The sequence below is a fragment of the Capra hircus genome, chromosome 8 (assembly GCF_001704415.2).
Source record: "Capra hircus breed San Clemente chromosome 8, ASM170441v1, whole genome shotgun sequence".
Taxonomy (NCBI): Eukaryota; Metazoa; Chordata; class Mammalia; order Artiodactyla; family Bovidae; genus Capra; species Capra hircus.
In genome coordinates this window covers 38073850-38178690 of record NC_030815.1, presented here as the reverse complement: position 1 = coordinate 38178690, position 104841 = coordinate 38073850, and the positions used below count along the sequence as shown (strand labels likewise).

The 104841-nt window shown below is 42.0% G+C and overlaps 1 protein-coding gene across 1 annotated transcript; it reads right to left on the bottom strand.

Annotated features, from left to right (window-relative positions):
- GLDC (glycine decarboxylase) lies at positions 18492 to 104041 on the bottom strand. Its single transcript, XM_018052009.1, has 25 exons — positions 103510 to 104041; positions 102892 to 102970; positions 82845 to 82980; positions 78747 to 78911; positions 75860 to 75937; positions 74498 to 74645; positions 73967 to 74163; positions 72140 to 72236; positions 69043 to 69148; positions 67851 to 67990; positions 66672 to 66752; positions 63350 to 63447; positions 62783 to 62867; positions 62568 to 62609; positions 61465 to 61607; positions 43827 to 43902; positions 38894 to 39019; positions 37299 to 37448; positions 35174 to 35286; positions 33587 to 33728; positions 31018 to 31129; positions 24462 to 24557; positions 21150 to 21322; positions 19673 to 19753; positions 18492 to 19170 (listed from the first exon to the last, which is right to left on the bottom strand). Exons 1-25 carry the CDS (start codon positions 103762 to 103764, stop codon positions 19027 to 19029), a joined length of 3063 nt encoding a protein of 1020 aa, XP_017907498.1. The 5' UTR covers positions 103765 to 104041; the 3' UTR covers positions 18492 to 19026.

The following is a 104841-nucleotide window of genomic DNA, read 5'->3' as shown; positions in this document are numbered from 1 at the left end:
GGAAATTTTCAAATTAAGAACCTAGTGACTATTTTATCTATAACATCTCAGTCTTATGTTCAGTTTTAGCATAATCAGTGATACTTGTTTCACAGACATGAAAATATTCTAAAACAGTTCTAGTTTCTAAAACTAAATCTTCACAAAAGTTTTAATATTAAGTCAGTTTTCCTGCCCTTAAATACAGTCATAAATATAGTCAGTATTTATTGAATATTTGCTTTGCATTTGTTCATTTTCATGTGTACTCACTTAATTCTACTGGCAGTCCTAATAGGCAGAACTTCTTACCCCTTCTTATGGACGAATATCAAAGGCACAAAAAGGTTAAGAAACTGGCCAAAGTTCACTGGACAGGGGAGTGACAGAGCTGTGCTGTACACAGGCCATCTGAGTCTAAACCTGGCAGTCTACTTTGGGCTACATAGGCTTACGCGTGAATATAAGCCAAACTGGTTTCAGAACTTTTCCTGCATTCGGTTAAGCTCAAACACAGTGATTGGAGCTACTGTCAGCGAGGGCTAGTTTTAAACATTGGAGTCGTTTTAATTTGAATAAATTAGGTTGAAAATGAATCATTAAATTGCATCATCTGGTGTTGGCCATATTGATCCATGAAGAGTGGGGAATACCTTCCGGTTTCAACTACTTGAACTGGTTCTACTACTTTTATTAGGAAAATAAAGGATTCCCACATTTATGGTATCTATTTATTTAACTTTGCTATAAAATGATAGACTGTAAATAAAAAACTGAGTACGGTTTAACATGTTCAGAAGTGTCAAGAATGTCTCAAAGCTAAACAATTTTATGTTGCTCAAGCTTTTTTTGAAGACAAGGTTTTTTTAACATAAAGCATAGGAAGTTTAAAAAATTTAATGGTAATTATATCCTCAAATCTAGTAAATATTTGTTCAAATTTATCTTGTCTCAAATATCATAAATGGATCTTTAAGTTTGTTTGAATTAGGACCCAAATAGACTTTAAATTGTTACTACTTGCTATCTTAGTATCTTTAATTTGTGTATATCTCCTGACTCTTTTTTTTCCTTTGCCCTTTATAATTTGCATTTTGAAATGTCAAAAGCCTTTCAAACAGAATAGATTTTGCCAGTTTTAACCATGTGGTACAGTTTAACCTATTTTCTCCTAAATTGGTGGTTAGAATTCAAGAGTGACCAGATTTAGACTTTAAAGTATGCTTAGGTAAGCAGCAAGACTTCATAAGTGTTGTAGTTGTCCATCAGGAAGGTGGAACATAATATTTGATTGTCTCTTAGGCATAAGTTTGAAAGATGAGATTTTTACTGGATTCTGTTACATTTAGTAGGTTATAGTGTCTGCTAGGCACTCAGCCACTTTCATAAGGGCAAGAGTTTGGGAACTTTCTTTTTTCTAATTAGAGTAGGCAGAGCCTCTAGCTTTAGAACTTACTTCTAAATAATGTTCAGTCATCAAATATGTGCATGCTAGTGTGTTTCAGTGTTCTAGGTGGTCTTTGGGGAGCTGGCAGTCGAAAACACCATTAGCTCTCTCCCAACCCTGTTGTGAGCGTTTGGCTAACATAAGGGGGGCCCTGCCTATGTAAAGCTTAAAGCTTTGGATTCAGTATAGATTCTGCTTACAAGAGCTGGCTGGGGATCTGCTCTGACTTGCCTGCTGTGTATTTCTCTTTATGTACCAGGGACAAAACCTTTCCCTGTTCTTCAGGACACTCTGAAGATAGAGCTCATGAATGTCTACCTGTCTGATTTGAGGAAATGAGCTTGATGGCCTACCAGTTCACAGTGAGAAGAGTTTTAAATCTCTGAAAGAACTGATATTTAGTAACTTGGATTAATCAGACACTACACAGAAGAAGATTAAACACCAGTCACTGGACATAAGAAATCAAGAGACAGCTCGAGGGACTAAGCAGGCTGACCAAATGATGTATTGAAAAAAATGAATTAAAGAATAAGGGTTTTACAAGTATATCCTCAAGTATAAAATGACATTGTTTTGGTAGAATGGGAACAAGCTGCTGTACAAAAATAATTTGAGCTTAGAATTCTTGGAAATAAACCACTGTGAAAGGAAAATGCAACAGACAAAACAGAATGGACACTGCCAGAATTTGCAGATACTGCTAAGTAATCCATTATATGAGTATCCTGCAATCTGTATTAATCTACTGATGAACGTTTGGGTTGTTTCAGGATTTTACTCTTATAAGGCATGCTGCTGTGAAACTTCGTGAATCTTTCAAAAAGTTTGACATCTCTTACAAAATTAAATATGTGTTTAACATATAACCCATCAATTTCATTAATAATTATTAGGAAAAATGAAGACCTGTTTCTAAAGCAATTTGTATCATTTTGTATTATTGAGAGAGCAGATTGCTCCACATCCTAACGCTTTTTGTTCTTTCATTTCATTATAACTATTCTGGATAGAGGGCTTGTTGTATCTTTTGGAGACAAGAGAGGGTTGAAAATTCAGTGACCAGAATGACTGTAGTGACTACCAGCTATACTTTCCACCAGCTCTTTCTGGCTCAACTGCATATGTTAGGATTATATATCCCAGCCTCCTTGTGGCTGGCTAGGACTATGTGACCAGTTAGTTGTGACATAAGTGCTGTGTGTCACTTCTGGGCAGATCATCTCATTGTCCTTCAGAGCTTTCTCCCCCTTCCATGGAGACACATAGCATCCAGATAAATGTTTTGTATCAAAGTGGGGTCCCCAGCCAACTTGTGATATACATGCAACACAAGTGTGAAGTACAGTTTAAGAGCCTAAAGTTTTTGAGTTTTTAATATTTTTGGACTACAACTCCTACTGTTTTTAAACTAAATTCCTAAATATCCAAATTAATTGATAAAGCTATTGATAAATTGGTTGATAGTGTGGTAGGCAATCTCTAAGATGGTCCCCAGTGATCTCTACCTCCTAGGCTTCATGCCCTTTGTAATCTCCCCTCTGTGAGTGTGGGCTGGAATGCTTTCATCTTGTTCATGTAAGGTAATGAACAGAAGGGATGTTACTTAGAAAGTTAGGTACTGTGGCTTCCTCTTGGGCACCCTCTCGCTCATTCGGGGAGAAGCTGGCTGGCATGTTTTAAACTACCTTACAGAGAGGTTTATGTGGCAAGAAACGGATGTCTCCAACCAACAGCCAGCAAGGAGGTGAGCATGAAAGTGGATTCTCCTCTACTCAAGGCTTGAGCCTCTGTGACTCAAGTATATACTTGATAAATATGCTGTTTTACACATTGTTCATCCCCTATTGGTAATTATTTTCTCTACGCTCTTTCAAGATTTATCTTTGTCTTTTAAATTTTCAGAAATTCAATTATGATGTGACTGAGCTTGGGTTTCTTTAGGTTTTTCTTGTTTGAGGTTCATTCAGCTTCTTGAATCTAGATTTTATCTTCTGTCAGATCTGGAAACTTTCCAGCCATTATTTTTTCAAGTGTGATTTCAGTCCTGAACTTTTTTTTCTCTCCTTCGGAACTTTGTGACATGAATGTTGGTTTTGTTATTATCCCACAAGTCTCTGCGATTCTGTTTGTTTTTATTCACTTTACAATTTCTAATCATTCAAATTAGATAATTCTTAATGATCTCTACGTCCGCTGATGATTTCCTCTGTCATCTGCATGCTGCAGTTGAACCCATTCGGTAAGTTTTTTGTGTTTTTTAGTTCCAGACTTCCTGCTTGGGTCTCCGTATATCACTTACTCAAGTGTATGTGATGAGTAACTTTGCATTGGATCCTACACATTTTGAGTATTATGCGAATCTTGTTCCTATTTAAATCTATTTTATAAGGCCCACTGTTCAGGTTCAGTGGGGTTCAGCCCCACTTTTGTGGCTCAGTGTCAATTTTCAAGGCCTTTACAGTGGGATTCTGGTCTGTCTCAACTTGGATACTACCTGAACTCAGTTGAAATCTGGGCAGCAGTCCACTCATAGTTCATTTTGCCATGTTGATTGTGGTCACTTTCTTTTGTGGTCTGGCTGAGGGTATGCTCAGGACTTAATTAACACATTTAAAGGAACCCTTTCTGTAGTTTCTTTCTCTCTGTAATGTTCCCTCAGTCTCTATAGTTGGGATGGCTGAGGTGCTGCCTCTTTGCAGCTGGTCACTCAGTACAGGGCAAGGAAGGTCCACAGGGCTCCTCCTATAGTCTTACCCACATCCAGTGACTGGGGAATGTGTGTTCACTTGGAGTGGGGCAAGTATAATCAAATTAGTATATTCATACATATCGCCCTTTCCCCACCCTTCGGTTTATGAGAGCAGGCTTTTAATATTCTTCATATGCACCCACTGATGTTTTCAGGTTTTAGATGTTTCTTGCACCCAAGTCAAAGGAAAGTAAAAACAAAGGAAAGTGGCATAAGAAAACACCCAGGAAACTTCCAGGTCATTCCTCAAGTTCCAAAGTGACTACACAGGTAACCACCTTTTCCCTACCTTTCAGGATCTTTAGATAGCTTTATATAATTCATCCACAGTCTTTAGTTATATTTAGCAGCAGGAATAAGGTGAAATATATATACTCCATCTTGTGTGGTACTCAAACCACCAACTTCAGTTCGGTTGCTCAACCCTGTCCGACTCTTTGCAACCCCATGGATTACAGCATGCCAGGCTTCCCTGTCCATCACCAACTCCCAGAGCTTACTCAAACTCATGTCCATCGAGTCGGTGATGCCATCCAGCCATCTCATCCTCTGTCGTCCCTTTCTACTCTCGCCTTCAATCAATCCCAGCATCAGGGTCTTTTCAAATGAGTCAGTTCTTCGCATCAGGTGGCCAAAGTACTGGAGCTTCAGCTTCAGCATCAGCCCTTCCAATGAACATTCAGGACTGATTTCCTTTAGGATGGACTGGTTGGATGTCCTTGCATTCCAAGGGACACTGAAGAGTCTTCTCCAACACCACAGTTCAAAAGCATCAATTCTTCGGCTCTCAGCGTTCTTTATAGTCCAACTCTCACATCCATACATGACTACTGGAAAAACCAAAGCTTTGACTAGACGGACCTTTGTTGATAAAGTAATGTCTCTGCTTTTTAATATGCTGTCTAGGTTGGTCATAACTTTCCTTCCAAGGAGGAAGCATTTTTACTTGCATGGCTGCAGTCACCATCTGCAGTGATTTTGGAGCCCAAGAAATAAAGTCTGACACTGTTTCCACTGTTTCCCCATCTATTTCCCATGAAGTGATGGGACAAGATGCCATGATCTTAGTTTTCTGAGTGTTGAATTTTAAGCCAACTATTTCACTCTCCTCTTTCACTTTCATCAAGAGGCTTTTTAGTTCTTCTTCACTTTCTGCCATAAGGGTGGTGTCATCTGCATGTCTGAGGTTACTGATATTTCTCCCAGAAATCTTGATTCCAGCTGGTGGTTTCATCCAGCCCAGCGTTTCTCATGATGTACTCTGCATATAAGTTAAATAAGCAGGGTGACAGTATACACCATCGACATACTCCTTTCTAGATTTGGAACCAGTCTGTTGTTCCATGTCCAATTCTGTTGCTTGACCTGCATACATATTTCTCAGGAGACACGTCAGGTGGTCTGGTATTCCCATCTCTTTCAGAATTTTCCACAGTTTGTTGTGATCTACACAGTCAAAGGCTTTAGCATAGTCAATAAAGCAGAAATAGATGTCTTTTTAGAACTTTTGCTTTTTCGATGATCCAGCATTGTTGGCAATTTGATCTCTGGTTCCTCTGCCTTTTCTAAATCCAGCTTAAACATCTGGAAGTTCACGGTTCATGTACTGTTGAAGCCTGGCTTAGAGAATTTTGAACATTGCTTTGCTAGCGTGTGGGATGAGTGCAACTGTGCGGTAGTTTGAGCATTCTCTGACATTGCCTTTCTTTGGGAGTGGAATGAAAACTGACCTTTTCCAGTCCTGTGGCCACTGCTGAGGTTTCCAAATTTGCTGGCATATTGAGAGTAGCACTTTCACAGCATGATCTTTTCGGATTTGAAATAGCTCCACTGGAATTCCATCACCTCCACTAGCTTTGTTCGTAGTGATGCTTCCTAAGGCCAACTTGACTTTGCATTCCAGGATGTCTGGCTCTAGGTGAGTGATCGCACCATCGTGATTATCTGGGTTGTGAAGATCTTTTTTGTATAGTTCTTCTGTGTATTCTTGCCACCTCTTCTTAATATCTTCTGCTTCTGTTAGGTCCCTACCATTTCTGTCCTTTATTGTGCCCATCTCTGCATGAGTGTTCCCTTGGTATCTCTAATTTTTTTGAAGATATCTCTAGACTTTACCATTCTATTGTTTTCCTCTGTTTCTTTGCACTGATCACCGAGGAAGGCTTTCTTATCTCTCCTTGCTATTCTTTGGAACTCTGCATTCAAGTGGGTATATCTTTCCTTTTCTCCTGTAAAGCATCCTCAGACAACCATTTTGCCTTTTTGCATTTATTTTTATTAGGGATGGTCTTGATCCCTGCCTCCTGTATAATGTCACAAACCTCCATCCCTAGTTCTTTAGGCAGTTGTCTATCAGATAGATCTAATCCCTTGAATTTGTCACTTCCACTGTATAATCGTAAGGGATTAGGTCATACCTGAAAGGTCTAATGGTTTTCCCTACTTTGTTCAATTTAACTCTGAATTTGGCAATAAGGAGTTCATGATATAAGCCACAGTCAGCTCCCAATCTTGTTTTTGCTGACTGTATGCAGTTTCTCCATCTTTGGCCACAAAGAATATAATCAGTCTGATTTCAGTATTGACCATCTGGTGATGTCCATGTGTAGAGTCTTCTCTTGTGTTGTTGGAAGAGGGTGTTTGCTATGACCAGTGCATTCTCTTGGCAAAACTCCATTAGCCTTTGCCCTGCTTCATTCTGTACTCCAAGGCCAAATTTGCTGTTACTCCAGGTGTTTCTTGACTTCCTACTTTGCATTCCAGTCCCCGATAATGAAAAGGACATCTTTTTGGGGTGTTAGTTCTAAAAGGTCTTGTAGGTCGTCATAGAACCATTCGTCTTCAGCTTCTTCAGCATTACTGATCGGGGCATAGACTTGGATTACTGTGATATTGAACTGTTTGCCTTGGAAACAAACAGATGGTTCTGTCATTTTTGAGATTGTATCCAATTACTGCATTTTGGACTCCTTTTGTTGACTGTGATGGCTACTCCATTTTCTTTTAAGGGATTCTTGCCCATAGTAGTAGATATAATGGTCATCTGAGTTAAATTTACCCATTCCAGTCCATTTTAGTTCGCTGATTCCTAGAATGTCAGTGTTCACTCTTGCCATCTCCTGTTTGACCACTTCCAATTTGCCTTGATTCATGGACCTAGCATTCCAGTGCATTCTGAAGGAGATCAACCCTGGGATTTCTTTGGAAGGAATGATGCTAAAGCTGAAGCTCCAGTACTGTGGCCACCTCATGTGAAGAGTTGACTCACTGGAAAAGACTCTGATGCTGGGAGGGATTGGGGGCAGGAGGAGAAGGGGAAGACAGAGGATGAGATGGCCGAATGGCATCACGGACTCGATGAACGTGAGTCTGAGTGAACTCCAGGAGATGGTGATGGACAGGGAGGCCTGGCATGCTGCGATTCATGGGGTTGCGGGGAGTCGGACACGACTGAGCGACTGAACTGAACTGATGCAATATTGCTGTTTACAGCATCGGACTTTATTTCCATCACGAGTCACATCCACAACTGGGTATTGTTTTTGCGTTGGCTCCATCTCTTTATTCTTTCTGGAGTTATTTCTCCACAGATCTCCAGAAGCATATTGGGTACCTACCAACCTGGGGAGTTCATCTTTCAGTGTCCTATCTTTTTGCCTTTTCATACTGTTCATGGGGTTCTCAAGGTAAGAATACTGAAGTGGATTACCGTTCCCTTCTCCAGTGGACCATGTTTTGTCAGGAATCTCCACCATGACCCATCCGTCTTGGCTGTGGTCAAATGTGATCAGATTGGTTAGTTTTCTGTGACTTGTTTTCATTCTGTCTGCCCTCTGATGGAGAAGGATAAGAGGCTTATCAGTTCAGTTCAGTCACTCAGTCGAGCCCCACTTTTTGCAACGCCATGGACTGGATGCAGCATGCCAGGTCTCCTTGTCCAAACTCCCGGAGTTTACTCAAACTCATCAGGTGACCAAAGTATTGGAGTTTCAGCTTCATCATCAATGAATGATGATGAATCGGCTTCATCAGCTTCATCCTTCCGATGAATATTCAGGGCTGATTTCCTTTAGGATGTACTATTTGGATCTCCTTGATGTCCAAGGGACTCTGAAGAGTCTTCTCCAACACCACAGTTCAAAAGCATCAATTCTTCGGCACTCAGCTTTCTTTATAGTCCAACTCTCACATCCATACATGACTACTGGAAAAAACCATAGCTTTGACTAGACATACCTTTGTTGATAAAGTAATGTCTCTGCTTTTTAATATGCTGTCTAGGTTGGTCATAACTTTCCTTCCAAGGAGCAAGTGTCTTTTAATTTCATGGCTGCAGTCACCATCTGCAGTTATCTTGGAGCCCCAAAACATAAAGTCTGTCACTGTTTCCATTATTTCCCCGTCTATTTGCCATGAAGTGATGGGACCAGATGCCATGATTTTCTGAATGGTTTTCTGAATGTTGAGTTTTAAGCCAACTTTTTCACTCTCCTCTTTGACTTTCATCAAGAGTCTCATTAGTCCTTCGCTTTCTGCCATAAGGGTGGTGTCATCTGTATATCTGAGGTTGTTGATATTTCTCCCAGCAGTCTTGACTCCAGCACGTGCTTCCTCCAGCCAAGCGTTTCTCATGATGTACTCTGCATATAAGTTAAATAAGCAGGGGACAATATACAGCCTTGATGTACTCCTTTCCGAATTTGGAACCAGTCTGTTGTTCCATGCCCAGTTCTAACTGCTGCTTCCTGACCTGCATACATATGAGGCTAATGGAAGCGTCCTGATGGGAGAGACTGACTGAGGGGGAAACTGGGTCTTGTTCTGATGGGTGAGGCCATGGTCGGTAAATCTTTAATCCAATCTGTTGATGGGCTGGGCTGTTTTCACTCCCTGTTACTTGACCTGAGGCCACGCTATGGTTGGAGGTAATGAAGATTACCTCCTTCAAAAGGTCCCACTCTCACTGCTGCACGCAGTGCCCCCAAACCTGCAGGCCACCGCCGGCCCACACTTCGGCCGGAGATGCCTGGACACTCACGGGCTAGTCTGGGTCAGTCTCTTGTGGGGTCACTGCTCCTTTCTCCTGGGTCCTGGTGCACCCAAGGTTTTGTTGTGCCCTCCAAGAGTCTGTTTCCCAATCTTGTGTAAGTTCTGGCTGCTCTATGGTAGGGTTAATGGCGACCTCCTCCAAGAGGGCTTATGCCATACCCACCAAGAAGCCTTTCAAAAACAGATTTTCATCTACTCAGAAAACAAAACAGGTTTAGCAATAAAGGAACTCTTGAGAGGAAGCTTACATTTGTTAAGCATTTATGTGTCAGACTTTATGAGTGATACTGAAACTTCACAGCAACCCAACAAAGAAGACATTTCTCTTTTATTACAAAGAAACTGGCTCAGGAAATGGAAGGAAAGTAATATCTATGCTATGTTCTATGCCTATTGGGGTTTGTTTGTTTTTGAAGATTTTTTTGATGTGGAGCATTTTTAAGGTCTTTTTTGAATTTGTTAACAATACTGTTTCTGTTTTGTTCTGTTTTGTTTTTTCATGTTTTGCTTTTTTGGCCCTGAGGTATTTGGTATCTTAGTTCCCCAACCAGGGATCGCACTTGCAGTCCCTGCGTTGGAAGGCGAACTCTTAACCCCTGGACTGCCATGGAAGTTCCTGTTTGTTTTTAAAGTATGAAAAAGTATAAAATTAGCATATATACAAGCTATCTAGTATTGATCACTTTAGGATCATTCTTAAGATTTTAAATAAAATACCCTTAACAAAGACATACTTTAATCAATCACCTTGCCCATTCCCTGCCCTAAGAAATTGAGTTCAGTGTTGCCTTTTCTGTTTATTTTTATACTTAGGTATTCATAAACAAAATATAGTATTTCAGATGTTGAAATCTGAGACTTTATTGCATTGGACTTTTTGCTTTGGGATAGTCTTAATAAACTTAGTATCTCTGTGTTTATTATCCTGGCATGTATATTCCTGTCATTGCAGTTGTTATGGAGGATGCAGGAATGAATCTTCTCTTTCCTCCTTGATCTTACATTTAAAGCAGATTTTATCTTCCCCCTGACCCCCCAAAACACCACCACGACCAAAAGGTAATGTTTCTATCATTTTGTGATCATTCTTAATCTTGCAATGTACCTACACATGAGAGTATATATTTATAAAATGGTCAATAGCTCAGTTTTTTCCTGAATAAAACAAGTATATTTTTATTTCCCTTCAGATTATCTTTTCTGACTTATTTTCCATGTTAATGTTTAATATTTGTTATAACATTTTTAAAACTCGTCATTTTAAATATGACTTACTGATTTACTTGATAAGTTTTGTCTATTTACTCACTGTTACTTGTTGAATACTTCAAGATGTTTTTGTGCCAGACTTTTCAGTGCAAGTCTGTGAACAGTTAGTTTTCTCTTTGTGGGTTGAAAGTGTCTTTTTTCCACACTGATTTTAGAAAGGTAAATTGTCTGGGTTTAGAATTGTAGGTTCCCAGTTTTCTTTCTGTTACATTCTGTAGGTATTCCATTGTGTTCTGACATCTTTTATTGCTGAAAAAAGTTGGATGTCATTTTGATTATTTCTTTGAAGGATGTATGTTTTTCTCTCTAATAACTTCTGAGTTTCACTAAAATCTATCTAGGTGTGGATTAATTTCTATTTGCTTCACTTGGGATTCATTGTATTCCTTTAAATTGAAAATGCATTTCTGGAATTTTTAATTTTTCCTTTAAAAATAATTGCTCCTCCCATTTTTTTCTATCTCCTCTCAGCATCCTAGAAGTTTGCAGCAGTCTACCCTCCATACCTTAATCTCTCTTACATCTTCTATCTCTTTACCCACTCTGTGCTGCCCAGTCTGATAATTTCCTTAGATCTTCCAATTCACTGAATTTTCTGAGTCTAGATGGTGGCTGTAGCCATGAAATTAAAAGACACTTACTCCTTGGAAGAAAAGGTATGACCAACCTAGATAGCATATTGAAAAGCAGAGACATTATTTTGCCAACAAAGGTCCGTCTAGTCAAGGCTGTGGTTTTTCCAGTGGTCATGTATGGATGTGAGAGTTGGACTGTGAAGAAAGCTGAGCGCTGAAGAATTGATACTTTTGAAGTGTAGTGTTGCAGAAGACTCTTGAGAGTCCCTTGGACTGCAAGGAGATCCAACCAGTCCATTCTGAAGATCAGCCCTGGGATTTCTTTGGAAGGAATGATGCTAAAGCTGAAACTCCAGTACTTTGGCCACCTCATGCGAAGAGTTAACTCATTGATGCTGGGAGGGATTGGGGGCAGGAGGAGAAGGGGACGACAGAGGATGAGATGGCTGGATGGCATCACCAACTCGATGGACGTGAGTCTGAGTGAACTGTGGGAGTTGGTGATGGACAGGGAGGCCTGGTGTGCTGCGATTCATGGGGTCACAAAGAGTCGGACACGACTGAGCAACTGAACTGAACTGAGTCCACTGTTTAACTGAACCAGTTCTTAATTTTGTTGAATGGGATTCTTTCACAGTGCAGCTAGTATGAATTTGACTTCTGTGTTCACATGCAGCAAAGATTCTTGTTAGTGACTTTGTTTCCACCCATGGCCTGGGAGGGAAAGCTTGTTTTCCTGCTATGACCCTGAACTAAAGATACCAAGTTTTCAGTCCTCCTACTGGGACAGAACTTTCCCCATTCTAAGCATACCCCATCTCTACTTACTATCCATTATACCTGCAGCCTCAACTCCTAACATCTCTCTTCCCTGGCATCTTTGGAACGTCAATGCCTGAGAGACATCCAACTACCTCCATTGGCCTTGCAGTGTCTGGTCCTTTGGGTTCCCTCTCCATTTCTGCCACCTGGAGGTTTCCTCTTCTTCCTTGAACCTTTTTTTTTTTTTTTAACGGGGGGAAGAGAAGGTTTTCACTGGCATATCCATGTCTTTGGAGCAGGGATAGCAACTATTCCCATGTGTGTTCATTCTGTGTCCAAAAAGAACTGAGTACCATTGGTAGTTTTCATTCCAACTTCCTACTCATACACACCCTGTGAGGCGAATGGCATCATCTCCACCTTACTGGAGATGAGAGTTATTCACCCTTAGTCACTGAAGGTAGTTAGGAGCAGACTTAGAATTGAAACTCATTGCTGTGTTACTTAACCACTACTTTATCTGCTTCACTGTATTATTAACTCCAGTATTTTTATATTACATCCTTTTGCTCTTTGAAAACCAGATTTGAATACTAATTTAAAGAGAACCTGTGCGTAACCTGACTGAATTTCATCTGAAAATGTCTGAATAGTTGTTGCATGGCACTTGTTTCTTTTTAGAGACTCTTCTCATTTTCCTATAAAAACCTTGGACTTCATTCCTAAATGCGACTAGTTTCTGGAAAATAATGAAGTTGTATCAGGATGGTACTGAGGCTGCTTAACTGGCGTTTTTCAACCTCTTGTCTCCAAACTGCCTACTGCTCCTCAGGAGAATTAGACCCCAGTCTGACAGCACTTCTGTGAATGGCAGGCACTGTCCCAGGCTAAAGGCAGTCTTTCTGACAAAATACAGAAATAGTGCTGACTCTCCCCCGCTCCCCCCCACAACATGGCTAGCACCACACACTATACTCACTCCTTTGCTATTTGCGAGTTTATTTAACAGCCTACCCAACTGTCTCCTTCCATGGAAAGTATTTTCTTCATTGTCTTTTGGAATGCATTTGAAGCCACTTCTCTTAACCAATAAAAACATCTAGTTCTTCTATTTTAGGGAACTTTAATATTCTTATGTAGTTCACGTTGGATAAAATGTCTTGAATGCAAGCAAGTTATCTTTTTCCACTCTTTATGCCAGACTTTTAAGAAAGAATCCGTTTGTATCTAATTCTGCTTTGGCTGCTTCCTACTGCAGTGAGTAGCAATTTTGGATCAAGTTCCCAGTGGCAGCACTATTGGGGGAAATTCTGCATTTTTGGGGAATGACTGACATCACTCCTGGTGCTGTTGGATTCCACCCTGTTTTCTGGGAATTTATGACTGTGGCTCTAACTTAAAACACTTAAATCTTCTGAATCTCACCAAGGTTTTTGTTTTGTTTTGTTTTTTCAAATGCCCCTCAGACATGGTTTTGTAGGAAATTGCAGATGTCATACTCCCAACTATATAAAAGCTTTTACTAGTGAGGTTAAAGTACAATGCAATAAGTGGATCAAAAGCACACTAAAACTCTCTTGCATTGGTTCTGAAAATCTAGACCTCTATAAGAGATCCAGCCCCACAGACAGCCATGCTACTAAGTCGCTTCAGTCGTGTCCGACTGTGCGGCCCCATAGATGGCAGCCCACCAGGTTCCCCCGTCCCTGGGATTCTCAAGGCAAGAACACTGGAGTGGGTTGCCATTTCCTTCTCCAGTGCATGAGAGTGAAAAGTGAAAGTGAAGTTGCTCAGTCATGTCCGACTCTTAGCGACCCCATGGACGGCAGCGCGCCAGGCTCCTCCACCCCTGGGATTTTCCAGGCAAGAGGACTGGAGTGGGGCGCCATCCAACAGACAGCCGTGGAGGTCCATTAAAAAAAATAATTTGTAGTTGATTTTTTTTTCAGCCTTCCATTATTCATTGATTCCCTTGAATTCAGAAGAAGTTGTAGGCACTCTCCAACCTGCATTTTAGAACTTAATTTGTAAAAGAATGATGGCCATAACCTGTAACTTAATGTAAGTAAAAAATGAAATCTCTTGATGAATTTTATAAATATTTCCTGTAGGAACAATGATACAGAGGAAAGAGGTAGATTTCCCGGCTAGCCTTCAAAGGCCTCTTAAACCATAGTTAAGCAGCACTGCTTTTACAGAAAAGGTATCTTAGTAACCCTTCCCAGTTCCAGGCACCAGAGACTGCCCCCTCCCCCAGATTGACGATATGTTCCTGATATGAGACAGGTCATCTGAGAACAGGGATTGTAGCTTCTTTAATATCAGGGACTTATTCCCCATTCCCAGGGAGTTATACATGAGAGGTGGGGAAGAGACCTGGGAAAACCTCCAGAAGAACAATGTGTACAAAGGCTCTGAAGTTAGTTGGCCAGGTAAAGCCACAGCTGGGAGGCCCTTCTGAATGGGGAGGACTGGGAGATCAAGTAGTCAGTGAAGCAAGTGGTAAGAATTACACCTGAACAGAATGGGGAGGCAGCAGTAGGAGAGCATCACTCACCCACACAGGCGCAGCAGGGCCCTGTCTACCGTGGCCACAACCAGCCCGTCGGACTCCCTGGGAAGTTTCCACTAGCTCTGTCCTCAGGGCTTTGCCACTCTCTGGACTCTCAGCTTTCACCTTCACAGATATTCTAACCCTAAGATAGTCACTCTCTGTTGCCCATTTCCTTACCTCTGTCCTCAGGTTTGGCTCTTACTTGCTTTCCTCAGTTCAGAAATCTTGCTGCCTGGTTGGCTTCTAAGAAAGACCTCTTGCCCTTCCTCTTCTCTCAGGGCCCTCCCTCCCACACACGTTTCCCTCCTAACCAGGGGTCCTCCCTCTACCCTTTTTATCGAAGGGCCTCCCCACTCTACTGCGTCTGGGCCCTCCTCCCAGCCTTTCTCACCCCGGGAACGCAGACCCCAGGTCTCTTCTGCCACCTCCGAGTGCCGCCTGCCCCTCGTTACTGTGCTCTCCTCTTCCTCTGCCTCCGGTCAGCCTGCCTCCCTCCCAAGTCTAGGCCTCCTCCTGCCTCCATCCCTTCCTTTTCTGAGACTCTGCTCTCGAGTCAGCTTTTTAACCGTCCGCCTGCCCATTCTCTAGATTCCCTCTCCTCTCCCTAATTTGAGGAGTCCTTCCCGCCTGCCTGCCTGGGCCTAGTGCTCATGCTCTCGACTCCCTTCTCAGCCTGGAGTGCTTTCACCCGCCTCCCCTACCCCGTCATCTGACTTTCTTTCCTGTCAGTCTTGCACCTGGCTTGTCACTGAGCTAATGACAATCTTTCCTCTTCTGCTTCTGAATCCTTCCCCTCCCCATCATAGGCCCTTACCACCTCCTCCCCCGTTTCCTTCCTATTTCTAACCTGCATCTTTCCCCCATTTTCATTTCTCTCTCCCCACCTCCCCAGTTACAAATCCTTCTCTCCATTCCTGACCTAAGGACCAAGCCCCAACCCTCACCCCCATACCTTTTCTCCTTTTCCCTCAAAGCCCTCCATCCTGAGCCAGGGCCTCTTTTTTTCCTCTCTGGACCCCATTTTCATCCCCTGTGATCTTGACTGTAGGCTCAAATCCCTCCCCATTCTTGATTTCAGAAATACTCCCAACACCTTTCTTCAACCCCAGCCTTTATTCCTCCTCTTCTTCCTACCCTATTTCCCAGGGATTCTTTAAACCCTTTACATATGAGACTGAAAATAGCCAAATGCTTAAAGATGGAAAAGACATATACTAATATCTTCAAACATGCTTCTCCCTCTTCCTGAACACCCCCGACCCCTCTTCCCCACATCTAGTCATGGCTGGTTTCATTTTGTTCAGATTTTAGGCTGAAAGTCACCTTGTAAGAGAATCCTTCCTTCCCTGGCCATCCAATATAAAGGAGTCCCAAACTCCTAGCCACATACCATACTGGTTTTTGTTTTCTAAAGAATATTTAATCCTGTGAAATCTTTGCGTTTGTCTGTCTAGAATTGATGCCCCATGAAAGAGGCCTTAATTTTCTTGTTCACCTTGTGTTCATCTGTTCATCGACATGGTGTGAGTGTGTCCGTGCTTGGTCCTGTCCAACTCTTTGTGACCCTATGGACTGTAGAGGCTGGGAGGGGACTGTCGCCCACCAGGTTCCTCTGTCTGGATTTCCAAGGCAGAATACTGGGACGGGTTGCCATTGCCTTCTCCAGGGGAGATCTTCCAGATCCAGGAATCGAACCCATGTCTCCTACATTGCAGGCAGATTCTTGACTGCTGAGCCACCAGGGAAGCCATTTAGAATGGTACCTGGTACATGAGTCAGTCTGCTGAATAAGTTACTGATTTCTGAGTGCCAGACACTATGTCAAGTGCTCACTTTGTCTTGTTTAATCTTTCCAACAAGGCTAACTGAGGTAAGTACTTTTATTATTGCTATTTTATACCTTAAATAACTGAAATGCAGAAAAGATAAGTAAATTTGTCTGTTTTCTGAAAACAGTTGGTTTATCTGAGAATTTAATTCAATCTGTATGAAGTCACAACTCATGTTCCTTCTACTTTTCTGATGGTCCAGAGGAAAGGGGCTGTTAGGAAAGGAAAGGAAGGTGGATCTGAATGCAAGATAGGTCAAATTGGAGTCAGGCTCCTGGGCTGGGTCAAGGAGTATAGAGTGTAGAGTATAGGACACCAGACCCTAAGTTTAGAATGAGGATATAAGAGCTAACATTTAAGAGCACTTACTTTGTGCCAGACACTTCCAAACAATATATTCTCTCCCACCTATGAGTGGTAGGTAATAGCATTTCACAGATTAGGAGTCTGAAGTTCAGAGGTGCAGATTATCCTGTTGAGGCCATACAGGTGGGATGTGGGGGAGCCAGGATATGAATGACCCCGGGCAGTCTGACTACAGGGCAGGTGCTCTGGTTGCTGTCCTGTGCTATGTTTACAAAAGGCGTGTGTTCCATGTTGGACACCAACTCCTGCTTCCTGGATTCTTGTCTCTGGACATTCTGCATAATGGCCTAACTGACGCCCCACTCCTGCCTCCAGCCTACCTCATACTGCTCTCCACAGAAGAGGTGATGGATGATGACACTCCACTAGCACTGGGGAAACCCCACTTTTTATCACCCCCCCCCCCTTACCTGGGATCAGCACGGGGCAGCGATTGTGGATGAGTGTATCTGTTGTACAGACTCAAGCTTTTCTCTGTGGTGTCCCCAGACTTAGATTGGTAAAGCATTGGGGGAAGAAATGGAGAAGTCCTTCCAGCTAACGATCTAAAACCACAGCTGTTTGTTGAACACATGCTGTGTGGAAAGCCCTAGCTCAGCACTGGGAATCCAGTGATAAATAAGACATGATCCCCACTCTCAGAGAATTTAGGGAGGCAGATAAAAACCAAGTAAACAGAATAATTATTAACTGTGCAGAGAGTATAGGATAACCGACTGAGTGCCAAACTAGAAAATAACAAAGCCCATTTCACAGAGACGTGTGGAAGACCTGAAGAGGTGCTGAAACATGAAGAACAGGAGCCAGCAAAGCAAGGTGGTGGGACAAGTGTTCGAGGTGGAGGACGCCACACAAGCAGAGACGCAGGTGAACACATGAGCACTGAAGACGAACAGTTGTACTTCAACTCTCTGAATCGCCTGCTTTTGCCCTGGACATACTCCAGGGAATACAGACTGAGAAGGACTCAGATAAATACCTGAGAAGGACTCAGATCTTTATCATTTAAGTATTACGTAAGAAAGGAACCGTGGATCCCATCACTTCTCTACTGCTTTGGCCAGAATGAAGAGTTCCACAGACCTTTTAAGTGTGAGATTAAGTAGACCACTTGCAGAGCATTCAGTAGAGTGCTCAGACCTTTTGTCCAGATCAGTGTCATAACAGGTCAAATAACAGTTGTTTGAGTAATAAGGAACCAAGTAATCAGGATTAAAGCAGATACTGAGTAACAATTGGAGAAGAACATCCGAAGCATTTGCTGTTTCCACGGGAAAGTTATCTGTGACAGGCATGCTAGCTGCCTACCTGAAACTCCTTCTCCTTTTCAGTTAACAAACTTCTGATTTTCTTAGGGGTAGTAACATGCCCAGGTGAAAGACTGCCTCATATCCCCTTGAAGCTCAGAGTGGCAACTTGAACCAAGCCTGGCCAGTAAAAGCGCAGAAGTTATTGGATGGAACCTCTGGAAAAACATTCCAGAAGAAGCCAACTTGGATAGACTGTCTTTTGTTTCTCTTCCTTTTCCCTACCTAGAATTGGGTATCTGATGCCCGGGTACGCAGCAGCCATCCTAGGACCATGAGGATGAAGACTGTATGCAAAGGAGGCAGAATAGTAAGACTGAAGACTAGCTCTTGACTTACTACCTCTGGACTTAACTGTTAAATGAGAAAAAATAAATTATTTCATTAAATTGCTGTGGTTTTTTTTCAGGTATATGCAGCCAAACACAATTTTAACAGGGCTAAAGTGGCAATCACTGTTAAGACATACAAACGGGTTCTTTAGCCAAAGACACAACTGATAATGTAACAGTTCTACTGGGCTGGATATTCTCATTACCCTGCAAACCCCTCTGAACCTAGGGTATGAGGGAATTAATGATGAAAATTGGATCAAAAAGGCATTCTTCAAATTGCAATGCTTTTATTAGAATATTAATTGCAGACTTAAAAACTACACATATGGAAAAATGAAAACACTCAGAAATGCTATTACAGATTGAGTAAATTAGTAGGAGGAAAAAGATTTCTTCAGTGTATACAAAATGTAAACATTTGCCCTGGGGTTTCCCACAGATGGCACAGTCCACAAGGACTTATTTGGAATAAAAATATCTATTAGATCTCCAGTATAGCCTCTATAACATCTTCAGACTTGCTACATTGAAGTTAAAGTTACCAGCACACTCTGAATCTTCTATGCAAAAAAACTAAATGGTCCCAATCAAGGCAACTGCTATGTGTGAAAGCAGAGACACCAAAGCAAATCAATCTTCCAGCGATGAGCTTCCACCCACTGTGCTAACTGTATTTACATTTACCTTGAGAGAATATACACAGTATATAAAACCCCTACTTGAGTCTGTGGTGGAAAATGAAATATCTCATGAGATGCGCCAAAGCGCATCAAGTCAGTCACTTGAACTTAGGGAGAGAACACTAAGAAGAGGCCCTCTTCTGTTCAGAAAATGGGGACTCATAAACATCCATGGGTGGGCAGGTACAAACCAGGTGCTGATCTCCATAGATGTCATCAATCCGCGAGATGGTTGGCCAGAATTTGTTCTCTGGTTTCACAAAGGGCTGTAGGGGACAAAAAACAGAAATGACTTGGGATATCCTGAGAAGTTTCTTGGAGGGGTAGGGGTGGAGTGGGGAGGAGACTGCAATGCTACTCCCACAACCTGAGATATCACTAGCCCAGCAAGTACTCAAAAAGTATAAGAAGCTAAAATCCAGCCTCCTCCGTTACCATCCCTCCAAATCTCCCACCCCTGCTCCACCAGCCTGCAGAGCACCTTCACATAGTTAAAAGGATGATGGCAGAAAACACTGACCCACTAGACAGACTGTTATTTGGTCTTCCTGCACTGTGCGCCCTGAGGATTTCCAGGCCTGTGGTTGGCACTCTGACCTCAGAACTTGGAAAGCCAATTCCTGTGTTGTGTTGTTATGCGAAGGTAGCCTACATATGGTCACTATAGTGAGGAGACAGCAAGAGCGGAGCCCTCGGACTGGGTGATGGCTCCTCATACGCACGTGAACCTGGACCAGCTGGCACGTCCAGCTTCAGAGGAGAACTTACAAGTGGGAATGCTGCCACCTCTCTGGAATACGGCCGATCCCAGTGGGAAGATGTGACGCAGGTCAAGGAGTGTGGAGACATCTGAGACAGAGACAATGGACAGGAGAAGGGTCAGCAGAAGCCTGCCTTCCCCTCTGCTCATCATGTCTGCCAGTGAGCTGATGAAAGCCCACAGATGGAGGGTGGTGGTTTTGTTTCAGTTTGTGGGGAAGGAAATTTTAGTAGGAAAATGTTTATTGTGAAATATTTTGAATATCAGAAAGTTACAATAACATAATAGCACATTTACCACCCAACATAAATCAACATTTTGTCATGTTTGCTCAAGCTTTTAAAATAAGAAACATTACAGATACGGTTGACCATGCCAGCCTATCCTCTCTCCATCTTACTGCTGGTCCTGTTCACCAGTGCCAGCCACTATCTTGAATTTGGTTGTCATGATTCTCATATTTTTATACTATTACTGTATATGTTAATAAACTGCATAGGGCTTAGTTTGGTACACTTTTAAACCTTATAGTATCCTGTGTGTGTTTTATCCTCCACTTGCTTTTATATTTCAGTATTACATTTTTTAGACATCTATTGCTGTTTTTAAAAAAAAATTGTCTAAATCCTGAAAGAATCATCAGTATCCAGAGAAAAAAATGATGAGAGCAAATCATATTCTGTTCCTCCGCTATCCTCTGAGACTCACCGGGACCAGCCTTTCCCTGCCAGTCATTGGCCCCAGTGCGCCACCTTCAGCGGGGCAGCTCTGGAGTGTGTCTGAGCTCCTCTGTACATCTCAGACTGCTTTTCTGGCTTGGAGCCATAATGACACAACCACAGCCTTTGCAGTTTTCAGTTCACCATCCCTCAGCTTAACAGTATTAAGTTCTCTCTCTTAATACAGAGAACTCTTAGGGCTCTGACCAGATATAAAAGGAACATAGTTTTGAAGAGAGGAAGCAATGTTTAACTACTTTTTCTCCAGTGTAGGCCATAAACATGGTAAAACACTCAGGCCAAGTACCAGTCTGGTTGTTCTAAGAGGTAACTATTCCAGTTTGAGAATATCTTTATCCAGAGTGTACAAGGTAAATAATCTCAGTAGAGAGCATCAAACAGAGGTACGGAATGGTAAGACTTCTCCAACTATAAAGCCCATCAGTCTCTGCTCCCTCCTTTGACAGCCAGCTGGGTCCTTGTGGGGTGAACAGCACCAAACAGATACATAAAACCAACAAGTGGCCAGTAAATAGATATTTAAAATTAGAACATACCAGAAATAGCCACATTATACTTGAGTAACCACTGCTGTGTTGATTCAAGATTTAAACTTTCAGGTAATGAATTTATCCTCTCAGAAGAACCGTCTTACTCTAGGCAAGGATATCCTCTTCCAGTAGAGTCCAGAGGTTGCCGGCACCCCAGCCAGACACTGCTTTCTGCCCTCTGGGACATTTTAGATAAAGTACCGGTGCCTGTGTACCTTCAGGGGGTTGACCCTGGGGTCGATGCGGCCCTCCTCAATGTCGGCAATTTCCTGTCGGATGCTGATCATGGCATCGCAGAATCTGTCCAGCTCCGCCTTGTCTTCCGACTCGGTGGGCTCAATCATGAGAGTGCCTGCCACCGGCCAGGACATGGTGGGGGCATGAAATCCTGCCAAGGAGATGGGGGAATTTGTGTCACTAACTTTGACCTCCCCAGTTTGGAAGAGTTTGCTATTGTATATGTCTAGGGATTCACTTCAGCACTGTTTATGGAAGAAAAGCTTAGGAAATAACGTGACATCCAACAGTACAGGATCGGGTAGGCAAATCCTCCTGGGTATCCATACAATAAATATGCAACCATCCCATGTATTTAAATTTATATTTGTTAATAGCTCTGAACATTTACCCAATTTAAGTGAAAAGGGCACGCTACATAATGATATTGTCTTGTTTTTAAAATGACAGTATGTTATGTATGCATATATATACACACACTTTATGTGTATATTTTATGAGGGAAGCTGTTTCAAAGAAGAATAAATACTAAAATTTTAACAGGATTATTGGCATAAAATGAGACTAGGGTTTTTATTTTACCTTGTGTTTTAGAATCTTTATAATGTTCATGTATTACTTGTAATTAAGAGAAATTAAAATATTATAGCCCACCAAAAGCTAAATAATGAGGTAACAAGCATTAAGGACCCTGATGTGAGTGTTACTGTCCTTATTTTACAGATGAGGAAACAGTCTTGGCCAGGAGTCTTTGTCTTTACACTGAATACAGGCTGAAGGTATTTCTATGTTTCCAAAAGTTTTCACATATGAAGATGAATTTACAAAATATGATTGAGAGAGAGATTTCCTGGACGAAAGCCAAAAAGAACTTTTTCCCAATTCTTACAATTTTTCCTGTGAAACTTTAAAAGATGAAGAGCAGCTCCTAGGTTGATACTCCTGTCAACTAAGTTTGCCCTGGAGGTCAATGGTTCCCAAATTCTGGCGTGCATCATTACATGGGGTGCTTTAGAGTCATGCCTGCATTGTTTAAAGGATTGTCTTAACATTTTTTTATAAAATTTTTCAAATATACTGGTAAGTTGAAAGGACTATAGAGTGAACACCCATACACCTACATGGCTTCTACAATGATGCTCTGCTTTATCATGTATCTAGTCATCTATTCCTATCACATAGCAGCTGGCAAAGAATCCACCTGCAATGTGGGAGACGGGTTCAATCCCTTGGGTGGGAAGATCCCCTGGAGGAGGGCATGCCAACCCACTCCAGTATTCTTGCCTGGAGAACCCCCCTGGACAGAGTCACCTGATGGGCTACAGTCCATGGGGTCACAAAGTGTCAGACATGACTGAGTGGCTAAGCACAGTCATCTACTCCTCTCACACATCTAAAGCATTTGCCTTAGTTCTGATGCATTTTCAAGCATGTTACAGTCATTTGTACACTTCCCCCTTAAACATTTCAGCATGCATATCATTAACTAGAGTTCCATATCTGAATTCAATATCTGTTTCCATATTTTTTTGATAGTTTGCACAAATTTTAAGTACCATTTAATTTTGACAAATGCATACAACTGTGTCACCCAAATCAGAAAGTGTTCTTTTTAAACAACAAGCTGATCTCATTACCCGTTAAGTCCAACCTCAATTCCATGAGTGAGCAAATTCAGCCCAGTATTTTCTGCAGTAGTGGTTCCCATATCTGGAACCATCTGAATTATCATGGAAACACAGATTCCTGGATTTTGACTCTTGATTCAGGAAATCCAAGGTATGAGCCTTTAAAAACTCAGGTTAATCACAACACTGTTAATCAACTATACTCCAAAATAAAATTTTTAAAACGTTAAAAAAACTAAGTTTGGAAATCTCTGCCCTCTGGCAGGGTGCCCCTCACACACCTGATAAGATTCATCCATGAAGTACTTGTAAATACATTTCACTGTGCCTCATCCCTGGAATTCTGATTCAGTAGGTGTGATTAAGACCCAGAATCTGTTGTCATCTTCATTGTTTGTTTGTTTTTAGAGCCATTCACTTATTCTGTCACTTGTTAAATACAATTTTTGAGTGCTTCCTATGTGCCAGACGCCTAGACCATCCTGAGTCTACGGCAAGTGTAGCCGTCAGTCTATTAAACATCAAAATATCAAGGTTGTAGATAGAACCGAATCTGGAATACTGGGCAGTAACTCCAAATACCACTTCTCTTCTACCCCCCATCCCCCACCTCCCTCCCTGCAAATGCTGCTGCAGTCAGATGTGGGAAACAGACCACACACCCCAGAAAGGAAGCCTCATCCTGAATCAGTCACTGGCCAGGAGGTTAAGTCAGGTCACAGGAGTGGTCAAGAGGAGATTCTGAAGCAACTGCTAATTTCATTAATGAAAACCATCTCTGGTTTTCCCATTTATTATCAGGGTAACTCTGCATAATAAGATCATTCATTCATGGGAGGAAGTGAGTCACCATGTGACTATGTGGGACTCCTGTTATGGTAGTAAAACTGTAAAATTATTAAAGTTTTCACATTCCTTATTAAAAGAAGTCATTCAGATCATCTTAAAATTCAGATACGACTCCACATTCATCAAAAGGCAAAGTTCTCCCCAACTTAGCCTTCCTGAGAATTGAAGAGTCTTTGATGTTATTAATGTCACTAAGAAAATGTATTTTAATAAAGCTTGTGCTGAGTGAACATCCACTAACAATACACAGATTTAAAGAAAAAAAAAAGCTTCAAAGAAAACTGCATCGTCTCTGTGAAAACAAGGTGCACCTATTCATCTCTAGCAGCAGCTGAAACAGGTATGCCACGGCTGAGGGGGCTCAAAGGCCATAAACCTCAAACGCCGTCCATCCAATACTCCTACACGTCGTAGGCTCTCCACTCCCTCCACCTTCACACCAACTCACCTCTTCATGGCCCTCTCTGTCCACTAGGAGTGGGACAGGGCAAATAATTTACCGGAAACATGGACAGATGACGGCAATCATTTTCTTTGGGATTTTAAATTTTGTTAACAATAAAGACTCCTTCCTAGCTGCTGATGGATTCAAGATATGTGATTTAATATCTTTCAAAGAACAGAATCTGTGGGGCCATAGTTTTTTGTTTTTTTTTTTTTCACCCACAGTCCACAGCTCGCCATTTAGCCTGTGGATGAGTTTACTGTGGTGCAAACACATTCAGTCTGTGGCCCATAACCAGGATAGGCAGCTGCATAAATGTCAGAAACCCAAGTTCTCCTTAACGGGGTCTCTCCTGTGAGACCACTCACCATAATCTTGAAGCCTCTTGGCCACATCCACAGCCTCAATATTTGCAGACTTTTTGAAGGGTCTTGTATCCAAAATAAATTCATGAGCCACATATCCTGTTGAGAAAAATTATTTCCGTTCACAATTAACAGCTTGTTATTTTACCCAAGAAAATGAACAAATAAATCAGCTTTTTAATGCATATCATTGAGGACCAAGGAACAGTGGGTACTTGGTAAGTTATAGTTGACAATAAAGCCTTCATCTGCTCTTATTACATATAAACACTGTTAACATGCCATGCCAATTTGCTCCATCCTCGGTGTTCTACACACCCATGAACCAGGAAGCCGGTGGCAGGCAGGACAGGTGCTGGAAGGCTTACTAACGTCCCTGGGGATGAGACCATTTTTACTCAAAAGATCAAAAATCTACTTGCAACAGTTTAACATGTCATCATGCCTGGTCCTTTTATATAAAATATTTCTAGTGTTAAAACTCCATTGATAACATTTTTCAACAAGTTTGCTCCCGATATCCAATTAATGGTTTCTTCTGTGGGCAGGTAAATATATAGTAAACGTTTATGTATAAGACATAGAATTTGATATGATTCTTCAAAGGGGCTTATGAGGTTTGTTTCAGGCTTCAGACTGAGATTAGAAATAAGGCTGTTGAACAGCACACCACAAGTGGCAAGGAGCTGAAGAGGCTGAAGTCTTGTAGCGGTCAGTTCATTTTGCTTCTCTAGGCTCAGGCCACTATCTCCCCAGTATAAGCTGTTGACCACCCATCCTACATCAAGAATAAACCACCAAGTCAGCATTCTTAAATAGAACAACATTCCTGGGAGTTTCCCAAATGCCATGGCCTACATAACTGATGAATTATCTTCAAGGAAAGTATCTACTCAGTAAAAAATAATGTACTCCTTCTTAATCCGCTATCCCGATTCTCAGCAAACAATGAATCTACTTAAAGATACTTGGAGCAGTCATAACTTCTATCCTGAGGAGAATAGCTCCGGTCATTAACAGACCCTGAAGACAAAATCTGTGAACTGCTCTGCTTCTCATGTGATGAATACATATGACGGGGTTGGCTTTGTTTGTAAATAAAAGTATGAGAACCTAAGACTTTGAATATACTGTCACCACGTATCTTTAAAACAAGATTTCTAACAATGCTGAGGATTCACTAGTAAGGAGTATGGTTCAAAAGGAGAAAAATGTATTCAGAGGTAGGTAAATTTAGAGGGAAAAAAAAGTGCCTTAAAGAAATGACCAGCTGGAATATTCAGGGGGAAAACTGTGAAATTATTTAACTCCTCATCAACTATTAATTTCAGGAATCCTAAATGCCCCACTATGCTACCGCAATTGGGGAGCCAAGCCTTGAGCTTCAACCCCTCTTTTCTAAGGTTCTGGCAACCACCCTGGCATTGTAACAACAACTCAAAGAAAAAGGCTAATGGAGCTCTGTGGAACACTCAGCTGGCAGGAGTGGAGGAGGAGACAGGCTCATGATGGGGAGGAGTCTCCCTTGCTGGCCGGCAGACAGCACAGTCTTTCAAGCAAAGGTTCAGTTACTGAAAGGCCCCATCAAGCCCAGCCCAGCCCAGCCCAGCCCAGCCCAGCACTGCTAAAGCAAGACTTCATCTGCAGAGGCCCCTGCCACGGCCAAGTGGTTTGGGAAGAGTTCCACTTACAAAATGAGGTTCAGATGTTATTTTCTAAATCCATATTCTAATATGTTCAAATGGAAACTGTTAGTGGGATTTCAGCGTCTCTCTCCTCTGTCTCTCTCTACTTGAGCCTGAAAAGGGGCGACATTTAAACTTCATGGTTGTTGGGGGCCAGACCCCTAGATGATCATCTTTGTCTGCAGTTTTTAGGTCAGGCAGACGCTTTACCCTCTGAGCCACCAGGGACGCCTTCTTTAAAGATACACAAATCTTCTATGGCATATGGTGAGTCAGAGGAATCTGAAGTAGAAATTGTATAAACTGATTAGTGCAACTTTTAATTTTCAGTGAGTAGGTGTTTCCTCGGGGCCTAATCATGACTATAACTAAGAGTCTGAAAAGATAACAAGTCAAAGGAGCAAGGAAAGAAGCCAGGGATGGGAGTAGGAGATGACAGAAAAGCAAAATAGAAGTGGCTTGGCTCTACGCTTGGAACATCCCTCTCCCAACCCCTCATGAATTATCTTACAAGGCTGAGGATGACCTGGGAAAGTGCTATAGAAAGATAACTTCTAAGCACCATAACTGGAACTTACTTTTCCTGCATCCTCAGAGTGAGCACCTAGAAATAAATGGAACTCACTAGCTAATTAGAAAGCTTGGGTGGGCAGTCGACACTCAGGCATGCTTTTCAGTTGCAATCCAGGGACCACAACAAACAGAATCAAGAGGCCAGCCTTCCTGGGAATGAGGTCAGGGGGGTGGGGGCCCTAGCCTCAGGAGGTCACTTCCCAGCCAGGGTTGCAAGGGTGCAGCCTCTGAAGCCCATGTCCACCAGCCTATAAAGGCCACCAGGAAAACTCCTCAAGGACAAGAATTTCCAGGGAGAGTTAAGATTTGTCTAAGGTCAGAAAGGGATAAGCATTTTAAGAAGTTGAAACATAAAGAAAACACTGGGACACTAACAAAATGGTCTGTTCCACTGACAAGAACTCCGTTTAGATCAGACAGTGAGCCTAGCCTCCCACAAAAGCAGACACTTGTGAGCATTTTCAATTCCTCCTTTCAAAATGCCTCTGTTTACCTGAGGCAACTCCTTTCCTCATCCTTGCAGAATAAGTACTACTGCTGCTCCCCATCCCAATTCTTGTGCATTAATTCCTTGCTTCACAAAACCCTAAGCCTCAACAAATCTCTCAAAGAAATGGCTCATAAAGGGAAGCCTGAGGACTTCCCTGGTGGCTCCATGGTTAAGACTCCATGCTGCCACTGCAGGGGGCATGGATTCTATCCCTGGTTGGAGAGCTAAGATTCCCCAAGTCTTACCGCTCTGCAAAAAAAAGAAATGGGGGGTGGGGGAGGAATGCCTCTAGTTCAATAAAATTATTGCCTTACAGTTGTCCATAATTCCAGTCTTATTTAAAGCTGGTAAATATGATTAAGAAGAGTAACAGTCTTCTAATATCGCCATTAGACATTCTGGAATACAAAGTGTTTATTAAGAACATTTCTATTTTGGGCCATCAGGAGGTACAGTGATCATTCTTTTTTAGGCCCTAAAATACCAAACCTCTGATTGTGTAATGAATGTGTTTACCAGACCAAACACGAGACAAGTTTTGTTTCATGAACTTTGGGATTGGGTAATAAAGTCTGTAATCACCAATCTGTTTCTGCTTGGGATGAGAAATACAATTCATTATTTCATTCTGGGATAAAATGTCAAAACAAATGGAAATTTCATCCATCTTTTTGTGTTACAAGCCTCCTGGGACAGCCTCTGCCTAAAGCGGTCGCTCGCTGCCAAGCACACGGCAGGCGCCTGATCGGTACTAGCTTGCTCACTTTCCCCTCCTCGAGTACCATCTCCCCCCGTGCGGTCCATACCACATTCATTCTCACTCTAAGGACTCAGGTTTGCATCTCACAACTCTCTGAACACACTAAAACCACTGAAATTCAGTGGGTGATCTGCATGGTACGTGAATCCTATCTCAATGAAGTTGTCAAACTTAATCCTAAGGACGTGTAAGAAATGATTTAACAATTAGGGAAAAAGTACCCTATACCTTGTAAATTAAAGCAAAAAGACTATTTCCATGCATCACATTGGCAAAAACATTTTGGGTTTGGTTTGTGTTCCCAGCCTGGCACTTGGTGTTCACTGGGCCCTGGGGCGATGGTCACTCACAGGCTGTTAGTGTGATATAAGTTTGAATTAAGGATCTCGGGGGAGACAAGGTCAAACATTTCAAGTGCGTAAATGCATTCATATCCTGAGATAATTTATCTTCTACAACTCTAACTTATGTAGATAATCAGGGATGTTAAAAAAAAAAACTAAGTAAAAGATATTCATTGCAGCGTTGTTACAAATAATGTGGCGGTGGTGAGGGAACCCCATAGAATTTGACACATGATACATACCATAGAATGGATATAGCCACTTTCGAAGGACATTTAGTGACAAGGGAAATGATCATGATATAAAATAAAGTTTAAAAAACAAGGTACAAGCTGTTTGTAATATGATCTCAATTGTCTGAAAGTATGGTGGGAAGAAATACAACAAAATATTAAGCCGTTATGTCTGCTCGATGAAACCATGGGTCATTTCCACTTTCTTCCTCAAACTTCTTTGTCCAGATTTTCCACATTGAGCACATGCACATGAGTTATAGCCAGACCAAGACTGACGCGATCCTGAAGGCCAATACAGAAGCAGGATGCATCTCACAGCACAGGAGCTATATCTGAATTAATTAGTAGCTCTTGTAGCTTCTTTAATACCCACTTCAGAAGCATTTCATTGTGTTGCTTAGAGACATATTGCCCACAACGTTCTTTTCTCCTCTCTGGGGAGCACTGCTAACCAGAGCTCCTGATTATTTAGTTCTTTTCTATTTTCAAACTCTGGAACCACCCTTGTGGATACATATTCACAAAGCAAGATCAGTCTTTAAATTAAAGATCACAGATGGAGATGCACACAGGCCAAGAGACGAAGCAGGGCCTTGCTGCTGTGGCCCTGGGACTGAACACTGGTTACTGACTGCTCGCTGCTCTCTCTGCCCCAGGCTCAACACCCGGCGGTCCCTGCTCTCCGATGCGCACCCACAGTCAGGTCCTGCCCGCCCGACTCTCAGGGCAACCCCTCCCACCACCTCCAGGGTGACTTGATGCCTCTCCTATTATTCCCTCTACAGTAGCTTCACTCTCACCTCTTCACAGCCTTTGCCCTAGCAGCTTAAAATCACCTTATTTTCTTATTTAAAAAGAAATGAAGCTGCATCCTATTGCAGCAGCTCCTGCCCGCTTCACGGTAAAGCCCCCAAACCATGAAAGTGTCTGCCTTCTCCTGACTTCAGTCCATGTCTCAGCCCCTTTCCACCTGGCCCTTGCCTTGCTGTTGGCCCTAACTGCTTTCAAAGGTGACAGAAGGCTTCCTAACTGTGAAAGGCATGGGTTCTTTTAAAGACTTGAGAGGCCAGCCACCTGCTCTTCAGCTGTGCCTCCATGTCACGCAGGACCACCCACGTGTGCCGACTGTGTGTGTTGTGCTGACACGACGCCAAGGACTGAGGCAGCCACAGCCTCCCCGCTGCAGGAGCTCCAGGTCTGCAGGAGCGAGCTGACGATGAGTCAGTGGGAGACTCCTTGTGGTGGAAGGAGCCGAGAGGAGTAGTTCTCGCCACCAGGAAAGGAAAGGGCAGCCTCAGGGAGGAGGTGTGGCCAGAGCAGAGGCAGGAAGGATGGGCGCCAGGGCAACGGCAGCGGGTGGGACGTGGGGAGCCTGACACTGCCTCATCCGTTCCATGCAGCCATCTGCTTGAGAGGTTTCGCTCTGGTTTCTCAATATGGTTTCCTTGGGTCTCACCAAGGAAAAGTCTGCTCTCAGACTCTGTGCCCAGGGCCACACCTCTGCAAGTCCACCCGCGCCAGCCCCTCCCGTTCCAGGGAGACCTAGTCCCTCCATCTCTGTCTCCCTCCCTCCATGATAAGCTAAAGAAAGTGAAAGTGAAGTCGTTCAGTCGTGTCTGACTCTTTGTGACCCCCTGGACTATAGCCCACCAGGCTCCTCCATCCATGGGATTCTCCAGGCAAGAATACTGGAGTGGGGTGCCATTTGCTTCTCCAGGGGATCTTCCTGACCCAGGGATTGAACCCAGGTCTCCAGCATTGCAGGCAGACACTTAAACCTCTGAGCCACCAGGGAAGCCCCATGATAAGCTATAGAGGCTTCCCTAAAAGGGTTTCACTCTCAGCTAATTAGTACATGAGTCCTCTGATTCGACTTCTAACAGCATGCTCATCCTCTGCCACCATCTTGAGGGTATTAACATCCTCTTAATCCTGTCATTCCCCTGCTCAGAAACCTTTCTGGCCCAAGGGTGGAATCCAGAGCCTTCCAAGACCCTCAAGGCCCATGCTACCTCTCCAGCATTATAGTCTGCTCCCTCTCCTCCTATCCCATCCTTCAACCCACCCAAGACTCAGACAACTCCTTTCTCTCCAGCTTGCTCCTCATCTCTGTTTACTGGGGTTCTGCTGTGCTTCCTTTCAAGGCTTATCTCAAAAGGCTCCTCCCAGGAGCCTCTCCCAACTAGAATTATTCCACTCATCCTCATGGCTGTGGAGGAGGCAAGAAGCTCATGGGATTTATGTATATGTCTCTCTATGGTGTGGTCCTTGTTGTGAGTTGTCCTGAGACTAAGTGCATGGCAGAGCCCCACCAATATCCCTAAGTTGTTTACTAAATGGAAGTTATTTCCAGTACCTCAAGGCCTTACTTCCAGTTTCCTACCCACTTCTGCAAGTCACATCCACTAGGTCAAAGTTGGTTTGGCCAAGAAAAAAAGCCAAAGTGAATATAGGCTGAAGTTGATACTTGCCTCTCGCACCCCGGAAAAGGACTCTGTAGTGCTTTTCTAATCGCTTGGCCATATAGTTTGCATTCAAAATAGCAATCTCTGTGGCCTGTTTAAGGCCCTTGCCTCCCATCATCTGCAATAGAGGAAAAAATAGTCATCAACCATGGAACATGGAGACCCAGTGGACACTAACCAAAGACATCCCCAGAGGAAAGGAAGTCAGCTCCCCAGCGCTCTCTGGATTGCAAGGGAGTGAAATATCCTAACTAAGATATCTCTCAGTCTTCTCTAAGCCTAAAATAACTTTTGGTTTCCCTCTTTGAACAGTAATTTTATGTTTTTTATTGTAGTTAGAAAGCTTAGAACAGGGAAAAACTGACTGCTGACTATCGCTTTATTTACCCAAGGAAAAGAACTGTTTTTGAGGAGTTTCTGTTTGGCTGTTCATTGCGAATTTGAGATGCCTTGATAATTGCCAGGAATCTTGAGGGATCTTGGCCAAAATACCCTCTGAATCCATTTTGTATGGTTTGTCTTTCAATTGTCCATAGTTCAGGTTTTTATGTTTAACAACTGAAAGGTTCTCAATCTTATCCTTTTCTGGTGGTTCATAAGTCCCTATGATTTTATAGGGATAGCATCACCAGCAAAGAGTTGAAAACCAAGACTGTATCAATTTGTCCTACCTATTTTCTTCCCAGAACACCTCAGATGATAGAGGCTTGATATATGTTAACACAAAAATGATGTAAAACAAATGAAATAACAGAGCAGGGATACCAAAGTCCAAAATAAGGAGAGGACACGCTGGGCCAGGTTGGCCAAAGAAGGGTTTCCAGAGTGAGAGAACTTGAGTAGAAACTCGAAATGGGTAGAATTTGGACAGACAAAGAGAAACGGGAAGAGACTCTAGGTGAGAATAATAGCAGAAACAAAGGTATGGAAGGAAGGCCCGTGGCTGCAGCCTTGGCATTGCTGTAGAGCCAGGTGGGCTGTGACCACCTCTCACAAGCCTCAAATCCTTGGTGGGAAAGACCTGGACTTGTCCTCTGCCTCTGGACCTGTGCATCAGAGTCTGAGCCACTTTATGGCCCCAGTTCTACCCTGCCTACACTGAACTGATTCTCTCTGGAATGGGGCCTGGGAAAGTGCATTTTGGGGAGAATCTCCTAAAGATTTTGTGTGGGCTGGGACATCCAGTGGTAGAGGCCAAGGGAAGCCAGGAGAGGATGGAGAGTCTTAGCAGAAATCTAGCAGTTCTGTAGGGAGTATATGAGAAGAGCTGTATAAAGGAGAGAAGACGATAATTCTAGAGTCCTGGTAATAAGTAACAACAGCCTAAAATAAAGAAAGGGCCCAAGGTAGGAGGGGTGGCTGAAACCCTACCATATTTATTTCATTCTTAAACTGAGTCTGTCTGGTGTATCTGGCACACAGCCAAACCAGCCCTAGGGCATTTATTTTCTATATGTGGAAAATCATCTCTAACCCAAATAACATTCCATAACAAATGACTCAGGTTCACAGAGACCAAAAGGAGGATGGGAATTAAGATTCTGTTTGCAAAGAAGCAGACCTTTATGATGACTGTTCTTGTTGCTATTTGCAAAACAACTCGAGCATGATTTGAAAACGCAGGTTTTAGTCTCTGGGGTACAGAATTGCTGTCCCAGCTTCCCAGAAAGTTTTCATTAAGAATCATAAATGCCACACTGTTCAAGAATAACAACCAGCCCAGAGAGTCATCCGGCAAGATGTGCATAGCTGAGTTTGGGGTTTATGTCACCAGATCCTCGCTTTCTCTCAGGAGGGGAACCAGTTGGGGAAGACTGCTCTAATTACTGGCTGAAGAAGTGCTCCTATCCAGCGTGCGGTCTTGTCAGCTCAGGAGGTGGGCAGGCTAGTTCGAATAAGAACTGTATAAAATAAACTCTGACCCTAATGTGTTTGGTGGGTTTTTTTTGTTTTTGTTGTTGTTTTTTTGAAAAACACAAAAGAAGGAAGCCCATTCTATGACAAAGTCTAATTACCTTCGAGAATATAGTTCCACAGGCCCTAAAGGGCAAAGAGATTCAGGAAAATCTTTACATAAATGAATTTCTGCTATTTTCATCTTATCCTCCAGGCTCCCAAGAAATACAAAGCAAACTGAGATGTATTCCTAACATTTATCCCAGGATCTCAACCAAGTGTAATAATTAGTATATGCACTGTTTTTCGCTTGTGAGGGGCTGTACAAATCCTACAGGAAACCAAATGACGTGGTCAGAACATCCATATGACTCATGGTACTTAGCTCTGTCTGGAAAAATATATCTGGCATGTCAGTTTCTCTGGTGTTAAACCCACTGTGAGAACCCAAAGGAAAACAAAGGAAACCCAAAGGAAAGCCTGATGAAGAAAAGATAAAATGAATTTTAACTGATCTCTTTCAGACGGTTTCTTCCACTCAAGTTGTCAGCAATTTTCATTGAACCGCATCTCAAACATGGATTTCTTCATTTTTAAGTCAAGAAGGAATCTGCAGTCTCAGGTCCCCCTCCACACATCACTCCCCCCAAACCATCTAACACGCATTAGCAGGCCTCACCTTAATATAAGCCCATGAGATGGGCAAGATGCAACTGGAGCCCCACGGGGCTGCGCTGACGGTGCCCAAAGCCTGGGCATCTTCACTTGGTTTTACCGAAATGATGGGATGATTAGGCAGAAAAGGAACAAGATGCTTCTTCCTGTATACATATATATTTTAATACAAATTTAGAAAATGTTAAAAAGATCTGGTCTAACCAAACAGGCAGGTCCTGGGCCCTCTCAGGAAGCTCTATTCCTAGCAAAGGAACTCTGGCATGGAAGGGACCCGGTACCTGTTAAGGGGCAGATGTTCAGGAAGTCTCCCTTCCTCCCTCCTCTGCTGGAGGCATGGCTCACCAGCCATCAGTATCCTAGCAGCGCAAACAAGTACCATGGTGGAGAGCTGGGGAGAGGCAGGCAGCCTGGAACACCATGCAGAGCTATGGGCTCATGAGGATGTGGGGACATCCCAGCCCCTCACACTCTCTCCCTCCCTGCCCTGGCCCCACACTCTTTCCCAAGGCATCTAAGGGATATAGAAGGATGCTGCTGAGATGTCCCATAGGGTGACAATCACAGGCCAGCCTGTGAACATCAGTCGCCCCACTTCCCCCACAGCTGAACCACTGCGACCCTGCTGCTTACTACAGAAAACAGGAATCAAAAAGGAAAGAAGAAAAACCCAAGGGGGCCGGGCTCCCCATATCCCTGAAGACTGGCCCCTTCTGCACATTTTGGGAAAAAGTAAGACGCTCAGGAAATGGTTACTCAGCATCATTTCCATGAGATGATTTGATTTCAGTTTAAAAAGTTACCAACTGCTCCGAGATATTGCTTTAGTCTTATTCTGACTTCATCCAATTATTTCTAGTAATAAGGTTTGTTTCCTTCCTACTTATCCCAGATGTAATAAGAATTCAGGCTGTAAAGTGTCCAAAATATTACACCCAATTTCCTTTTCTGGCAGGGGGACATTTGAGTTCTACTCCTTTAGCAAATTTTAATTATAAAATAGTGTTATCAATTTTAGCCACCATGTTATATGATAGATCCTCAGATGTAACCATAAGCTGACTTTAAAAATAAAGCTGCTTGGAAGTCTAAATTAAAGTCCAAGAGAGTCATCCCAGTGCATCAGTCCCCAGAAGAATAGCACAGGGAGGGAGGAGGGAGAGGGGTTCAGGATGGGGAACACGTGTATACCTGTGGCGGATTCATGTTGATGTATGGCAAAACCAATACAATATTGTAAAGTGAAAAAAAAAAGTGCAAGAGACCCTTCTAGGTGCTAATATACCAGTTCTTACCCATAATGCTCCAGTAAAGCTTACTATTCATCTCTCTGTTAATAAACCTGCTCTGTTTATACATGACTGGGAGCTGAGTGTGGCCATACATACTGTGATTAATAAAATCTATGTTTGCTTCCCCTTGAAAGCTCCTTGAAAGCACCACATTCACCGCTCATCAGCCAGCCCCTAAAGGCACACTACATGTGAAGGTATCCTGACACCTGAAGTCCTGGATGAGAAGAACAGAGTGTGGGGCCAGTCTCTGATTCTCAGTCTTCAAAGCCATCCCGAAACCAGGGCCCAGAACTCACACTCCGATGGGCCCCATGCCAGGGCCGCCACCTCCATGGGGAATGCAGAAGGTCTTGTGAAGATTAAGGTGTGAGACATCAGACCCAAAGTCTCCGGGACGACATATTCCCACCTGTCACAAAGGGAAAGACCGAAAAACAAGTCAAGAGCTCAAAAGGGTGCTCTGGAGAGACAGCCATCCTGCTCCCCTGAGAGGAGAGGCTGGAGATGTGCACAGAAATGTCCTCAGACGCAGCTCAATCCGATATCCCACAGGCAGCATGCCCTGCAGTTTCTATGGAAACAGCATTGACCATTTAGATTTTAAAGTATGATCTGAATATACCATCAACTCCTAATTATCCACCCCCAAGAAAGGGGAGGGGAAGTATAGGCTTTCCTGGCTATTGAAACAGGCAATTTCACCCCAGCATGTATAGCACCCCGGCTTTGGGTATCATGCACGTTACTGAATGGCCCCTTAGGACACGTCGATATAGAAGGCTGGAAGGCTATCTGAGAGAATACTGAGCTGAGAGAGAGGATGGGAGCCTGACAGTTTTCCTGAGACCATCCTAGTACCAGCCACAACATTCAACAGGTGTTCCTGCCACTTTGGCATTTGAGCTAATTGTGGATGTGATTAAAAACTACAAGACTCATTTATGCTATTGAATCAACAGACAATCCCTGGACTGCTCAAAAGAGATCAGATAGAAGCAAAGAAAAACAGAAAGAGTCTGAAATTGGGACTTCCCTAGCACTCCAGTGGTTAAGACTCCATAATTCCAATGCAAGGGGCACTAGTTCAATACCTGGCTGGGGTTAGACCACACATGCCACTCACTGGGGCAAAAAAAACAAATTAAAAAAAAATTTAATGAAAGAGTCTGAAATGGTTTAAAAAAAAAAAAAAAGGAGAGGGAGTTGAGAAGACTCTTTAAAAAGATGATGAGTCCCTGCCCTCCAAAGTCTCCCTAAAGCATATCCTCAAAGGCACGTGTCACACAGACTATAAAGAAGGCAAAGTGTTGAAGAACTGATGCCTTCGAACTGTGGTGCTGGAAAAGACTCCTGAGAGTCCCTCAGACAGCAACGAGATCAAACCAATCAATCTTAGGGGAAATCAACACTGAATACTTGTTGGAAGGACTGATGCTGAAGCTGAAACTCCAGTATTTTGGTCGTGCTAACAGCCAACTCATTGGAAAAGTCACTGATGCTGGGAAAGATTGAGGGCAGAAGGAGAGAGGGCATCAGGGGATGAGATGGCTGGATGGTATCACCGATGCAATGGACATGAACTTGAGAAAACTTCAGGAGATACTGAGTGACAGAGAGGCCTGGCATGCTGCCGTCCATGGGGTAGCAGAGTCAGAAACAACTGCTCGACTGAACAACGGCAGCAAAACGTCACACAGACCACCCCCCCCCACACACACAGCCCAGCAAGTAGTCAGGATCAGCCCTTCAGAGCCAGAGATGTGCAGCTGTTTTACGCTGATGAAACTGAAGCTAGTCCAAGGTCATGGGAGCTCAGCATCTGCCAGGGGCCAAACCTTGGGTGTTAATTCCCTCAGGAAGGGAGTCAGGTGACCTTCTCGCCTTTAGGGGTCACCCCCTGCCCCTCCCTGCCACAAGCTTAGAAAATTCAGCTCACTCCCTGCTTCCCTTCAACCTTTTTACTTCCTCATCAGCATCCCCTGTGACTTCATGACCTCCTTGGGAGGTGTGTGTGTGTGTGTGTGTGTGTGTGTGCGCGCGTGCACGCGTGCCCGTGCCCATGCATGAGCACGGTCACTCAGCCGTGTCCGACTCTTTGCGACCCCATGGACTGTAGTCTGCCAGGCCCCCCTGTCCATGAAATTTTCCAGGCGAGAATACTAGAGTGGGTTGCCATTTCCTACTCCAAGGGATCTTCCCAACCCAGGGATTGAACCCATGTCTCTTGTGTCTCCTGCAGTGGCAGGTAGATATTCTTTACCACCGCACCAGGATCTGCAATCTCAGTGAAACTGTAGTACATACTTTGATTTGGCAATAGAGAAAGTCAGTCTCTGTTCTGAATTCAGTGTCATGTTTTAAGACAACTGTCAAGAAGACAAGGCAATTTTCTTTTCATAACCGTTTTCTCGCGTTGCCCACCTGAGCGTTCATGTTGGCCCCATCCAGGTAGACCTGGCCTCCGTGTTGGTGAATCAGGTCACACACGTCTCCAATGTTTTCTTCAAACACTCCATTGGTGGATGGGTATGTAATCATGATTGCTGCTAAGTTCTCCTTGTGTTTATCCACCTGTGAGACAGAAAAGGTGCAGAGGGAGATAACGAGAGGAAATGTTTCTTTCTTAACCAACTGCTCACTTTTCAAAGGATTAAGAAAGATGAAGTCTTGGTCTTTTCATTTCTCAAACTGTCTCTATGTAGGATGCTACTAATAGAAGGTCCATAGCCATTTCTGCCTTCATAAATCATTCTAAAGAAATAACAAGACTCCTTTAGACTAGGTCTCCATGGTCAAGACCAAAAACTGTTCAGAAGATTTCTGGATATTTTGGGCTGAATTTTCTAAAGTGGTTTTCCTTTGGTTCAAATCATCTCAATAATTATTTCAGATTTTTTTCTGGTTCCAGACAAGTCAATTCTCATAGTTCATCTTGCTATGCTCATCTTGCCAAATCCATCCTATCCACTTTCCCTCCCATTCTATTGAAATTAGAATTCCCACTAGGACTGTTCTTCTCTGATTTAAAACAAACAAACAAACAAACATCATTTTTCCTTTTGACAGGAGGCAAGCATATATGAAAGACATGTTCCTGTTCTTTTGACCAGCCAGGCAGAGAAGAGGCTCACGTCAAAACAAAACAAACAAAAATTTAAAATCATATCCTATATTGGAGAAACAATAATTACACATTTTGACACAGAATATTTACTGGTAAAAATTTTATGGGGCAATGGGAAGTGGGGAGGTGGATGTGAGAGATAAGTAGTATTGTTTGTTTTTATCTTCCTTTTGAAGGTAGTTACATGAAGTTCTCAGTCTCCATGCCTAATAACCCCAACAAAATCGCATTGCCATTCAAGTGATTTCCTTCCCTCTTAAGATGCAGCCTCCAGTCCACCAGTGGAAAGCAGATACGGTTGCTAGGCAACATCTTCCTGAAGGTTGGGAGGTTGGGAGTTTGGGAGTGGGGGTTGGTGTTGCAGGAAGAAGGATGGAATGTTGCCTGAAATTCAGCAAGTAATGGCTGGGACCATCACAAACATCTGCAAAAGCTACATTTCTGTTTTAATCCCCAACACAAAGATTGAGAATACCTGTGACTTCCAGTTTGTTCATGGGGGAAGGAGAAGATTGGGCAGGAGGAAGCAGGCAGATTCTGCAAGGACTAGTCTTACTACCACCATGAATAATTCATCCAGTTTCTTAAACATGCACATATTAGAGGACAGAATTTCAGTTTAAAGGAACTTGTCCTTGTTAAAGAAGGAAGAGGTGAAAGAAACTGTGGTCACTTTTACTCTGGACCAAAAATGTGACTCTTGCTTTTATTTTCTTACAGAGATGGCTAGGTTTTCTGATTTTATGCCATTTTCCCTAGACCCATTCGGAGAAGGAACTGCAGTCTTTTAATGAGAATGCAAAAGAAGATAACGTTGGCCTAAACCATCCCTGATCCCCGCCACTTCTTTCCAACCCAGACCTCCCGCATCTGGTGAGTGGAAGATGAGTACCATAGCCTTGAGGTGAGCTGCATCGATGTTTCCATATTTATCCACCTCCACAGGCTGAATCTTCATGCCTGCCATGTGGGCACTTGCAGGGTTGGTCCCATGTGCAGATTTTGGAATGAGGCAAACCTTACGAATGAAATGAAAGGAAGGAAAGAGAGAAAAATCACCAGGCTGTTCATAATGACAGAAAAGTCCTACAAAATGCTTGGAGCATAAATACAATAGGTGCCATATACGCTATTTAAACTGACCGGTGGTGCCTTAATATCTGCTACAACTTCATGATTACTATATTGCAAAACAGTGTCCAACAGAGGAGTTGACACCTGGATCCCTAAATACTGTTCCCTAAAGACTTTCAGAATATTAATACTCTCCTTCCTTATCCCAGTAACACCAAAACAAGCCTAGGCTTATTCTAACCTTGCCTCAGCAATAATATGTAGAAAGCACCTTACAAAAACAAAGATTAGAAATTAAACTCTAGGACTCAGATGCACACATCAGTGCTCTGCTTGGCTCTGCTGGGACCCAGGAGAGATAATGGTAGACATATCCCAAGGCCTCCCAGTGACAACACACCAGTGATGTCATCATTACTGGATGCTTACTCTGTGCAATAGATTCTCTGCTTACATGAGAAAGGCCAAGCACAAATGCCCATCAGTGTCTGCCCTGTGCTCACACAAGGCACTCACTGAGAAGGTTGGCATCTGTATAAATAAATGTCTAGAGGGACTTCTCTGGTGGACCAGCGGTTAAGATTCCATAATTCAAATGCAAGGCATGTGGGTTGGATCCCTGGTTGGGGAACTAAGATCCCACATGCTGTGCAGCACAACCAGATCAAAAAAATAAAATAAATAAATAAAAGGACCCTTTAGACAGGGACTACATCACCTCAAACAAGACTCCTTGGCAGGGACAAAACATTTCTTGCTTTGTCAGGAGACTACTCCTCTCTTTCTAAAGTGATCTTGGTGTTGCCAGTATAATTAGGGAAATGAAAATTCCCCCCAAAACAAAAAAAAGTTGAAGAGATCAAGAAAGAGTATTGCAAGAGCTTAAAGATGTGTTGAATTCTTATGGAAAATGGTTGGTGGGGATAGTACTAAAATTCCCAGGTTTAAATCATTCTCATTTCCTGCCCACAAATCGTGTGACCAGAGGTAAAGACACATGCTCTGTGTGATCTGATGATGCCCCACTATAGGAAAGGGCACCCAGCAGTTCCCTCCAACAGAAAGCAGTAAGGAGAAGCAATGTTGACCCTGAAAACAATTCTATTTTTAATTCCAGAACCAATATTGTCACCCTGTGAAGAAAAACGGATGGGCATTATAAAAATGGGCTTATGAAGGGGAAATTTAACTTTACAGCTGTTTCCTCAAAAACAGCAAAGCCATCTATTAAAGCAAAATGCATGTGACCCAAAGAGAACTATCAACAGAGTCAAAGATGAAATTACTTTGTTCTTCTTCTGTGGACAGTTAACACTTCTTTGAATGGTGACCCCATGAACTGCAGCACACCAGGCTTCCCTGTCTTTCACTATTTCCCAGAGTTTGCTCAATCTTATGTCCATTGAGTCAGTGATGCCATCCAATCATCTCATCCTCTTTTGCCCCCTTCTCCTCCTGCCCTTAATCTTTCCCAGCATCAGGGTCTTTTCCAATAAGTCAGCTTCTTCGCATCAGGTGGCCGAAGTGTTCGAGTTTCAGCTTCAATATCACTCCTTCCAATGAATATTCAGGGTTGATTTCCTTTAGGATTAACTGGTTTGACCTCCTTGCTGTCCAGGGAACTCTCAAGAGTCTTCTCCAGCACCACAGTTTGAAAGCATCAAAGTGCTTAGTCTTCTTTATGGTACAGCTCTCACATCTGCACACGACTAGTGGAAAAACCATAGCTTTGACTATACAGACCTTTGTTGGCAAAATGTTGTCTCTGCTTTTTAATACACTGTCTAGGGATATAAGGATTAGCAGGAAGAAAATGTCTCAGTCAGTTTTTCAATGATTTGTTGCTGTTAGACATTTCTGATTTTCTATGTGGATCCTCACTTTAAAATGTGTAGTACTGTAAGGGACTTCCAATACCTAGGTTCTAGGACAGAACCTAGATTTGATACTTTAGCCAACACTAACTCTCTTTGGTTCATTTATGCCAATTTAGGTGGATTCTATATTTTTCTAACTCCCTAGTGTGCCTGGCATAGACCCAACATAGCTCATCTTCAAAAGACTTGCCGAATGAGTGAAGGATTAAGGAGAAGAAATCCTTTGCAAGGGAAATCAATTTCTTACCACTGGTCAAATCCAAAATCCAAAGGCCACTACTTTGCCTCAGGCAACTGAGAAAAGAAAAATACATACAGGTTTTGGTGGTGCTTTTTTAGTTTGTTTGGGTCAATGTATTCCCTTTGTATAGGAAATTCAATCACTGATCAGCAAACCTGAATTAGTATTTGACTAACAAATGAGTAATAATTATAAAGTGCTTAGGATAGTGCCTGGCACATGCAATTTTTACATAAGTGTTTTTTAAATTATTTGTAGTCTCCCAAATTAAACTGGTAAATCAAGAATTTGGCCATTGCATTTTAGGAACCTCTGAAATTTAACCTAAGAGCAAATGTAAAAATAACTTCCAAAACAGTTTGAAATAAGAAAATCATCAGGAATCCAGGAGGTCCTATAGCATGACTTCCCCACACATTTTTTTTTTTTTTTGCAAAACAGGATATATTTGACTAGTTTCTGTTATAGTCTATTATATGGGAGCAGCTGTCTTGGACATCTCTGATACAGAAAAGTCCTCCATGATTATTTGAATAATAAATCATTTTCTTCTTCTCTAACTAAAAAGTCAGGTTTAATTAAAATCTTCAGGATGCCAACATTTCCAAACTTCAGGGTTCTGCTTCTGCAAGCTCAATGACTGGGTAGTCGTCCCTGCCTCCCTCACCCACCCTCAAAATGCAGCATCCCACTTCTCCCTGTCCTTCAGTGGAATAACCTCTCCTAACACTTCAGTGATAGCAATGTGAACAGGGGAGCCAGGAGAAGCATCACACACAAGGGGACTGAGATAGAAGGGAGGACTGGAAAAAACAAAGAGGGAAAAAGAGCTGAGAAGAATCCATGCGTCGTAGAAGAACTCTGTTGCTGCTGTTGTTTAGCTGCACAGTCGTGTCCAACTCTTTTGTGATCCACGGACTGTAGCCCGCCAGGCTCCTCTGTCCATGGGATTTCCCAGGCAAGAACACTGGAATGGGTTGCCATTTCTTTCTCCAGGGGATCTAACCGACCCAGGGGTCGAACCTAGGTCTCTTGCACTGGCAGGTGGATTCTTTACCTCTGAGTCACCAGGGAAACCTAGAAGAACTCTGCCCAGGCCCAGTCTCTCATCCTTATTTTGTGACCTTTCTGGTTTGGCCCCCAACTCCTCGACATTAACGTACAGTTCCTGGGGTCAGCATGGAGAACTAGGAACCAGTGCAGGATGAGAAGCGTCACAGAGTAGACAGAACCTGGATTTTAGCTGGCCTTTTCTCGCTAGCTGGTCACAGGCCTACCACAAGCACCACAGTGGCTGTATTCCCAGTGGCTTCCCCATAAAGCAGGAACAACACGGAGATGGTAACACAGAATGAATGGCTCCCTCTCCTGGAGTCCCAGAAACTTCATAGTTAAAGAGCATGAACCAGGGGCTACTCAGTACAAGGAAGCCACGGAGGAAAAATAGAAAAGGCAACTCTAAACGTCAGTCATCTGGCAGCCTCTCCTTGGACAACCAGAATCCCAACATCTCCTTTCTGACTCTATGAAAGCACTGAGATTTTGAGGTCCAAAGAACAACTTTAATTCCAAACTAACCCTTCCTTAGAAAATCGAAGAATTCAAACCCAAGTGAAAAAAAATTTAAAAGTTGCAATATCAAGAAGGTGGGAGAAAAAAGTGTTTCCTCTCATTTTGTGAAAGGAAAGTAAACTGGTATTTAAATTCTTCCCTGCAAAATCCAGGTAACTAGTCATAAATAATCTTCCAGCTTTAATAAAACTAGGAATGGACTAAGACGGGGCTACCACCAACTGCACCCTTGTTCTGTGTGCAGCCAGAAGGACTCCGGCCCCATTTTCCCTAAACTTCCTGGGCTGGGCAGACGCTTGTGACTTGCTCCTGACTCTTCCCTACTAATACCATCTCCACAGCTCATGAAGTTCAAGGTCAGCGTGGCCACCACCAGGAACACAGGCCTCCTTAGGCCACAATCTGAAGCCTGTGTTCTTAGGTCATCTGCTAAGGGCACTGCCTCAGGATTAGTGGAGGTCTGTGGAGCCCATTGGCCTCCAAAAGCAGTTTGGACCCTGGAGACTAGACTCTAACTCAAAGCAAACGATGAAACAGAACCGTGAACTCTGCTCCATGTCTTCTTTTGTTGTTGAGAGCTGAGAATCACTAATAAGGAATTTATTTATTCAATAAATATTTTTTGAGCATACATAGGGCAAGAACTGGGCTCAGGCACAGTAGGAGTTATAGAAGAATGAAAGCTCGGTCTCTGCCCTCTGTCCAGGCCTGGGGCCAGGGCTGAGCCAAGGAGGGAGACGTGGAATGGCAACATTCCTTCCCCTTCCACCCTTTGCTCCCTGGGGGCAGCAGTTCTGCAGCCAACTGGCTAACTTTTACAGACTGGGTCTAAGAAGCCTTTTACCTCAAAACGTTTTCCCTCAAAATGGTCCAGTGAAAAGTCTTAGAGGCAAGGATCATAATAGCCACTTCATAGACATTTGTTTCTTGATTATATGTTTCCCCAACTTCTTCCAAGAAGACTTGGAGGGAGTATCCCACAGAACAAAAGGGACCCTAAAACTGAGCCCACTGCCCTCCCCCCACCCGACTCCAGCGGTAAGCAAACGGTTCATACTCACAGTTCTGTGTGTCTCTCCTTTCGCATCTAAGTAGGCTCGGATAGAGGCCAGCCCAGCGTATTCCCCCTGGGCTCCGCTGCAGACAGGAAGAAGAGGGTCAGCGCTTTATGCCTCTCTGCCTTCATGTACTCATTCAATATTCATCAGGTACGGGCTGTAGGTTCACCAACATGTGACACAAAGTCCCTCCTAAAAAACAGTAAGCTCACCTAGGACCCCTGCATGAGCCGAAAGCCTTGAACAACCAGAACAACACCTGGTATGTGCACTATAGCTCACGCATTCCTACTCAGAGATGGGATTTCAACCCTCGCTCAGGATCATGCATCTAAAAAAAATCGTTTTCATTATGGAAAGTTCCAAAACTGTGCAAAAGTAGAGAGAAGAATGTAAGGGACCACCACATTGTGCCTATTACCCAGCTTTAAAAATTAAAAGATTATGGTCAATCTTGTTTCTACCTACATCCCTCACTAACCCTCTCACTCTGAACTAGATTGTTGTGAAGCAAAACTCAAGCATCATATCATTTCATCAATTCAAACTTCAATATGTATTTTTCAAAGATAAGAATTATTTTTTAAAATATAATTGCAATTATCACACTTAAAATGATGAACAATAATTTCTTAATATCACTAAGTATTAGGCAATGATCCGATTATACTGCAAAGGAATTGTACATTGAGTACAATTAATTGAGTGTAATTGAGTGTAATTGAGTGTGGTACCATTCCTGACAGACTCGGGGTCAGCTTTCCTAAGCCCCGCATAGTCACGGCTGCTAGAGGCTGGCCATACCCATCTCAGCAGTCCTTGAAGGCACCACTTTTAGAGCACACTTAATGACTAACATTCCAGGGAGGAGTGCTGAGTCAATCATAAACTGTTACTTAATGTTCTCAGTACTCTCTGCAGGAAGGAAAGGAAGTGAGTAATAGGTTTTTTAATCCCATTCAAAATGCATATTTCCTCCATTTCACAAAATTACACCATCTTTTGACTCTGTGGAAGGCCCAGTGGTTTTGGCATTCATCCCTCCTGGTCACCCCGTAATAATGAGATCATATTCTAAAAAGAACAAGGCTTAAGAATAAACTAGACAAATTGTTTTATTTCTAAATGAAAAGCTAAACTTGAGCACTAGAAAACATTTTTTTGAGAAAATGGTGGGATGGAACCAGTTGAATATGAAATATCTGCAAACTAGTATAGGGACATTGATGGCTTGGTGTCAGGAGATGGCAGGATTGACGATTTAGGGCTCAGCATGAGAAGAGGACAGAGCAGAGGAAAACATCGGGAGGTGCAAGGCTTGGAGTCTGGCTGGAGGAATAAAGGGAAGCGGTGAATCCACAGCGTGGGTGCCACAGAGCAACAGAAGAGACTAGATGAGCTAAGGAATAGTGGTAAGTGTAAGCTGCTCCAGTAATTAAGCACTTCCTATCTGCCAGGCACTGTGGTGCATAGACAAACCACAGGTAAATGAGAACCATTACTGCTGTCACCACCAAGCATTTTATAATTTTTTTTTTTTGACCTCAGGAAATGTATAGACTAGTATTAGGCATGGAGCAGCTCTGCAATAAATGTTTAGTCAATTTGTTCAAAACTGAGTTCTTCTTCAGTCCAGACAACATTAATGTCATCATTTCGCCCATGGAAAAGGACTTCAACAAATGGACTTTGTCTCTACTCAATACTCTGTAATGATCTATTTGGAAAAAGAATTTTTTTAAAAAAGTGGATATATTTACATGTATAACTGATTCACTTTGATGTATAGTGGAAACTAACACATTATAAATGAACTATACTCCAATAAAAATGAATTTGCTGCTGCTAAGTTGCTTCAGTCATGTCCGACTCTGTGCGACCCCATAGACGGTGGCCCACCAGGCTCCCCTGTCCCTGGGATTCTCCAGGCAAGAACACCGGAGTGGGTTGCCATTTCCTTCTCCAATGCATGAAAGTGAAAAGTGAAAGTGAAGTCGCTAAGTTGTGTCCAACTATTAGCGACCCCATGGACTGCAGCCTACCAGGCTTCTCTGTCCATGGGATTTTCCAGGCAAGAGTACTGGAGTGGGGTGCCATTGCCTTCTCCGAAAAATGAATTTAAAAATGGATTTTGTATTTCCTTCTGTGTTTTTCTCATGACTTCTACTCATCTTGTGCTGGAAGATCAATCAAAGAAGGAAAGAAGAGACTAGAGCTAGGAGCCAGCAATCTAAGAGAAAGGCAGTATGCCAAAGACTTGATCAGAAATGCTGGATGTTTCCCGGCTTAGATGTTCTTAAAATCAGTCATGTTCCAAAAAGCGCAAAAGATATATCCTAAATCCTCCATAAGGATTATTCCTGGGGTACTATGAAAATAAAGGGAATTATTAGTGCCACCTGTTGGTGAAAAAGCATTATGGATAGTATCTGCTTATCTGCATAACCCAGATCGAGAACTCATCAGCAAAGTACTACATGTGGAAGGGCAGCTAGGATAGTGGTTTTCTGACATCTATTCAAAACCAAGGGATTATACTGCATGGCACAGAGGACACAGCACAGAGGACTCGATTCAATACTCTGTAATGGCCTATATAAGAAAAGAATCTTAAGAGCAGATATACGTATATGTGTAACTGACCCACTTTGCTATAAACCTGAAACTAACACAACATTGTAAATCTACTATAAAATAAAAATTAAATTTCTGCATGGTTTTTAAATTTATGAAAAAGTTAACATAGAACCCATTTTTCATGACTGCAGAATATGCTACAATTCATGACTTAGGGTGAATCCTGAAGTGAAGTGAAGTGAAGTGAAATCGCTCAGTCGTGTCCGACTCTTTGCGACCCCATGGACTGTAGCTTACCAGGCTTCTCCATCCATGGGATTTTCCGGGCAAGAATACTGGAGTGGGTTGCTATTTCCTTCTCCAGGGGATCTTCCTGACCCAGGAATCGAACCCAGGTTTCCTGCATTGCAGGCAGACGCTTTACCCTCTGAGCCAGGGAAGCCCTAGAAGTCGCCAAAATTCATGCTGAATTATACTATAATTGAACTGAGAAAACAGTAGCATGTTTTATTTAAAATAGTCAAAGTGGGATGTTGTATTGATGCAAGTCAAAAGGTATTAAAAATGTGCTCTAGAGAAAATGATGTTACGTATGGATCATAACTGAAAATTTAGGTGCTTATAATTTCAGGTTTATACATTTTTTTAATTACTCTTGTTTTAATTTTCTCTATTCTTCTGAAAATCATTAAATAGGTTAACACACCATTGTAGTTCACACACCAATGGCCACATTTAATGTGCAGTTTCAGAGTTTTCTTTTAAGCTGTCTACTAGTCAGTGGGACTATTTTATTTTATTTTATTAACAACATCTGAAATTTCTTAAGCTTTCTACACAATGTCCCTAAAAAATATTACATTTAAAAAGACATTTTTGTGAAAAAGATTTTTTGAGTGATAAACTGTAAATTTAAATATGAAGTGAATTCCTTCCCATCTACAATATCTAACACCTAGCCCATTGCAAAAACTGAAACATCTGGAAGCTAAAATATGCATCATTACCCAATGAAACCAAAATTTTTATAGATATAGGATTATTCTAAAATGTATATGTAAAGACAAAACAACTGAAATAGCATTCTGAAAAAGAAAAAAGAGGAATCAGTCCTGCCTCTAATGTCAAAGCTCTCCTTGACCTGATGTCCCTTTTCAAGTAGTCAGACAACAAGCTCCTCTGGATCTTAGTCTCCATCTGTCACATGGAGATAATGCCACCCGATTTACAGATGAATTTAAAATTAGTATTAGTAATACATTCTTCTGACTTTTTAAAAACTTCATAATGAAAAAAGGGTTGAAGCTTAAGGTTAAAAAAAATTAAAAGCCCCTAATTCTTACCAGTTTTACTCCCTCAAAAGAAGCACTATTATTAATTTCTTGTGATACATAATGTTTAGGTACACATATATCCCCTCCCTTTTGGACCTTCCTCCCATCTCCCTCCCTATCCCACCCCTCGAGGTTGATACAGAGCCCCTGTTTGAGTTTCCTGAGCCACACAGCAAATTCCCACAGGCTATCTATTTTACCTATGGTAATGTAAGTTTCCATGTTACTCTTTCCATACATCTCACCCTCTCCTCCCCTCTCCCCATGTCCATAAGTCTATTCTCTGTGTCTGTTTCTCTATTGCTGCCCTGTAAATAAATTCTTCAGCACTATTTTTCTAGATCCTGTATATGTGCGGTAGAATACGATATTTATCTTTGTCCTTCTGACTCACTTCACTCTGTATAATAGGTTCTAGGTCCATCCATCTCATCAGAACTGACTCAAGTGCGCCTCTTTCTACGACTGAGAAATATGCCGTTGTGCATATGTACCACGACTTCTTTATCCATCCCCTGTCGATGGGCATCTAGGTGGTTGCAATGGGCATCTAGCACTGTTGTAAGCAGTGCTGCAATGAACAGTGTGATACTAGTGCCTTTTTCAACCCTGGTTCCCTCAGCGTACATGCCTAGGGGTGGGATTGCTGGGTCATATCATATGGTGGTTTTATTCCTAGTTCTTTAAGGAATCTCCATACCGTCTTCCATAGTGGCTGTATCAATTTATATTCCCACCAACAGTGCAAGAGAGTGCCCTTTTCTCCACACCCTCTCCAGCATTGTTTGTAGACTTTTTGATGATGGCCATTCTTATCGGTGTGAGGTGATATCTAATTGTAGTTTTGATATGCATTTCTCTAATAATGAGCGATATTGAGCATCTTTTCATGTGTTTGTTAGCCATCTGTATGTCTTCTTTGGAGAAATGTTTGTTTAGGTCTTTTTCCTGCTTTTTGATTGGGTTGTTTGTTTTTCTGGTATTGAGTTGTATGAGCTGCTTGTACATTTTGGAAATTAACCCTTTGTCAGTTGCTTCATTTGCTATTATTTTCTTCCATTCTGAGGGTTGTCTTTTCACCTTGCTTATACTTTCCTATGCTGTGCAAAAACTTTTAAATTTAATCAGGACTCACTTGTTTACTTTTGTTTTTATTTCCATTACTCTAGGAGGTGGGTCATCGGAGAAGGCAGTGGCACCCAACTCCAGTACTCTTGCCTGGAAAATCCCATGGAATGGATGGAGGAGCCTGGAAGGCTGTAGTCCATGGGGTCGCTGAGGGTCAGACACAACTGAGCGACTTCACTTCCACTTTTCACTTTCATGCGTTGGAGGAGGAAATGGCAACCCACTCCAGTGTTCTTGCCTGGAGAATCCCAGGGATGGGGGAGCCTGGTGAGCTGCCGTCTATGGGGTCGCACAGAGTCGGACACAACTGAAGTGACTTAGCAGCAGCAGGAGGTGGGTCACAGAGGATCTTGCTTTGATTTATGTCATTGAGTTTTATAGTTTCTGGTCTTACATTTAGGTCTTTAATCCATTTTGAGTTTATCTTTGTGTGTGGTGTTAGGAAATGTTCTAATTTCATTACATGTAGCTGTCCAGTTTCCCCAGCACCATTTATTGAAGAGGCTATCTTTGCCCCATTGTATATTCTTGCCTCCTTTATCAAAAATAAGGTACCCACAGGGGCATGGGTTTATTTCTGGGCTTTCTATCTTGTTGCATTGGTCTGTATTTCTGTTTTTGTGCCAGTACCATACTGTCTCAATGACTGTAGCTTTGTAGTATAATCTGAAGTCAGGAAGGTTATTTCCTCCAGCTCCATCCTTCTTTCTCAAGACTGCTTTGGCTATTCAGAGTCTGATCACAGCTTCAATTTCAGTGCTTGTGACTGGGTTGTTCATAATTTCTATTTATTCCTGGTTCAGTCTTGGAAGGTTGAACTTTTTTAAGAATCTGTCCATTTCTTCCACGTTATCTATTTTATTGCCATATAGTTGTTCATAATGGTCTGTTATAGTCCTTTGTATTTCTGCATTGTCTGTTGTAACCTCTCCTTTTCATTTCTACTTTTGTTGATTTGATTCTACTCTCTTTTTTTCTTGATGAGTCTGGCTAAAGGCTTGTCAATTTTGTTTATCTTCTCAAACAACCAGCTTTTAGTTTTATAAATCTTTACCATTATTTCTTTCATTTCTTTTTCATTTATTTCTGCTTGGATATTCATGATTTCTTTCCTTCTACTAATTTTGGGTTATTTTTGTTCTTCCTTTTCCAGTTGTTTTAGGTGTAAAGTTAGGTTGTCTATTAGATGTTTTTCTTAATTTTTGAGGTAGGATTGTAGCAACTTCCCTCTTAAAATGGCTTTTGCTGCATTCCATAGGTTTTGAGTTGTCGTGTTTTCATTGTCATTTGTTTCTAGAAATTGTTTCCTTTTTGATTTCTTCAGTAACCTGTTGGTTATTTAGGAACGTGTTGTTTAATCCCCATGTGTTTGTGTTTCTTACAGTTTTTTTTCTTGTAGTTGATATATAGTCTCATAGCATTGTGGTCAGAGAAGATGCTTGATACGATTTCAATTTTCTTAAATTTACTGAGGTTTGATTGTGACCCAAGATGTGGTCTATCCTGGAGAATGTTTCATATCCACTTGAGAAGAAAGCATATTCTTCTGCATTTGGATAGAATGTCCTGAGATATCAATGACATCCATCTTATCTAATGTATCACTTAAGACTTGTGTCCTGTTATAAATTTCCTGTTTTGATGAGCTGTTCATTGGTGTGAGTGGGGTGCTACAGTCTCCTACTGTTATTGTGTTACTGTCAATTTCTCCTTTTATGTCTGTTAGTGTTTGTCTCATGTATTGAGGTGCTTCTATTTGGGTGCACAGATATTGACAATTGGTATGTCTTCCTCTTGGATTGATCCTTTGATCATTATGTAGTGTCCTTATCTCTTGTAATCTTCTTTATTTTAAGGTTTATTTTGTCTGATATAAAGATTGCTACTCTAGCTTTCTTTTGCTTCCAATTTGCATGGAATCTATTTTACCATCCTCTGACTTTCAGTCTATATGTGTCTTTACATCTGAAGTGGGTTTCTTGTAGACAGCATATATATGTCTTATTTTTTTTTAATCCATTCAGCCAGTCTGAGTCTTTTGGTTGGAGCATTTAATCTATTTACATTTAAGGTAATTATTGATATATATGCTCCTACTGGGATTTCTTTGGAGGGAATGATGCTGAAGCTGAAACTCCAGTACTTTGGCCACCTCATGCTTGCTATGTGGTAGATGATGTTTGAGTATGGGTGTACTTTTCTTTATGAATTAAGCATATTGTTGAAAAGCGTGTGGGTAGGTCAGTATATAAATCAGATAGTTTAAAATGTGCTATTAACTGGCTTGTTCTCCTAGAACACAAATCAACTTTTTTTATTAGTCTAAGTAAAGCACTCTATCAGATCTAGTCCCTTAAATCTATTTCTCACTTCCATTGTATAATCATAAGGGATTTGATTTAGGTCATACCTGAATGGTCTAGTGGTTTTCCCTACTTTCTTCAATTTAAGTCTCAATTTGGCAATAAGGAGTTAGGAGATCAGCCCTGGGATTTCTTTGGAAGGAATGATGCTAAAGCTGAAACTCTAGTACTTTGGCCACCTCATGCGAAGGGTTGACTCATTGGAAAAGACTCTGATGCTGGGAGGGATTGGGGGCAGTAGGAGAAGGGGACGACCGAGGATGGGATGGCTGGATGGCATCACGGACTCGATGGACATGAGTCTGATTGAACTCCAGGAGACGGTGATGGACAGGGAGGCCTGGCGTGTTGCGATTCATGGGGTTGCAAAGAGTCGGACATGACTGAGCGACTGAACTGAACTGATTGCTCTTAATTTTTTGGGTTTGATTTTATAGATCTTTTTTCTTTTCTTGTATTTCTTCACTATATAAGTCCCTTAAACATTTGTGTAAAGCTGGTTTGGTGGTACTGAATTCTCCTTAACTTTTACTTGTCTGAAAAGCTTTTGATTCCTCCATCAATTTTGAATGAGATCCTTGCCAGGTACGGTAATCTTAGTTGTAGATTTTTCCCTTTCAGTACTTTAAATATATCCTGCCATTCCCTTCTGGCCTGCAGAGTTTCTGCTAAAAGATCAGCTGTTAAATGTATGGGGTTTCCTTTGTATGTTACTTGTTGCTTCTCCCTTGCTGCTTTTAATATTCTCTTTGTGTTTAGTCTTTGTTAGTTTGATTAGTATGTGTCTTGGCATGTTTCTCCTTGGGTTTATCCTGTATGGGACTCTTTGCCCCTCTTGGACTTGATTGACTATTTCCTTTTCCATGTTGGAGAAATTCTCAACTATAATGTCTTCAAAAATTTTCTCATACCCTTTTTTTTTCTCTTCTTCTTCTGGGACCCTGTGTTTGATATTGTCCCAGAGGTCTCTGAGACTGTCCTCAGCTCTTTTCATTCTTTTTACTTTATTCTGTTCTTTGGAAGTTATTTCCACCATTTTATCTTCCAGCTCACTGATTCATTCTTCTGCTTCAGATAGTCTGCTATTGATTCCTTCTACAGTATTTTTAATTTCAGCAACTGTGTTGTTTGTCTCTGTATGCTTATTCTTTAATTCTTCTAGGTCTTTGTTAATTGATTCTTGCATTTTCTCCATTTTGTTTTCCAGGTTTTTGATCATTTTTACTATCATTATTCTGAATTCTTTTTCAGGTAGTTTGCCTATTTCCTCTTCATTTATTTGGACTTCTGTGTTTCTAGTTTGCTCTTTCATTTGTGTAGTATTTCTCTGCCTTTTCATTATTTTTTTTAACTTATTGTGTTTGGGGTCTCCTTTTCTCAGGCTTTAAGGAAAGTTGAACTCTTTCCTTGAAGAAGGTTGAATTCTTTCTTCCTTTTGGTTACTGTCTTCCTAAGGTTGGTCCAGTGGTTTGTGTAAGCTTGGTATAAGGTGAGATTTGTGCTGAGTTTTTGTTTGTGTTTGTTTGTTTTTCCTCTGATGGACAAGGCTGAGTGAGGTGGTAATCCTGTCTGCTGATGATTGGGTTTGTATTTTTGTTTTGTTTGTTGTTTAGATGGGGCCATGCACAGGGTGCTACTGGGTCTTGTATTCAAGTGGTTTCTTTTGTGTGAGTTCTCACCATCTGGTACTTCCTAGGGTTAGTTCTAGGGCCTTGAAGTCAGTGCTCCCACCCCAAAGGCTCAGGACTTGATCTCTACTGCCTGCAGTTAGTTGCTGTGGTCTTGATAAGTTGATGAATGAAAAGAACCCGAGGTTTTGCAAGGTCCTCTTCAGGAGAACATTGAGAAGGACCAGAACCCTGTCCTGCCTGCATCTGAGGTCCACAGGAGTGGCCTTCTTGGAGGAACTTCACAGGACCATGACTCTGTAAGAGGCTTGCAGAACCACACTGCGCTTGGGAGCCAGAGTCTGAAGACCACATGAAGTGTCTTGTGACAAATAATGTTTTGATGTTCAACATTTTAATGCCAAACTGTCCTCGTCAAACCCTCCTTTACTTTAAAAATACCATCCTCAAGTAGTTAGGAATAAAAAAATGACCCAAGTGAAATGTTATCTAAGAAACTGACATTATGATAAAACTAATCACAGTAAAAGGATTAACAAAACAGCTACTGTGTCAAAATGATCTGAATCAGTACATGGCAACCTCAGAGGACCACTCTCAAGAAAACATGGTAAAGTGAGAAAACATGGTAAACAGCAGGATAAAGAGGATATGCTTCCATACCTCAGAAGGAATTCAATTTTAATCAAACTCTCTGTTGCATAACTCAAATATTCCCAACAGCATCTAAGTCTCTGCTTCAAATAGCTTTAAATAAAACCCCCTCAACATGTTCTTACCAATCTCTATCTAGTTGAATTCTGGGCAAAAAATGTCTGGATGGATCTAGCCAACCTAACCTTTCTGATATCTCAAGAGCACCTTAAAGCAGTGGTTTTCAAACTCAACATCCCCAAATATCCCTGGGGGACTAGGGAGAAATATGAAGTCTTGGCTCACACCCCAAGTGTACTGAATCAGAATTCTAGGGTTTCAGCCAAATGCGAGACCCATCCCTCGAATGAACTGGTTTAAAATTGGGAAGGGAGTACGTCAAGGTTGTATACTGTCACCTTGCTTATTTAACTTCTATGCAGAGTACATCATGTGAAATTCTGGGCTGGATGAAGCACAAACTGGAATCAAGATTGCCAGGAGAAATATCAATAACCTCAGATAACACAGATGACACCGTTCTTATGGCAGAAAGTGAAAAGCAACTAAAGAGCCTCTTGATGAAAGTGAAAGAGGAGAGTGAAAAAGTTGACTTAAAACTCAACACTCAAAAAACTAAGATCATGGCATCTGGTCCCATCACTTCAGGGCAAATAAATAGAGAAAAAAATAGAAACAGTGATAGACTATTTTCTTGGGCTCCAAAATCACTGGATGGTGACTGCAGCCACAAAATTAAAAGATACTTGTTCCTTGGAAGAAAAGCTATGATAAACCTAGACAGCATATTAAGAAGTACAGACATTGCTTTGCCAACAAAATGTGTGTATAGCCAAAGCTATGGTTTTCCCAATAGTCATGTACGGATGTGAGAGTTGGACCCTAAAGAAGGCTGAGCATCAAAGAACTGATGCTTTCAAACTGTGGTGCTAGAGAAGACTCTTGAGAGTCCCTTGGACTGCAATGAGATCAAATCAGTCAATCCTAAAGGAAATCAACCCTGAATATTCTTTGGAAGTACTGATGCTGAAGCTGAAGTGCCAATACTTTGGTCACCTGATGTGAAGAGTCGATTCACTGGAAAAGACACTGATGCTGGGAAATACTGAGGGCAGGAAAAGAAGGGGACATAAGAGGATGAGATGATTGGATGGCATCGTTGACTCAACAGACATGAGTCTGAGCAAACTCCAGGAGAGAGTGAAGGACAGGGAAGCTTGGGGTGCTGCAGCCCATGGAATCACAAAGAGCAAGACACAACTGAGCAACTGAAGAACTACAGCAACCCCTCCAAAACCTTACAAACTGCAGAAAGCCCAAATATACTCTTGAGAGTCAAGAAGTTGGGGAGAGGAGGTCCTTCTCATTGCTTTATATTTCCCCAAAGATGGCTCCTTTCATCCTTCGTCCTTCTTTCTCTTTCTAGCAGTCTGAGTATCTCCCTGGAAATCAGTCACTCATCAGAGAGGGTCTCTGATACCTGGCCTCCTAGAGCTCTCTGTAGGGGAGGGTTCTAAAGCTGCACTAGGCCCACTAGGAAAGTGAAAGTAAAAGTCGCTCAGTCGTGTCCGACTCTTCCCAACCCCATGGACTATACAGTCTATGGAATTCTCCAGGCCAGAATACTGGAGTGGGTAACCTTTCCCTTCTCCAGGGGATCTTCCCAACCCAGGGATTGAACCCAGGTCTTCTGCATTGCAGGTGAATTCTTTATTAGCTGAACCCTAAGGGAAGCCCTAGGCCCTCTAGGAAAGCAAGTCAGAAATGATCAATGACATGTCTGCTCAGTGACACTACCATGAACTTAGGAAAGAAGGGGAGGGAGATGGCCAATATCAAGTGTTTGACGCTCTTTGCTGTCCATGGTGGCTCAGATGGTAAAGAATCCTCCTGCAATGTGGGAGACCTGGGCTCAATCCTTGGTTGGGAAGATCCCCTGGAGGAGGAAGTGGCAGCCTACTCCAGTGTTCTTGCCTGTAGAATCCCCATGGACAGAGAAGCCTGACAGGCTACAGTCCAGGGCAGGGGGTGGGGGGTGGAGGGTGTCACAAAGAGTCGGACACAACTGCGTGACTAAGCACAGCACAGAGTGATCTGCACACCACGGTCATGACTTAGCCTTCAAAGGCCAGTTTTAAAGTTCACTCCACTGGAAGATGTGAGTCATCTAACTAAACCTCCCTCTTTGGGGTTCCTCCAGGGCAACACACTTTCCAACCCAGTAATGTACATTAGAATCACCTAAGGGCTTTTTAAACACTCAGTGAGCCCGGGTACTGCCCCTGGAGGAGATTCCAGTGTAGCTAGTTTACAGGTGGGGGGACATGGCTCCCCACGTAATTCTAATATGAAGCCAGGACTGAAAGCCCCGTGGCCCTGTGGTTTTCATGGTGTGGTAGCCAAACCAGCACATCAGCACCACCCAGGATTATATGAGAAACATGAATTCTCAGGCCTCAATCCAGACTTATTAAATCAGAAACTGTCGTAGTGGGGCCAAGCAGTTTCACAAGCCCTACAGGTGATTCTCATGTATAATCAAGTTGGAGAGTCATTGACTATGTCCTGTTCACACCTCATTTAAGAACCTTACCAGGAGGAGATTCCAGGAAAGTGACTGCTAGTTCCATCTACACTCAAGATCACAGTTTGCAGTTTTTAGAGACAAAAACAACTTCCGCACTATTATAAGCCAAGTAAGCTAATAATAATTCCAGCTCCATGGAAGGTGTTAATTACTGTTTCTGTCTGCCTTAAATGGTACATCATAATTCTAACCTAGCAGTTCCCAGAGTATTTGTGTGCTGCTGAATGATTTTCAGAGTGTCACCATGGTATGGGGAGCAAGCTGAAGTAAGCTGTCCTGGGCACAGTAGGAAATGGAAAGGTAATTAAATATTATTTGGTTATGTTCTCCACCAAGCTGGAAATGCTCTCTAGGTTTATAGACTGAGCAAATAAATAAGAGAAATGGGGACAAGTTTCTCGACATTTGTGTTTTAAGTTCTTTAAACAACTTTGAGATCTAACTGTCTCAGGAAATAGACCACGTGAAGGCTTGGCTACTCGAACCAAAGATTTCATGCCACAGTTTATGGTTATTAAATCCTTCATCATCCACATTTATCAGCCATCCCTCAATGAAATCTCAATCAAATCAAGAAGGCAGTGTTCCTTGCTTGCTGTACAGGACAGAAAACTACACCTAGCACTAGGGAGGAAGCCACATAACAGAGCTCTGGAGACCTGACAAATTCCGGGTGCTAACCTTTCCTTTGAACTGCTGGTTTCCCCTCAGAAAAAAAAAATACACTGAAGAGAAAGGCCATATGGCAGCCTCCATCCAGGCAGGAACTACTAGAGAAAGAGAGAATAAATGCCTTCTGTGAGCCTAACACAGGGCTGCGCCAGACTGGAAGACATTATGAGGGCCCAGGAGCGGAATCCAGGCACAGTCATCAGGAAAACATGCAGAAACACTCAGGTTTATGCCTGAAAATTGCAGGTCTCCTGCTTAGGCATTTTAGAACCACAGAGTTGCACTTCGAGTCCACTTGATGTTAAATATTCCTCTGTTCTACAGAGCTTAGTTCTTTTGCCCATTGTTGCAAGCTTGCCTCATTTTGTTTGAGTACTGCATTGCTGCAAAGGAAGACAGGTAGTCTGCTCAACCCCAGGGCAGGTTCAAAGCCAACTTCATTATGCCATCAACTGATGGCAAAACCCCCCTGAGATCAGGAGTGCCAGACTGAAAATGAATCTGCAAGCATCTTATCAAGAATTTAAGTGTTTTGCCATATGCATGTCCCCCACAATAAAAATAACATTTTTGAATTGTATTATGATAATATATATCATGCTTTTAAAAAAAATTTTAGTAATCTAAAATACCATAAGGATAAAAAATAAATATCACTTGAAATTCTATCACCTTAAGATAATTACTTGGGTGTCTTTGATCCTCTTTCCATCTATGCCTCTGCATAGATCTGTAAAACAGTATGGCAGTCCCTCAAAAAATTAAACATAGAATTACCATATATCCAATAATTTAATGTTTGGGTATACACCCAAAAGAACTGCTAGGGCTCAAATAGGTATTTGTACACCAGTGTTCACAGCAGCATTATTCCCTATAACCAAGAGGTTAAAGCAACCCCAATGTTCACTGATGGGTGAATGGATAAACAAAATGTGGAATATGCATACAACGGCGTATTATTCAGCCTTTAAATATGAGAGACATTCTGACATGCCACAACATTGTTGAAATTTGAAGATGTTATGCTAAGTAAAATAAGCCAGATAAAAGGACAAATATTGTATGATTCCATTTATATGATGCACCTAGAGTAGTCAAGTTAATAGTGACAGAAGGTAGAATCATGGTTGCTAGGGGCTGAGGCATGGGTTAAGTGAGGAAATATTGTTTAATGGGTACAGAATTTCGATTTGGGAAGACAAAGAAGTTCTGGAACTGAATAGAGTTGATGGTTTTGCAATGATGTGAAGGTAATGAATGCCACTGAATTTAACAGTTAAAAACAGGTAAAATAGTAAATTATGCTCTGGATATTTTACCACAATGAAAAACTAAGGTAGAAAATATTTTAGGAAGTAGCAGCTGATGCTACTTCCTAAAAATTATGTCATACTTATCTTTTAAATATCATGCAGTAACAAAAAAGGAAGGGAAACATATTTAGACTCCAAACTTTCGGTGACTGGACTCTCGAATTCTATAGACACATTGACCAATTCCAACTAGTCAGGCATAATAAAAACACCAGGAAATGTTCCCTTGATAATAAGAGATTACTAAACCCTCTGTTTTACAAGTGTAACTTCAGTGGCTAACATGGTACGCTAAATTCTTTTTCTGTGCAGAGTGGTTAAGAAACTTGTGTTTCTTCTTATAGTAAGTACAAAGCTCACATTGGTCCCTGAGATTTCACCAGCCAGCAGTAAATCATGGCGAACTAAACTGCAAGTAGTTAGCCCTGTGGTAGACTGACTCTGAGACTTGGAACACAGAATTATAAGACCTGGAATTTATAATCTTCTTGTGGAAAAAAAAAAACTACCGCAAATAAACCAAGATGGAGGCTGTAGTATGCTAAAAATAAAATCACTCACATACAATATGTGGTAGATGCTTCTTTCCCCAAATGAGACATCAAATTTCCCAGCTCACTGGAAACATAGCCCCTGCATTTTCCCAACAAAGAAGGAGGCATTTCCCCATCTGTCACAGCAGCCTCTGCTTAGGACCAGAAATATCCACTAAGCTTCAACGAAGCCTCTGTAACTCTGAAGTCAGCTCTTGGAAATGGATGGTGTGTTTCTGAGCTGGAGAAGGCATCACTGCCCAAACTACAAAATGATAATGATTTCTTTTCCTCCTCCATGGAAAATGGGATCTCACTGGCAATCATACAAATGAGAAGAGTAAGAGAGAGAAACACCATCAGGTCAACCGAGAAGAGAGGAACTTATAAGATGATGGTTCTCAACCTTGGCTGCAAGCTGGAATCACCTGGGGGGCTTTAAAGAAAAACCCATGTATGCATCCCTTCCCTCACCATACTCTTTCCCCATCAAGATGTTGATTCTATCTGGGACTGGGAGCTGAACACCAGGATTTTTTATAGACTCATCATATGAGTCAGCTCAGGCCTGGGAACCACTGCTCAGGCCTGGGAACCACTGCTTTACAAAAGGAGAACCTCCTCATCCTTCAGTCAGTCTTCTGCAGACTCTGCCCAGGACCTCAATTTTTTGCAAGAGCTAATGATTTAAAAAAATGTTAAAGTGGTCTTGCAAAATAGCTCTCCAATAAGATACAGAAGATGTGATCATATTCCATCACTAGAGGGCAGTTTCTTCACTGTCAATAGTTAATTAAGGTATTATTGCCTCACGTGAATTCACTCAGGTTCCTCTCGTAAAAAAAATAAAAGCTGCATGATGATGTTTTAATGAAGGTATACTATAACCTGACTTCATAAATGTCAGTTCTGTCCTATTTATGAAATGAGTGGTTCCCAGGCCTGAGCTGGAGACTAGACTCATATGATAAGTCTATAAAAAATCCTGGTGTTCAGCTCCCAGTCCCAGATAGAATCAACATCTTGATGGGGAAAGAGTATGGTGAGGGAAGAGATGCATGCACGGGTTTGAAAGTCTAATATTAAAAAGGCTTTGTGTCCTCTTATGTGTCACATGCCCTCTTCCTAAAGGGTTTGTATTGTATGGGATATGTTGTTTTCATAAAGTGTATGGCTCTGCTGTTACCTATGTTACCAAAACAGGAGGGAAGGTGTGATAGTATCTGACTAAGATCTGATTACTTTCTGTCTCAGAAAGTGAGCCAATAAATGTCAGTTTTTAAATCATTTGATTTTTTAAATCTTGAAATAGAAATCTGGCATTTCTAACAAGCTTCTAGGTGATGCCAATGCTGTGACTGCTGGTGGAGAAACCACACTGAGCAGTGGGAGGTAGAGAAGCTGGGGGCAGACACAAGATTCCTCTTCTGAAGATATCCTCAGATGTTAACTTACATGTTGATGACATGTCTGCCTGCCTATCTATTCCCATGAAGACAGAAAGACCACAGATCCAGTGTATCCAAGCTGGATATGCATCAGAATCATTTGGTTGCTTCTTAAAAGCAAAGATTTTTAGTCTCAACCCCTGAAAACCAGTAGGTCTGGAAGAGGGCCCAGGAATTTATATTTTTTAACAAGTACCCAGGAGATGTTATGATATCCTTCTGGCTTTTTTTGTTGTTCTTGCTGTTGTTGTTTTCATGTTTAAAGGCAAATGTATTCCATTCCTTTCCATGCAAAACATAATAAGGTATCTTATATGTTTGTTGTTTCTTTTCCAAATCAAGTTTGGATCTGGATTCTCCAAATAAGTTTGGATCCTCCAACCTTGGAGGATCCACTCATCCTCTACAGTGAGCCATCTTATACCATGTTCTGTTAAGCATCTTACATAGGAGAGACTTGCTGACTAGTTAAGAGGTTTGTGCTGGGAGAAGAGCTAATGTCTACTGTCTCTTGTGTTGCCATCAAGCTCACAGAAGGGCCATTGTCAACTTGTGTCAAAAGATGCCTACAGAAGGCATTCAGAGAGTCCATGGCAGGGAGGAAGGTACAGGACGAGAGATTTGCTATTCTATGATTGGGTCAAGAGTCTCAAAGTTTCCATTAAGTCCTAGTCTCCAAAGCCGTGCATAGTTAGTTACTTCCACTGCATTCTGTTGGAGCAGTCACAAACTTCCACTCAGATACAAGAGGGAATATAGACCCCAGTATTCATTGGGAGCAGTGTCAAAGTCACACTTGACTGGACACTACATTTCCATGAGTTTGCATGTTTTCGAAAATCACTTTTGCTCAAAATTTTTTTATTTTACAGAGGCTGAGGCCAGAACAGGGGAAAGGATATTTCAAGGCTGTTGACAGAACAAACTAGGATCCAAACTCTCCCGGTCCTAGTAGACTGAGGCATTGCTGCTTATAAGGAGCTCAATTCTGATTCTTAAACTGTAAGGTGGATGTAGTAACTACCTTTCAAAGATGGCCCACAGTGAGCCAGGGTTTTCCACATTCACAACCACATGCTGGACCCCTCCCATGTTTAACTGGGCTGCCCTAAAATGCTCTGGAAGGGATGCTGTGTAACTCCAGAGGCTGAGCCTGAAGAGGCTCGCAGCTTCCACATACTTCCACCTTGGAACACCCCACTTTGAACCCAGACCCAATTCTGTGAGGGAGCTTCAGCAACCACTGGAGAGGTCCACATACTCAACTGGACTCCAAGCCAACAGCCATCACTTCCTGCCCAGCTCTGAGAATGAGGCCACTTTGGATCTTCTAGTCATCCATCCCAGGGGGTATTATACTACATAAGAAAACTGAAAAGACAGAAGAAGAAATCCCTTTACCTGTTAGGCTGGAAAGAGATTTGATCGTAGCCAGTGAGTTCACACAAATCCTTCTCGAGTTCTCGGAAAAGCTGCTGGTATCCTTGAGCTTGTTCCAGAGGCACAAAGGGGTGGATATTTGCAAATTCTTTCCACGTGATAGGCTGAAGAGCAAGAGGAGAAAGCATATGCATATGTATACATTGTAATAATAATAACAATACTAACTTTAATAATGATGATGATGATAGCAATAGCTAACACAGAAATTGCCTACTATATGTCAGGCACTAATCTAAGTATTTTAAATAAATTCATTCATTTAACTCTTACCGCAATCTTATAAAGTAAGTACTATTACTGTCTTCATTGTACAAGTGAGTCACAGTGGCCCCAGAAAGGGCACTTACACAAAAAAATAACCTTTTCCTATTTTTTCAGGAACGAAAAGGCCCCCAAATTGATTTATATCCATGAAACTCAATGAGTTGTTTCAGGCATGTTTTATTCAAATTCTTGCATAGCACATATATTATTCTTTTTTTTCATTAAGCAGAACAAAACACCAACATAAAAGTAAATGGGGAAAATCCTATTACAATATAAAATGATTTTCTTTTCCTGATGTGATTTGTCATATCAGAATAATCCTACAGAAAAAAAAAGAAACATGCCAGCCTAGTACAGATAATTACCAAACACCACAGCAGGATACAAAAACCTTCTGCTGATACACGGAATAAATTAAAACCTCAATCTCAACCCTTTTGGCACTGAGAAATGATTTATAGAAAGCTTAATTCCACCTGAGCTTAACAACTACAAATTGATAAAATCTTTTTACATGGCAGATTTAAAAGAGAGTCTTGTGGGGAGAGGTAGGAAGAGATAAATGCTATATCTTTACTTATTTTAATATTTAAAAATAATTTCAGTCATAAATGTAAATGATCAGGTTGTGATAAAGTTAGGGTTTCTGCCAAGATTGTTTAAGAGTGAGGTAAAGGATTTCTAAAGCAGTTATTAATCACAGTCCCAGTGGCAGCTTCTCTCATTATCTACTTATGCACAAGCCAAGACACTGCCTCTGGTAAGCCCCCTCTTAATAGACGTGACCTACTTACCGTGAGTTCAGATGAACTGTTGAGCTTCATGGTACAGGACCCCTTTAAGAAGCACAGCCAAAGTGTATTACGTTAGTGACTTCCTATGTTCCATCGGATCGGTCCTCCCATCTCCCTGAAAGGCCAACCATTCATCTCTCTTGCAGCATATTAGGTGTGACCCAAAGAGGTGGAATCAGGGTGGGGTGGGGAATGGAAATAAAGCCAATAATTACCAGTGGAATCATGCTATGCACAAGGGAAATGTCCTTGTTTTCCAGTCGCTTCATGTATCGGACAATATTTGTTTCTGAGTGATAGCTGTGAACACAGAACACAGGGTTTAGACCAATATAATTAAATAAGAGCCCACACACATCTTTCTAAAAGGTTAAGGTACCCTGAGATCTACCTTCAACATATAGATCTAATTAGGCCATGAGCAACATGCCCACAAAGTATCAGAGAGAAGGGCATGGACCATCCCCCACAAACCACAGAGGATTCCCTAGGACAAGAAGCTGCCCATGGGCATGAGAGAAAGGGCTGGAAAGAAGACGATGCTGAGTCCCTGGGTACGATCTTCAGCCTGACAACCACGCATCCAAACTCCCATCTTCTCAGGAGCAGAATTACGGGTTATGGTGCCCAGGGAGCAGAGCCATCAGGAAATATGATGTGCTTTCTGCCCAGGTTAGAATTGGGATTTAGCAGTTACTCAGGCTGAACCATAATAACTGTATCGGAGTTGAAGCCATTCTCCACTGTGCTCCCAATGCAGAAGTCACACAAGCCACACAAACCTGTTGAACACTTGATGTGTGAGGAATGGGCTAGTCCTCTTGAAGGCAGTCCCTAGAATACCTCTCCGCTCCTCACCCATGCTTTCAGCAACCAGCTCCTGCACGGAGAGATCACAGACACTGAAGGATGGAAACCATGCCTGGAACCACATGTGAAGCAGGCTTCTGTTAAGCATGTGTTGTGATAGAGCACTGGAAATTCCCTACCACCTAACCTTCCACCCCTCATCAGCGACATGTGGCATGGTGCAAAGACAGAGGTCAGGGCCACGCAGTGTGGAAATCTTCAAAACGCCATCTGTAAGTTCCGCTGAACTTAGCGACAGTAAATAAAAGCTGTAAATTTTTACTGCCGAAACAAAAGTTGACATCTCCTGCATGTTCCACGAATAATGAAGCAAGTTACAGTAAATTATTTTAAAGGGCTATCTAAAAATTTACCATGATAAAGCTCAAGTAAGGATTCTTACCTGACACTGCTCTTTTGTCTTTGAGAACAATTCTAATAAAATACTAATGTCAAGACCATTCAGTAGGGAAAGGAACAGTCTCTTCAACAAATGATGCTGAGAAAACTGGATATACACATGCAAAAGAATGAAATTGAACCCTTATCTTGCACCATACACAAAAACTAATTCAAAATGGATTAAGGACCCAAATCTACAAGCTAAAACTATGATATCTGGGACTTCCCTGGTGGCCCAGTAGCTAAGACTCCACGTTCCCAATGTAGGGGGCCCAGGTTTGATTTCTGGTCTGGGAACTGAATCCCACATACTGAAGCTAAAGATTCCACATGCCACAACTAAGAACCAGTGTGCCAAAATAAATAAATTAAATATTAAGAAATAAATAAAGAAAATAAAATTATAAAACTCTTAGGAGAAAGTATACAGGCAAATCTGCGTGACCTTGGATTTGGCAATGATGTCTTTATGACACCTAAAGCATGAGCAACACAGAAAAAACAGATAAAAGTGAACTTTTGTGCATTAAATGACACTATCAAGAGAATTAACAGACAACGAACAGAACAGGGGAAATATTTGCAAACCATATGTCTGATAAAATATCTAAAACATATAATTAAATACATGGCTTGCTCTTCATTCTTCTCCAGGCTGATAGAATGGCTCTCTGGAGCCCTCAGTGGGTGTTCCCTAAATTCCTCAAATGCATGGAACAAATACTGATTTAAATTTGATTAAATTTAAATTAAGTGCAGAATTCTAGAGGGAGGATACTTATTCAGTTTTGTTTATTAATTAGTTTAAAAGAGAACAGTGTAATACTTCTTTGATAATTTACATTTGTTTTCTGATTTAAAGTCAGGTCTCAAAGAAAACCTAGACAACCAGGACAGCACTGATAAACACTCTGGAACCTATTTCTGCTTCCTTTCATTGGTTCATTTAGCAAATATTTATTGAGTGGCTCTTATGCTATAAGCCTTGCAGAGTGTTGTGATTAACACCTTGCTACAGGTGTAGGTAGCTGATGCCTCTCTTCCATCTCACAGAATCTCATCCTCACATGTCCTGCTATTTCATCATTTTATTTTTATTTTTTTAATTGATTTTTTTAATTTAAATTGTATTTTTTACTTTACAATACTGTACTGGTTTTGCCATGCATTGACATGAATCCACCACAGGTGTACATGAGTTCCCAACCCTGAATTCCCCTCCCACCACCCTCCCCATATCATCTTTCTGGGTCATCCCAGTGCACCAGCCCCAAGCATCCTGTATCCTGTATCGAACCTAGACTAGTGATTCGTTTCTTACATGATGGTATACATGTTTCAATGCCATTCTCCCAAATCATCCCACCCTCTCCCTCTCCCACAGAGTCCAAAAGTCTGTTCTGTACATCTGTGTCTCTTTTGCTGTCTCGCATACAGGGTTATCGTTACCACCATTCTAAATTCCATATATATGTGTTAGTATACTGTATTGGTGTTTTTCTTTCTGGCTTACTTCACTCTGTATAATCGGCTCCAATTTCATCCACCTCATTAGAACTGATTCAAATGTGTTCTTTTTAATGGCTGAGTAATACTCCATTGTGTATATGTACCACAGCTTTCTTATCCATTCATCTGCTGATGGACATCTAGGTTGCTTCCATGTCCTGGCCATTATAAACAGTGCTGCAATGAACACTGGGGTACACATGTCTCTTTCAATTCTGGTTTCCTCGGTGTGTATGCCCAGCAGTGGGATTGCTGGGTCATAAGGCAGTTCTATTTGTAGTTTTTTAAGGAATCTCCACACTGTTCTCCATAGTGGCTGTACTAGTTTGCATTCTCACCAACAGTGTAAGAGGGTTCCCTTTTCTCCACACCCTCTCCAGCATTTATTGCTTGTGGACTTTTGGATCACAGCCATTCTGACTGGTGTGAAACATTTCATCATTTTAGAAACCAACTCAGTCACACCACACTGCTTCTAGTTCTCATGTAATCTCTCTCCTCCTAGCCTCTGTGGCTGCTTTTCCCAGCATCTGGAACACCTGTAGCTCCATCCTCCTCCTCTGCAATTGTGTCTGGATAGCTCCTCATCTTTCAGGTCTCCACTTGAGAGAATTTCTTCCGAGTCTTAGTGAGAAGCCCCTCCTCTGTGCTCATCACAGACAGTGCCCATCATAATACCTCACCTAGACTGCATTCTTGCACTTGTTCAGGTCCTCACTAGACTAGAAGCTCCATAAAGGCAGGAAATGTGTCTGATTAGTACTATCCTGGGGACATAACGACTTCCCGGTGACTCAGACAGTAAAGCGTCTGCCTACAATGCGGGACACCTGGGTTCGATCCCTGGGTTGGAAAGATCCCCTGGAGAAGGAAATGGCAACCCACTCCAGTACTCTTGCCTGGAAAATCCCATGGACAGAGGAGCCTGTAGGCTACAGTCCATGGGGCTGCGAAGAGTCAGACACGACTTCACTTTCACTTTCACTTTGTGGATGTAACTCATATTAACGACCTGACACATATTAGGCCAGTTTTCCCAGAATCAACATAACCAAGATGTAAGTGTTATGAAATGTTGTATTAGGAATAGCTTCAATTAAGTACAATTAACAGTCCTTCCAACTAACCTGGCTAATTAGTACTGGCTGGGGCCCAGAGCAGTGACCTCTAACTATCAGCAGTCACAGGAACAAGAAAAAATCAGTAGTTTAATTTTAACAGCAGGCCACCAAGGTCACTCCTGGGCCCCTTCTCCCTCACAACTCAGGCCCACAAGAGGCAAGGCCATCTATGATACCTCCCCAAATAGTCCTTATGAGGAGGTGTGTATTTTAATTTACTTACTGCAGACGACTCACAGCCGAAGATCCACAACAAGTCATCCAGATCTTTTTCACCGACTGTTTCATCAAGAGAAATACCAAGCTGTAGAAATGAAAATGAAAGGGAAAATATCAGCTCTAAATGCCAGGATCAGGGCTGGCATAAAAAGGAATACATTTGCGGAAGCTGTAGTGAGGTGGGTGAACTTTAGGAGACTGTCTTACAGAATGAAGTAAGTCAGAAAGAGAAAATAAGTATCTTATATTAACGCATATACATGGAATTTAGAAAAATGGTTGTGATAAACCTCTTTTCAGGGTAGGAATACAGATGCAGACTAGAGAATGGGCTTGTAGACACAGAGAGGGAAGGAGAGGGTGGGATGAGTGGAGAGAGGAGCTCTGACATGTATACACTACAGCGTCTAAAATAGGTAGCTAGTGGGAAGATGCTGTATAGCACAGGGAACTCAGCTCAGTGCTCTGTGATGGTCTAGAGGGGAGGGATGGCGGCACCCCATCTAGGTGGGAGGGAGGCTCACGGGGTGGGGGATATATATATACTTATGGCTGATTCATGTTGCTATACAGCAGAAGCCAACACAACATTGTAAATCAATTATCCTCCAGTTAAAAATAAGCTTTAAAAAAAGAACTGAACACACACACACACAAATCAGGGCTGAAACTCTAATAAGAGAAGTCCAAGGGGAGAAAGTGCTGGACAAAACTCTCCATTGTTCTAAAAAAACAGAATATCATTACGTCCAGGTGGACTCTCGGGCAAAGCAGGCTAGTCCAGTCCCAAACTCCGCAAGATTCAGAGTTTTACAGCCACATCTGAACTCTGACAGTCTGAGGGCTGCAGGGCACCCCTTTTGGTACTAGATAAGCTCACCATTTTCTTCCCTTAACTTGTCTCATTTTATTGCTTATCATATTGTGAATAAAGGAGTAGTATGAGCAAAATACGTGCCTAAAAGTTCCATGTATGAAAACACAACACCTTAAGGAAAGTTGACAATGAATCACCATTTAAAAAGTCACAGCATTCCAAACTGGAAATGAAAATTGTTTACAAAGAGACAGATTGCACCCAAAGGTCCAATACTGAGATCTTTTTTAAATAAAAAGATATTTTAATGAGAAAAGTCATGAAAATTTATAGAATTTGTAAAATGAAACTGAAAGTCTGACTTACTGTGCCATCCTCAAAGAGCCGAATATTTATTTGTCGCTGAGCGGCCCTGCCCAAGACCTCCTTCGCTGAGCAGCCACACTGAATCTTCAAAGTGTCAAAGAACAAGTCATGCTGGAGTTGGTGCCCTGCTCGCTTGAGACCTAGACAAAACAGGAGAGCCACCAGTCTCTACAGAGAAACCTGACCCTCTGCCCCGTACACCTCACAGAGAAGTGAAGAGCTAAGGCCTACTACAGTCTGTTCCTGGTCCTACCCAGAGTTTTGGTTGCTGCTTTCAATTTTTAAAAAATTAAATATTTATTATTATGCTGTGGAGAGTTGTGAAATACATTTTAAAATGGAGGGAAAATCACCATAATTACCCTCTACTAATAACTAATGGTTACTTTTTGGTACAGATTCCTCTGTACCAGATTCCTCCCAGATTCCTCTGCAGATTCCTCCCAGAAGGGTGTTTATGTATGTGTGTCTATTTGTAATATATCACATATATATATATATACTTCTTTATCCTGAAAAAAATATTTAACATATCATGAACACTTGGCTTTTCAATAGATCAAAACCCCCATCATTATTTTTAATGGCTATATAATATTCAAACTTAAATTATGTACCATAATTTTAACTAATTACTTACTACTGGACATTTAGGCTACTTCCAAGATGTAATATTGCAAATAATGTTTCTGTGGACACCCGTTACAACCTTATCTGATTATTTCCTTTAGAAACATTCCTAGAATTTCTGGATCAAATTGTAGGCACTTTTTGATACAAATTGTTTAAGTGCCCTCATAAAAAGGATACCAATATCAGTATTCTTTTTTAATCTTTGCAATGTGATGGGAGAAACACTATTTTATTCTTTCAATTTACATTTATTTGGTTAATAGTGAGGTTGAAATTATGTATGTTCATTTGTATGCTTTCTTTTAAAATTACATTTAATGTCCTTTGCTCAGTTTTTTCTCAGGGTGTTCATCCTTCGTGTATATAGGGTCGAGGGGACTGAGCAAAAGCTCAGTATACTAAATATATTAACGCTCAGTCAATCATAGATGCTGAAAATAATCTTCCCCGGTTTTTATTTTGCATGTGACATTGGACATGCAGTGAATTTAAAATTTTACTTATTCACAATTATCAGTCTTGTTACAACCAAAATTTTTAAAATAGACAACTGACTCACCTTCAGACAAAATCAAAGTGGCATTATGTACCCTCCTAGCAATATGTTCCAGCCCATGGGACCCATGGTAGATTGCAAACATCACAGCCATATTTGCCAAGAGAGCCTAAACAAAGAGCATTTAAAGAATGATGTTCAGCAATGTGATAGAAGACAGATACTGAAACTGAAAACAGGGAGTAAGCAAAATGACCAGACTTCCTGCCTTCTCTATGCAGTTGGGAACCATTTATAACCTGCCTGGCCATCTGAGGGAAAAAAAAAAACAGCACCTAAGGCACCTTAGAGTCACTACACTAAACCTTTGAATGTGACCGTTAATAAGAGGTTTCATTCATGCAACATAATTTTGTCACTCGTAAAGGGGCAATCACTGTCATCAGATATGCGATATTTAACATTGGAAAACAGTGGAACAAAGACCTCAGGGGAAAAAAAGTGAGATCTAAGAATTTTAGGCTCAATAAAATGGTTCTTCAAAGATAAAAGCAACAAAAATTTTCAAACACACAAGAACTCAGGGAGAATGATTCTCTTGAAGTCTCAAATAAAGCACTAAAAACTGAATTGCAGCCAACCAAGAGGTGAATGGTAAATTAACAGCAAAGGACCACCAAAGACAAAAATGCAGGCCACAGAGGATAAAACCAAAATAAGAAAGCAGGAGATACATTAGAAAGGGAAAACCAGAACCTATGGCTTATTTCCTGCTGACAGTAAGGTCACCTTCTCAGGTAAGTTATCTCTTTTGACTGTTGATTGAGGTTTCACAGAAGTACTTACAGGGATGTATCCTAGCGTGATACAAAATGGGAAAGAACAGCATTGAATCTCTCAGAGATTCGGGGAAGGAGTCCAGCATAGGGAGCAAGGAAGGGACCACTGTGATGGCACCTTGGATCATGGAGAAGGATAAATCGAGGGTGGCTTGGGTCAGATATCAAAATGAGTGCCAACTTGGGGGAAAATAATGGAGGCCCACCTCCTGTTTCTCCTCCTTCTGGCTCTATCTCTCCCTGTTTACCTTCTAACCATGCAATATCATCCATGGTATCTGGTTCAAACAGGTGAGGTCAGAGATTCCTCACCTGCTTTAGTCCATTCGATTCTCCCACATCTCCTAACGTCTCATCGGTCCAGCATCACAGTCTTTCTGAAGTTTCCAGTCCCACTAATGTGACCTTTGTGCTAACATACTAGGTCAGCAGTTCAAGATTCACATTTATGGCCAATCACCCCAAGGAGGGAAGGGGCCCTTCACGAAGTAGAAACACTACTCAGCTGAGAAACACAGCGATTTGAAGTTGGATTATGTTCAGTATCAGATCTGTTGTGTTAGGCACACTTTTCCTCTGTGAGGCTGCTAGAAGGAATATCTCTGTGGCAACTGCTGAACAAGAAAGAGTTCTTGAAAAATGCCAGAAATTGAAATCAGAATCAGTAAAGAAAATGAGGAAAAGAAGACATCAGAGAACACAGCAGTAGGCTTTCTTGGACCAAATCCCAGAGAGAGTACAGACACTCTTGTGGACTCCGTGTAACAATTAGAAATAAATACAGAGGAACCACAACACCTTACAGCTATGGAGAGTGCATTTCTGAAGTAAAACATCTATAGAATACAGTATCATGGCTTGTGGCTATGCTGCCTGGAAATAAAAACTCAGGCTAGAGTTCACAGAATACTCTGGAAATCTCTCATCACAGAAGTCTTGTGGAGGTTGATTCATGTTCCTTTTTAAACTAGAGATCATGAACTAGAAGAAAAAAAAGAAGTAGGAACATAACTTCTGTTCACTGTAGACAGCTCAAGTTAACCTGGAAAATTAATTCAAGCCTTGAAACAAAAAACCCTTAGTGTACTTAGTGATCAGAGAGACACCTTCTGGAAGAATATGAGCAGAAAGCAGCAGAGGAAGAGAAGATATGTTAGCAGAGAATTCAGCAAAAAATGAAGGGTAAACTATAGAAGTAAAGGCATCATATAAAGGTCAATTTGCTGTCAACAGAGGACAAGCTTGTGACAACTGGCTCCTACCTGTGATAATAAAGGAGCTCTTCCCTGAAAAGCAGCCATTTCCCTGAGACAAAAAATATAATGCAAGAAAACCAACAGAGGATACTGTTTCAATGACCAATGACTATAGAACAAGCTATTACTGTTGGTGTCGTTTAGTCATTAAGTTGTGTCCGACTCTTTGAAACCCAATGGACTGTAGCCCGCCAGGATCCTCTGTCCATGGGATTCCTTAGGCAAGAATACTGGAATGGGTAGCCATTTCCTTCTCCAGGAAATCTTCCTGACCCAGGGATTGAATCTGCATTTCCTGAACTGGAAGGCAGATTCTTTACTGCTGAGCCACCAGGGAAGACGCAGAACAAGCTACAAGAAGACCTTATTGTCGACTGCATCCCTGGAGAGGCTTTCTAAAGTCTGGTGGTGGTATGTGAGCCAATGCCCCGAGGGAAAAGAACACTGTACTGCCTGCTGAGTTATCTACAAGATCTTTTTCTCTGGCCCTGAATAGAAGAGATGAACCTAAAATGGATCATATGCTCAGGTGTGGTCCTCTGCCTGATCCTAGGAATTGGCTGAGTGTCAATGAATACTGCTCCCTGTAACCTGAGCTCTTGGGCAGTGTTCAAGTAACTCCTCCTCTCTCATCCCATCTGTTTCAGGAATACCTCTCATGAGTTCTCAGTAAGAATACCCCATGACCTCCACTGACTGGCCAATCTAAACCATCCCCTCAATACAGTCACCTCAAGTATCTTTACTCGCCTTCTTCACACTAACCTGGAGTGCCTCCATCTCAGCCTTAAGAGAATTACCACGCATAACAGATCTGCCCTGCAGCCAAGAATTCCAGAGACCCTAATGGGTGACGTATGTACATACACGGAACCCCAGTAAAAGACAAGACTGGCATTCTGACAAGACCACAAGGCTTCTCTACCAACAAGATCTTGTCATTTCTGGTGTGCCAGCTGCTCGGCAGATGATGAATGAATGAAATAACAACTCAGTAAAATGAATAAGTAGGTCATTTCTGTAGACTGTAAGGCATTCAGTGAGCAGGTCAGGTTTGTGATCCACCTGAGCTGTACAGATGTTGCTGGTAGCCTTGTCTCTCCGGATGTGTTGCTCCCTGGTTTGAAGAGCCAGACGATACACTTCTTTTCCACTGACATCTCTGGACCAAGAATAAAATGTTCAGTCAGCACAGATCATCACAGTACTGAGAGTTGCCATAAACAGAACTGCTTCTTTCCTTCCCACCTTGAAGTGAATTCAGCAATGTTACTTAGGTGCTAGTCCATAAAGAGCAATTTCCAAACTATCTTCTTCCAAATGGGACTACTAATTTTCAGTTTGCACCCTGAGGAATTGAGGCACTGAGATATATACAATAAGTTGGAAACCTTAAAAGAAAATTTCCCAGTAATTTCCCAGCCTAAAATAATGATGATAATTGAGGATTAAACTCCACTCTGAGCTTCTTTAGGAGACTCAGAGAACAGGGAAATACTGGACAAGGGAAACAGAATTTTTATACCAGAAATCTGAGCAACTATGTGGTTATAAATAAAGTTAATAACCTTACCACTTGTCTCTAATAAAATCCCTTCTTTCTTAATGCAATTAAAAATCTAGATAAACACAGAGATTCAGTAGTCTTATCTTCTATTTCATCAACTCTTTGGTCCACTTTCCAAAAAGGTCGGAATTTCAACACAAAAATCAGAAGATAGTAATTGATATATGAAATTCTTTTAAAATCAGAAAAACCTCTGCCTCATCTCATCTGGTGAAGAGAGATCATTGAAAGAAGCTAATGTAAAAATACCTAAAGAAAATATCATTTTTACATTAAAAAGCAAAGTGCCTTTTGCTATCATGTGACAAAATGAAAGTATTTCAGAACTTCTCATCATCATCACATCAGCACTAATCTAGACTATTCACTTACTTACATTAATAGTCCAATTTTTATGAAAGGTCAAAAATAATATGCTAAATCTCCACAGTAATAATCATGGCACTCAGCTAAGTTCTTAACCTGATGATCTTTAGCTGTGAGAAGCACCCGATAAAGTATATTTGGAGGGACTTCCCTGGTGGTCCAGTGGTTAAGAATTTGCCTTACAATGCAGAGGACTTGGGCTCAATCCCTGGTTGGGGAACTAAGATCCCATGTGCATGGAGCAACTAAACCCATGCACCACAACTACTGACCCCACGTGCTGCAGCAAGATCCCACGTGACATAACTGAAGACCCAGTGTCGCAACTAAGACTTGATGCAACCAAATACACAAATAGATAGAGCTGAAACACTTTAGAAGGAAGTACATTTGGAAATTACTCAAATAACCAAGGGGCAAGCCTCTAGGAAACAATGTGGGTCACACTCAGTGTGTGCATAACAGTCTCTTACTGCACTTGTCTTTACACAGCCACATGGCAAGCTAATCCTTTCAAGAAAGAGACTAGTTAGATATAGAACACACCTAAAATATTCAGTCTTTCATCAACCTAAATAAATTCATTTCTATAACTTCAGTACAAATGTGTTATACACTGCATGCATGCTTTTCCAAATATGCACAAATTCATGGCATTTGAGAAAAGGTACATGGCATTTGAGGGCTAAATATAGGAGAATGGTGTGTGTGTGTGTGTGTGTGTGTGTGTGTGTGTGTGTGTGTGTGTTGGGACGGGTTAAGGGGTAGATAGGGCATTGATACCCCAAACATCAGTATCCTAAATATACTCTTTCTTCTGACTCTATGTTCTATATTTCCTTAATTGACCCAAAACGACCCTGTTAAATTCCAAGAGATATCAACAACCTTTGTGAGCAAGAGAAGGAGCAGGGAAAACCACAACCACAGTAAAAGGGAAGAAGCATGAGCTGCTTTACCTTGTTACCCCCACCATTCTTCCAGGCATCATCCTCACCAAGTTTTCCCTGACAGCAAAAAAGGCTGCATGTGGTCCACCATAGCCCAGTGGCACCCCAAATCTCTGTGAGCTGCCCAGGGCGATGTCTACCCCAAATTCTCCAGGAGGCCTCAGGATGCACAGAGCTAAAAGGTCAGTAGCACAGCAGGCCAAGCTCTAGAAAGGAAATAAGAGAAAATGGAAAAGGTTGTGGCCTTCCCTGAGAATAGTGGGAGGGTATCAAATTATCTCCATTACAGGCAGACTGGCAGAGTTGGTTTGTACCCCGTGAAATGTGTTTACTCATTCATTCATTTTAAATATTTACTGTCTACTATGTGCCCAAGAGCCAGTGAAGAAAACAAACTTGAAGAAAGGAGGTAGGAAGGAGGCAGCTTTACCATACTAGGTGAGAAAGGTGTGGAAATTAAAACACACCAAAAAGAATAACAATAATCATTCAAAGTTGAGACATTCCTCCATGGACCCCCACAAGGAAAGGTTCTCCTACCCCGGCCTCGTGGGCTCTCTCCACGAGCTCTGTGAAGTCCTCCACCTTCCCCTCAGTGTCTGGGTACTGGAACAGCACTCCACTGACATCTTTACCGCTGAAGTCCATTTCATGGGGTAACTTCAGCTCAATGAGGACTCCAGAATACCTGGAAAGACAAAGAACGACCATGTTTTTGGTTTACAGGGAAAATCAAATTATCTACAGTTTCTTCTCTGTGACAGAGATTCCTATTCGGTGTCTTCCTCAGTGCCCCACTGCCTACCCCATCCCAACATGCTCACATACACCCCCATTCCACACCTAGCCCTTCAGTACTAACGGTGCTTCTCACTGGCTCATATGCATCCAACAGCTCAGCTTGTTTCTCTCTTCTATCCTTCTGCTCCTCTCCCCCTTTCCTATCAGAACATGCTCCTGGGACAAGAGCAGGAACATGCCTTCTTATGGCTATAGAACCAATACCAGTAATGGAAGAACCGTCGCTACCTTGACCTTAGATGGGTCTTAGTGAAACTGAACGTCTCTCAGTCGTGTCCGACTCTTCACGACCGCATGGACTGTAAAGTCCATGGAATTCTCCAGGCCAGAATACTGGGTAGCTTTTCCCTTCTCCAGGGGATCTTCCCAACCCAGAGATCGAACCCAGGTCTCCCGCACTGCAGATAGATTATTTACCAGCTGAGCCAAATGGGCCTTAGGTGAATGGAAGTCTCAGTAAGACAAGGAAGAAAATCTTCCTTAGTTCTTGTAACTATCTAATTTCTATCATGTTAGAGAACCACTTCTGAAGGAATGGTGGTATGGGTTCAGGGGAAAAGCTTTCACAAGGAAAAAGCAAATAAACACACCCACATGTGGCAGCTGTGCTGTGTTTGTTTTATTTGATTACAGCAATTTAAAAAAATGTGCTTTCATCGACATTGTACTAACCTAGGTATTATGCAGATTCCTAGGAGCCACGTTTGTAGGAATTTCAGACAGGAGCCATGTTTGTAGGAGTATATACAAAATTAGGACAGTGTGTGAGAGTTCCACTTTTAGTCTGTGCTTCTCAAACTTTTCAAAACACTGTTGAAATTATTTTGATATTCTTAATCTTCTTTTTACAAAAAGAAGACAAAACAATGTGGTAACTTAATAAAAGACAAAGGCAATCAAATCCACTGTGTATTTTCCCCTGAATTCTGACACAGTTAACTTACCAGTAAGATCATGGGAAGCAAGTGGGAGGGAAAATAAAACTCAACAACCCCAATTTAAACCAGTTTCACCGCCAATCAGTTTGGAAATAAGAGGAAGAAACAACAGAGATGAGCATAATATTATCCCCGAGTTCAAAATACAAATAAAATTAATTACTTGGCTCGAGTTTGGACGACAGCAATCGTTTGTGGGTGGCAACGGGGGTCAACAAAAAACTTCCTTCTCTTGTTCTGCCTGTTGAAAAGAAAAACTGCATTCAAACATGAACATTAAAGAGATCAGAGTATCTTCTAAGAATGCAAAAAAAGAGATGGTACTAAATGAAAGTCTGAGCATAGAATAAAAAATAATCAGTCACTAATAACTAACGGTGATGTTTCCTGATCAGAACTGCACTGAAATCCAATTCAAATTCCAACCCTATTTAGCAAAATCAACCTTGAACTGGTTTAAATTTTTAAAAATACACTATGAGGAAAAAGAAACAAAAGGGTAGTAATTAGGTACAAGTAGAAACAAGAAACCAAGTCTTCTAAATAAAAACACTTGTGAACTTTATTGCCAAAGGAGCATTTGTTGTTTAGTTGCTCTGTTGTGTCGGATATTTTGTGACCACATGGCCTATAGCCTGACAGGCTCCTCTGTCCATGGAATTTCCCAGGCAAGAATCTGGAGTGGGTTGTAATTTCCTTCTCCAGGGGATCTTCCCAACCCAGGAGTCAAAACCACATCTCCTACATTGGCAGGCAGATTCTTTACCACTGAGACACCAGGGAAGTCCCAAAGGAGTACTTACAGATTATCTAAACCAAGCGGTCCTCATTCAAAGGAAAAGGATGGGATTCAGGAAACTTCTGAATCAGTGAACATGTGGAGATCTGGGAAGAATGGGTGACTCTGAGGCAGCATGGAAGCTCTGAGCCCTTTCAACATACCCAGGCCTATGCAGACCTCCTGTCTGGCTGTTCCTGAGTTATATCATTTGCTAATACACTGATTCTAGTAAATAAAATGTTTCTCTGAGTTCAGTGAGCCACTCTAGTAAATTTAATGGAACCTTAGGAGGGGATCATGAAAACCCCATGGGTTGAATACAACCTGGACTTGAGATTGGCATCCTGAGTCAGAAGGGGCTGTTGGAACCTTCTTCTATAGCCAGCTGGTCAGAGCACAAAGAACAACCTGGGCTTGTGACTTGCATCTGAATTTGGGCAGGGGCAGAGGGGTGGGGTGCAGTCTTATAAATCTGATCCATGAACCTGTGGAATCTGATGCTATCTCTAGGTAGGTGGTGTGAGAATTGAATTCTCAGACACCAGTGGGTATTTGTTTGCTGGTGTGAGAAGAAACCCCCTCCCTGACTGGAATTGGTACCAGAACCAATTTAACCACTCCTCAAGCCTCTGGAAGCGAAGAAGGAAACTTACATGGGCATTCAGAGTGTAAACAAAGAATGTTGCCCCCCAGTTCTACTAGGATCAAGCTATCAGCCACTGCAGTCACCCAGTGGACTAGGGCCAGCACCCTAAAATCTCAGATAGACACACCATCAATGTGGGCACATTTCCCTACTAGATGACAATCCCCATGAGAATCTGCCCAGAAGGAAGTTAAATGTATTCACAAGACAAAGAATGAAAGAAGGCGAGGAGCTGGAGAATAGCTGTTAACTAAGTGTTAACCAAAGTTAACCATGACCTAGCAACTGTACTTCTGGAAATGTGTCCTCAGAAAATAATCAGAATTTCTGACAATTTATCCTAAAGATGCATAAAAATAATCTAATAACAGTAAAAAATGGGAACAGTGTGAAACAATAGAGGTGAGGTTACATAAAACTCCCACAATAAAAGCCATAGTTTAGAAAACTCACTGAAGAAATAGGAAATGTTCCCCCAAATATTGTGAAGTAGAAAAAGAAAACAGCTATAAAACATTAAATACAACCTGAGAAGAAAATTCATCATAAAAGAGAGTGATACTTATTTACATGTTACATTACAGATTGCTAGGCATTCTTCCTGTTAACCATAATAACAGAAACAGTACGTAGAGGGCAACAATGTGCCCATCTGAGAAAACTGCATTTCCCCAGGTGACTTTAGGTAGGGGTGGTCAATGAAACATAAGTAAGTTGCGAAGTAGGGGCTTCCAAAATACTACTGGCTTATTTTGCTAGAAGTGCCCTTTACTTCTTCCTGAATGCAGGCATGATGGCTAGAGCTCCAGCAAGTCATCTTGTGATCAGGAGGACTGTAGACAGGGGCCATTGCCTACCATTGCAGTAAACAAAGAATGTTGCCTGCCATTCCAGTTCTGCAAGGATAAAGCCACTCGGCACTGTAGCTGCCCACTGATGGTGCACCCTGATAGTTCAGGATGGAGAAAAACAGGAAGTATTATATGCTTTGGAGATACCTAAGATAGTTAAGAAGCACTCCTAAGGAATAATTTTAATGAGCCCAGATTCTTGCATCTTCCCATACACTGAAAAGTATTAACATCATTAACCTGAGATGTCTGTTTTTGTGATTTGCAGTAATCCTTTGATGTTCAACTACATGGGATTTACTTCCCCCAGCAAAAAGTTCCTACATATTCTGGTTCCTCCCTGACCTCTTGGCAGCAGTTCCTCAGAGCTGTATGAAAGACTGTCTCTGGGACTATTGTCCTCGGTAAGACCCCTGGATAAAACTTAACTTGCAACTTTCAGGTTGTATCCTTTTCTTGCATCTACAGGATGAAAGCCTCACACTGAGGATGAGGCAGAGAGAGGCGGGTATCAGTCCGTGATGCTACCTCAGAGCTGCTGTAACATCCCTGAACAACACTATGTATGTGATGAGCAAAACGTCTTTCTTAAGAACATAATGTTAAACAATGAACAGCAGTGGCTTTTTAAAGGTGATACTGATGTAGTATATCTCATACACATGTGTGTGTGTGTATGTGAGAGAGAGAGAGAGAGAGATAGGGGCAGGGGAAGCCCCACCCACACAGCGGTGGTGAGACTGGCCGATGTCCCTTGCTCTGGGCCTCTCACCTGTGGCAGAGCTGCATTGCCTCTGCAGCCGCGGTGGCCTCATCCAGCAGGGATGCATTAGCCATGTCCAAGCCTGTGATGTCACACACCATGGTCTGGTAGTTGAGTAAACTCTCCAGTCTCCCCTGAGACACCTCTGGCTGGTACGGAGTATACTGGGTGATCCTGTAAGGGACACAAAAGGCTATGTCCAAACTGTGAATCCACTATTCAGAAAAAGCTCACAAAATGCATTCATTTTAGAATTAGGTATCTGAAGACTAAGTTTTCCCCTCTTGAGAATGATATAATACATAGATAAGCTTACCTGTCTTCTGTAAGGAAGCTTGGAATTAAATCATGGCGATAATACTTATCCTTTGGTTAGGGATAATCAGTACATACTTTTCTATCCCTCTAAGTTGCATCATCTTACATTTACATTTCAAGGACCTTATCATAAGTATGTGTTTTATTGTAAACTGGCTCTTAAAATCCACTTGAGCCTATCTGTGGTATTAGAAACAGAATTTTAGAAAAAAGCTCACCTCAATCATAGTTCAAGAATCTAATATCTAATACTCAAGACTTTTGGCTTTGGGGGGGAGCAGTTTTGTTCATACTAACCAGAAGTCCTATGTGCACCTAAAAAATTAATAGAGGTCAATTTAAGAATTGTCACTCTCCAGTTATTAGCAGTCTATGGGAGTTAACTCCATAGCTATCAAAATTCAAGAATGCAAATAGTTAGAAGGCTGTATAGACATGAATTTTAATCTTATATCCTCCAGCTATTAGCCAAAAATATGTCTTCATCCCTTCATCCATTTTTATCATTCCTTCATTTATTGACTCATCCCACAAATATTTGCTACATGCCCACTAAGTGCATGATAAGTTCAGGTGACACATCAAAAGTAAGATGGGTAACAGTCTCTGATCTCAAGGAAAATATTACAGCGGGGAGAGATAAAATACATGAAATCACTTTAGAGTGATAAATATTCTAAATAAAATGAGAGATGAGAGGATGGCTGAAGACCTGGGACAGAGGGATCTTTTCATCAAGAATCTATTCACTGTACTACCAAAGTGTGTCAGACTGGAGTCCATGTTCCCACCTGTGATTAGCATTGTTTCCTATCTCTTTTGTTTTCATTCCTCCAAGCCTGAAGAGTGTTTTCCTTTCTTTCCTGATGGTAATCACACTCAGTGTATTCCCATCTTTTTTTTCTTGGTAAGGCTTTGAAATCAATGTCTTCTTACCTCTGAGGGAGGAGAGAGTGGGGGGGCTTACCTTACCAAGGAGTACAACATTAAGATGGTGAAATAATTTCCCTGAAATGTTCATTGGTATAGTAGTGTGTGTGTGTGCTGGTCACACTGTTTGTACAGCAGAGTACATTTTTGCTTCAATTAATTCCTTGAACAGCCTAGCTTAGCAACTGTAAATCAGTTTGCCAGATTCTAAGTAGCTGGTGAACCGGAATAAAAGAGACACACAATACATAACGTAGACAAAGTAGAAAGGGAATCTGAGCAGAAATGGGGTCATGCAAAAGGCATCAACAAGGGGCAACTGTGATCTCAGATCAGATAAGATCTTCATACATGTGTCTGCAACAGAAAGACATATGCTTAAATTGCCTGCTAACATGAAATTTTCATTTTACTCACTATTATTATTTGCATGTAGACAGGCACAGAATTAGACACACATACACACACACACAAAACCAAGCATATACATGTATCAGCCAGCCCATCCAAAGAATTCATCATAGCACTGAATATAATATTGAAAAATGAGTAACAAACTATCTACTAAAAGAAGAATGATTAAATAAATTAGAGAACATGCATATAATACTATGGGTTGTGAAAATGATATAAAAGATTTCCTGACATAGAAGATGCTTGTGATACATTAATTTTAAAAGTAAAATATAAAATACCACAATCCTGGTTTTGTAAATTTATAGAAATGTGTGAACCAAAATGTAAACAGTAGTTCTCTCTGGGTGGAAAGATTAATCTTTACTTTCTTTTTATTTGTAATATTCTAAATATTAAAGACACTGCTTACTATTTATTAACTATCTTCTGTGTGTCAGGAACATGTTCACAATCCTTTTTTGATGATTATGTTACACATGCTCTTTGTGTCATCCTAAATCCACCCATTTCTTTGTTGTCTTACTAGCCTAGCAAAATGCTTAAAACAGGAAATTATCAAATATTTCTGGTGCAAATATGTGTTTACCTTTCCTGCTTGAATGGGGATAGGTTCCCAATTACCTGTTGGAAAAAGCCCCAAACCTCCCAAACAGTCCTTCATACCTAAGACGGTGCTATCCCTTGGCTAACAGACTTTGGGATATAATGTTTCCCTTCCCTTGCTCAGCCTTTTTCTCCTTGCTCTAAGTCTAAGCTTAGGCTGATGCTAATTAGCACTGCTAAAAGCTGAAAGCTTTAAAATTATTTTCTTGCAAAGATGATAATTATATGATCCTACTGCTTTTACTTGTAAACTTCTTTTATTGTCCACACTTTTTTTTTAACACTACTAAACAGGCATAAATAGTCTTAAAAATCGTTTATTAATGAACTCAGATGGGTGAGTCTCAAGCCTGGAGACACTAAATAAACCTTCATTTCAGGAGAAAAATGCTAGCACAGGGCCTGCCATTCTACATAAAAGGGTTTAGTTGCCTCAGGCAACCAGTGATCAAGAAAATGTCTGTGATCTACAATTTCTATGTTCCAACTGATTTTAACTCAATCAGTTTCTGTTCCTAGATGTATCTGAATATTGAAAAACAAAAAGTATCTGCATATTCAAGAAGGCATTCTGTCCTGTTTAAAAAGGATGCTTGATACATTCAACATGGCATTAACATATATTCCAAAATAATCAGTATTCTTTATGATTGTGACCAAAAAAAACAAATGGAGGTGGGGGGGGTGGATTGCAGTAGGACAAACATTCATGAGATTCTTTCATTCACCTGCAGTGCCAACATTATACAAAACAGAAACAGTCACAAAGAAAATGTAAATGTTTTGATATTTGTTAACTGATATATTATCAGCAATTGAAAATTTCAAAAGTAGATCCCATGAAGTATAATCTAGGCCTAATATAAATTTTCTTATAAGAGCCCAAATGTTTGTATTCTCTGGAGGCTATGTTCCTCATTTATTTTCACCTCACGTCAGCGGAATTTGTTGGTTCCATCTCTATGACAACCATTCAGAAGGGTGATAATGTGAAGTCTACCCACCCTCATGTGCACAGCCCGCCCTGTCCTGGCTGGCGAGGGCTGGTATCACCCTCTGGTTCAGATAAGCTTTCGGAGAATACAAAGGAACAATACTTAAAATCACCCCAAAACTAGGACTGAAAAGCAAACAGCACTGTCCACCTCTCAAAACTCTGGTGGCTCTAAAGTAAATGAACACATCCCCTCACAGCCAGGAAGCAATATGGTCAATGTTCTGTTCGGCCACCAAGAGCCGAGACTGCTGGCCAGTATTCAGACGGCTGGAATGTGCAGTCCATTCATATACTCTTGAGGCTTGTTTTGTAAGGAAGAGGAGACAGGCCATTTGCTTTTGAAATCAAACTTACCATCCAAACTTTTACCGATACCTCAGTGGAAACGAAGCCCTCAGAAATACAAATACTTCCTCAGGTGCATGCGTGAGCACGCACACACACCCACACACATACATACACACAGGTGCACACACACATTTGGCAAGAACACTAGTTCTTTGACAGTTTATTCTTGTTCTCCTATGAATAAAGAAATGAACCAAACTGAAACTAACAGCAGTGCAGGAGTGATTAGGCCAGATCTGGCTCCTCTAATGATGGGACGTGATTCACTGTATCTAGGACAAATGTCCTCACCAACCAGCACTACCTGTGTGCTTTTGCAAAAGCAGACAAAAGACAAAAAGATACTGTGCTTCCCACCCAGTCTAGCCTGTGCCCTGAGCAACACACAATGGCAAGTTCTGAGACTTTGGCGGGGAGTGGGAGGAAGCTGGGGCACAGAAGAGTCATGCAGATCAAATCACAGCACTCATGTTTCTCATCAAGAAATACATTACCATCCTGAGTTCTCCAGTAAGTTCCGCAAAATTGTCTGTGGTACTGAGCAGTTATAATAGCCCATGCCAATATATGATCTCCAGATCTGATTCTTGTTGGAAATGGCATGGAGAGTTGCAAGGATTTCATTTTCACCTGATTGTGGGAAAGAAAGAAATGTTACAGAGAGAAAATATCTCAAAGAGAGCTCTAGGTATAGTTTAAAGCCCTAGTTTTTTTTCAATATTGACATGAGGAGGACAGCTATATGGAAAATATAAGAATCATCCTCTTAGCAACACTAAGAACTAGATGCAGAAATCTAAAAAAAAAAATTGCCATACAGCCCTCAGTTACTCTTCACAGTTTTTTGTGGCTCTTTTTTTTGGTGTTATTTGACAGAATTTCTCAATTTTTAACACTTGCCTCATTCCAGGTTTTTTCTGCTCCCTTCACATGTTTTATTTACACTAAATAAAATTTCTTCTCTTAGTAAATAGTATTTACCCTTTTAAGTTGCCTTATGCCAATAGTTGGTATGTCTTAAATAACACATATGAAGGATCTTTTTTAAGTAGCTGATCACTTATAGCTATAACTTATAAAGGACCCTTCACTCAACCAAGAAAATATCAATTATAATAAAAGAACCGCATGCAGTTTTAACCAGCATTTTCATTAAGGCACTAAGGTAATTAAGGAGTAATTATAAAAGTTCTCAGATACAGGCAAGACCCTGTTTTGGGCCATTCATATAATAACAAAATAATAATTGGCATCTGCCATTTTAAGCACTTACTCTTTGCCAGGAATTGTACCAAATGTCTTCCACGTAGCTCTGGAAAGTGAGGCTTGAAGAGGATCACTCAACTAAGGCTATGCAGCTTTAAATTAACTACCGAGTTGAACTCCAACTTCAATACTTTCCCCAATGGGCCAGACTGAGATCTCCTACATTTATAGCACTTATACTGAAAGCTACTTTCTAGATACAGATGACCTACATGCTTGTTTCTCTGCCCCTCTGCATAAAGTTAGATCATACGCATATAGCTACTAAAGTTTAAGCGAGATTTAGCTACTTAGGCAAATGTCTACCCACTTTAAGATCTCAGGGACTCAGTCACTGAATCTTGGAATTTATTGATTTTATTGTTACAAATCTAGGCACAGCCATCTAAGATAGCAAACTGGCTAGGAAAATGCTTCCCAATGTTTTAATTCGACTGAACTCTAAGTGACTATTATTCTCATTAATCCTCCTTTATCCTCAATGAAAACATTTTCACCCTTGGCCATGCCCTCCCATCCCATTTGTTTTCACAGTAAATAAATTTCAAGAGAGATGTGTCAGTTTGTCAGACTAGGCTAACAAAAGAGAGAAGTATCAGTTTGTAAGTATCAATTTCATAAGTAAATATAACCCAACTGCCTTATAATGGACAATCTTGCCTTCTTCCACTGAAAGTTTAGGACATATAAGTGGATGTACAATAAAATAGTATCTGCAGAGATACCCAAGTACAGTATCCTTAGGAATAATCATGCAAGAAATGCAGTCACTTTCCAAAGTCTTCTTAGGGTACAGTGATTGAGAAGCCCAGTAGGAAGGGAGATTAATTAGCAGTGCCTGGCAGACACCCAACTCAGCAAGGCCAGCTTCAATTAAGATCCTGTGCAAGGAGGACAGGTCCCTGTTCCATACTATGCCAGGAGGACAAAAGGTCCAGCCCTCAAATGAGAACAGTCTTTGAAGGACTTTGTCAAATCAAGAGGTTAACCTTTGAGTGACAAAGGGTATGGAATAATATAATGTTTCCCCACATAATAGAAGATGATTCTACTGGTACTATGGATGGGTCAGAGGGGAGACTCTGAAAATAGGGAGAGATAGTAAGAGGCCAGCACAATAGTCCAGGAGGGAGATGGGCCAGGGAGTGTAGTGAGTTAAACTGTATCCTCTCCCTAGAACCTAGACAAGTACATAAAACATCAGGAGCTGCTATGAGAGATGCTGATGTTTATCTGGAGACCCTAAACTCTCAACTAGAATGGTGGAGGAATCTGACTTTTCCTTTTACAAAGAAACACATTCTCTCCTACCTCCCAGCAGGGCTGAAGATGTTAGTACAAGCTCACATGTCCAGTGAAAGAACCTCAGTGACAGCACAGTGCCTTTCCTGTCCATTGGTTCTGCAGCCTTCTGCCTCTTATAGCCTCCTATTTCCCTCGTCCTGTCCTGCACGTATGCCTTCACCATCCCCTCTACTAGCCAGGGACCCACTGCCACATCCTACATCAGTTCAGGGCTTCCAGATATATAGCAGCACCACTCACAGTTGCCACCATCTTACACACCTGGATAAAACACTTGAAAAAATTTAGAGGCCATTACCATAAAATAACAGCAAAATAATTAATTGTAGATAAGAGTTAGACGCATAAATATGTTCAAACTTGAGACATACAAGTTTTTAATCCTGTAACAGACATACTCTAATCGCTACAGGATCAAAATTTCCAAGCTCCTGTGGGCTCTGCCTCCACCTGCTGCTGCTGCTGCTGCTGAGTCGCTTCAGTCGTGTCTGACTCTGTGCGACCCGACAGACAGCAGCCCAGCAGGCTCCCCTGTCCCTGGGATCCTCCAGGCTTGAGGCCAATGTGAACATAGCAGGCCCTCCAGGATCTACAGCTTCCAAATTTGCGGAGTTCAACCAAGAATCAGAAACATCCCGGAAAAAAGACTTTTCAGAAAGTTCCAAAAAGCAAAATTTGATTTTGTCATGTGTTGGCAGCTATTTACATATCATTTACATCATATTTATGGCTAGAGTTCCAGAAAAACATCTATTTCTGCTTTATTGACTATGCCAAAGCCTTTGACTGTGTGGATCACAATAAACTGTGGAAAATTCTGAAAGAGATGGGCATACCAGACTACCTAACCTGCCTCTTGAGAAATCTGTATGCAGGTCAGGAAGCAACAGTTAGAACTGGACATGGTACAACAGACTGGTTCTAAATAGGAAACGCAGTACATCAAGGCTGTATATTGTCACACTGCTTATTTAACTTATATGCAGAGCACATCATGAGAAATGCTGGGCGGGAGGAAACACAGCTGGAATCAAGATTGCCGGGAGAAATATCAATAACCTCAGATATGCAGATGACACCACCCTTATGGCAGAAAGAGAAGAGGAGCTAAAAAGCCTCTTGATGAAAGTGAAAGTGAAGAGTGAAAAAGTTGGCTTAAAGCTCAACATTCAGAAAACGAAGATCATGGCATCTGGTCCCATCACTTCATGGGAAATAGATGGGGAAACAGTGGAAACAGTGTCAGACTTTATTTTCTTGGGCTCCAAAATCACTGCAGATGGTGACTGCAGCCATGAAATTAAAGGACACTTACTCCTTGGAAGAAAAGTTATGACCAACCTAGATAGTATATTCAAAAGCAGAGACATTACCTTGCCGACTAAGGTCCGTCTTGTCAAGGCTATGGTTTTTCCTGTGGTCATGTATGGATGTGAGAGTTGGACTGTGAAGAAGGCTGAGCGCCGAAGAATTGATGCTTTTGAACTGTGGTGTTGGAGAAGACTCTTGAGAGTCCCTTGGACTGCAAGGAGATCCAACCAGTCCATTCTGAAGGAGATCAGCCCTGGGATTTCTTTGGAAGGAATGATGCTAAAGCTGAAGCTCCAGTAGTTTGGATACCTCATGAGAAGAGCTGACTCATTGGAAAAGACTCTGATGCTGGGAGGGATTGGGGGCAGGAGGTGAAGGGGACAACCAAGGATGAGATGGCTGGATGGCATCACGGACTCGATGGACGTTGAGTCTGAGTGAACTCCGGGAGATGGTGATGGACAAGGAGGCCTGGTGTGCTGCGATTCATGGGGTCGCAAAGAGTCGAACACAACTGAGCGACTGAACTGAACTGAACTGAGATAGCAGTCACATTGTAATTAAAGCTATTTATATACCATTTACATTGTATTAGGTATTATAAGTAATCTAGGGATGATTTAAAGTATATGGGGCGGTTGTATGTAGTTCAGTTCAGTTCAGTCTCTCAGTCGTGTCCAACTCTGTGACTGCATGGACCACAGCACACCAGGCTTTCCTGTCCAAAACCAACACCCAGAGCTTGCTCAAACTCATGACCATCGAGTCAGTGATGCCATCCAACCATTTCATCCTCTGTCATCCCCTTCTTCTGCCTTCAATCTGTTGCAGCATCAGGGGCTTTTCCAGTGAATCAGTTCTTTGCATCAGGTGGCCCAAATATTGGTGCTTCAGCTTCAGCATCAGTCCTCCCAATGAATATCCAGGACTGATTTCCTTCAGGATCGACTGGTTGGATCTCCTTGCAGTCCAAGGGACTCTCAAGAGTCTTCTCCTACACCACAGTTAAAAAGCATTAATTCTTTGGCGCTCAGCTTTCTTTATAGTCCAACTCTCACATCCATACATGACCACTGGAAAAACCATAGCTTTGACTAGATGGACCTTTGTCGGCAAAGTAATGTCTCTGTTTTTTAATATGCTGTCTAAGGTTTGTCATAGCTTTTCTACCAAGGAGAAAGTGTCTTTTGATTTCATGGCTGCAGTCACCATCTGCAGTGATTTTGGAGCCCAAGAAAATAAAGTCTCTCACTGTTGCCACTGTTTCCCCATCTATTTGCCATGAAATGATGGGACCAAGTGCCATGATCTTAGTTTTTTGAATGTTGAGTTTTAAGCTCAGCTTTTTCACTCTCTTCTTTCACTTTCATCAAGAGGCTCTTTAGTTCTTCACTTTCTGCCATAAGGGTGGTGTCATCTGCATATGGGAGGTTATTGATAGTTCTCCCAGAAATCTTGATTCCAGCTTAAGCTTCAACCAGCTCAGCATTTCACTTAATGTACTCTACATTTAAGTTAAACAAGCAGGAAGACAGTATATAGCCTTGATATAGTCTTCCCAATTTTGAACTAGTCCATTGTTCCATGTCTGGTTCGAACTGTTGCTTCTTGACCTGCATACAGATTTCTTAGGAGGCAGGTCAGGTGGTCCGGGATTTCCATCTCTAAGAATTTTCCAGTTTCTGGTGATCTACACAGTCAAAGGCTTTGGAATAGTCAATAAAGCAGAAGTAGATTTTTTTTGAACTCTGTTGCTTTTTCAATGATCCAATGGATGTTGGCATTTTGATCTTTGGTTCCTCTGACTTTTCTAAATTCAGCTTGAACATCTGGAAGTTCACGGTTCACATACTATTGAAGCCTGGCTTGGAGAATTTTGAGCATTACTTTGCTAGCATGTGAGATGAGTGCAATTGTGTGGTCGTTTGAACATTCTTTGGCATTGCCTGTCTCTGGGATTAGAATGAAAACTGACCTTTTTCAGCCCTGTGGCCACTGCCGAGTTTTCCAAATTTGCTGGCATATTGAGAGCAGCACTTTAACAGCATCATCTTTTAGGATTTGAAACAGCTCAGTTGGAATTCCATCACCTCCACTAGCTTTGTTTGTAGTAATGCTTCCTAAGGCCCACTTGACTTCACACTCCAGGATGTCTGGCTCTATGTGAGTGATCACACCATTGTGATTATCTGGGTCACAAAGATCTTTTTTGTGTAGTTCTTCTGTGCATTCTTGCCACCTGTTCTTCTGCTTCTGTTAGGTCCATACCATTGCTGTCCTTTATTGTGCCTGTCTTTGCATGAAATGTTCCCTTTGTATCTCTAATTTTCTTGAACAAATCTCTAGTCTTTCCCATTCTATTATTTTCCTCAATTTCTTTGCATTGATCCCTGAGAAAAATTTTCTTATCTCTCCTTGCTATTTACAGTGTATTAGGTATTTTAAGTAATCTAGGGATGATTTAAAGTATATGGGGAGGTTGTGTGTAGGTTATATGCAAATACTGTACCATTTTATATAAGGGACTTAACAATTTTGGCATCCATTAGGGGTGGGAGGTGTGGGGTAGGGTTAGGGAAGGGGGCAGAAACCAATCTCTCCTGGATACTGAGGGACAATTGTATTCCTTGACTGGTCTTCATCACAGCCTGGTCTTGATGATCAGTTTACATTCTACTGGGGACACAGTGAGTTGATAGAATGAGTAGTCTTTGTACATCGAGCTAATGGACACTGGTGAACCACCAAGGGTAGGGCAAGTACTTGGTCATGCTTCTGAAAGTTATATGGTCTGAGAAAACTTTACCATTCACTCATCCATTGCTCATCATGACCAGATAGAAGCCAAAACAGTCTGTGACTTGAAGAACAGAGTTAAGCTGCTTCTTACTGTGATAAAATCAAGACCTCATCTAGAGATTAACATACTAAATCAGAAAGAGAAAGACAAATACTATAATATATCACTTATATGTGTAGTTTAAAAAATGATACAAATGAACTTATTTACAGAAGACAAATAGACTCATAGACACAGAAAACAAATTTTCAGTTACCAAAAGGAAAAGGGGAAGGAGGGATAAATTGGGAATCGGGGATTAATAGATATACACTCCTATATATAAAATAGATGAACAACAGGGACCTACTGTATAGCACAGGGAACTATATTCAGTGTCTTCTAATAATCTATAATGGAAAAGAATTCAGTAATATGTGTTGATATATAACTGAATCACTTTATGGTATACATTGTAAATCAACTGTATTTCAATAAAAATCAATTTTATGAAAAAAAATCTAGACTTCAGACTTTACCATTCACATTTAATGAAAACCACTTCCCAAACACACAACTTAGTGAGTGTCTGAATTATTTCTAATGTTTGTTAGCTGGTCACCATTTCTCATACCTACTAATGAAATCTTACTTCGGTCCAATCAGCAGAAGAGCCAACTCAGTGAGTGCATTTAGGATCCTAGGGTTTGAGTTAATATGTTAAGTGATGCCAAGATTCAACAGGCATGGAGAAAAGGGAAGAAAAAGGGAAAAGTCCACTATCAGAGGTCTACTGCTGAACCTGTCTGAAATGGAACACAGTAGAAACAGTCTCTAAGAGCAAGTTTGGGGTCATGATTGGTCTAAATAAAAGCCCCAATCCTAACCATGCAATGTACCCCATTGTACTTCACAACAGATTGCATTCCTTTCTTCCTTGGAAATGAATTCCTTTCTAGAGAAAATAGCGTGGGATGCTTCATTCCAAAGTGGCAGCTTTCTCCCCCCATATAGTAAGATAAGCATTTTAAAACGGCAGTTGTGTCATATGAATGCTGGACAGCACAGCCCAAGGAAAACTATGTGGACAAAGAGGAGGAAGCAAGATCAACTTCCCCCCAGAGTGAACCCCACAACCGCACACATTCCTCACTCTTGTCCTTCCAACTTGACAAAAACAGCTTCCTCCTGTAAACAGGCCCAATTCCAGTAACCATATTCCTGAATGTGAAGGACAATGAAACAAACAAGGGAAGAAATGAGACAGAATGAGAAAGGGAATGTCCATTAAAAAATACTTCAATGGATAAACAAGGTCCCACTGTTTAACATAGGGAACTATATTCAATAGCCTATAATAAACCATAATGGAAAAGAATATGAAAAACAATATAATTCATACATATACACACATAAATGTATCTGAATTATTTTACTGTACACCAGAAACTAACACAACTTTGTAAGCCAACTATACTCCAATAAAAAAAATACAAAACCACGTAGAGACACCCTGATGCCTGCCTAGGGCCTCATAGAGCAGCCAGTCCTGTGCCTTCCCAGCCATGAAAGTCCTCAATCCTTCAGCGATCTGAACAGTAAGTTCTTTTCTTGTGGAATAAATGCCTGCTTCTGACCTTGTTTACTCCTCTACCTCAGCACATTGCATAATGCCCTGGTCCTACTGTACCAGGAACAGAGTTCAGTGACCTGGGTACTACTCCCTGAGAATCTGCAGGTGGGTCTCTCACTGTTCCTGCTTCTCAGAATTCAGAATGAATGCTTCCTCCTTTCATAAGGCCACAAAAGAGCCTTTCCTTTGTCACTTTCACCTAAAATATCAAGGAGAACTCTGTACCAACCACTACTCCAAATATACTTTCTGTTAGAAAATAAGCTGATTTAGCTGTTAAATTGCTAGGTCTAGGTTTTAATTTCCCACATATGTGAACTTTGACAAAAACTGGGAAAATGTTGAGCACATAGGCTATATGGGTCAAGATACCTGTTACACTCCAACACACACACACAAATGCAAATACATACACATTATTCCCCATTCTTAACCCATTCCTCAAACACTCGATATGATGATTGTTTTTGCCACAATCATATAGGAAAATGCTTTCTTTTGCTTTTTAGACAATCTAAAAATAATATGCCTAAGTTATTACAGAGTATATATAATTGCACCATTTATATTAAAAAATTAATGTATATACATATTATATGTTAACAGAATAGCTCTGAGATGATTCTTAAGAAACTGATAAATGAGAAGGCTTCTTGCTTTTTCCTGTGTATCTTTTCACGATTTTGAGTTCAAGGCAATATGCCTGTGTTATTATTAAAAAATTTTAAATTAAAATGTTATGCACAGAACAAAATCCTCCTTGTGAAATACACTGGTGAAGATACCTACAGTCCCCACAGTGGCTGGTTGTCCTCAGAGCATTTTCCATGCAGCCCAGCAGCACCCAGAGTGGAGCAGCCACTCAACCAGCAAGAGCCATCCTCCCACTCCCTGCCCTTCGTGTGCTTGGCAAGATGCTCAGAAAAGGACTCCAAGGAAATCAGCAGGATTGAAAACCAACAAACTCATATTTGAATTTGCCCAGAGAGGCCTTTTTCTGCCAGAGGCTACAGGGAAAAGCTGGGGCTAGAATGTGAGGACAGAGACTGACTTAGCATTTTTCTTGCCAACTTGTAGATCCCTGGATTCAAAGCTGCTCAGGAACATGGGGTGGGGTCAGGGGCTCTCAGTTCAACATAAACAAGCCATGGGTGATAGCATATATCAGAATTTTCTGATTTCCTGAGTGAAAGCCAGAATTTGCCCTCTAACTCCGTCCCCATGTGCAGCCTTTCTCTAAGGTCAGCCTTTCTCCCTCCTCCATAAATAAGTGGGGTTAAGCCAGGCTTAACCCCACTTACTTAGCCCATAAACCCTACTCCCTCTTATCTGTCAAGTTTCTTTCCCTGGTGAAGAAATTGCCCAACCACAGTGTGTTGAATCACAGAATCTGTTCAGTCCAGGAAGCTAAACCAACCCATAAGCTCTGCATAATGCAGAATTTTGCTGTTGTTCAGTCGCTAAGCCGTGTCCGACTCTTGCGATTCCATGGACTGCAGACTGCCAGGCTCCTCTGTCAATGGGATTTCCCAGGCAAGAATCCTGGAGTGGGCTGCAGAGGGACATGGAAACTCTAAACTGAAAACTCTGCAAGACTGGGAGGGGGGAGCCCATCCCACGTATCAGGACGTGGTCTGGGCAGCACCACACAGGCCTGATGCCCCATCCCCAATCCTGCCAGGCTCTTTCCCATCTTCTTGCTCAGCCAATTAACACCCAGCCTCACCTAGCCCCTCATGACCCTCAGGAATTAGAACCCTCTGTCAGGTACTTCCAGCTTGGAGGAGCCAAGGCATGTCCAATCCACGTTTCTGATGGCTCTTTGTCCCTACAGTTCTACCTTCTCACCCAGGAGATACACAAAGAACACAGACATATGGAGAAATTTGTAATCCACCCCAGAATCTCACCAACTAAATTATAACCTCTTTGTGGGCAGGGGCATAATGATTTGCTAGGCATATAGTAGGTGCTCAGAAAATGCAAGTGAATGAAAATTCACCTAAACCCCCACACATAATTAGCTCAGTATTCACAACAAATCATGCGTTACAGAATCCACGAAGACAAATCAATGTGCAAATTGTTCTCACATCCCTAAAGGCACAAGCTTCAGAAAAACATTTCTAAATAGAAACTTGCAGCTATGAAGCAAGTTCTGTGAAATAAGTTCAGTGACTGCAAGAATTTCATATTTTCCAAAATTTTCTTTCCTTACTGTTTAATCAGCTAGTATATTGATGATATAGGCATTGAGAATCCTTACAAAATAAATCCCCAGTTTGCATTTTTATTAAAATACTGCACGTTTAACAAGTAAAACAAACCTCAGCAGTCAAAACCAGATCTAAGATTTCTAAAAGTAAAGCACAGTGTGATTTGGTGGGGGGGGGGGGAGGGGGGAGAGGACATAAGGAATAGAAGCCAGAGCACCTACCCTCCGACAAGCAGCTCACAACCTCACTGTTGACCAGCTTCCTTAGGGCTCTGAGTTGACTCAGGTTAGCAGGTCAGGTCCCCACTCTCATTCCCATAACGTGGTCACTGAGCTTCTACCCCAATGTGCCTCATATCTCCCAGCCTATGCGGGCCTTGAAGTCCTTGGCCACTTGACTTCACCAATCCTCCACCTCAGCTAAACTCAGACATCCCATTTCTGTTTCTGCTCCCCTGTCACTAAATGATGTTGGATGAGGGGACCCTTGCAAACTTCATAGATTCAAGGCATCAAATCTCAGCAGGGAACTTCCTTGCTGGTGGCCACCTGCTAATGCAGGGGACAGGGGTTTCATCCCTGGGATGGGATGACCCTACATGCTGCAGAGGAACCAAGCCAGTGTGCCACAACTCCTGAAGCCTGCATGCTCTTGGGCCCTCGAGCCACAACTAAGGAGCCCAAGGGCTGCAACTACTGAAGCCCACATGCCCTAGAGATAGCAAGCCACAAATACTGAGCCTGCATGCTGCAACTACTGACGCCCATGTGCCTAGAGCCTGTGTTCCACAATGAGAAGCCCATGCACCACAACCAAAGTAGACCCCACTCTCTGCAATTAGAGAAAGCCCACGCACAGCAGCTAAGACCCAACACAGTAAAGAAAAAGAACTCAACACAGTGAAAACAAACAAACAAACAAAAAAACCTCATAACAAATGTCAGCAGGTCTTCCATGCAAGGTGATTTAGGTTCCACACTACCCAGATGGTCACTTTCTCACTTTTCTAATACTCAGTCTCACCCTCTCTGTCTCTCACTCAGATCTTTAGACAGGCAGCCCCTAAACTCCTCCCACCGCAGTGTCCTAACGTCATCAGGTAGACTTTCTTCCCTCTGATCCCTAAAAAAGTTCAGAATTTGACACTAAGTCCACAAGCCCTGACTTAAGATTTATCCTTTGGCCTCTTGGATTACTTCATCTCAGGTTACTCTGCAATCCATCCTTTTCCATGCTGTTTCCCCATGTCCTGGCTTCTTTCTTCCCAATACTCCATCACTAGGAAATCTTGCTCACTCTCATTAATTCATTCAGAAGAGTCACTAAATCTGTAACTCCATTTCTAGTCTCTCTCTTGAGCTCTAGACTTGTATTTTCAACTACTGCTTCAGCTTCTTCAAATGCATATTCCACCAACACCTCAAATTCAATTCTGCTCAAACAAGACTCATAGTCTCATCTTCCTCCAGGACCCTCCTCTTCTCCCTGTTCATGCTGTTAATATCACCATCACCCCAAGACACTCAGCCTAGAAACTGACCTACAGTCCAACCTGCTGCCCCTCTGGGCCAACCACCATGTTTGTACCAAAGCATACTTCCCAGGCTACTCCCAGCCAACTACTAAGCCCAGTAGAATGAACGCAGGCCCACTTCTGTAAAGACGTGGGACTCCTCTGGAGGATGACTTTGGCTCAAAGACTCCACGCAGACTGACCAAAATTTTTTAGATCTGTTTTGCAGTCTCTGATTCTTCTTACCCAATTCTCCTTTCATCCCTCTTCTCCACCTGCGTCACAATCTAAAAGCTCCCCAGTCTTCCCCTGCTCCCACTTTTCCATCTCTAATATCCTTATAGCGACTGCCTCCCGGTAGACCTGAACTAACGCACATTTAAAATTTCACCTCTAACCTCTCCAATAAGCTCCCAGTTGGTCCCCTTGCCTGTATCTCAGAGGCACTCGGCCAAACACAATTTGAATGCATACTTCCTTCTTTAATAACTGTCAATGTCTCCCCATTACATACAGGAAAACAAATCCTTTATCACAGCTTTGGGCCCTTCATATCTTGCTTTCTATACGTCTTGGCAGCTCAATATTCTATACATAGTTTACTCACCATCCTCAAATAACCATGCATGTTCACACTTCCACCCTTCTGTTCATGCCATAACCCCAGCCCAAGCATTCACCCTATTTGTAGAACTGAGGAGCTATTCACTATCTGAATCTACAGTCAGGGATCATATCTTTATCACCCTTTACCTCCTGACTCTTGCATTCTCAGTGCCTAAGCAATATCTTATTTTCTATTGAAGTTTCTCAATAAATGAGGCATGAAAGTAGATGGAGAAGGTCATAGATGTAGATTTGGGGGCAACAGTTTATAACCCGATGGTAACAAAGGGGACTAGGCTGGGAGATTTAGGATATGAGCAAATGGCTCTATGTACCTTAACAGTCCTCAAGAGTAATGCCATATTTAAAACATGGTATAATTGATTTCATTTTTATAGCACTGAATATTTTTTAAAGTTAGGTTAAATTCATTATCATTTATAATACTAAATATATGCTAATTTAGATGAATGTGATAGTTTAAAAAATATGTTTGCAGAGGATTTTTAGGGCAGTGAAAAACCCTTTATGCTGCTATAATGGTGGCTACATGTCAGTATACATTTGCTCAATTTCACAGAATGTACAACACCAAGAGGGAACGCTAACATGAACTTTAGACTCTGGGTGATGAGGATGTGTCTCTGTAGGTCCACTGGTTGTAACAAACGTACCATTCTGGTGGAAGATGTTGACAATGAAGGAGTCTCTGCATATGTGGAGGCGAGGGCTATACAGGACCTCTCTGTACTTTCTGCTCAATGTTGCTGTGAACCTAAAACTGCTCTGAAAAGGAATGTCTATTTTAAAAAATTATGTCTATAATCTTATTTACACACTCCTCCCTTCAAAAGGTGGAAACTAATTCCCCTTCCCTTGAATCTGGACCAATCTTAATGACTCACTCTAATGAACAGAATATGATATAAACGATACTATAGGACTTTCAAGGTGAGGTTATAAAAAGGATAGCTTCTGCCTGGCTTTCCTTCTCTCTTGAATCACTGGCTCTGCATGAATCCAGTTGCCATGCTGTGAAGACACTCACTCAAGCAGAATGTGGACTGACCTGTGTGAGGAGGCACCAGGGCCTCCCACTGACAGCCAGCACCAACTTCCCAGCCATGTGAATGAGCCATCTTGGAACTGGCTCCTCCAGCTCTGGTTGAGCATCCACTAGTGTGGAACCACAACCTCACGACTGACTCAGAGCCAGAACCCCCTGGTTTAGTTGCTTCTGGATTCCTGACCTCAGAATCTATGAGGATAATAAATGTTTGCTGTTGTTTTAAGCCAGTGTTTTATAGTAATTTCTTATAAAGCAAGAGATAAGGAATAGAGCACCTTTTCCAAAGAAGAACCAATACTTCAAAATATTGTTAAAAAATAATAAAAAAAATATATTGTTAAAGAACTTCATTTATATAAAATCTTTGATGATGCTGGATGAATTCCATGATCCTTTACCAAGGTGAAGGGGAAAAAGTTGTTTTACATTTTAAGTTCTTTGTCTCAATCACATGACCTATTTGGTGCCTCATCACCTTATGTCAGCATGTTTGTATGTTTGTATGTCAAAAAATAAGAAAGCCCTGTGAAAGGATTCCAATCCAAAATGGAATCTAAGGATATGAAAATGGAGAATCTCATACCTGTTCCCTCGGAAGAATGGAACTTGAGGACTGAGAAATTGATTTCCTATAAATACCTGATTTCTACAAGGCTGGGACTTATCTCCAGACCAATGAACATCCACCAAAAATCTCTCCATAATCAAGCCAACAAACTTACTGTCTGGGTTCCAGCTAGGTGGCCCTCTCTTTGTGCTCCCTGCCCACAAACACAACCTACCCTAGACCTGCAGCTAACTTTGCAGCTTCTACAGCATGTGTCTCCCAAACTGTAATTCCTCTGCTACTCCCAAATAAACTCAAATTTCCGGTGATTTGAGCTTGCTTACCTCTTTATTTAGCTTCTTTATTCAGTTTACCTCTTTATTTAAGTTGATAGTCCAAAACATGTTAATGCTTAAAATGATACTTTACAAAGAGTGAGATTTCTCACTTGGTGCAAAGCTTTGACTAGATGGACCTTGGTTGGCAAAGAAATCTCTGCTTTTTAATACACTATCTAGGTTGGTCACAGCTTTTCTTCCAAGGAGCAAACAGCTTTTAATTTCATGGCTGCAGTCACCATCCGCAGTGATTTTGGAGCCCCAAAAGGAAAGTCTCTCACTGTTTCCATTGTTTCCCCATCTATTTGCCATGAAGTGATGGGACTGGATGCCATGATCTTAGTTTTCTGAATGCTGAGTTTTAAGCCCACTTTTCTCCTCTTTTGCTTTCATGAAGAGGCCCTTCAGTTCTTCGCTTTCTGCTACAAGGGTGGTGTCGTAGATGAGAGTGGGGTGCCTGAGTAGCCTCAGCACGGGGCTGGTCAGCAGGAAGGCCAAGTGACTGGAAAGGTGGAACTCTCAGGGCCACCCACTGACCTCTAGAAGTAGGAAGGGCACAGGAGCTGAAGAGTAAGCTCTATAAAAACAACAGATTTGATGAGTTTCTAGAATGGCTACTACATTCTTGTGCTGGGAAAGGGAGGCACCCCAGTCCCATGGGGACAAAAGCTCCTGTGCTTGGGACCCTTTCAGACCCCACCCTATGTTGTTGTTTAGTCATGTCCAACCCCACGGACTGCAGCATGCCAGGCTTCCCTGTCCTTCACTATCTCCTGGAGTTTGCTCAAATTCATGTTCATTGAATTGGTGATGGTATCTAACCATCTCATTCTCTGCCACCCCCTGTACCTTTTGCCTATCCTATGTATCTCTTCATTTAGGTATTCACCTGTATCCCTTATAACATCCTTCTAATAAATTGGTAAACATAAGGAAACATTTCCGTGTATTTCGTGAGCCACGCTAGCAAATTAATTGAACCAGAGGAAGGAATCCAACTTATAGCTCATTCGTCAGTGCTGCAATGGTAAAGAATCTGCCTGTCAGTGCAGGAGACACAAGAGACTCAGTCCCAGGGTCAGGAAGATCCCGTGGAGGAGGAAATGGCGACCTGCTCCAATATTCTTGCCTGGAAAATTCCATGAACAGAGGAGCCTGGTAACCTACCGTTGATGGGGTTGCAAAGAGGTGGACATAACTGAGGGACTGAGCACAGCAGGTCAGAAGCACAGGTGACAGTCCCGACTTGTGATTAACATCTGAAGTGGGGGCAGTCATGGGGAGTTAATATGTGAAGTCTGATGCTATATGCAGGTAGATAGTGTCAGAAGTGATTTAAATTGTAGGATGTCCCCTGAGAATTGAAATACTACTTCGTGGTGTTGAAAAATATCCCAGAATCCCCCAATCATCAGTGTAATTATTCTATTAAGAGGCCATCAAAGATGAGACTATAATAATACTCAAATAATTCTGTAATCAAGCCTAGCACATTGAATTTTGCCATCTTATTTTTCTCACTGAAGGTGCTGCCTTTTTGAGTTTTCTCCTTCTTATAATAACATATTAACACACACACACACAAAATACATAGTCAATAAAAAAGATATTGTCTTTGTTTCTATAGATAGAGGAGATATCTATAAAAGATATATTTCAACTTTTTATACTGCTTTCAGAAATCCCAGTTTTTCTATTCAACTTCACATCATTTCTGTACATTTACAGCATTTTATTCATAGTTCTTATGACATCTTGGACATTTTAACTTTTGAACTCAAGTCACATTAAGACGTAAGCCCATTGAAGAGAGTGATTATGTTTATTCATACATTTATCCTCGCAATGCCTTGCCAATAGTAAATAGTCATAAACACTTACAATTTAGGCAATAGGTTGACTGTACAAGCTTTCAGTCAGATCAGTAGGGGTCTGCCCCGTAAGAATTAATGACAAAAATATAAGGACAACAGACTACTATGAGAGTCTAAACATACAAACAGACAATGGCCAGACCATATATAACTATAAAATTTTCACCTACCACTTGCAGCAACCTGCTCAGGAAACCAATCCCCTAATCCACAATAAACCACCCCTGAGCCAGCTTGCTACAGACTAGCCTAGCAGAAAGCTGTCTTTTGCTATCTCCAGCGACAATGGCAGAAAATAAACAATAACTTCTCTAGCAATCAGCCCAAAAGAGCCAGGACTTGATTAATAACTGACAACTACACTAATCTTGGTCCCTGCTTCCAATCTAGAACTAACCAGACAAAGCTGAACAAACAGCCTTAAGCAATCACAAGGAAAATCCTGCTTTAGATGGAAGACTTGCTTTTGTTGGCCTACCTACATCTTGCTCAGGCCAACAGGGTGCTCCTGAAGGCCTTCCTACTCCTCTGTAAAACAAAAGGCTGACTTCTATAGCAAGTTCAGAATAAACAGCCTTTGCTTTTCTCCTTTGGCTGGTCTTTGTTTATTTCCAGTTGTATAAGAAGAATCCATCGGAATTATCCTAAAGATGAAATAATAATTCATATATGCTGGGATCTCAAGAAGCCAGAAATGGCCAAAGGAGAGATTTGTCACAGACTGCAGGCTGCACCTGACAACAGACTTAGTCCAGCTGAAAGATAACTGATATCCACAGCCAGGAGAATAGATGCCCTGTCGATGTCCTTGGGGTCAGTTCAGAAGAGTGGGTCACCTGGGTGACAGAGTTGCCACCTGCAGCTGCATTGCACAACACTGCACCCTTTACTCACTGCCCTCCATTAACCATTTGTTAAAATCACTCTAAACAATATTGCTTGGAACATTAGGTTGTCACAAGTCCATCAAAAGTCTCATTCTGACAGCTCAGCTGCCCAGTTCAGGTCAAATAACTTGAACATTTAAGGGTTTAGTGTTTCCTCTCCCTAATAAGCATGCTCATAATAAGCAATGTGCAATTTTATGTAAACTTGAAACCTTGCTGCTTCTGTGAAGTTACGGGCTACTTCAGTCTGGTTCACTTGAGATGACTTCACTGAAAATACTACACAGAGAAACATATCATAGCTGAAAGTGAGTGGTGTGACTCATAAAGTATTTTAAGTCTTATATTAATTACAAAATAAATAATAGTTACTGTAGAAAAATCTAGAAAAAACAAAAGAATAAAAAGAAATCTAAAATCATTCATAATGGCACCATCTGGAGAAACAAATGTTTCCATTGACATAAATCCTAGTTTTTTTCCTTTGTGTATGCCATTGGAGGGTGGGGGTTCACTTGAATGGGATGAACAAGTAGCTTTGTTTGTTTCCCTAAAGTATGGCTTACTGTGAAGATCAAGACTGAGATCAAGGCATTCTTTCAAGGCACTTCCTTACATATCCGAGGGGAGAGGGAGCCTCCTGCATGACAGCTGAACCATCCATGCTTCCCTGACTCTGTCAGCCTACTCTGTCCTGTACAATCTGTTCCCTCTGGCTACAGCAGTCTCCCCTGGCCTCATCCAACAGAGCATTACTACTCATCCTTCAACACCCAACTCTGACCCTGCACCTCTCTTACCCCTTCCCTCACCCTGGCAGTGGGCCCAAATGTTCTCAGACCTGGGCTCTCAGCCTACTGTGGCATTTCCACTAGGGCAGCTGGTGGAGTGACTCCAGTGTGTTGGGCTTGTGCACACCTGTAAACTGGATACTGAGGAAGCATCAGGACAAGGATTTTCTACTTTAGGGGACAATGAAGAGGACTGGAATGTGAACAGGGACTGCATTGTATGGGTTGAATTCTGCCTCCACTGCTTACCAGTGGTGACCTTGGGCATGATATTTACCCTCTGTATGTCATGGTTTTTGTATTTATTTTGGGCCATGCCACACACATGTAGAATCCTAGTTCCCTGACCAGAGATCCCTGCATTGGAAGCGAAGAGTCTTAACCATTGGACCACTAGGGAAGGACTGGTTTGTTTATTTTAAGTCAGAGTTGATAATGATAGTTACCCCATAAGGTTGTAATAAGGATTTAGTTAATATATGAAAAACATTTTAAAAAGAGCCCAGTACATGCTAAGTACTACATAATGGTTTGATATCATTAAGTTATAAATAAGAACCCAAGTATCACCATACTGCTTACAGCTCTCACAATCTTCTTTTATTCAGCAATGAGGGATTTAAGACATGTACTAGCTCTTAGTTTTCTCTCTACTCAGTGAACCTATATTTGGTCTAGGATTCCTCTGATTATGGCAGAACACAGGCACTCAGCTTTCGTGTGAAACCAGGTTTGGATCACGCTGCTCCACTAGTAAATGAAAACGCTTCTACTAGAGATTACCTGCACCACTTTGCTCTCCCCACGTGGAGCACATTCAATAACCATTGCAGAGTAAAACACTGATGCCTTTCTGATCCATTCTGCACCCCCATCCTCCCTATCCCCATTCCCAGCTCCCTTCTAAGAAGCAAGCTTTGTTGGAGAGCCCGTCTACTTCAGGGCAAGGGAGACTCCTGCCAGTCCAGTATTTTCTGAGTTACCTCAGTCTAACCAGATGGAAGCAGCCCCAAACTTCACAGAAGCTGGGTTTAAAGTTTACATATAAATTATAAATTACTTATAAGAAGTCTGCTTCCAAAGGAAGGGGGAGAAATGGAATCTCCTAAGGTTCAAATTATTCAGCTGGAAACAGGCAGTGACACTACAAGATAACAAGATAACCATGGCTAGATAACTTGGCCATGGTTCCTAGACTCTGATGCTCTTAAAGAACATTTTACAGTATATAGTAAAAGGGCTGACCTAAGCATTTTGTGACTTTGAAAGACTCAGGAAGAAATTTATTTGTTAAAATATTCACTGATGACTTGCTTTAAAAACATATAACTATGCTAAACATCCAGTGAATCTGACTTCCTAAAGTTGAAATAGATAAGGCTTCCAGCCATCCCCAGGTCTCAATCGGATAAAAAGTTCATATTTTCTTCTATGAACAAGGTCCCTTCCATCAGGGGAAATGGTTCAGATTTGACACCAATAAAGAGAGCAGCCCTCAGCACAGCCTGAATTATAGCATCAGTCAGCTGGGGGCTGGAACTGCTTCATAACTCAAGTTGTATACTTGAAAACAAAATAAAGCCTACTTTCCACACATCTTTTCTGTCCCCAGACCTAAAGCAAACCAATTGTCTTCTCTTCCCTTGACCTCAGAAGACATAGCATTTTTATGATTCAAAACCAGGAGAATACTTTCCTATTAAAAAAAAAAAAAATTCAGCTCTGCCTCTCCACTTGAATTGTGTGTGTGTTGTGTGAATTCTTGCTCAGTCATAGATGTCAAATAATCTTGAGACCATTAAAATATTTTTAAATATAAAATAAAATTCTAAGAGAGTCTGTGGGTAAATTAAGATTTCTTTAAAATCATTCAGACTTTAAAAGTACTGGTGCCCTTCAGTGGGTATAAATAACAAAATTTGGATCTGAGATGGAACAATTGGAAGCTACTGTGATATAAATAACCTTGAGGTAGCAGGCCAGATGTCTGGGTCTCCCATTTTTGTCACTCCCCTATTTCAAGACTGTAGGCAGTTCTTTTTTCCCTTCTGAGTATCCCGATCTGCAGAGAAGTGAGGACATCTCCCAAGCCAAAGGATGGGCGAATCATATCTGGACAGGTGCCTGGCGAGTTGGGAATCCTCCGCACTCGCTTGTGCACTGCCTTCCCCAGCCCCACCCCGCCCCCGCCCCAGGAAGTTTGCTGGCTCCTTGCGGAGGGCTGAAGACAGAGAACTATTCCAGGGAGCCGAAAATATTGCACCCTCTCCCGCCCCGTGCGGTACCCAGCACTGTTTTATCTTAATAAACATTCTCCCTCCTGAGCAATCCTGACCCACAGATGGACTTTCAGAAGCCACAGAAGACAAAACAGGCCAGAGCAAATGGAGTCTCCCGGTTACTTACAGACAGGGTCATCCATTTTCAAGGGTCTTTTCAGGCGGATGCTGGCAGGGATGGTCTTCTCGATCAGTTCATCAACGCTCTAAAATTGAAATGCAAGCTCGTGAACACTGAAGACAGAGGAAAGTGCTTCTGAGCTAAGTCACCTCTGTGTTTTGCATACACAAAGGCTTGTGGGGACTTCACTTAAACGGTCTAATTTTTAAAAAGAGTTCCTTTTTAAAAAGGACAACTTTAACAAACCAAAAATCACTCAGAGGGGGAGAAATAATTAGGGTAGTAATTCGGCCACTCTGGCTTGGATTTCGGTGGGCAATCGGGGATAACTGGATAAATCGGGAGGTCCTTCTCTTGCAAAGTTAGAGCTCATCAGCAAGGCCGAACTAGGTTGTAAAATATACGATTTTGAGGCGCGAAGAGCTGGTGGAGGAGAAAGTAAGCTGGTGGGTGAAGTCTGGGGCACGCGGACCGAGCACGCGCGCTGGCTTCCACACCAGAGCCCCGGACCAGGGTGCAGGTCCCAAGTGAAGCGAAGCGGGGCTTCTGGTGGGGGCCAGGAGGCCGTGCGGGCTGAAGGCGAGGCGGGGGTGAGGCCCGGGAGAGCTGGGTTGGGGTCCTTACCGCCAGCCCCAGGGCCTGTAGCATCTCCTTCTGGTCTTTGTCCCCGGGGCCGATATGTCTCCGAGCGAAGTCGTCGTGTCTGGGGAGGAGGCGCTCGAGGAGGCGCGAGGCCCCGGCCCCGCCGCTATCCCCACCGCCGCTACTTCTGTCACGGCCCCTCGGCGCCCACCGGGGGCCAGCTCCTCCAGCCAGGCGGCGGCCGCCCCCGACTCCGCAACCCAGACGCAGCCCCCAGGCCCTGGCGCACGTCTGCATGGTGGTCGTCACCGTCCCCTGCCTGGGCCCGCGAGGCTCAGCCGGGCTTTCTGCTCTTTTCTGGTCGTAGTCCCCTGGGTGGCGGCTGCCCCCAGGTGGCTGGAGCCCCTTCCCGAAGGATGACCGAAGGGACAGATGGATGTTCAGAGGCAATGAATGGGTGCCGCGCCGATCCCGGACACGCGCGCAAACTTGTTACTCCTCTCGAAGCACCTGCTTCGCACACTTTAAGCGTCGTTCTGGGGGTGGGCAGTGGGATAGGCCCAGTGAACGCACGGCCAATGAGAGTGAACGGAAGGGCGGGGCAGGGTCTGCCCTGCCCCGCCCCCTTTCCCTACCCCCTCCTCAGGCCCTCCGCGGGCTCCTGCTGCTCCTCGCGCAGAGCCTTCCATCCTCAGTCACCCCTGCTCCATCTCTAGTGGATGCAGGGACCGGGAGCTCCCTGCGCTCGGTGCCCGAGGGCACAGGCGAAGTGCCTGGGGGATTCAGCTGAAATGGAAGGTGATTCCGACAGGGAGGCCAAACTCATAGTTAGTCTCAATTTTAGGGTATCTCCCTGTCATACCTCGTGGAAACCAATAATGCGCAGATGAGAGTTCTTATATAGTTGTAGAATCATGAACAAGTAATCCAACCTCTGAGCTTCGGTTTCCGCATCTAACAGAGCTGGATAGTATTTAAAAAGAGATCGTACATTGAAACTACAATCATAACACTAGCCTTGAACTATTCTCTTCTCCCCTTTCCCGCCCTGCTCTCTCCCCCCGCGGGGGGCGGGGGGGGGGAGGTGGCTGTGTGTTTGTGTGTGTTATGTAAAAAAATGCAAAAGATACAAAGGTATACATTTTGCACTGTCACCTTAGTTGAAATATTATTTATACCTGGATATTTTGGAAATCTAATCTCTCTAGCTATCTCTTGAGATTTTTACCAGAATGAGCTTTCAGAATTCCAACTCTGCTAATACGAGGAAGAGTGAAGGACAGAACATTATTAGGCGTACTAAGATTAGGGAAAAACAGAACCTGTCCTCTTTCTCCTCTAAGCTTCCTCTTTCAGTCTTATTCTGCACACCCT

What these genes read in the sequence shown, in the direction of transcription:
- GLDC (XM_018052009.1), bottom strand. Translation starts at nt 103,764, where the DNA reads ATGCAGACGTGCGCCAGGGCCTGGGGGCTGCGTCTGGGTTGCGGAGTC. An exon ending in GGGCCAACATGAACGCTCAG is followed by an intron (nt 35,287 to 37,298) that starts GTGGGCAACGCG and finishes CCTTTGTGACAG; the next exon opens with GTGGGAATATGTCGTCCCGG. An exon ending in CCAGGGTCAACCCCCTGAAG is followed by an intron (nt 19,754 to 21,149) that starts GTACACAGGCAC and finishes TCTCTGTCTCAG; the next exon opens with ATGTCTCCACACTCCTTGAC.